The following is a 126,979-nucleotide window of genomic DNA, read 5'->3' on the forward strand; positions in this document are numbered from 1 at the left end:
TAATTATTACACATTTAACAACCCTGCTCCAACAAACTTTTCAAATACTCAAAACAGATATGTCAATTCATCATACACATGACAAGTGACATGACTAGATATACATATTTTAATGTGGACATCATAAAGTATTAACTATTTGCCGACGTAAAATATGTCATGCTCATTGTTTTAGCATGATCAACATTTTGAACTCAGTTAATTTTGTCATGTTAATTCATTTCAACTCCAGCCCCTTTTGGATGAATTAATTTATTTTAGTTCACAGTTCAGTGCTGGCACTTAAAAATTTAACTAATGATTCTTCAATTCTAAATCCAAAAATACATGTGAAATCCAAACGTCACGTATTCTCGTTTGTAGGCCTCATTCTCACAACAAATTTAATGAAAATACAACGCAACAAACTTCAATGCCAAATAAGGGTTTTATTTTAGATAACTTTTTTTTTTGCAAGATGAAGTCACTTTCAAATCCAAAGAATACCTGCCATGTCTTGTGGAAAGTCACAAAATTGAATAATTCCAATCACAGAGTCTTGTTCCTGACCTGTTTTAATTTGAATCAAATTCATCTAAGATGATGTTTGATCGATTGTACACAACTAGTGCTCCAACCAATATATATATATATATTTATTGTAACATCACAAGTTATGACTGGAGGTGTGTGCTAATGGACAGATATGTTTTGTTTGTGAACCAAATCTAACACCATACTCTTGCAACAGTTAGTAAATATGGTATAAATTTACTAACTTAAATAATTTTTAATTCCTGCGTGTTTAGATATAATCAAAATGTTTGGGGCTGGAATTATATTCAGAGTCGGTAGTAAAAACTTTCAAGTGATTATTTTTATTTAGCTGCAGAAATTCACGTAAGACCAATAAATGCAAAATCGAGAATTTTTTTTAAAATACATCGGCAAATTAGTATGAGTTGTCAAAACCTGTCAAATACTTTTAAATAAAATTCAGTCAACATTCTCCCTTGTGAACAATGGTTAATAAGGAGCATTTTCATAGGTATGTGTAGTTTAATCATAAGCCCAATGAGAATCAACTGAGCAAGTAAGACCACACAAAATATACCATATTCACCCGAATCAAAGTCAGAATCTAACTGTATATCAGAGCTGAAAAAAAAAATAAAAATTAGATCTACATTAAAAATCATTCAATATTACATTTTTTTCTTCAAACTTCTGAAACTCATTTTCATCTCACTTTTGTTTTTCGACATCGCAATCATATTCACGGCAATCTGGGTCCCATTTTTTTCTCTTCTTTTACCACCAATCGTCAAGTTTCAAGAATTTAGTTTGCAAAAGACGACAGTGACACAGTAAGTACAAATTAAATAAAAACCACAGTCTTTGATTAGGCAGGGCATACTTAGTGCATTGCGTGCACCAGTCCAGACACTATGCCGGGGGCTCAGGTCAGTGGCGTAGCCAGGATTTGTGTATGGGGGGTGTAAAGAATCATGGCCCCCCGTATTAAAGCGGAGGGTCCGGGGGTCCTCCCCCGGGAAAATTTGGATTTTAAGGTGTAAAATACAAGTGCTATTTTAGCAGTTTTCGGTTCTTAAATTTAAATATTGTAACAGTAAATTTTTTTATTAATTTTAATATGAAATTTGTTTGAGTGATGAATAGGAAATTAATGAAAGGTTTGGGGCTACGCCTGGCTGCGCCCCTGGCTCAGGGACAGGCTACTTGCGGGGGCCGTACCCCAGGCACTGCTGGTAGCCGGGGCCGTACAAGGGGTACGAGTACCCCCGGATGGGGCGCCCCTGCTGCTGGGGGCCCCGCGGCGGGCCGAACAGCGACGACTTGGGCACGAGCTGCGGCACTTTGTCCCAGAGGGCGCACAGCGACTCCCCGACGGTCGGCTCGATCTCCTGCGAACGTCAGGGCCTCCGTGGCGGGCGTGCAACGTCTCCCAGACAGGCGGTCGTTCGAAACACCCCTAGCGGCGGCAGCCACACTGCTCAATCAATTTAAATCAAAGTTTAAAACACCCCAAAGCGGTGGCAGCCACACTGCTCAATTAATTTAAATTAAAGTTTAAAACACCCCATAGCGGTGGCAGCCACACTGCTAAATTAATTTAAATCAAAGTTTAAAACACCCCGAAGCGGTGGCAGCCACACTGCTCAATTAATTTAAATCAAACAAGACAACACATTCTCGCAAAATTTGAATTTGAAAATCATCAATTTAAATTGCCGTAGATGAGAGATGAGTTTTGATTTTACTGATACAACACTAAGTTGCTTACAAATGTGTTACATGACAAACCAAAATGACATAAAATAAAGGAGAAATAGAGCAGGGTAAGAGGGAGAGGGGTTGTTTCTTCTTTGTGATACACAAAATTGGCCCATTATATTTCCCAATTAATTAAATGGCCTCTACTTTTTACAGGTTGGCCAACCTTGACCTAAAAGTGTCCTTGTTTCTTACTTACGTCAAACACCTCAACATATTATTTATGATATTTTAAAATACAGTTTGTGCAAAATAAAATTCTCAAAGGTTGGTTATGTGATTATAAAATAAATAGGGGTTTCCACTGTACAAACATTAAAATAATGTAGTAGTTGCCAAAACTGTTTATCTGTTTTGCAATAAAATAAACGTACTCGTGTCTTCTTGGGAGGAAAGTGTTGACGGCTCCCCCTCCCTCTCATCCCTGTAAATGTCCCGTGAAATGGCACCCAAACATTTAACGTGTCTATCTTGACATGTGTTCATGAGGCAACTGCACCCATTCATTATCGATTTTGCATGAGATTTCCCAAGCATTCAACTGAACTTACGCAATAAAACTGCAGGCGTCGTCGGTATTCATAAGCGCACCTTTTATATTCCTCCAGTCTCGTGTTAACGTGAGTGCTAGTTTTTATAGAAGGAACTGACAAAAAGTAGCTTGCCGCCTCTTCTCTTTCCACGGCAAAGGAATGGGTAAAAAATTAAAATACAATAGAAGAAAGGAAAACAAGGGTATAAAAAAAATTGCAGCCTTCTCCTTTGTCTTTTTGTTAGGTAGCGCAAGAATTGGAGGGGTCGTAAATATGGAAAGGAGGGGAGAAGTAAGCCGCCTAACACACATCTGTAGTAAACAGACAAGAACAGAGGGTCAACACCGTACTTTAATTTCTTACATGCCAGCGGAGACACAGAACACACAGACTACTTCACTTGAGTCCATGGAATACTAGCGAAGACAGATATACACAATGTAACCCATATTCGAGAGGGTGACCCTTGAAGTGAAAATGTTGATATATGTATTTTTTTTTTTGGCCGAAATTAAAGGTGGGACCCACACACAGGGAGGACCCTTAGGCGGGTAAATACGGCACTTGTGTTACTCGAGATTCTACCGTGTCCCTAGCGGTAATGGGACAGTGGGACAACGAGACTGGTTGGCCGAGTGAGGCAGGGGGACGAGGTGGCGACCATGCTCGGACGGGTCTCCCTGGCCTCTGGTCATGAAGGGCGCAAACACGGGAAGGGACAGCGGGACAGCGCTCACCTGTCCGTCGCGGCTGGCCTGCACGCGCCGGTTCTCGTTGTAGGGGTTGAGCAGGTGGCGCGTGGCCTGGAAGGGGACGTTGGAGCGCTTGAGCCACTCGACGGGCAGCGGGGCGCCCAGGTTGGGGCCCGCCAGGTCCGAGCCAGGCTCCACGGGCTCCGGGCGGTCCCCTGCCAGCTGGGCGAGGCCCTGGAAGTGGCCCGAGCCCTGCATGCTGAACACCAGCACCACGCGCTTGCCCTCCTGCAACCCAACCACCGCGCCACGTCTCACCGTCACGCTCGCGCTCCAACCGTCACACCGTCAGCAGACACACGCAACATTCGCGGGTTCATTCCCGCGATAGGCCAGCATCAGAACAACTACACCTTTCGTACCACTTCTGCGATCGGCCCGCATTTTATCCGGGGAACTGTGAGCCGATGGGGAACACTAAACCGAGAAAGTGCCGAATTACGGGCAGCCTAGTTGAGACATCTCACGCGTCGGTAGCCGATGAACAGGTGTCATTTCCGCAAGTATTTGAAGGACGGTGGAGTCTATCCTAGAGGTCAATGAATCCGTGAATTTTGCAGGTCTCTAGCAACTAGAAAAACACTTTCCCTATTCTGCAGACACTTTCACAAAGCCTTACGAATGACATTTTACATTTATTTATTACATTTTATTTATCTGGCATTATTATTTTCCATGCAGATTCTTCTCCAAAGCACGGTACAACCATATTGATGAAAACCACACTTATAAATAAAATAAAAAATTGTTCATAAGTTTACAAAATTTGGCAGCTGAACTATTAATACATACAAATATACACTTTAAATATATTTTACCCGTATATCTAAATTGCGAAGTACCTTGAGAAACTTGTTAACAGGGATTTACTGTAATTGACAAGTATAAAACAATTTATTTTTGACGTGACAACGTCTAATAAATCGATGAATGCTGGCTGCACGCACAAAAAAGTGTCCCACTACGGATGTGTTCTGTTTGCTCATTGTACGCATGCGTGGCTCTCTCTTCATGCTCATTGTACGCATGCGTGGCATCTCTCTTCCACTCGATTGGAACAACCATCGATTTGACTTTTAAATCATATTTTCGTCGTTTGAATTATTAATATTATGTAATTTAACGATCGTCCACCGATTTTCAGCACAATCGGTACGGTTATTTAAAAGTAATGTTGAAAATTCAAATACGTTTTGAACCAACAATGGTGTTTTACAGTTACACATAATAATTCAAATTACACCCGGGATCTTTTGCACAATGTTTTAAAAAATATTGTAACACATTATAAATAATTTTGGTGTATTTGGGATGCGTATTTGTTATAAAATCATGTTAATATTATACCCCTACCGTGAACAAAGTTTTTATAAATAAATATATATATCATTTGAACATTTGAAACTAGATTACCTTAGTATGGCCTCGTGGGCGTGTGGTTAGTGTACCTAACTCTTAAACTAAAGGTTGTAAGTTCGAAACCCAGCAGCTGCGAAATTTTTTTTGTACTTGTAAAAATAAATATGGCGCACGCAACATTTCAAAAGTAATAAATATATTTGAATTAATGAATGCAAATAAAAGTAAATTTATTAATTCAATTGCATATTTCATTTCACTCCTTTGTATCCATACAAAATAGTGATAATTCAATAAAAATGATTCAATTGTATTCATAAAAGTATGCAGAGGCAGATTTTATCTAGCAAAAGATTGAAAAATTAAAAAAAAATTCTTCCTCAAAGAATATAATATTTTTAATGCCTAAATGGTTTGGTTGCAAAAACCTATTACGGCTCAGTCTCAGGCCGAATATGATAATTCCTTTTCTTCTGGATCAATCATTTCATCAATGTTTTGTTATGACTTTGTCACGTTAAACTATCGTCCGTAAACCGACTTTACAGACAACCAATTTTTTTTTTAAAGCAAAGCACCCAAATTTTTAAAAAAAATTGCAGTTGTTTTTCAATTCCTCCGCTCTATTACATCTGGATTGGCCTGCAAAATCACCTGACTTGGACCCCCCCCATTGAAAATCTGCGGGACTTGTTGGATCAGCGGGTCAAAATGCTGACATCAGCATCCCCGCAACATGGTGGAATTGCACAAGAAAATCCTCAGAGTGGCTTAACCTGGATGAGACATAGCTGGACAACCTCGTGCACTCGCTTCCTAACCGAATCCAGGCGGTTATCAAGTCCAGAGGTGGAGTTACATGGTATTAAATGATGCCTGTAATGATTTCTCCAGGAATGATTAATTTTTTGTCCAGTGATCTTATTGTAAGAAAGTGAAATCCATACGGCAGAAGGCAATAACAAATCATCGCAGAATCACCCTGCCATGAAAACCTCAGATGAGCCATAGCTTCCATCAATGCAGATATAACTGGAAACCAATAACAATAACTCATGATTGGGGAAACGAAAATATAAAACTTTAAAAACAAGAATTTTTGCTAAGTGAGGTACAGTGAATGGTCTGTAAATGAAGCACTTTTGAGATTATGCGGAATAATTCAACATCAATATAGTTTTAACAGGAATACCCAATGTGGAACTGCAAAATACAACCCGCTATTAAACAGTTAACGCCATACTGAAATGAAACCCGACAGTACGGTTAAACTCCGAGCAAACTAGAAACATTGGTAGCGCAGTTAACACGACCTGGTGATAGGTAGGGACACCTGTATTTCGCGATTTCATTTCATGTCAAGGTATTTCACAAAACACTGCAGCTTTTTCTAAGAGTCATGGCAAATTGTGAGGGTGCAGCAGTACGGTGACCACATTCTCATTGGCCCCGTCAAGAGCGGGACGACACCTCTCACCGACCTCAGCCAATAACCAACAGGAGAAAAGCTACAGTATTTTGTGAAATACCTTGACACGAAATGTATTCGCGAAATACAGGTGTCTCTAGTGATAGGTCATCGGTCGGGTTCCCCTGAAAAAAAGCTCTGAATGCGGACATCTGGATCGGCGCCACATCACCGCAACGAGGCACGGACCTTGAAGATGCGGAGCAGCTTGCGCTCCGTGTTGGGCGTGAAGGCCCAGAGGCCTCGGCTGAGGGAAGCCTCCACCGCCTTCACGCTGCCCGCCTTGATGACGAAGTAGCGGGCGGGGGAGGGGGAGTCTCCGGCGCCCGCGCCGGCCTGCGACGGCGTGGGCGACGACGCCTGGCTGTCCTGGGACTTGGTGCTGCCCGCGTCCGACCGCTCGCCTGCTGGGACACGCACGTCTTCGCGTGATCCTGTCATCACTAGGGGCATGCATACTTTGCGAAAAGATTTCGAGACTAGATGAAAGTTAAAACACTGTAGCATCGTCTGTGTTTCGTGATTGGGTTAGTTTCTCCCAGGTACATATCGATTGTGACAACACCAATCACAGTGATTCATTACGGAAGCAAACGAGTCCTGAGTGGCTCGGTCAAATAAGGCAACGACTCTCTCGCAGACGGCAGCCAATCACAAGGAACCACAGGTGTGGGCATACCTTGTTGCAGCCTAATATGCATTCAGATCTTTATGTGAAAAATGCCTACCCCTAGTCATTACTATTCATCATGAGACTTTCCTGTAGCTATAACTCTCTTACATTTGCTGTTGGTCCACAAATTCGCTCACCGAGTTGTAAAAGGTTACGCAAGGCTTGCATGACTTCTTACAGTTGCTAGATAATATAGTAAATATTTGCTGTCAAGATCTGAGGAAAACTATGTAATATGCAAACTCATTATTGTGATATATATACAGGAAAATCCAGAAAACAGCAGTAATAAGAAGAAAATTTAAAAAAAATGAATATGGCCTTAGGGTTATGTCGAGGTCGCACGATGGATGTCTCAGACACCACGTATACTGGGACAGAAATTGACCATGGTCTGGTTAATACACACTGTCAAAGCAAAGTCGATGTAATCAATCAGTCAGCGCATCTTAAAAACTGGAGCAAAACAAGTGTTTACAGCATTTTTATATGCGGCAGCTCAGAGATTAGATGATGAAACATTTTTGCCAATCACGTATTATTTATTTTCAAGTTACAATGATAATGTGTTTTTGTATATGGGTACAATCAATGCAACCTCAGGTAATCAAGAAATTCTCTCCCCCCCCCCCCCCAAAAAAAAAAAAAAAAAAAAAAAAAACCACCACCACCATAATTGTCAATGCGTTGGATTCGTATGTGTTGGAAAATGACCCATACCAAAATTCTTAGTAATTTTTAAGGATTCAGTGTAGCATGTGGTCTGTAATAACGACCAGGTTAATATTCTTGTTATCTACAGCAGTAACATTTACCTATGTATTTTACCTTCACACAATAGTGAAAGGTTTGCCTCCAATACAGGAAGACAACTTGAAGATTGTACCACTAGGAGCCATAACCAATTTGTCCGGGAATCAACGAGAACCGAGATGAGGACGGCAAGGGCCAGGATTGGAACCCAGGTCCCCACCTCGCTCGACGCCACAGCCCACAGCTTGAGAGTCGCGGGAGTCGGGGCATGCGACCGTACCTGTCGAGTCCGACGTCCCTTTACCATTGGACTTGAGGACGCCCGGGCGGCAACTGGAGTCGTCCCTGCTCACGTCTTCTTCCATGATCTGCCGAGACCCTGGTGGCACGAGAGCCAAACTGTTCAGTTCCTCCCAGTTTATAAATGGAACTTTGCAACACAAGTTTATGTTTTCATTGCCAAGGTTAAACAAATTAATAAAATTGAATTTTATTAATAGCGTAAAATATTTGACTTTCTGCAAATCCATACAATTCTGAAACTGCATTTTTTATACAGAAAAAAAAATAACTATCACCAACTGCCTCTTATAAAACGGTATCCATGACAACAAGCTATCAATGGGAAATGTTTTGTAGAGATCTTAAAACTGTTAAAATGTTCAAGATGAGCTGTAATATGTAGACTTAAAAATCAATTAAAAAAAAACAGATTTTTACTGAAGTTTTTCTATAACATGGTTGAAAAAAAAAAAAAATTGCTACCGCCAGGTACCGTGTTTGCACACATGTTAATTATGATTAGAGACCCATACATTTCTCGAGTAGCAAGTCTTAAAATTCTTGGGTGACTGACACCAAATTTCTTGAGTAAATTGCATGTGTGCATGTGTGTATTCTTTAACGGAAAAGACTTGCGTTCAAAACAACGGGCTGTGCGAAATTATACATGAAATTAAATATTAATTATTTTCACTTACATCCTACTTACCAAAAAGTATTTTTAGAGAAGCTAATTTTAATACTCATTCAATAAACGCATGTGGATACAGACACAGATAATGGAGAGGTCCCTGCTTGCCAAGACTACCACCTTAAGCAAGACAACTTACCCCTTGATGAAAATGGAATTATCATTCAACATGTCATCTGCATTGGAAATCTGAACCACAAAATTCAAGACTTAAAAAATCCATAAATATATAAATATACAAAAAGAACTAACTGCATGAGTAAAGAAATAAATATATTAAACAAATGAAAATGAATGATTGCATGATAAATAATAAATAAGAACTGACTGCAAATTCCAACACACGTACATATTGTACAATTTCGGAGGAAGCTAGTGCTGTTAACCTGCTCAACAAACAAGAAATAATTTTGATGGATACACAATTAAATTATGAAAAAAGGTTCTATTTCCTAGTAAACGGTACATTACATTGTCAGGCAAGACATGTTTTTTTTGCCAAAATGCCATATAGTCTTGTTTATAATTAGCTACATAATTACAGTGAAATTCCGTTACAACATACTTCAGAATAACGTATCTTTCAGTTCAACGTATGATTTTAAATTCCCGCTCAAAACACCAAAGTAAACAATGTAAAAATATTTCACTTTAACATTAAAAACGTATCCTACCTTTCAATACAACGACCATTCTTTTCCGGTTATCAGGAAAATTTTACATACATAATTGTTAATGTGTTTGTGCAGGAGTTCTTTAATATAAATGTACATTATGATTAATTTTTATCACTTTCAAGAATCGTTAACAAGTATAAAACGTAAACAAATACTGTCTCAACAATTCATAGTATCATAGTACCTACAGTGTAACATGCCATTCTTCATCCATGAATCACACTTTAGTGCACAAGACGATCTATACAATCGATTGCTGTTCGCCTCTCTTCAAGACAATTGCTTTTAGCTGCGCCATCTTTTTGTTATTTGTAGAGCACGGTTTAAAAGTTTTAATTAATGCAGATACAAATGTTAAATAAAAATTATATTTTAACTTATATACAAAATAGAAAATCCAATAATGTTAATTTATGCAGGTTAAGTTTTGAACTGTTTGGTGTCACAACATGGCCGACACGCTTTGTGTTGCCATTAAGGTCGGAATGTCGCCTGGCACAGCCATGCTCGCGACGCGCGCTACTAGTGCGGTGCTATGGTTATCTATGGATGCGAGGTTTGTTAACGTTTGACGTGGCGCGAAGCAAACAATATTGTTGATTGAATATTTTAATCAGGATGGATGGCCAAAAAGATAAAAAGAAACGCAAGCAGTTCGCTTTGAAGGAAAACGTGGAAATTTTGAAAGAAGTTGACAGAAAAGTTTAGATGTGGCACGGTCATTTGGTTTGGTGCCCACTACACTGTTAACAATAATAAAAGATGCGAAAAAATTATTAAACTATACGAACAGTCGTCTTTATCTGCTGGTCGCAAGAGACTTCGCCTAGGAGATAACAAGGGAATTCTATCTCCATAAATGTATACATCTGCAAAATAGTTTAACCCATTATCATTTTGTGTTCGACAGATATAAATTTTGTACATGTAGGCCTAGAATTTAGGCTACTGTATTAAGTTCAGTAATTTTTTTTTTTTAATTCTTGTTGTTTCACAAATATTTGCTTCCAAGCTAATGTAACATTTGATACCCTACTACTTTATTTTTAAAAATTCAAAAATACTACATTTCAAAGGTAAATATATAGACTTTCAGAATAAAGTACTTTCATAACTAAGTATGAAAGTTGAGGCTTTATTGATGTACTTTATAACATGATTCTACTGTATTTAAAAAAAGTTTTTTTTCTTCTAGTAAACAAAATAATTTAATATTAAAATTATCCTAAAAAAAAATACAAACTTGAAAATTTTAATTTTGGATGAAGAGGGACTTATTGGGAAACGGAGCGAGTGATGACACACCGGAGGAGTAGCAGTCGGTGGTCATGGCCCGGGGTCTCTGCCCCACGCCGGCCGGCTGCTGCAGTCCCAGGTTCTGCTCCTCCGCCGTCAGCACGCCGACCACAGTCTTCAGCACCTGCTCGTCCACCTGCCCCCCACACACCACCAGCTCTCTCCAACACCAGCAATTACAGCACACTCCTGATTACCCGCGACATTGAGCGGCAGGGCCACCGCGGGTAGTCCGCAAATGAGCCGAAAATGGAAAACAAATAAATAACAGTTTAAAAAACTAAAAAAAAAAAAAACACACTTTTATAGAAAATCCAACTAAAAAATAGAAAATAAACTTTAACAAATTTAATTTAAAAATAGTGTAAAATAAAAAAAAATGTATTTTATTTTTAAAAAAAAAGTGGGGTGCATGGTGTCAATAGTTGTAATTATTTTACTGACAGATATGAGTATAAGGATTATCATTTTGATAATATCTTAAAAGGTACAGTAAAAGTTACAATTAACAGTAAAACTATTTAAACGATTCTAAAATTTTAGTATTTTACTGAATAATTAACATACAATACATTAAAGTAATGTAAAAATAAAAAGTGCTCGACCGTACGACTAGAAACAAAGCGCGACAGAAACAAAAATTGCAACGCATGCCAGCCTACTACTGCGTGAGTTCCGAGAAGGCCTGTGGCGTTTCACCGTATACTGCACACAATACACTCGTCAGTAGAGTTCAAATTTTGCTCACTTGTAACAAAATACAGATTTACTTATGTGATGTATTTTTTTCGTAGCATGCGCGGATAATAGGGAGTTTACTGTACATGATTATCATGAACTGAACAAATACTGTAGACGACCGTCACACTGAGGCACTCTGAGACTAGTATCATCGAAGAAATATTTGCAGTTAAGTTTAGAATTGTAGCAGTTACAAACATTAAGTGAATCTAAAAGTTTTCAACGTTCAAGAAGGGACATCCACATAATCTTGCCCCGGGTCATGAATCTGGGTGTCAATACAAATCTTCAAGAAAAATTTCCCTAACAATATTTTTTAAAATTTTTTACCTAACTATTTTGCAATTTTCTGAAAGAAATAAAACATTTCAATCCGGCCTCCACCGTCCCTATAGCTGTACTAGTTCAAACAGGACCTCACATACGCCCCTTTACGGAGTGTACGACTGTGCACTTAAAAACACCATCTGGAATAAAAAAAAAAAAGTGTTCAAAGTCTAGGTGATGGCATACAGAGGGCATAACTTCCCTCAAATAACTACAACTGAAAATTTTTTTCTCCATAAATATACTACTATATTTCGGCACAAAAAGCCAGCTAAATAAATTAAATTATTCAATTGATTATATTGAAATATTAGGGTTTTGAGATTTGAGTAAAAATTTTGATTGGTAAAGCTGGTTCATTTTTTGGAATTTTCAAGTTGCATTCCGGTGTTGGTAAGTTGTACTGGCGTTCTGTCCACGGCGCGGACGCCGAAGGGGCTCACCTGGGACCAGGGCTTGGCCGGCGCCCGCATGCGGCGCAGCAGCAGGGAGTTCCACTTCTGGCGCAGGTGCAGCGCCAGGTGGGCGGCCTCGGCGTCCACCCGGAACACCACCCACTCGTCCAGCTTCAGCATGGTGTTCTCCCCGTCCGCCCGCTCCTCCGCCTCGCTGTCACTCTCCGTGTCGGCGGCCCGGTCCCCCCGTACCACTGCGCACGGCGATACCCCCCCGGTCTCCCTCGCGACAACGCCCGGTTGCCGGGCTCAATGCAAATACACTACTGTAACATTTATTAGTCGTATTTCCGATAATCAGTCATCGAATCACTCACTCAGCAAATTTAATACATTTCGTGGAACTTTTTTTTAACACCGTTTGGCCGGACTGATTAATAATAATAATACTAAAAAAATCGGTTGTCTGTATAAAGTCGGTTTACGGACGATAGTTCAATGAGACGTCATAACAAAACATTGATGAAATTATTTATCCAGAAGAAAAAGGAAATATCATATTCGGCCCGAGACTGAGCCGTAATGGGTTTTTTGCAACCGAACCATTTAGGCGTTAAAAATATTATATTCTTTGAGGAAGAAAATTTTTTTTAAATTTTCTATTTTTTGTGAGATAAAATCTACCTCTGCATACTTTTATGAAAACCTAAAATGGGGAACCAGACAATGGCGTGCCCAGGATTTTGCTCTGGAGGAGTGTTTGGGGGGGGTCAGGCAGAAGGCTAGGGCCTTTCCGGGGGGGCCTGGGGGGTATGGAATACCCCCACAGCTAGGTGGGAGGGGGGGGGGGGGGAGGGGTCCGGGGGTCCTCCTCCGGGAAAAAATTTTGAAAAAAATACGTGTTCAATATTGCTGTTTTAGGCTATCCAGAAACACCGGCCGTAACTTCGCAAAAGTCAGTTTTACGAAGTCAGTTCACTCCAACATTCTTTAAATTGCGAGCATTGGAAATATTTTTCGGTTTAGTCACGCTGAAAACGGAAAGCGAACTAAGTTTAATTGAACATTCATGCTTGCGTGTTTGAATTTCATTTTAACATCAAACTAAATATTAGGGATGGGGCGACCGAATCCAATATCCGCCGAATCCTAGGGATTCGAAGATTCGGCGGGTCTGATATAGGATTCGTCAAAGGATTCGGTTTTTTACTATTTACGGGAAAAAAAATACAGTAAAACTCACTTACGAGGTCCCGCATGGTAGGTTTTTCCGTATAAAGCGTTTAAATTGCCCGAGGTCGCACCATTTACGCCATTAAATGTGTGATATAAAGTCCGTTAAAATTTTTTCTGAAACTTTCTGTCTCAAATTATGGCGCACGTAAAACGTAAATATGAAGAAAAGACAAATGAACAACAATATACGAAGAAATATGGATGATGTACCATAACTACAGTACAAAGCCAATAGATATTTTAAGATAATTACCATAATAAGAACTAAAGATTCTTTGTAGAATACCATAATTACTACAGAACAGGGCTAGATTTTAAGGAATATTTTAACCTGCCCAACGGACAGGTGTAATCGAAATTTTGCCTGTCCGCCATCCAATTTGCCTGTCCCAAATAAAAAAAATTCAAAGTCGCTGAAAAAGTGAGAAAAAAGGATTTTTGCTATATTTTGCACCTATTCTTATCACACACTTAACATTCTTATTTAATAATCATTTTCAGACGAGTCTCTGTCTGAGTCACTGCACGAATTACTTGGCTGATTCTGTCTTGAACATCTTCGATAAGGAGGCGGAAAGGGTCGACGTTTTCTCTGAACATTATGATACCAGAGATTTATTGCTGGTGCTGGATCAAACTCACTTTCAGAAGGTGACTGTATTTGAACACGCATGAGGGCAGACAGTGTATCATCATTTAGACAATTTCGCCAGTCTGTCTTTATAGACTTCATGAGCGAGAACCCTCGCTCACAATATGCAGTGTGAGCTGGCAGGGATAGCACAAGATCAATGAGAGAGAGTACATTTTCATACTCAGTGTGGTATTTGAGATTGATATCACTCCAATTTGCTTTGGTTACTGGATTATACAGGTGGTAAACTGTGGTCTTTAGACTTGTCCATTCCAACTCAATCATTTTACACTTTACTCCATTATTCACAAGGGAGGGAGAAAAAAAGTGTATCAACCTAACGATGCAAGTGTCACCAAACTCTGGCTGAATGCTTGTAGGACACGTTTTAAAACTACACACATTTGTAGCAGTCAGTAATTCACAGAGTCCAGTTTTCTTATCTCCAAGGCGAGATTCTAAATTTTCAACAATTGCATTTATAACAGCTGTTTTCTTGGGTGTCTGCAAAGGAGCTCCTTTCAACTGCTTAGCTTCATCTTCAATTAATTTGTTGCATGCACGGAGATGAAAGCCATCTTTGTCACAGAGCTTCTGCAACATGGTGATAGTATCACAGAGTGACTTTTGTGTTTCTGCTACAGTCAAATAAGGATGTTGCAAAAGTTGTGAAAAGTAACTCAAAATGGAGGTTACATCGCAAAAGAAGTGAATATACTGAAAAAATTCCAAATTGTTCAGTGCATCTTCAATAAATTTGCATGAACCAGCAGTTGATGCATTACACGTTGATTCCTGGCGTAAATTTTCTGCAGTGAGGATAAGTGCAGGAACAATCTTGAGCACATTTGTCAAGGCTCGTTTGGTGTGAGAAACCCAACGAGTGCCTCCAACTCTGGTAGGTACGCAGAACTTGATTCTCAGAGTTTCACAATATTTTTTCAAGATCGCTCGGTGCACTCGACTGTGGTGGAAGAATGCATATAATTTCTTCAAGAAATTTTCCACTTTGAGATTCAATGGTATTTCAGAAAGTGCAGCCTTCAATGCGAGTTCAAGACGGTGTGCTAGACAATGTATAGCAACCAAATTGGGCTGAATTGATTGTTTCAATTTGGTACTAACTCCATTATGCAATCCTCGCATCACTGCTGCACCATCACTTGCAAAGCCTACCAAATGCAGCTTTAAAACTGAAATGGTGAACCCACAATACTCATTTAAAACACACAATATGCAGTCATAAATCAGGGCTGCATTAGGCCTTTCTACATGTTTAACACCTACAAACTTACAATGTATTACCCCTTTAACAGCAAACCTTACATAAACAATGACCTGTTCTTGTACAGCACTGTCTGTAGACTCATCACACATTACTGAAATATATGGTGCACTTCTTAAGTTATTTTACAATTCCTGGCGTTATATTTCTGCAATGGAACCCAGAAATTCTTTGCACTTCTTGTCAGTGCGGTAAGTATTACCAACATCCAGGCCTTTCTTTGTGTCAAGTATACACTGCCAAACAAAGTCTGTGAAAGGTCGCCCGTATTTAGCCAGGGCATGAGACGTACGAAACAGTATTTCCAGTTTAGTGAAAATATCCTTTTGAATACTTTGTAAGGTCATCTCTGCTTTGGATTGTCCAGGTTTTGTCAGTATTGCATCTTCCATATCTTGAGACTTGTTGTGGGCACTGCTTGTAGCATGCGACGTTAGGTTTCCCTTGCGAAAACTTGAGCAGCCCGCAACAAAAACTGATCCAGATGATTTTGAATGCGTTTCGCAGACTTTGCAAAACATTTGTTTTGTTTCTGTGTCGTAACGAAGCCAAAGAAACTCGGAACACCAAGACGTTAAAAAGGTAGGGGACCGGGCGATTTTGTCACATTTAACATTATATTCTGACTTGTCCTCGTCCGTTTTTCTTTTCTTTTCTGGTGGTTTTGAAGCACCAATAATGAATTTCCACATTGTGTAACGCAGTTAATTAAATACTTAAACAATCGCCGTGACAAGATAAACTGTAAAAGATTACAGTGTCCTCTGTAAACAAGTAATTTTTTTTTTTTGATGCAACAGTTGACAGGCGAATTTTCAAGCAGTCGCAGTCACTGCGGCCACTGTCAACTGCATCTGGAGTACGCCGTGAAATGTTAACCACGCGAAAACGCTTTTCTGTTAACAAACTATGTTAAAGTAGAGCAAGGAATTAGTAAAGTCGCGATTTATAAAGACAATAAATTTAAAAAATTATATTTTGAAAGTATACAACGGTAAATTACGTAATTGTTGGCTGCACTGCAACGAAATTAATATTAAAACATGGCAACAAAAACAAACATCATTGGTGTGAGACGTTTTGCATCTCTAGCATACGAATACGACTATGTTACGTGAATCATGACGTGGACGTAAGATTTTAAGAATTATGATTCAGAAGATTTCATCACGGTTTGTACATAACCTACTTTTTTTTTTTCCCGCGGTGTACAATAGCCAGAGTCGTCCGTCACAAAAGAGCAGCCATTTTTTTTTTTTTTTTTTTTTTACAATTAGCTTCATGCTGGTGGCATGGTACATATACATAGGAAAAGTATAGGGCAGAGGCTCAAGTGCGCATGCCCACCCTTTCACATTTTACATTTTACATTTTACATTCACTCAGACATTACCATTACATTACTTGGTTCGGTACACAGATCAAAAGAAAAACAGGTAAGGACCAAACCGAGGTTGCAGCGTTTTGTAATTGATCATACTCCACCGGGCACGGCGAAGTTGGTCGACAAAGTCACGTACAGAATACGGCGTTGGGGTGTGTAAGGAAAAGTCAAGCAGGTTCATGATGAGCCACACTATTGCTCTACGTTTGACGGTCGGAAACACTGTGAAATCAAAAAAGCAAATTTTCTGTACGATTATGTCATGGAGTGGGACATTGAGTTGTCTTGCTACACGTCTCCTGCACCAGAGCCACAGAGGTTTAGAGTAGACACAACTAGAGACTCGGTGAAGCGCTGTATCACATTGGCCACATAGGTCACAAATGTCGTCATTGTCGAGGGAGATTTGTCGTCTTCTAATCTTCGTAGGGGTGAGATCATTGACAAAGGCAAAAGCTGACGCTCGGAGAGATGTTGATAATTCGTCGTCCGCTATGTTCTTCCATATACGCGTCCAGTTGAAGTACGGCCATTTTGACTGTATTTTGGGAGTAATTTTGACCGTTTGGCAATATTTGTCGTATAATAGCGGGGTAGTTACACACTCCCCGTCGGGCAATTCATTTATCTGCGATCGCAAGTCATGAAGTGCTACTATATAGGTGCGCGGAAGAAGCCTCTCATTCGTCCACACGGCGTGATGTAATGCCGCGAAGACTACATCGTCGGTCATTAATCGTTGGACAATAGTTTTTCCCAAACAGGGCTTTGGCCTTCAGATGGTGGTCAATTAACCCCAATCCACCAATATGAGGTTTCTGTGTAATCTGCTCACGACCTGTTCGGAATAGAAATCCATGCCATACGAACCAACCGACATATTGTCGTATTTGTGCCTCTGTACCACGAGACATGGGAATCAGCTGTGCGACGTACCACATTTATAGATATTGTCAAAGACGTTTTATTTGCGGTCGCGGTCGCATAAATGTTATTAATCACCTCTGTTGCATTAGTGCGTGCGAATAACCTCGGCGTCACAAGTTGCACCTGTCCACCGGACAGTTGCCTTTTTTATTTTGCCTGCCCGGACGAGATTTTGCCTGTCCCGGGCAGGCGGACAGGCGCTAAAATCGAGCCCTGCTACAGAAGCATGATGGCTACCATACTTGCACTATATTTACCGTAACAACCGAGATGTATATTTACCGTGATAGTAATGTATTATTTATTTATGACATATTAAATTAAAGAACATTGTTGGAAAAAAAAAGGATGTTAAACTTTGATATGTATGGTTGGCACATGTTGCTAAGAAATAATGTGATGGGAAAGAATGCAGTACTACTACGAAAAGTGAAAATGGTACTCGTGGATTTTTAGGTTATGTCAGTCTCTTTCGTTTTTCAGTAATATCGGCCGAAAATTAACAAGCGTACTGTATCGGAAGTCGGCAGAAATGCCGATTCAACTAAATATTGGCAAAATCGGCTTCTTCAATACAGCTGTACATTTAATGACATGAGTAAACATATTTCAGATTTCAGGATATTGAAAAAGACTTTAATTTCCATGTAGGTTTATGTGTGTATGTTTTTTTGCAAGTGTAAATTGAATGAAGTAAAATGCTTTTATTTTTATTACTTTCAATTGAGTAAACTTTAATGACCAGTTACAGATATTTATGACACTAATTTTGAGGTTAAGCAATTTTACTAAAGCATTCCAGCCAAGCAGGTTGCCAGCGAGAGACGCTTCTCTTCTGCTGGAAACACTATCTCCAATCGTAGAGCTAATTTAACTCCTGAACGTGCAGAACAAATTATTGTTCTGCATGATAGATTAAAGAACAGAATTTAATACTCTGTGACAATCTCTCTCAGAATTATTGTGCTGAAAAGTGGAAATGTTGAAACAATGTGAATGTACTTTTCAAACAACATGATTTTTGGTGCTAAGTTTGTTGAAGCTCAGTAAGGACTCCAGAAAAATTGACAAGGATGAAATTTTCCCAAAGATATGTTACATTTACACAAACATATACTTGGTTATGTTAGTTGGATGATATCAGTTACTAATGAACCAATGGAAACAGGTAAGATTCAATGGAAAAAAAATGTTATTTTTTTCTAGCAGTGCAAAATGTAAACACTCACTGTCAATACTTACCCAAAATTAATAAGCCCACTTCATTTTAATACTTTATTCAAACATTATACTAAGTTTAAGATAAAAATAATTTCCCAAAAGTGTAACTGTACCACAAAAGCTCGAGCTCGGCTCGAAGTAAAATTCTTAGGCTCGCAGACCTCTAGCTTATTTATAGAAAAAATCCTAACCGCTAATCTGTACTAAAACTGAAATTTCTCAAGAAAATTTTTTGTCTTTATATACACTTAGGCTATACCAGAAATGTACCAAACTACATGTGATAAAGTCAAGGGACTTTTAGTGCAAGCAGAATACATCTCACTTACATTAGATATGTGGACATCATCTATTAAAAGATTCGGATTCAGGTTCGAGATTCGGCAATTCCAGTCGAGGATTTGAGTTAGGATTCGGATTCGAGGAAATCAGGATTCGCCCCATCCCTACTAAATATGAATTTGATATTAAAATATTTTTGGTGCCCTGGGGGGGGGGGGGGGGGGGTAGGGTCCGGGGAACCAGGGACTCACTCTCGGCGGCGCTGACGGCGTCGAGGGGCAGGCGCGCGGGGCCGGCGAACAGCGCCACGGTGAGCGGCGTGACAAGCGTGCAGCAGCGCGCGTGGCACAGCCGCCCGGTCCGGCTCATCTCCTCGTACACCAGCCAGTCGGAGGGCAGGCCCTCCACGCCGCCGCAGCGGCCGGCCGAGGGCAGCCTGCTGGAGCCGTCCCGCAAGACCGAGGACGGGTGGAACATCACGCGCGACTCCTTCCTGCCGGAGTGGACATCTGCTCACTCGTCTCTGCCCGGGCTGGGGTCGGGATGACATGTACAACCATAGTCACTGAGGAAATAGCCATTTAAGAAACCTCAATCTATTTTCTTTAGCCTACCTGTCTGAATGAAATGTACAAAAGTAGTCGCTGTTTGCTTCGGTTTAACATCTCATAGACAGCAAGGTCATTAGAGAAACCTCAATCTTTTTTTTTTTTAGCCTTCCTGAAATAAATGGAAATCGTGAACTACGGAATGATGGCGAAACGAGGACGGGGGAAGGAAACAAAGATTTTCCAGAGAAAACCCACCGCTTCAGAATGACAAAAAAAACAAACAACTCTCCGGCCGCGAGACTCACTGCGTCCTGAGCTGGGCGTGCTCCCGGTCGACGCGGATGAGGTTGGGGTAGGTGCCCGCGCACAGGGCCGCCTTCACCACGGCCCAGCTCTCCGAGTTGGCGTTGAGGTCGCGGATGTCGCAGCCGCCGCGCGTGCGCACGAAGCCCAGCGCGCGCAGCTGTCCCAGCAGCTGTGTCCGCATGCCCACCACCATCTCCATCGTGGCCGACGACACAAAGTGCTTCTCGCAGAACGCCCGCTCCCAGCCGTTGGTGCGCGCCTGCTGCCACATCTACGACAAGCGGCGCAACAAGCCGTGTCCGTTCCGCGCGGAACTACCCGGCCGTGCCGTCGGCACAGACACGCACTCTACCACACACACAGTGGTGTTATTGTTATTTTAGACTCAATTTTTTGGAATAAACATAAAGTTTAAACTTACACACAATATTATACTGCACCAAATGATCTGTTATTTAGGGTTGTAAATTACAGTTTTAGGAGGGCTACACCCGTAGCTCAAAAAATATTTTCTACGGTTGCACACTTAAGGGCTCCGCCCACCCGGGCACACACACGGTGCCCAGAGCTTCAGGAAAAACAACGCGATTTCAAAACTACTCAAGATATCCGAGTGGGGCCTGTTTACAAATAGCTTTTATGAGTTCGCTGAGGGCCGAAAAGTACTTTTAATTTCGGATTAAGTTTTTAAATTGAATTTTTAGACGCGTTAAAATAGCTAAAACGCGTGTTTTCAGAGTAATTTTTAGGCATAAAATAATCAGTACAGATTCTTGAAAGCACTTAAGGGACTTGTATAACAACTTTATCTTCATTTCTCCATCATATAATGTTACGGTCACCGCTCAAATTTCACAATTATCCTGTGACGACGAGACGAATGCTCGCCAGTTCAGAGACTTGCGCTTAGAGGCTATACCGCGCTGGAAATACCAGCGAGCGTCGCGCTTATTATCCCGCCTCACTAACACACATACACCCCTGACGAGTCGAGCCCCTTAAAGAGGTTTGAATGCAGAAAGATTAAGGCAAAAGTTTATAAATTACATACAAAAAGACGTATTACCATCATTTTGGAAATTTTTTTTTTTATTAGGTACTTAAGACTACTAAAATTTCATAAAACTTTTTTTGTTACATTAAAGATCGCAGTCTTTCATGACCATTGTATGGAGTTGCTTGGCTTTTTTTTGTCATAATTTGAAAACATTTGCTTTAGTTAAAGTGATTTTGTACATATTACTCTTACTGATCTACGCAACCTCTGAACATCATAGGCATTAATAAATACCTGAAATGCCCGTAACAGAGTCATATGATCACTAAACGATCCTGAAGCAAGCTTCTTCTTGATGAGTATTGCCGATCTCTTGAAGGATGGCAGAGTAGGCAGAAGGAACGGATCTCTAGAAGAACAGGCAAATATTGTTAGTAAATTTTAATAAAATGAACAAATATGTACATTATATCAATGCACAAAAAGAATAAAAAGAATAAATACTTTATGGTGATGACAGTTCATTAAACTGAAGGTTTTTAGAAACTGTTGGTGGCAAAATAAAACATATTAATTGCAACAAAATATATTCCACTGAAATATGTCACGCATACATACAAACTCTATTTTTTTGCATTACTTAGCATTATAACACCTATGTAATTTCTATTAACATGGTTTAACTCTAATTTTAATGGAATGCCTGAAATAGGGAAGAAATAGAACAAGAATAAAAAAAAACTGTTTGCAACAAATATTTTCCCATATGAAACAACCAATGGTAGAATTACTACAACTGTAATAAAAAAAAATATTTTTAATAGTTCATTCTCTTACAACCTTGGGAAAATTTGCCTTAACAAAGGTATATTTACAATAACCGGATGGCATGATTTTGAGATGGCACTAACGTCTCGTAACATCACTGTCATTAGAGATGGAGCACTGATGAAATGAAGGAACAGGTTTAACGGGAGCACCCAGATTAAAACCCGTCGGCTCACGACAAGGTGACACCTGCCACGTGCCCCGATTAACAAAAAAAAACTAAAACGTGAACTGGGGACCGGGAGCAAAGGAAAAGTGCAGAGGAAGGCACTAGGGATGTGCGAATCCTTGATTTTCAGTTCGGTTCGAATCCAATTCGAATCCCTGGCAATATTTGAGATATGAATCCAATTCCGAATATTAAGCACAGAATAATTAAAAATAACTGATTAATTTAAAAATAATGTGTGTTCTCTTTTTTTCAAACTGTAGCTACTGGTAATTATTTATTACACTGAGATTGAAATGTTTATAATTATGTAAACTTAATTAATAAAAACACTTTAAAATATGAAAACCAAAACATTTTCGATTCTCCAACTCAATTGTAATAAACTACATGCCACAGGGAAATATCAGTTTTATAAACGTTTCAGCAAACGAAACCATTTTTTCTCCAATATATAGCAAAGACTTATTGTAGGTATGTAATTGTTTTTAGTTTATAGTTTTCTATACGACGAAATTCGTAATTATAATTTACGCCCTCAAAATCTCGAAATTCTTTTAATGTCACTGTGTTAATTATTTAATTTACATATCTTTCTTTGATACATCATATTATAAATACTTACGCAAAAGTAGCCTAATTTTATTTTTCACTGCCAGTATTTTTGAGCCGTATTAAAATATTTTATAACTTTTGTGAACATTCGTAATACTGTTGGAATCCATGTACGTACAACGATTCCGGGTTCGGGTGCTTGTGGATTCGAACCGTACCCGAAAATATCGGGTACTCGCACATCCCTAGAAGGCACTGACACGGACCTGTGCGCGAGGCAGCTGACGATGGTGAGCACGGGGTCCAGGCACTTGAGCACGACGGCGTACAGCACCATCTTGCCGAGGCGTGGCTCGACCGGCAGATCGACCAGGTGGTGGCCCAGCTCGGTCAGGTCCTCCCAGGCGTCCAGGGCGTCCATCGTCTGGAGCACGCCGGGGCACAACTCCGCACTCGCCCAAGTGGCTCGAGCGCGCGACGCACAGGACAACAACTCGACCGGGCGGGAGGATCGGGCAAAACCCACCGACAGTCCTCTGTTAACTGAATCAGATTCAATGCCGTGACCACACCTGGGTTTTAAAATGGTTTTTCCTTTTACCTGCAGGGTGTCCAAAGCCCAGCACACACAATATACAACAAAAATACTGAATACGAAAACATAATTACCATTCCAACCTCAACATATTCTTAAATGCTTTTCATAAACAGACAACACTACAATATCTTGAACATTTTTCAAATTGTAAGGCCTTAAAAAAATGATTTCCCAAAACTATGATTTTGTTATTTTCTTTTACAAAAATGTGAAGAAAAAAAATAAAGAAAAAATTTTTTTGTTTAAAGAATAGTAATTTTTAAACACGCAAAGGAAAACTTTGACACCATACTTACCATTATGAACACTGAGGTCATTAGACACTGAGGGGTGGCACGATGAGAATGGAGAACTGGTTAATATTTTTGCCAGAAAGTCTAAATGAAACGAAAATCGACCCTTTGAATTGTCCCGCCCGAGGCAGGGTCTGCATGGATGGAACGGGGCTGACGCTCACAGGAGCCGGCTGCCCTGTCCTGATGGACAGACCTCTGTCGTTCTCACAAGCCTGAAAGATGCGCGAGGCAAGGTGAGATGGGAATGAATTAGCGGGCAAATTGGGAGCTTTTTTATTTTGACATCGTCCGGGCCTACGGTCCCCTGTAAGTCCGATATGCCACCGCCCAAACACCACCCACCCTCCATTCAAACCTCCCGCCTACCCGTGCGTACGTGTGCGTGCGTGTGTGCTCGCCCGGCAAGAGGGCGCTGTCGAGTCAGTGCGCCGCACCCCTAAACACATAAGTATATATAATTGTGTTGTTTGTTTTTATATTCCCTAAGTGCAACGTGACGGCAGATCGGCCAGGAGGGTTTTATGTACTTTTTTTTTTAAATAATGTATTAAAATATCATAGCGTTTCCGGACACTCCCGAGGAAACCCGAAGCCAGACAATAATTACGTTTCAATCTTAATAATTATTATTTGTACAATCTTTTCTTTTCATTCAAAAATTGTTACATAATTTTCAATGCATTCTTGTCATGTTAATTTAGTTTCCCGTGGCACGAATTCGCTAATATCTATTAACGGCAATTGTTTCGGCGGGAGGGCGCCATGTTAGTCGAGCGAGCCATGACCTCACCCCCAGTCTTCCGCCATCAACGACTGAGAGCAGACGCATCAGCACTCCGGGGACCTCACCGCTTGTATTCTCTGCCGATTAATTCTGTTAACTTTAATTTCGTCTCAATCACTTTCTTTTAGTCCTCGGAGCTACTCTCGGTCGGGGGACTGTTTCAATAATTAGTTTACGACCAGTCTCGGTCTTTTTCCTCGTATTACGTAATTTAACATGTGACCACGTGGTGGCTCATCACCTATAAACCGATTCGTGCCGCGGGCGTTTTGTATAGTTTCAACCGTGTACGTGTGTGAGCGGAATTAGCGGAATAAATCAGGTGTGTGAATTTCACGTATTATTCTTTTATTTTCTATCTGTGTGACCACGTGGAGAGTGACGGCGTGTGGGACGCCTGAGAGCCCACTTCGTAGGGAGAAGCGTGCCCGACGCTGAGAGCGGTCAGGAATTAGTGCTAGATGTTTTCAAGGGGGGATATCACGTCTCACATGGGCGACGTCACGCCCTGAGTTAGGAGTCTCACCGGGTCCACGTGCCGCACCACGTGGTGGCGCCCACTAACAATCCACCGTAAAGCCAACCGATCGAACCCCCCCCCCCCCCCCCCCGTGACAATTTTTTAATTTTCAAGTAACTACTCTCTAGTTGAGGAGTTCGCCTGGCCATGGGGTGTGTTTGTGATGGTAGGTGGAATGATAAGTGTACTTATAGCACGATATCACCTCAATAGCACAGGTCTAAACTGGCTCACAGACTTCTGGACGATTAAAGGACAACTATAGTATTTTTACAGCGAACCTGATATTTTATTATATAAATGAAGATAAAGGCATAATGTAAGTACAGAGAGTTTCATACCTAAAAATTACTCTGCATTTTCACCTAATTTCACTCTAAAATATACAACAAAAATACTAAATACGAAAACAAAATTACCATCCTAACCTCAACATATTTTTTTAATGCTTTTCGAAAACAAAATTACCATTCCAACCTCAACATATTTTTTAATGCTTTTCATAAATAGACAACACTACAATATCTTGAAAATTTTCCAAATTGTAACGCCTTAAAAAATTATTTCCAAAAACTGCATGATTTCGTTATTTTCTTTTACAAAAATGTGAAGGGAAAAAAAAAATTTGTTCTAAAGAATAGTAATTTTAAAACACGCAAAAGAAAACTTTGACACCATACTTACCATTATGAACATTGAGGTCGTTAGACACTGAGGGGAAGCAAGATGAGAGTGGAGAACTGGCAGAGTGATTGTGCGGCGTGAACCGAAGCACCTTGATAAAACCCACTTGCTCACGGCAAAGTCCTAAACGTCTACACTTGTGAAGAACCAGTGTTTGAACCAGCCAGGAACCGAACCCAGATCGTCTTGTTGCGAGGAAAGTGATCCGACCACTCCACCACAGTGGTCCCTAATATTGGCTCAGTATATTATGAACTTTTAAATGATCAATATGGTTGCTAGAATACCACATATGGTACCATCTACGAAATAAGATGTAGAGTAACCGGAATTCAGATGTTGAATAAAAAATATTTTATGCAGCTGAATGCAGTGACTACAATGTAGTAATATTAATATGACCAATCAAATAGAAGCAACAAAAACTAGTCAAGTCCATCAAAAAACTTTTAAAGAAAAACTTTTAAAGGAAAGAATACACTTGAAAAAAATAAATTGAAATAAATTTTTAGCCTTCACCATGCATAGTTCTATAGTTATTTTTTGATAACATGAAAGAGACATCAAGTCAAATTTAAATTGTAATCTCCAAATACATTATGTACGCAGCATTAAATAGGAGACACTATATGAATTGCTTCCATTCTCATTATAATTTCTGCAAACTGGCTTTTCCTAATAATGTGTCTCATACATTTCACATCAAAAATAGTTTTGATTATCATTTGAAACTACGATTGCTACAAGTCATAATGGAAAAAAAAAGGAGGGGGGGAAGGGGGGGGGGGGTTACAGGACTGGACACATTTTTACGAGAAATATAACACCTATTATTTAGAGAGAAAAAAAAACAGTTTAAGAAATTGCATCTACTTTTTCAGGATTCTACTTATAACCAGTAATACAGTTCCTAACATACAAAGATAATTTATACTTGTACCACGGAAATCACGCATTTAAGTTCATTTCTCACCTTCAGAAGTTGAACCGCATTTCTTGTCACAATGAAGGACGGGGGCTCAATAGCTCGGGCTAAGAAATCTGCTATTGGTGTGTTTGGAGGTGCCAGCAGTTTTGTGTGCAAACACAGTTCCTACAAACACAAACAAGGGGCCTTAATAATGAAAAAATATTAACTTAAATACTATGGATGTTCATAAATTTACAATTTCAGTAACTTTTATCCAAATGCATTTAAAAAGTATTAATTTACAGACATTTACCTTGCACCCCCCCCCCCCACCCAAACAACAACAACAACAACAACAACAACAACAACAACAACAACAACTTAGGTTTCAATTAAAAAGCTTATTTATTTGAACATCGAAGGTACATTAATTGTCATTAACATAGGCCACCAATCAATTAAGATTAGAAGATGTTTAATAAAGAAATATTTTATAAAGCTGGATGCACTGAACTACAAAATATAATATAAAATATAACCTATAAAACCCAAGTAAGACAACTTGTAAAGTACTTGAAAAAAAAAATTAAAAGGAGTAAAACAGTGGGAGGAAAAAAAAAAGACTAAACAAAATAAAAACACGGAAGAAACAATATATTTTTTTAGTCACTACATACTATGCTGCTTGGCTTGGCTTGGCTATCTGAAATAATTTTAATATTAATCTTCCCTGTTAAAAACAAAAGAAAAATTTAGTTTGGATTTGTAAATATATAGACTTTGATATGTAACTAGTAATTACATACTAGTACAACTAACATAATCCAAGTCGTATGAACACATGAAGTTTGAAAATGGCACCATTTTGATGGCCCAAATCAAGAGCTTCTAGTGGTCACCAGGACAAAGTGAATGACTTGGAAAACTTTGGTGAGTAATTGTGCTACCAGTAATTAGTTTCAGAACAAAACATTCTGTGTCTCAAAATATGTTGTAGAAAATCTTTACCCACAGAACACGTGATGTGTTAATTTGCAAAAAAAGGTTCACCCCTGCATATGATTACCACCTATAATTTTGGACATCAAAATGTAACATTTTCACAGTAAGGGACGCTCTCAAATATGGGACGCACAACACAATTTATTTCAGTAGAGTTCTAGGTATACAAGGAAGTCATTGTATTCCGTGTCTTAGCTTATTGGCATGTGAGAAATATAATAATGTTCGCAGGCTTTCACGGCCGTTGTCTGAAGTAGCCTGGCTTCTGGGCTGTACCCCGCGTCGTTGGCGAATGATTCACCGACGTTTCGGTCGACATTGCAGTCGCCATCATCAGGGAGCAGTCACCTACCGGGGTTCTTGCCAGTTGTCCTGCCTTTATGTACTCTCGCCCGAAGGGAAGGTGCTTTATGATTGGCTGCTGCCGTGGGCCAATCAGAGCCTTCCTTTCTTCTGGTTCGTTGGGCTGTTTTGCCGATCACGGGCCGTTTGGCCGATGTTGGCTGTGGAGCTGTGTTTTGAGGATTTCTAAAGAGTGGGTTCCATATTTTGCTTAAGGGCGTGCCTCCCGTTTCAGGTCATGATTTTATATTTATATTAATCACTGATCAACTTTTAGACCTTTTTTAATTGTTTAACTTTCACGAAATGAAAAATATATACAGCACATACTTTTTGCATAATTAACTGCCAAAGTCACATGTTTAACGTTTTTGGGCTGTACAAATAAGGAGCATTTAATTTATTGCAGAAATGAAACTTTTAAGGTTTAACTACAATTCCACTGGCTACTTCATGATATGGTTTGCATTTCTATCACAAAAACTCATTTCATGTTTCTTGGCTGTCAAAATCGTAAATAAATTTGAGAATTTTGAAATGCCAGGTAAAATTAATTAATATTTTCTGGAAGAAACTCAAACCATTTCTTGAAGTAGCCAGTGGCATTGCAGATAAACCTAAAAAGTTTCAGTTCTTCGAGAAATTAAATTCTCCTTATTTGTAAAACACAAAAACATTAACCATGTGTCTTTGGCAGCTAATTATGCGAAAAGTATGCGCTGTATATATTTTAAATTTCGCGAAAGTTAAACAATTGAAAAGGTCTACAAGTTGATCAGTGATTAATATAAATATGAAATCTTGACCTGAAATGGGAGGCACGCCCTTAAAGACATGATTAGTTTGAAGCGAGGAGGTACCTGCAGCGGCAGACGGAGGATCTCGGGCGTGTGGTACGCCTGCATGGCCTGGTGGCGCACCGAGGAGAACATGTGGTAGCACACGCCCGGCTGTGTGCGTCCCGCGCGGCCGCGGCGCTGCTGGGCGCAGGCCTGACTGATCCACACGGGCCTCAGCGTGCACACCCCGCACAGGGCGTCAAACGACTTCTGCAGGGCAAGGGGAGAGAGCAGCGCTTCGATCAACCCTTCCAACTCCACCCGAGGTCAGCAAATTTAGTGTACAATCAATTTCAGCATTATACTAGGGGATGAAAAGTTAATATTTCTTCTGCAGTGTAAAGTGCCTTGATAAAAAAAGTTACCACTTAATTTTAACATTTTGAAAATCTGGCTGTATAAAAAAAAGTAAAAAAATTTGAATTGCCTAATTTCCAGAAATTCTGAAAATTTTTTGTTAGAGTAATTTTTTTTTTCTCACACCAAACATCAAAGTCTTTTTCAATTTTTCAAATCAGCTGACATTTATCTTTATGATCTAAACCCCTTTTTTTACCAAACCCACACCACACACTAAATTTTGCTTTTAATTGAAAATGTTTGATAGTGATAGTCCTAAATACGACGACCACAAATGCTAGAAACCGACCTCTTTAACCTTCCCTGTGTCGATGACAAACACGACATCGTCGATGGTCACGCTGGTCTCCGCGATGTTGGTCGACAGGATGATCTTGCGGGCGCCCGGGGGCGCCGGCCGGAACACCTGCTTCTGGTCGGAGGTCTGGGAACCCAAGGACAAGGGGAGGGAGTCACGACTCGGGGGAAAACAGACCCGTGCCGGCACGCGAGCGAGTGGACCGCGCAAGGACCACTCGTGGCATCACCTGCATCTTGGAGTGCAGCAGGTAGATTCGGAACTTCCCGGCATCCAGCATCTTCTTCTCGTCCGCCAGGATGCGGTCCCTCAACGCAACGATGTCGTCGTAGCCCGACAAGAAGATGAGGATGGCACCTGAAACGCCAACAACAAGGTAGGGTTCGGTAAGTATAAGTTTTTAACTGTAACATTAGACTGAGTTAGCTTATCGCATAACAGCAAGTGTGTTAGTTATACAGGATGTCCGTGAAAGACCGCACTTTTTTTTTTTTGGATCAGATAGAGAATAAATTTCTGAGACAGGAAGTCTTTGCCAATTTTTGATCTGACCCATAGGTAATTAGTAGAGACCTGCGGATTCATTGACCTCTAGGATAGACTCCACAGTCCTTTAAATACTCACGGAAATGACACCTGTTCATTGGCTACTGACGCGTGAGACGTCTCAACTAGGCTGTCTGTAATTCGGCACTTTCTTGGTTTAGTGTTTCCCATTGGCTCACAGTTCCCCGGACAAAATGTGCGCCAATCGCAGAAGCGGTACGAAGGTATAGTTGTTTTGATGCTAGCCTATCACGAAATGAATGCGCGAATTTTGCACGTCTCTAGTAATTAATTAAAGTAGTTAACCAATGATGAGCGTGCTCTAAGAGAAAGAAGAAGGGTGGGGGGACTGTGCTTACCGAGAGAAGCGCGAGGTACTACTGCTTGCTGTCTCTCACGGCGCACCAAGAGTATAAGGAGGCAAGCAGCAGTAAGCGAGCATTAGCGCGCTCATCATTGGTCAACTATTTCAAATAATTACTAATTGCCTATGGGTCAGATAAAAAATCGGCAAAGACTTCCTGTCTCAAAAATTTATTCTCTATCTGATAAAAAAAAATGTGTGGTCTTTCACGGACACCCTTTATAATATATTTATAATAATAATAATAATAATAATAATAATAATAATAATAATAATAATAGTTTTATTCTTCTATTAAGTTTTTACTTATACAGAATGGGGTACATGTGTTTTGAAGGGATATTAAAAAGAACTCTCAGGGTTCTTAATTTTTATATTGCAATTTTGTCGGTTAGCAATAGACCAGTGGTAGGTGCAAATTCTAGTCCCAAGACCACAGAGTCTGACTGAACTGATGTTAACAGTGCGTATGCAGATGGCTAGTTTATTAATTGTCACTTCAACATAAATCCTTGCTAGGGTTACATCCAATAAACCTAATTTCTGTAAGTAGCTCTTTCTTTTTTAATAGCTCTAAAAATAGATACACACCTTCTGACCAACCCTATACACACAAAATTTATATCAATCTTTTTCATTTCATCCACTCACAAGGCGATTAACCACTGAAGAAATAACATGCAAATGTAAACTGAATTGAAAATTTGCCATGAAATATTTACGTTTTCCAAAATAAATGTTAGAGATGTTTATATACAAATATCTTTCATTTCATCCACTAACAAGGTGATTAACCACTGAAGAAATAACACACAAATGCAGATTTAATTGAAAATTTGCCATGAAAGATTTACGTTTGTCAAAAAGAATTGTCAGAAACGGCCTCCAGCTGAATCCTGGGTTCAGGCACAGTGATCGTACCCGTCCAAACATTCCGTGACTTTCCAAAAAATATCAAATGTTTATAATATGCTAATAAATTTGCAATTATAAAAATATATATACATATATATATATAGCTTATATAATATTAAAACTGACTTATGACACTTCCCACATGTTCATTTTGCAGAGAAGACTTTTTTTTTTTAACTTTAGATGACTACAAGTTTTCGGGAACAGAGCATGAAAGATTTACGTTTGTCAAAACGAGCGTTAGTAACGGCCTCCAACTGAATCCTGGGTTCAGACACAGTGATCGTACCTGTCCAAATATTCCGTGACTCTCCAAAAAATATCAAATGTTTATAATATGCTAACACATTTGCAATTATAAAAAAACAAAAAAAAATTATAGCTTCTATAATCTTAAAACTGATATTATGACACTTCCCACATGTTTTTAATTATCAGAGAAAACTTTTTCTTCTAACTTTAGATGACTACAAGTTTTCGGGAACAGAGCATGAGAGATTTACGTTTGTCGAAACGAGCGTTAGTAACGGCCTCCAACTGAATTCTGGGTTCAGACACAGTGATCGTACCCGTCCCAACATTCCGTGACTTTCCGAAATATATCAAATGTATATAATATGCTAATAAATTTGCAATTATACAAAAAAAAAAAATTATAGCTTCTATAATCTTAAAACTGACATTATGACACTTCCCACATGTTTTTAATTATCAGAGAAAACTTTTTCTTTTAACTTTAGATGACTACAAGTTTTCGGGAACAGAGCATGTAAGATTTACGTTTGTCGAAACGAATTGTCAGAAACGGCCTCCAACTGAATCCTGGGTCCACAGGCACAGTGATTGTACCCGTCCCGACATTCTGCGCCTCTCCTGAAAGAGTCCCCACGGGCCGCCCGCTCACCTTTCTTGCCGCCGGCATGCAGCTTCAGCACGAGGGCCATGAGCAGCTCAAGGTCGGTGTTGTCGTCGTTGAAGCTCTGGTGGTAGACGTCCAGCAGCTCTTTGTCCTCGCCGCGCAGGGTCCCCGCCGCCGGGGGCAGAGTCTCCGGCATGCGGCCCTGCTCCACGTTGCTGCAACGAGCACCGGCCCCTCGTCACGCTGGTCCGCAGTCAGTGCTAGAGTACATTCACGCTCACATCTAGTACTTTAGTGGTCTAGTACATTCACTCTCACATCTAGTACTTTAGTGGTCTAGTACATTCACTCTCACATCTAGTACTTTAGTGGTCTAGTACATTCACTCTCACATCTAGTACTTTAGTGGTCTAGTACATTCATGCTCACATCTAGTACTTTAGTGGTCTAGTACATTCACTCTCACATCTAGTACTATAGTGGTCTAGTACATTCACGCTCACATCTAGTACTTTAGTGGTCTAGTACATTCACTCTCACATCTAGTACTTTAGTGGTCTAGTACATTCACGCTCACATCTAGTACTTTAGTGGTCTAGTACATTCACTCTCACATCTAGTACTTTAGTGGTCTAGTACATTCACGCTCACATCTAGTACTTTAGTGGTCTAGTACATTCACTCTCACATCTAGTACTTTAGTGGTCTAGTACATTCACGCACACATCTAGTACTTTAGTGGTCTAGTACATTCACGCTCACATCTAGTACTTTAGTGGTCTAGTACATTCACTCTCACATCTAGTACTTTAGTGGTCTAGTACATTCACGCTCACATCTAGTACTTTAGTGGTCTAGTACCTTCACGCTCACATCTAGTACTTTAGTGGTCTAGTACATTCACTCTCACATCTAGTACTTTAGTGGTCTAGTACATTCACTCTCACATCTAGTACTTTAGTGGTCTAGTACATTCACTCTCACATCTAGTACTTTAGTGGTCTAGTACATTCACGCTCACATCTAGTACTTTAGTGGTCTAGTACATTCACTCTCACATCTAGTACTTTAGTGGTCTAGTACATTCAAGTTCACATCTAGTACTTTAGTGGTCTAGTACATTCACGCACACATCTAGTACTTTAGTGGTCTAGTACATTCACGCTCACATCTAGTACTTTAGTGGTCTAGTACATTCACGCTCACATCTAGTACTTTAGTGGTCTAGTACATTCACGCTCACATCTAGTACTTTAGTGGTCTAGTACCTTCACGCTCACATCTAGTACTTTAGTGGTCTAGTACATTCACTCTCACATCTAGTACTTTAGTGGTCTAGTACATTCACTCTCACATCTAGTACTTTAGTGGTCTAGTACATTCACTCTCACATCTAGTACTTTAGTGGTCTAGTACATTCACGCTCACATCTAGTACTTTAGTGGTCTAGTACATTCACTCTCACATCTAGTACTTTAGTGGTCTAGTACATTCAAGTTCACATCTAGTACTTTAGTGGTCTAGTACATTCACGCACACATCTAGTACTTTAGTGGTCTAGTACATTCACGCTCACATCTAGTACTTTAGTGGTCTAGTACATTCAAGCTCAGATCTAGTACTTTAGTGGTCTAGTACATTCATGCTCACATCTAGTACTTTAGTGGTCTAGTACATTATTGCTCACATCTAGTACTTTAGTGGTCTAGTACATTCATGCTCACATCTAGTACTTTAGTGGTCTAGTACATTCACGCTCACATCTAGTACTTTAGTGGTCTAGTACATTCACTCTCACATCTAGTACTTTAGTGGTCTAGTACATTCACGCTCACATCTAGTACTTTAGTGGTCTAGTACATTCACGCACACATCTAGTACTTTAGTGGTCTAGTACATTCACGCACACATCTAGTACTTTAGTGGTCTAGTACATTCATGCTCACATCTAGTACTTTTAGTGGTCTAGTACATTCACGCTCACATCTAGTACTTTAGTGGTCTAGTACATTCACGCTCACATCTAGTACTTTAGTGGTCTAGTACATTCACGCTCACATCTAGTACTTTAGTGGTCTAGTACATTCAAGCTCAGATCTAGTACTTTTAGTGGTCTAGTACATTCACGCTCACATCTAGTACTTTAGTGGTCTAGTACATTCACTCTCACATCTAGTACTTTAGTGGTCTAGTACATTCAAGTTCACATCTAGTACTTTAGTGGTCTAGTACATTCACGCACACATCTAGTACTTTAGTGGTCTAGTACATTCACGCTCACATCTAGTACTTTAGTGGTCTAGTACATTCAAGCTCAGATCTAGTACTTTAGTGGTCTAGTACATTCATGCTCACATCTAGTACTTTAGTGGTCTAGTACATTCATGCTCACATCTAGTACTTTAGTGGTCTAGTACATTAATGCTCACATCTAGTACTTTAGTGGTCTAGTACATTCACGCTCACATCTAGTACTTTAGTGGTCTAGTACATTCACTCTCACATCTAGTACTTTAGTGGTCTAGTACATTCACGCTCACATCTAGTACTTTAGTGGTCTAGTACATTCACGCACACATCTAGTACTTTAGTGGTCTAGTACATTCACGCTCACATCTAGTACTTTAGTGGTCTAGTACATTCATGCTCACATCTAGTACTTTTAGTAGTCTAGTACATTCACGCTCACATCTAGTACTTTAGTGGTCTAGTACATTCACGCTCACATCTAGTACTTTAGTGGTCTAGTACATTCACGCTCACATCTAGTACTTTAGTGGTCTAGTACATTCAAGCTCAGATCTAGTACTTTTAGTGGTCTAGTACATTCACGCTCACATCTAGTACTTTGTGGTCTAGTACATTCACTCTCACATCTAGTACTTTAGTGGTCTAGTACATTCAAGCTCACATCTAGTACTCTAGTGGTCTAGTACATTAACGCACACATATAGTACTTTAGTGGTCTAGTACATTCACGCTCACATCTAGTACTTTAGTGGTCTAGTACATTCAAGCTCAGATCTAGTACTTTAGTGGTCTAGTACATTCATGCTCACATCTAGTACTTTAGTGGTCTAGTACATTCATGCTCACATCTAGTACTTTAGTGGTCTAGTACATTCATGCTCACATCTAGTACTTTAGTGGTCTAGTACATCACGCTCACATCTAGTACTTTAGTGGTCTAGTACATTCACTCTCACATCTAGTACTTTAGTGGTCTAGTACATTCACGCACACATCTAGTACTTTAGTGGTCTAGTACATTCACGCTCACATCTAGTACTTTAGTGGTCTAGTACATTCATGCTCACATCTAGTACTTTAGTGGTCTAGTACATTCAAGCTCAGATCTAGTACTTTTAGTGGTCTAGTACATTCACGCTCACATCTAGTACTTTAGTGGTCTAGTACATTCACGCTCACATCTAGTACTTTAGTGGTCTAGTACATTCATGCTCACATCTAGTACTTTAGTGGTCTAGTACATTCAAGCTCAGATCTAGTACTTTTAGTGGTCTAGTACATTCACGCTCACATCTAGTACTTTAGTGGTCTAGTACATTCACGCTCACATCTAGTACTTTAGTGGTCTAGTACATTCACGCTCACATCTAGTACTTTAGTGGTCTAGTACATTCAAGCTCAGATCTAGTACTTTTAGTGGTCTAGTACATTCACGCTCACATCTAGTACTTTAGTGGTCTAGTACATTCACGCTCACATCTAGTACTTTTAGTGGTCTAGTACATTTACGCTCACATCTAGTACTTTAGTGGTCTAGTACATTCATGCTCACATATAGTACTTTAGTGGTCTAGTACATTCACGCTCACATCTAGTACTTTAGTGGTCTAGTACATTCAGGCTCACATCTAGTACATTTACGCTCACATCTAGTACTTTAGTGGTCTAGTACATTCAAGCTCAGATCTAGTACTTTTAGTGGTCTAGTACATTCACTCTCAGATCTACTACTTTTTTTATTCTTTAATATAATAATATTACAGTAACTCAAATATGTTTCATTATTAAGCGTAATCATTTTTAAAAACCCTATGGAATGTATGTTTTGTGTGTGGTGTGATATTTTAAGTTAAAGCGTTGCAATTTCACAACAACTTCCTAAATTGTTAAAACTATAACAAAATTATAATTTAGTACTTCTTTTTAAAACCTAGTACTTTTTTTTCTTGCCCAAGTTGGTACGAAATATTTTTTTCCTTGAGGACACCCTGGTCACGGACAGTCCCGGCAGTCCCGACATTCGTGGCTGACAACAACTGCACGTAATGCAGCCTATGTTACAGCTGGGGACGAGATTTCTCACAATGAAGGACGGTGGCTCAATAGCTCGGGCTAAAAAATTCTGCTATTGGTTTGTTTGGCGGTGCCAGCAGTTTTGTGTGTAAAAACACAGTTCCTACACACACATCTCACCATAAAAATAGTTCATCATTTAAAACTATGATTGTCACAACAAGTCATAAGGGTTGATGGGGGGAAGGGGGGGGATGACGACCCGACACATTTTTTATGAGAATAATAACACCTAATTTTTGGGAGGGAATAAAAAACACTACGATAAAACCCAAATAATACTGTAAAGCACGTTGGTGCAAAATATGACACCAAAATGCCAGTCAATAAACTATTTTGCTCCGAAATGTAATTAAAAACATGAAAACACAACTCAGTTTGAAAAAAATTAAATCAAATTACAAAAATGTTACTTTTCATATGGTAAATTGATCAAATTTTATTAATTTATCATGAATTGTGTGTGCTTTAGAATTAATTTTGTAAGCAGTTGGTGAAAACATGTTTATTTTTATTTTTAATATAATATACTGACATCAGATTTGTGTAAAATGAGTATATTAGAATCCCAAAATTCGAGAAAAGTTTCCAGATCACTAAGATTTTTTCTCTCCGTTGGATAGAGAAAACTTTTTCAGGACTTTTTTAGCATTATTCATCTGGTATTAAAATAAATTTATATTTGAACTTGAAAAACTTGTCACAGCACTAAGGGTGGGGCCAGTCTGTTTAAAATGTTTACTACAACTCTATTATCCTGTATAAAAAAAGTGTAATGTGACAGAATAAACTATCATAAGAGTGATTTGAATTTAACCTTTAATTTTATACTTCAAGTATATGTTTTAATCTGTATGTGCTAAATGAAAAATAAATATTAAAAATTTTATTTCAAATTTTAGCTAACATACTACGTACCCAAAAAAATAGATATTTGAAGCTCACACGTAAGTAAAGTTTACCCCTTCTTTTGACGTGACGTTTAATAAATCAATTAACGCCAGCTGCACGCACAAAAAAGTGTCCCGTACACACATTGTCCCATTACGCTGTGTCCCGTTACGCTCATTGTACGCTTGCGCCGCATCTATCTCTCTTCCACTCCATTGGAACAACCATCGATTTGACTTTTTCGAGGCACATTAAACTTGAAACACTCCCATTCGTTTCCTACTTTTCCTATCATCGTCCTATCCATAACAGAATAACACAGATTGGAAGAAGTTAAATAGCAAACATGTATAAAAGTTACAGTTAAAATAATCTGTTCGTTAAAGTAATAAACATATTTGAATTAATGAGTGCAAATAAAAGAAAATTCATCAATTAAATTATAGATTTCATTTCACTCATTCTTTGTATCCGTACAAAATAGTGATAATTCAATAAAAAAAGTTTCAATTTTATTCATAAAAGTATGCAATCATTTCATCGATGTTTTGTTATGACGTTAAACTATCGTCCGTAAACCGACTTTACAGACAACCAATTTTTTTTCATTCTTCTCTGATCCTGGAGACTGGACGGAGACAAGACCAGCTTACATGTAGGCCTCTATGAGCTCCACCACGTCGGGATGGTTGAAATTGCGAGCCCAATCCAGCGACGTCCAGTCGTTGGACGCGCACACGCTGATGTTGGCTCCGAGGTTGAGCAGCTGCTCCACGACGCTGAGGTCCCCCCGGCCCGCCGCCACCATCAGCGCGGTCACCGACGTTTCCGAGTGCTGAAACAAGTGCTCGTGGCCTTCTACCTCTGAAGAACTGAAACCTAAACCTCCTGTTACTTTTCCTCAGCTATGTTTCTATGTATATGCACACATAAATTAAATAATACTACATTTAAAAGAGAATAATGGGCGGAAACATCATTTTATGCAAAAAAATTAATCCCCCAAAGAGTGACTCTTAAAATTTTACACTGAATTCATCAGCTTTAAGATATTGGTAGCTTAATATCTTGCTTTAAATACCTAACGTTTTCAGTGGAACCCTGTAGTAACAGTCCTCTTTGCAACATATCTTGTTTAGTAAGTTATTGTTATCCCAAGCCTTATATATACATATAATAAACCTGTAATAGTCATGTTTATACATATAATATATTTTTAAAACATTATTTTAAACAATAATTTTAAAAAATGTTAAAATATCTGTTTGTCTGCATGATAATTTGTATTCAATTTATGAAATTTATCAGGTAATATATGTATTCAAAAGATTTTTAGGACAATTTTGTTATTTTCATGATAAATTAAAATTTTTCCGCATGATTCACACATTTTTTTTTGTGCAAAACTTGCTCTAATACTATTTTCCACCAACAATTTTGTGAGTACAATTAAAATCAGTACAAACTTTTTCTATTATATTTTGAATTCATATAAAGTGATGAAACTTTGGTCCCTTCACAAATGTTGCAACAGGATCACATTGCATGAGAAATTGAAATCACAGAGACTAGCCTTACAATATCTACAATATACATGGCGTTAAATACTGAACTTAATATTTTGAAACAATTTAGAATTAAAGTATGAAAAAGAGGAGAAACAAGAAAGAAAGCAAGAAAAAGAACAAAAGAAAGAATAACTTATTCATGTAAGCATAAATATGGTTTCCAAAGTTTATTTTATTTATTTATTAATGTTGTAACATGCCTTTAGCGGTGGGCACAACACATATATACAAGGACAACATATAAACAATACAAACCAAATACATACAAACAAGTTTAAAATATAACTATTAAAAATAAACATCAAAATATAAAACACATAAAAAGAAATACAAAACATAGACATTATAATGAAAATACTAATTGCCGACATTGTAATAAATTTGATAAGAAAATAACAGCTACACTTTTACAGATTAAGATTATCAATTTGATTGAAAGTAGAAATAAAACTGGGGGTCGGGGGTCGGGGGGTGGCTTGCCTGGTAGTCGACCGAGACGTGCTCCGACAGGATGCGGAACAGGAGCTGGGAGAAGGCGTCCGGCGATCCCTCCAGCCACGCGTTGCAGAGCAACTGGTCCATCTCCTTCACCAGCCACGCCTCCAGCTCCATCTTGTCCGCCACGAACTGCCAAGGGAACCAATCAACACCCTGCCGGCACGTCCCTCGGCTCTCGGCTCCCTGAGAGGTCGGCCGACACACGCGGTCCATCGCGTCTGGCTTCCTGACCCAGGGTGTCCACAGACTACAGGTGAACTTATCCCACGACTTTTTCATGACATTTTATTAAAATTATCTTAGAACTCTTCTTTAAGTCACAGGATTACTTTATATAGAGCACTCAACAAAAAAAAATGATATACTACTCATAGGAATGAACTGATTTTTAGGTTAAAAAGCTAAAACCTCTTCAAAGAAAAGTTGCATGTGATTTAAGTGGACAGTCTGAAAAAAAATTACTGTAATAAGAGTAATTACTAGGGCCTGGAAAAATTAGCATCTATTTATTACATAATTAGCATTTATGATGTTGAAAATTAGCATCTATTTTCCAGAAATTAGCATCTATTTTTGAGAAATTTGCATAAGATATTAAAGTTACATAACAATACAAGAAGTTGTAATAGTGTTTATACCCATTATGACGAATTTTAACACAAACCAAAATCATTAAATGGTATTTGTAAACAAACGTTTGACCACTAGTAATTTCAGATGGAAACAAACTGACGATTCGAGTTGACCAACTTCAGTACGCTAAACGTGCACCACAAAATGTATGATTTGTCCCTATGTAAAATATTGATCAGAAAAAAAATTTGAAGACTAAAGTGATTATCAACGAATGTAAAAAACCGCGTACTAAAATATTTGTAGTAGTTTTCAGCATTTAAAATATTTTCATTTTTATCTTTGCAAGTTCACTACGATCCCGTCAACGACCTAGATATTTTCTAGGTTGTTGGTTTCCGTGATGCGCTTCCCGGGAAATTTTGTTTTGTTAGGTTAGATACTCTTCATGAACAGGCAACACACGATGCAATGGCGAACGTAGGCGAACGTGATGTGATATAACAAAACAAAATAACTGCGTCGATAAGTAGTGTGAACATTCTTTTCTAAACAACATTCAACGGTATCTTGAGTAAATCGTAAAGAATAAATTTACAAAATTACTTATTCTATACTATCATGCGTGATATTTGGTTAAGGAATGTTTTATAAATAAAGGTTAGGATTCGGATTTTATTCCTTCAACAAGCCTTGTCAGAAGCTATTGTTTACGGTAATTGTGTTATGGTGGCTATTTTCAAAAAAAAATACTTTGAGGAATGTGTGTTCAAGCCATTTTGTTGCATTCTATAGTGGTTTTTCGCCCGATAATGGCAATTTTACCGCGATTTCGCAAAATAGCATTTATAACAACAATTAGTAAAAAATCGCATCTAACCTCAAAATTCGCAAAAAAATCGCATCTATCGCAAATTGCGAATTTTTCCGGCCCCTAGTAATTACTTTATTATTCCAGTACTCTAGATCTTACTGTTACTAGTATTGAATAAAGCTCAAAATAGTTTATTTTATATTTTGTTTTCAGCATCTATCTGATTCAATTATCAATTGTAGTTCACATAAATCTAAGTTTATCGGTGGGGCAATAGTGCTGATGCCAATACCGCTATATCAGCAGAAACTCACTATGTGAGTGTGTTTCCAAGGCTCAAAAGGAAGCTACGATGGTTGGGAGGTTGATCGCTCGCATGCCACCAAGGCGATCCAGTTTCGATCATGGATTTATCGCAAGTGAGGAAACAGTGGACTATGCCGTGAGACGGTGGGATGAACCGTTCTCATCTCAACGCAGGGCAGTGCGTGACCACCCCAAGGCAGACGGTACCTCGCTCTGCTGGGGCATGAGGGAGGCCAGGATGGGATGGCGCTCCTTGCCCTCCGCCGGCTCCCCCTTCACCGACTGCACGATGGACTTGGTCCACGAGTCCAGCTTCTCTCGCTGGTCGTTCCTCTTGCGCAGCTCCTGCCGAGCCTTCTCCATGGCCTTGGTCGTGTAGCCCGTCCTGCCGAGGAGACACATTATAATTAGGGATGGTGATTTTTCGTTTTTGCAAAATAGATGCGAAAATATGCTAAATTATATTTTTTCCGCTATAAAATGCGAAATCTAGACTATTCCGAGATAAATGTGAATTCAAGGTAAAAAACGTAGATTCGTCTTCACTCTACACAATTTATTTACCGACTGTATTTCATTTAACAGTATCAAAAGAAACCATCATTTTATGGCGTATTCAGCACAAGTATCCTATTGTCACGTCATTCACAACAACTATTGTTCGTAAATATTGAATGAAGAATGGCCATCCGTGCCTCGTGATTGTAAACAAAGCAAAGAACAACTAGCTGGAAGATTGTCAGTCATCTTGCAGAGTACAAGTTTTTAGGCCACCTTATTGCGACATCTATGCTTCGTCGCGCTAACAATTGTAAGTCCCATTTTCTGGCTGTGTTTCACGTGCAAGCCGCGTTCTTGTGTAGTCTGTGGAAGGTGGTGTGTTTACAAATACGTGCATACTCGTGAATGTGTTGTATACTGTTATTTCTTATGGTAAAAATGGGACAAAACGTCATTTCCATTCGCGATCGCATAAATGAATACAAAAGTGAACAGTTCTACGAAAGTGATATGAATATTTCAATGCGCAGTTTATGTAATCGCCTCTGGAGTGGAAAAAAAAAAGATGTACTTGAAAAGCACATTAAATCTGAGGGACATCAGACTGCAAAAAAAGATTCACCGAGAAGTCGGATGAAGAAAAAATGTAGGTAAAACGGCAAGCAACCGTTTCTTTTTTAAAAATATACTTTTCTTCAGCAATGTAAAATGAGAGAATTGGCTAAATCGTATTTTTAAAAATGCTACAAAATACTAAATTTCAAATTCAAAATGCTAAATGTCATTATTTTAAATGCTATAAATCACCATCTCTAGTTATAATACATTATAATAAAACTATGCTGTAACAGTGAAAGAATAAATTGACTTTTATCTCCCTGTAACTACATAATAATGAACCACGTGCACTCGTAATATCACATGCATTTTTTTTTGCCAATAATTAAAATAACAGATTTAATTTACAGGCCGTAAGTTCCATAATCTTAAAACTGAATTATGACACTTCCCACATGTTCATTTTGCAGAGAAGACCTTTTTTAAATTTTAGATGATTACAAGTTTTCGGGAAACCAAATTACAACAACTTATAGAACCATAATACTAGTTTTCCCTGCAGTAAGAATAGGTAGCAACCTAGCAACTTTTCAGAAAAAATACCACAAAAATCTATTCAAAAAACATACAATTAGGTTTAAACAAATTTTTTTCCAAGAACATGCCTACAAAAGAAATTTGTAACTGGGGAAAAAAAAATGGTAGAAGGCCAGCAGTAATTTTACTCACTGCTTCAGTACATCTTCCAAGAAATACTCCTTCACTTCAAACAGACGACCAGGAACTGCAAAAAAATTGGGAAACAAGTAGAGTAGTAAGCACAAATTAAATCTCAATCAAACAAGCTACTCACTATTTGTTGTTTTTTTCATTATCTTCAAGTAAATTATATTATTATTATTCTCAGTAAACCGGTAAATTATTCCATTTTATTTAAAATGAAAAAAAGGTTTCACTATAATCGAGGGCATCATACCAGAAGGGCGTATCAACGAAAATGCAAGTTTACAGCTGATTATGCACATACGTCCATCTAGCATGACCTGATTTCCTTTTCTTATTATATGCCATAATGTAATAGTTCACCACCACCTAATCTAATCACATTGACCATGCACCCTTCTGCCACAACATTTATCACATTATTAGATGCCCTTATGCCAATTATCTCGATATTGCAAAATGTGTTGATACGCCCTTCTGGTATGATGCCCTCGATATGTAATGGCGATAATAGGCTTACGAAAACACTGTTTACTTCATTCACATGTAATGTTACAATGTTCATGATCCGCCGAGGACTCACCGCTGACGACGGGGCAGCCGCTGAAGTACTTGGTGAAGACCTGGGTGTCGACGGTGGCGGACATGAGCACCAGGCGCAGCGAGCGGAACTTGGCGAGCGCGTCGCGCAGCGCGATCAGCAGGAAGTCACAGAAGCGGCCGCGCTCGTGCACCTCGTCGACCACGACGTGCGTCATGGTGGCGAGCGCGGCGTCCCCGCCCATCAGCGTGCGCAGCAGCACGCCGTCCGTGCAGTACGTCAGCACCGTCTTGGGCGAGATCCTGCAGCACCGGCGTCCTCTCAGGCCCTGCACCGAGCCTCTTACTGCACTGCGTAGTGAGCCTCGTACTCCACCAGGCATTCTTACCAACTGTGTAGTGAGCCTGGTGCTCCACCAAGCATCCTTACAAACTGTGTAGTGAGCCTCGTACTCCACCAAGCATCCTTACAAACTGTGTAGTGAGCCTCGTACTGCACCAGGCATCCTTACCAACTGTGCAGTTAGCCTCGTACTCCACCAAGCATCATTACCAACTGTGTAGTGAGCCTCGTACTCCACCAGGCATCCTTACCAACTGTGTAGTGAGCCTCGTACTCCACCAAGCATCCTTACAAACTGTGTAGTGAGCCTTGTACTCCACCAGGCATCCTTACCAACTGTGTAGTGAGCCTCATACTCCACCAAGCATCCTTACCAACTGTGTAGTGAGCCTCGTACTGCACCAGGCATCCTTACCAACTGTGTAGTGAGCCTCGTACTCCACCAAGCATCCTACCAACTAAGTAGTGAGCCTCGTACTCCACCAGGCATCCTTACCAACTGTGTAGTGAGCCTCGTACTCCACCAAGCATCCTACCAACTAAGTAGTGAGCCTCGTACTCCACCAGGCATCCTTACCAACTGTGTAGTGAGCCTCGTACTCCACCAAGCATCCTTACAAACTGTGTAGTGAGCCTTGTACTCCACCAGGCATCCTTACCAACTGTGTAGTGAGCCTCATACTCCACCAAGCATCCTTACCAACTGTGTAGTGAGCCTCGTACTCCACCAAGCATCCTTACAAACTGCGCAGTGAGCCTCGTACTTCCCTAAGCATCCTTACACATAAACATTACAAAACTGAGCAGCATGCTGACCTGGACTCGAGTCGGATCTGGTAGCCGATGGACTGGCCGATCTTCTCGTCGCGCTCGGCGGCCACGCGCTCGCTGACCGACACGGCCGACAGGCGGCGAGGCTGCGTGCACACGATGCGGCACGGCTTGTGCAGCGCCTGGCAGTGCTCCAGGATGAACTGGGGGACCTGCGCGACACTGCTCCTTGAACCTCGAACCTCTCCACACGCGCTCGCAGAGCGTGCATCACACGCCAGTCAGGCCAATACCACATTCAATTTTCTAGAAAATCCTTTACCAACAGTTTATAACTAAAACCAAAAAGAATTATCACACACAAGAACTGCTTGTAATTCATAATAAATACAGTATAACTAGTTAATTAGTGGAGATAATTAAAAAAAACATTTTTAACATCATTATCTTTGAGTCATATTCTCACATCCAAGGCGTTGATACTGAGAGCTGTCACTGCTCTTGAGGCATCTTCCGTTGTGACTAACAATCAACCTCCCTTCGTCTACACGCCAGTGATATGGTGACCCCTTTCCTCTCCTCCTGCCGTTGTTCTCTTGTTTGGTCTCTGCTGGCGCTACGAGCGATGGCGGTATGAGCACTAGGAGCCACGCCTCAAGAGGCCGACCTCTGGCATGATTTGCTCGTCGGTAGGTGGCAGCACAAAAATGCTGCACACTTTTTTGTAACTAGGAAACTTCCTTTTTACGTGTTCGAACGTGCCTTGTTGCTCAAACTCTTACTCGGAGAACGGGGCGGTGGCAGGAAACAAGTGCTGAGTCTATACTTAATTTAGGCACAATCATAACAGATTGCTTAAGAAAAATGTGACCTTCCATTCACAAGAGATTAAGTAAATTATAAAAATAAATAATAAAACTAATATGGCAGTAGCAACACAACACACAATTGAGAGTTATGAATTTATTATAATGGGTGACGACTGCAACAAAGGCCAGTTAAAAGTGGATCTACACACATGATCTGTCGTTTGAGTTAAAAGTCTTTTTAGGGCTGTAAAAGTGGTAGCAAATACCTACAGTTCATATGTAGTAGGCAACTATGAACCATGGTAGTTTATTTATAAATTAAGATTTTAAATATTATATCGAGCCTGTGTTATTTTTCGCAGTTTATTTATAAATTAAGATTTTAAATATTATATCGAGCCTGTGTTATTTTTCGCAGGTTTACTTTTAGTTGAAATGGTCATCTCCGTCTCCAAATGAAGAGACGGACCGTGCAAAAGGGACGGGATCTTGGCACAAGGAACATTCGGCTTAGGTTATGACACAGCCTAGTTATCGCCCGGGCAAGCTAGCACCAGGGCATGAAGTCTTCCTAACCTGGGTCGTCTTCCCAGAGCCGGTCTCCCCGCTGATCACAACTACTTGGTTGCTGTTGATCAGGTTGATGATCTCTTCCTTCATGGACCATATCGGCAGCTTCTGTCTGAAAGACAGCAGGTCGTCGCTGACGGATAGCGACGGCACTTGCGGAATGCCGTTGATCAGGCGGCCCAATGACTTGTTCGTGTCTTTCACTGGAACAGAAGATTGTTCACGTCGAGACTACACTCAAACACATAAAAACATGTTAAATATTGAACTAAGCTGCAATGAATGATTTAAGTCTTTCCAAAACCAAGAAACTATTGTTGAGACACACAAAGGTTCAGAGAGATAAGTGCCAAAGATGGGTCAAATCCCATTTTTTGTCAAATCCAAATTTCAAATTTGATACTTCAAAGATAAAATCTACTCAAAAATAAAATATATTTTTATTAGAAAAATTTTTGAAGAAAAAATACATCTTTAAGTTTTTAAAACAATAAAAAAGTATTCAAGACTTCAATTATTTTTTATTTGCTATAAACGTGCCATTTAGTGCTAAAGAAACAATCTCAGAGCACTGCAACTGATGGAAAAACAAAAAAAAAAAAAAAAGTTTTTATAGTTTTGTCAAGGATAAAATTTTACAGCCCTGGTGAACTACGGAGATTTAAGTGTTTGAATTTCTAAATCTTCCAAGTACTTAATATATGAGGGTGCAAGGATTTGATCTGCCCAACTAATGCATTTTACTTATTTTACACGTACAAAAAATAAACTTGCCTATATTTATTAGTGAATTATTTATACATAGTTGACAATTTATGCAGGCAACAAAAAATAGTGAGGATTAAAAGCTTTGTAGTATTATTTTCAATGAGATAACGGCTAGGCCCTAACGATGAACGTTGGATGCGAAAGAAGGAGCGACGCAAGAGAACTCACCCTCGTTGCTGAGACAGCGGTCCCTCTCGGTCAAGGGCAGGAGCTCCTGCCGCTCCTTGTTTGTCAGCGGGAACTTGGTGGTGAGCATGAAGATGTTCTGCCTCGACGAGCGCGACAGTTTGAACACAGCATCGGCCTGAACTATGCTCGAGCCTTCGCGCTTGTACACCGTCAGAAACCTGTTTGCTCCTTTCCTGTACGGAACACACAGTCACGGAGAACAATATGGAACACTGCAGCTAATAAAAGGTATTGCAATACAAAAACCAACGATTAAATTAGGTTTGCATAGATAATTTTCAAGAAAACAAAACAAATAATGGAGCACGTATTGTTAAAAAAAAAAAAACTATTGTCTGTGTACTCGGAAAGTGACTTTCCTGCAAAACTAATGATATGCCATTGATAAAAAGTGGACACACTGCATTTGTGTGTGAAGTATGCCATTAACAGTGTAGAATCCTAAATTATTTGGCTTCTCATATTTAGAGTTTTTGCACATGATTTTAATATAAACTCAAATTTTAATGTTTATAAACGGGGTTTTCTAATAAACAATTCTTTATTTAAAGGCAAATTTTTTATGTCAATCGTAGCCTGTATTGAAAGCGTGAAATCATGTGGTACCTATAAAGTTTTGGATTAAGTGTTCAAATGTAGACTTTGTCGCAACTGAGTTAGACATCCATCCTAACAGACGAGTTCAAGATACGCAACTGGGTTATGTTACGCATGTGCGGTCACAGCTTTACAGCAATAAAAAAATAATGGAAGGTCTCCAATTAATTTAGTACGACAGAACCATTTTAAGAGTATGAGCAAGAGTGGTCTCTTAAATTATTGTTTCTGCGTAGAAGTTAGAATTAAGTCAGATATATGTCAGTGTAACTAACCTCAATGACATGGTGAACTATAATAATACGTATGTGTGCAAAAATGTATTTGTATAGATAAACTCAGGATTAATTACTAGAGACCAGAAAAATTCGCAGGTTCAATGACCTCCAGGATGGACTCCAATATCCTCTACACACTCAGGCAAATGCCAACTGTTCATTGGCTGTTTGATTGTGAGTCGTCTCGACTGGGTGGCCTGTGATTCGACACTTCAATGAGTGAGGGTCTCTAATTGGCCCTCAGTCCTCCAGATTAACAGTGAACCAATGACAGAAGCAGCACTAAGGTATAATTATTTGAATTTTAGCATAACACGAAATAAACCCGCAAATTTTTCAGGTCTTTAATAATTACCAATTTTTAGTATAGCAAAGTACATTGAAGTTTTAATATTCAATAAACTTAAACAAACTCACCCTCTGCTTTTTGATTTCAAGCCGAATTCCTTTGCAAGCTCATGTACATAAGCTCGCTCATTTGCAGTGAATGAAGATGGAAATTCATATTCTAGAGGACAGAACGTGTGAAAAGACTATGACACACCTTTGCTATCACATAACTTAAAATAATACTAATGTCGAACACAACATGAAATTTAGCAAGAAAAAACATGCAAGATAAATAGTTCTACCAGAAAAGTATTTGAATTTGAAGTGGCCTTCAAGGATGTGGAGATTCTTACGCTGCAATCAGTGTGTGTGTGTGTGTGTGTGTATGTGTGTGTGTGTGTCTATATATATATATATATATATATATATATATATATATATATATATATATATATATATATATATATATAGAGAGAGAGAGAGAGAGAGAGAGAGAGAAAGAGAGAGAAAGAGAGAGAGAAAGAGAGAGAGAGAAAGAGAGAGAGAGCCATCTCTGTTCCCAATTTAAATTAAAATATAGCAGTATAGAAAACCAATTATGTGTATCGTAGAGATGCAGCAATTTATATCAGTTAAAGACTTCATTTATTTATGTACCCAACGCAATTTCAATTAGTCTCAAACTATGATGTGCCATTCATCAATAAAAGCTAATGTAACTGCATGTCACTAAAGTGTATCATGCAAAGCTCCTAATAAAAAAAAACTTAAGATGACCTTTTATTTCATATTACGGCATATACATACATGACCAATTTACCAGCTTACTAAAATGTTTAACAATGCAAACAAAAATTGCTTATTTACCTTTGTTTTCGTCAGAGTTAAGGAACTTCTTTATAACCAAGTTCACAGCAATGCGGATTTCTTCACCAATAGAATCCTCCAACTTCTTATGCTGCTGTTTTTTTCTTGACATCGTTAGGTTCTCATGTACATACAAAAATTAAAAAAAAAGACCTGTAAAAAATTTGATTATTAAGATAAACCTGAACTTACATTCAAAACAGTCGATGTTTGTATTTACAATTCAGTTTATTTAAACTGAATATTTAAGAATTTAGTTTTGAAGTATTCAAGAAGAAATAAAATAATGTCACTGTCAAAAAAAAATTGATCCAATTAGCATGATTCAATGAATTAACGAAGCCTTGTCTCATTGCCATATAAGTCATTAAAGAAAATGAAAAGTAACTTAATGAGAATAAACAAGTTTCCCACACTCTTACATTAGCTAAATTTCCTGAATCTACCCTGTTCCCCTTAACACACTCCCCACCCACCAATTACATATTTCAGCAAATATACATAATTTAAAATGAAATTTTAGGACATACGCCATTGTTGGTTACATCGTATGTCATAAGAAACCTCGATGACCGACACGAGAGATGAATTCGCAAACACAATGATGGAAAATAGGCGTGTGATATTTCAATGCAGCAACTGCGTTCATATATCTCTGTTTATCATTAGAGCCACGCAAACAGCGGGCAAAGTGATTCTATCTATTTGGGATTTCCGGAAAGGGGGGGAAGGCGATATATCTACCACCCCCCCCCCTTGATGTGCCCCTGATGGTCTGTAATGCACTGCAGAGATAAAAAAAAACTAGTGACTTTTCTGTCTTTTTATAATCATAAATCAACTCGAGATGAACGAGGAAGATGACTACTGCCAGTGTGTTTTAACTTTAGTCGAACAACATGCAGTTTTTTTTTTTTCACATTTGCTAAACAAAACAATGAAGTTAAAAATCAAGCCCTCCAGACAAATCTTCACAAGGATTCAGTGAGCCAGCTGATGTACAGTGCTTGCACTGGCGAGACACTAACAATCTTCACGTAGCCTTGTGCCATATGCCAGCATCGATGAAACCCTGCCTCAAATAGTTTCATTAAATCTACACCGTGTGTTGTTTTTCAAGTTATGAAAGACACTGAAATCAACGAAGAAACATGTGGTTTCACAGATATAATGATTTTTACCTCGCAAGTTCTCTAAACTACATAACCCTTCCCATTATCAAGTGTTTCAGAACTCATTGGGAACTGATGCCTTTTTTTTACGGGATAATGAAGCAAAATAAGTACTACCTACTCCAAAATAGTTTTCAGTATTTCTTCACAAAAAAACACTGTAACCTTAGTATTTACTGGATACACACATATTCATTTATCACAAACTAAACTAGAATTAAAATTGTTTACATATATCATGCAATTCTTTTATGATGTTTCGTAAACATCCTTCTTTCTAGTATTTACATTCTTAACGTTATTCATCCGACACCCCCATTTATCAGTGTTTTGTCTTGTGAAGATGTCTGCCGTGAAGTCATTGCTATTGTTATCTATCATTCAGAGTGTGTCCCAAAAATCATGAAATATACTGAATGCAAACTACTTCTGTGCTTATCCAGAGATCCTTTTGAATGTTTAATGTCAGTACCATTATGGCCCAGGCCAAATCTCTCCTAATTGTGCCTTATTATTAGACATCCTAGTCTTTTAGAAAACAGTCTTGGCTAGCTAAATTCCTAAGGATCTCTGGAGCTAGTTACAACAATGTCTGTTCAGATTTGATTATATGCTATTTAGTCACTGCCTCAGAATCCAGTTGGAAATTGCTGATTAAGGATCACATTGCTGCACATGTAAATTGTTCAAATTGTTCCTTTTCAATAGTTTTTTTTCTTTATTTTGGCTCGGCTGGTACTCTAGAAATTTACCTATGTTTCTCTTACCAGAATGTTTTTTTTTTTTTTAAATTTTCAAATTGGTTAACAGGTTATTGACCTCCACTAGCCTCTTCTAACTCCAAGCCTTTTTATTATATAATCCATCAAATATTCGTATGTAGATTAACACCCCCGCCTTAACCGGGACTCGAACCCAGAACCTCTTGCACCGTAAGCCAGTGTGCATCCGACTACGCTACTGAGTTCGACTGAATGAGATCCACGAAAGAAACCAAACTGTTTTGAAAGTGTACGATTCCTTGCCACAAATTGCAACCTAAATCGAAAATTGCAAGTCAAGAAAGCAATTAACTGGTCGATGAGGAAGACTATTTAACAGACTGGCTCAACGTAAAATGTATTAAATAAAATCATCACTGCTATTTAAACATAATAAAAAACAAAGAAAAATAGCATAAAGACCGGACACACTTCTACTTATAGCAAATACAAAATATTTGTTAAGTCGTACGAAATCGGAAGGCTCAATTTTTCTTTTATGGAATAATAAAATTCATAATATATTTACTTCAAGTTCGAGTGGTCACACAAACACAGCTAAAAAATCCCTTACTACCGCATTTAAACACGCCATAGAACAAACCTGATAGGGAAGATAGGCAACCAAGAAGAATGGGTTAACGGAAAAATAGTTGAGACCAAATAACGTAATACAATATTTGATGACATTTATAATTCACTGGAAGCGTTGCGTGTTACTGCAACTGAAGTAGCTGTACTTGATAGTTATTGTCAAAGTTAAAATTAAATAGGCTATGGTTTTTTCTTCAAAATAGCATATCATCGAATTAGAACAGATAAAAAATCAAATTATCAGCTCAAAAATTCACAATAAATATCAAGAAACTGTTTTCCCGTTTAAGGGTGTGTTTATGATTATTTTTAATATGACTCTATTTTCAAGTGTAACAAAGGATTAGTTTTCGAGGATGCGATGTTATCTCACGTGTTGGCAGCAGTGAGTGTGCGGTGGAACATTTTAAGTGGGAAAGTGATGACATGTTCGAATATGCCGATGTTGGCAGTTTTTGTAAACAAAACTAACCAAAACATTAGCCAGAAATTTTGTTTAAATCTTGCTCTGGCTACGGTTTGGTTTTGAGTTGCGGCAAATCAAACTATTAATTATAATATGTTGACTGATCCCTGTATGTGTAACGAGAATAATTTTAACAGCAACTTTTGCAAGTATGTAAATCGAAAGTAGTTATGTTATGTATGATCATTCTTTAATGATTTCATAGAATTTGAATTTTTTTCTAACGTCTCACATATCACATGTCAGGAATGGTTATTCTGATTTTTAATATGGTGTTAATGCACGTTTTTTCCCATTAATTACAGTATATTAAGTTAACGTAACCAGCCACTACTTGAAATATCTCAACTCCATTTGAAAGAAATCACAAATTAAAATGAATGGCATTCTAAATTAACATATTAAGTATTTTATTTTATTTTTTAGAACACATACTCTAAATAATTACTGTTTTATAAATACTTTTCGTTTAAGTTTTACTGGTATACTCGCCCATAAATTGTTTTTCGAGAATATCCAGTTTATGTAATTGACTGCATTAACTTTTTTTGTTTAAGAAAATGTTCTATGTTATTTTTCATAGTGACTCCTGAAACGTTTAAGCACCACAAAGACCAAGTTCTTCAGGGAGTCGATCTGAGCCGCAAAGGTTGTGTTGACGAGCCTATCAAACAGCTGGTGGAATTTATAAATGGCCTAGAAGACTTTGTTACTACAAGCTCGTGCTCAGGCAGAGCCATTCTCTTCTGTGAGGTACTTTTAGAGCTCAAGTTTTACTCATAGTTTATTCAGCCGGCCACACTGGTTTTGGTAATGTTCTTACAGTACAGCTTTTCCATGAAGTAATAGTACGATTCTGAAAATTACTTTTTCTGGACACCAGACGTGTTCCTATACTTAACTCTGAAAAACTGCATTTCTAAATTCCTAATGGTTTGTGAGAAATCACCATTAATAGATTATCATACAATATCTGTGCCTTGATGTAGCCGTAGCCATTTCTTCCTTTTTTGTGCGAGTATGTATGTGTATATGATTTGGAGAAACATGTTACCTACGTTAATAATACTTCAAAACAATGTGGAAGGTTGGTTGTGTCAGGATAGCTAGGTAAATCTTCAATCGGTAATAACGCTGCAATTGTGGAATAAAATCTTTTGATAACCAGAAAAAAAATTGATTCGAAAATTATAGTGAGTATCTTTGTATTAAAACAAATAGGATAGTGCAGTCATTAGTTGACAGCAGTGATTTTTTTTAAATTGTTAATATCGTTTAAAAATTCTGTTGTGTCTCTGATGACGTAGAACCTCTGATTCTTGTGCTGTGCCTATTTAACTACTATTACATTAATTAATAAATAAAATGAAATGAATACATGTTTAGTGTGATCAGAATGAAAATTAAACTTCATTAATATAAATCTAATTATTTTATGTAGGTAGGTTTGTTTTGAAACTAGCAAACAAATTGGAAACAATATTGTGAAGTGAATTAAATATCAGTTCTGCACATCACATGTGTGTATATGGGATAAAAAATTGCTTTCACGGCCTGGGTTACAAGCATTTATGTACCATGAATGGTAAACCCTCCAGGACTTTTACCACGTTGTTTGAAAGGTTCCCGTGAGAAACCTGAACTCTCTAGACTCCTCGGGGATGGCGACGGCCGTGTCTGTGCAGGGCGGGAGCAACAAGAAGGGCTGTAGGTGGCTGTACACGAGCCACGGCGCGGCGGAGGAAGGCACGCTCGTGGCGAGTGCGAACCCAGCGCACGGCAGCCTCGTGCTCAAGTACGAGCCGCTCATCCTCCACGTCCAGTGCCTCAGCGTGGAGCGCGCAAAGACGATGGCACGTGAGCAGCGACGACTCTTTTCATCTTGACGAGCCGTTTTGGAGTCGGTCCCCAACGCCGTCACCAGATGTGCAAACGAGTTCCGGATTTGTGCAGGATGTTTTGGTTGTGAATTGTTAAGAGTTGCGACAACCCGGATTACAGCCTCCCTCATGCAAATCCAGTCATTTGTTATAAAATTTTTGTCATATTTCAGGTTAGATTATCAAATGAGGTAAAAAAATTTTCCATTTAGACGTTATTGCAAACGAAATTCTCCGGGTTTACTGTTTCAATTTTTAAAATGCATGAGTTTAATTTTTTAAGTAATTTTTTTTGCTGGCTTCTTTGTGTGGGAAGGCGTGGTGACGTGATTCCCCTTTGGTTTTTGCCACGACAGAGGCTTCGTTTCGCATGCTAGGCGTGTGAGTCACTGTCACGGGAGTGTGTGCGTGAGAGAAAATTGCTGCGTCGTGGGAACAGAAGTAAGCATTTCTTGGATGTTTTTGTTGCCATGCGCCGTGATTGGCTGAGAATTACGTCAGCGAGCCCAGGACACTGCCCGCACAAAAGGAAGGCTGTAAATTCAGTCATTGTCCAAGCACCGGACCGGACTGTCATTCGGCCAAGCAGGCCGTGGTCGAGCGATGGCTCCGGGTTTTATCATTTTTTTTAATGTACTTATAATTAATATTTATTCTGTTTGTACGGAATATAGTGTGATTTTTACGTGAATTAAAAAAAAAAAACAGGTAATACATTGAAAATTGTGTGTAAATTTTTTTGTGACCTGCTACTAACCTGTATGTACCAATCATCACCTAATTTTGAGCTAGCCGGAGGTGGTGAGTGGTGACAGAGTAATAAAATATTTTTAACAGGAAAATTAGTTTATAGGGCAACATCTCAAATTGGAAAAAAATATTGCATATCTTATTGAGAAAATGGCGGTTGGAAACATTTGACCATATTGGACAGGAAATCGTAACATGCAGGTTCATCTCAAACGTTTATTGTAATTACTTTACTTTCCCATTATAACTACCAAACTGCCTGACGGCAACTTTGAAAACGGATAGCTGTTGCAGGGTGCTTTATCATGTCAGGTTTACTACCTACACAAAGTGCTCGGACTCACAGCAGGACCAAAAACATTATGCGATGTTTATGCGAGAATTTAGTTTTCCAAATTTTGACGCCCTAAAATAACGGTGCGACGATTATGCGATAAAACACGGTAGACGTTTTCTGTTTTGTTTTATAGTCTGCTCTGATGTGGTTCAGTAAAGGTTTTCTGTTGTGTGTATAGTCTGCTCTGATGTGGTTCAATAAAGGTTTTTCAGTTGTGTGTATAGTCTGCTCTGATGTGGTTCAGTAAAGGTTTTTCTGTTGTGTGTATAGTCTGCTCTGATGTGGTTCAATAAAGGTTTTCTGTTGTGTGTATAATCTGCTCTGATGTGGTTCAATAAAGGTTTTTCTGTTGTGCGTATAGTTTTCTCTGATGTGGTTCAGTAAAGGTTTTTCTGTTGTGTGTATAGTCTGCTCTGATGTGGTTCAGTAAAGGTTTTTCTGTTGTGCGTATAGTTTTCTCTGATGTGGTTCAGTAAAGGTTTTTCTGTTGTGTGTATAGTCTGCTCTGATGTGGTTCAGTAAAGGTTTTCTGTTGTGCGTATAGTCTGCTCTGATGTGGTGACGAAGCTGTGTCTGGCCTTGCAGCACACGTGCGCCTTGGACTCGGGCTTCAGGAACTCTGGCATAACCATCGGCAAGAACGGGAAGGTGACGCTGGCCGTCCGCAGCTGCATCGGGCTGGAGGCTCCTCTGTCGGAAGACGGGCAGCTCATGGTGACCGAGGAGGTATTTGTTAACCAAGTACATGCTAGCTTTAAAATCAATTTGCAGTGTTTAAAAATAGAGTAGTTCTACCATTAAAAATTTCTTGTATTTTTTTCTTTTATTGCTGTAATTATTTTTATTCAGGTTGCTGTAGTGATGTACAGTATAGTCCTGCTAATTCTGACCCCACTCATCCGGTTAACCCAGATGGGAATCAAGCACACAAGACATTTTTTTATTTATATTTTGCATCTCGTCGACGAGACCATTAGAGACATTATGCTATGCAAATGAGCAAAATTGGGGGAGATTTTTTTGTAATAATTTACTTAATCATCATAAAATATTTTCCAGAAATTTTGTATGTGGTGCACCTACAATTATTTTTAGGATTTTTAATGTGCCCCAACTTTCAAAAAGTTGAGGACCACTTGCCGTAAAGTGGTTTTGGATCACATTGGAAAACCAAAATGAAGATGGATGGATCAGAATTGGAACCTAAGTACTCCAGAATTCTTTGCATCACCTTACTTGTTAAGCATACAGGAGATCGAATATATCCAAAGTATGCTAATGTTGCCATGAATAGTTGTTTTACCTTGTACCTAAAGACTACATTAATGTGCTAGTAATTTTACATCTGTAATTTTGTTTCAGTACCTGAAGTTTTTAACAAGAAAAGTGAACGAGAAAGTGAAAGAAAACACAATTCGTTCAGAGCGATTTTTTCATAACCTGAAGAGGGTTTTTAATGGTACAGTGTGTGATATTTTAACTTAATTGCAAACATTCAAGTTAATGTGTGCATATTCTATTAATAATTATTAAATTAAAGCAAATAAGTCACAGCTTGTGTACAGAAAAACCCTCTTATTTACACTTTTCAGGGGGAAAGAAGGAAAAGTTTAAACTCGGAGAAAACTCAGAGTAATATATGTGTTAGTTTTAAAGTTTTATCTCAATCATATGTTACCTCATTTCCTGTATACATTTCTTCTATACAAATACATTACATTAAATTTTTTTTTTGTATTGTAGCCTGATAATATACCATATGCCGTGACCTAAATATATCACATAAGAAAACAACAAAAGGCTTCTATTTCTTATTGAAAAAATAAATTAGTACAATAAAATTAGGTGTTAAACATATTGTAATTTTGTGTTCAATCTCACTTTTAGTTGAGACAATATTACTAGTAAATATATATTACGGAACAAAAATATATTTTGTATCAACTTAAAATGAACTGATAACAAAAACTGAGACGGAACTAATGTAACCATTGCTGTTGTAGTACCCACTTACCATGAAATATTGTGTAACCCGCCTTCCGTCCAACATGGAAGGGGGGTTGCGTCCCTGACACACTCTGGGTAAATACTATTAAATACTATAAAAAAATTTAAGAGCTCAAAAAAATCAATCCCTATTTACCCAAGGTGTCGAGCCAAAAATGGAAACAAATTATAGGCTAGTCTTTGGCTAATAGTACTAAAAATGCAGAGTACACACATGCAGAGTTTTACTGAATTATACTTCATCACGATACTTCAGATGGTAATAATGACAGTTACTGGATTTTAGTATGAGCTTAACCATAAATTACAAAGATAATAAAATTTATACCCTTTTAAACGCCCGTATAAGCAACCAGACTGACTAAATATACATATATGTATAAAGTTTGTGTGTCCTACTGGGGCCGGATTTAATCGTCGCCACATGCAAATACAAGATTTCTAGCCTTCCTGGTATACGACGTGACGAACAGCTGTGTCCCTGACCTTCACCAAAATAACACTGTCCAGTCAAAAGCGCCGTGTGCCGCCACAGTAAAAGCAGGGGGCCGAGACAAAAATATTCAGTTCCGTTAACAAACTTATTTCGAAAGAGAGAAAGTTCAAATTTTAAAGATTCTTGACGTAGATTAACTTTGTACGAAATTGCAGGACAGCTTAACTTTGCTCAACGCAATTGTAAAGAGAATAGACACAGTTATGTTTTGCATACAAAAAGAGTATCTTCTAACTAACAAACACACGTGCTTCATAGATGGAAGTTCGTTCAAACGTTTTGCACCAAATTTTTACTTATCATGAAAATTAGTTTTGTACCAAATCCCAAAAATACTACGTGTCGCCTCTTTACCTTATCGAAGTATTCTCTTGCGAGGCACTTCCTTTTGTACCAGCTCAAAGTACGGCCCCGTCCATGCCAATCCAGGCATGGCCTGCCCGACACTGTGTCGAAGCAGTATACACCTCTGCCCGCGGCGACTCGCAGTCCATCACCCCCACACCCGCACTACGGCGCTGGTGACATCAGACGATACCGCGCCCAGTAACCGGCCATAGAACCAATATTGATATACAGTATTAAAGAAATTGAATGAAACCAAACAAATGAATACTAAATAAAAGAACTACTCACTAAAATTAAATAATTAAAAATACTGCGACTGACTTTTAAAGATTGAAACAGTAATTTAAAATAGAAATAATTCAGAAAAATCAGAATAGCCAAAATAAAAAATATAAATGTGGCCTGGTGGACACAATTGTAAGCTTTCAAATATAGTTTACTGGACACGAGACAAGAGTGCGCGCACTGCTATTAAATATTGATATTTGAGAACCGGCAAACACTCTGTACAGGTGCCGGTTCAACCAAACATTATGCCAACAACCAGCACTGGCTCCCAACTACATTTTCATCGTGCTACACAGCTTCAACAGAACAGTTGACTGAAAATGTGTCGGAAAGAGACTTTACACAATGTATTTGTGTTAATTTAAAGAGTCAGTGGTAATTTCCTAACAAGGGTTCAGGCAACTTCTTACATGGGAAATAGTATTTTGCGAGAAAATCTGAAACAATTTTTATGTAAACAAAAACCAGTTTTTACATTGTATTTCAAACATGAATTGTGGGAAGAAAGTGATGATTTCCACAATGTAATGTGAAAGTATTACAATATATTTAATGAAACCTAAAAAAAAATGTTAATTGCGGGTGAACTGCAATACTGAAAATGCAATTACAGGTTCCACTGAATAACAATATTTGGCTTCAAACTAATGTTTTCTGAAACCTACATAGATTAAAAGGCAATGATACCTAGTTAAAAATCACTAAATGCAAAACTTTTGGCTAAAATATGAATGTTTTAACATTTTGAAAACTAATTTACTATTTAACAAATGTCTGTGTGTTCTCCTTGCGTGACAGAAGCGTGGCAGAACCTGCATTGAGTATCTGCTGTACAATGTCGGGGGCCTGCACAATCTGGTATCAATTAGTGTTCATAAATATGTAATGAATACAAATAAAATATTGTTTAAACACTTGTCTGTCGGTTTGAAAAAGTGTGCATTTTGTATATTGTGATTTAATAACTTGCATATGTTATGTGCACCAAAATAAAATTGATAAGACATGATTTACAGAGTAAATACAAACACAACTGACATTACATTGAATAACTAGACAAACAGGTATGAAGATGCATATATGTAATGCTAACATACTCCAGTCAGTAATACCGTAAAACCTCTGTATAACAAACTTGAAGGGACTGATAATATGTGTGTTTGTTATAGTGAGGTTTCTTTATAATGAGATGAATTTAAAACCAATGAACAAATGATTTGTGATACAAAGGTTTTTTTCTGTAGCCATCATTATTTCGAAAAACACAGAAGTAATAGAAGGTACTCAGTATATAGATACAGTATACACAAAGTACTTACCTACTTTTTAATACATGCTACAGAGTCCTCAAGCAGAGCAAATACATAAAGATTAAGCAAACCAATCCGATTTGATTACAGTACATAAGTATATTGTATATTATTATTGACAGTGTTGAATTTGGAATGCCAAATCTTTTAGCTATTTCTGCTTTTTTACCTCCCTGATCTACTGCGTTTAGAATTTCCAGTTTCGTTGTAAGAGAAATTGCTTTCCGTTTTTTTTATCCATTTTACGAACACTAACAATAAATTTCTGAAAGTTAGTCTCATTTATTACAGCACAAGATTTGTCCAACCATAACCTATTTACAAGCGAACAAATATAACCCAGAAAAACTGAACCTCCAAACAAGATACATAACTGGTTAAATAATTTATTTCCCCCTACAACATGGAACAAAAACAACTTTCTAAACCTACAGATTTTAATTAAGAAACACTTCCACAGAATCTGTATCGGTTATCGGCATTCATTACAACACGAATAAACGATCACACATTTTCACAGAACAATGATGTAAATTGTTCATGTGATGAAATTTTCTAATTTTCTAGGCAGTTTCGGAAGATTGATTAATCAAAGTACGATAGCTTATATTGGTAGTCAAAGTGCGTTTCAGTACGTCCGTAACTCTTACTTCTATGGCCAATCAGTTGTAAGATGGCGGCAGTATTGTTTACTTGCCGAAGCATAATTTATTTACGAAGCAAACTTGAAAATTTATGACAATCCTACAGAAACATTTTGAAGATTTTTCTGTTTTACCTTCGCTGTAGCGGGTGTTTTTGGCGTTGCATCCAAAAAATGCTTCGTTATTTAGAGGTATAAATACATAGGATTACATAGCGATTTGGCAGGACTTATCAGTTGCTTCGTTATACCGAGGATTTCGTTGTGCGAGGTTTTACTGTACTATTTCCTTCTATAATATAAGAATACAATTAGTCCTGGAATCCACGATACGCTCGGACCCATCTCGACATCCCGCGCGCATCACTTCTTGTAGAATACAAGTAATGCGAACAGCATCAGCGCGACGGACACCGGTATCACGAGTATGAGCATCTTCGTCAAGACGACGTGCGTCCCGCCCTTCACGCTTCGTATGACCTCGTTGTTCCTGGCGAATACGGTCTTGCTCTCCTCCAAGAGCATCTGCCGGGCGGCCTCGTCCAGGTCTCCCGCGAGGGCGTTCATCGCGGCCTTCATCTCGCACTTGAGCCGGGGGATGGGCGCGTCCCCGAAGCTGGTGACGGCGTCCCCGCCCTCCCGCGCCGCGCCGGCGAACGGCAGCCTCGCCAGCAGCCGCCGCTTGTGTCCCAGGACCTGCCCGCCGGACAGCAGCCCCATGTACAGGTGGTAGACGTAGGCCGACAGCATCACGGGGTCGGCGGACTCCACCTTCCTCAGGTGAAGCAGGTACGCCGCCACGGCGTCGCCCACCACATAGCTGCTCTTCCAGTCGCTGCCCAGGTAGAAGCTCAGGTCCTTCTCAAACGCCTCGGTGCGCCTCAGCGCTTCCAAGTCCAGCCGGGCCAGAGGGCTGTTCCTGTGCCTGTCCAGTGCCTGCTCCAGATATCTGAAAATCTCGTAGAAGATTAGCAGCCCCTCCGTCCAGACATCATCGTCGGACAGGGCTGGAAAAAAAAAAAAATAAAAAAAAAGGCTAAAATATATTACATTAAACTTATAACTTGTCATGGATGTGAGTGGGAAAATTTAATGGAAAAATATAACCACATATCTTTCCTGAATTTATTTTTTAAGATGGATTGATATATGTTATACATAAATATTTATTTTCTGCATACTGTTTAAACAATTTTTTTCCCCTTTGTTGCATGGGTCCTACCCAATTCTCAAATGTTGAGTGAGCCATTATATTGCAAAGAAAGACAAAAAATTTTTTTAATTGAGTTCTTTTTGTTCAAAAAAAAAATGATAAAAAAAATTTTAAGTGTTTCTGTGAAGATTTAATATGTTTATTTCAGAAAACTAACATCTCAGATACAATGGCTTGAAATAAGCTCTTAATATATACTCCTTTTATATATATATATATATATATATTATTTATTTATTTATTTATTTATTTTCATATCCTTTGACCCCATTTCTGGGGTATGATACATGTCAAGTACATATAGGAAAAAAAAAAAAAATATATATACATATAAAGTTTCACAAAAAAAAAAAAAAATATATATACAATTTCACAAAAAACAAAAGCACAAAATATATAATTTCACAAAAAACAAAAACATACAATTTCACATAAAAAAAATATAATAATAATATACAATTACATTTTACTTATTAGTTAACATACATTACAAGTGGGATTGAATTTACCCTATAAAATCTTTGCTATTATTTTTTATTTTTATATAGTCTTCTACATCTTTGAAAGAATAAAAAAACTGCTTTTCAGCTATTTTTTTTAACTCTATTGCAAACAATTTTTTATTATTAATATTTTTAACATGCCGAGGTAGACTATTATATAAGCAGATTCCCACATAATTACAGTTTTTGGCATATTGGCTGGTGGAGTGAGATGGTATTCTGAGGTTGAGTGTAGTTCTTGTTTGATACGGGTGTATGTCACTATTTGTTTTGTGTAGATGTATGTTATCTTTCATTAAAATCATTATCTGGATAAAATATTGACAGTAAAAAGGTATAATTTTGAGATCTTGAAATAGGTGTCTACAGGATGATGATGGTTTCGAAAAGGAAATTAGTCAAATTGCTTTTTTCTGAAGCTTAAATATTCTGTTTCCTTCTGCTGTGTGTCCCCAAAGTTCCATGCCGTAACTCATAATGGAATGAAAATTTGCAAAATATGCAGATCTTACATAGTCTTTAGACAATAACATTCGAATCACCCTAAGACCATAACAAGCACGGGTTAGTCTTTTAACAGTGTTGTGTATATGCGAGTGCCAGTTTAGGTGGGTGTCTATTTCAAAACCTAAAAATTTTGTTGAATTTTTTTCCTCTATTAGTTGACCGTTATAAGTGTAAGAAGTGTGTGTGGGATTGAACACTGTGTTTCTCTTGAAGTGTAGGAAGTTTGTTTTATTCAGATTTAGTTTTAGTCTGTTTTCTTTAAACCAAGATTCCATGTTATCTAGAGTGTTTACGGCTAACGCATTTAATTCGGTGTTATTCGGGGCTGTTATAACAATATTTGTATCATCAGCAAAGAGTATCATCTTTCCATTTATTTTTTGAGAAGGAAGGTCATTTATGTACAGAAGAAAGAGTAGCGGCCCAAGTATACTTCCTTGTGGAACTCCAGTTTTAATTGTATCCCAATATGATGTTACTTCCATAGTATCTTCTTTTAGGTAAACCCTTTGCTTTCGATTTTTTAAGTATGATGAGAGTAGTTTAATGGCAATACCTCTTATACCATAATTTTCCATTTTTCTTATTAAATTTCCATGATGTACAGAATCAAATGCTTTTGATAAATCACAAAAAATGCCAAATACTTCACTACCTTTATCCAGATACTCTAGGATGTGTTTAAGAAGGTGGTAAGTCGCTGTAGTAGTAGATTTATTTTTTTGGAATCCAAATTGTTCTTCACATAATAAATTATGTTTGTTTAAAAACTGTATAATTCTATTTGAAATAATTTTTTCTATTATTTTTGAAAATGAGGGTAATATGCTTATTGGCCTATAATTTTCTATTTTTGTTTTGTCACCTTTTTTATGTAGGGGGATTACTTTAGTTGTTTTCATGTTGTCTGGAAATATTCCAGATGCTATTACTGTATTTATTAAGTAAAGAAAATGTTGTGCTATAGGGTCAAAACATTTTTTCATTATAAAACTTGATATACCATATATGTCCTGTGTATGCTTGTTTTTTATGCTCTTGAGTACTTTTATGAGTTCCATTTTTGTAACCGGTGCTAAAAATAGTGAACTGGAGGTATGAGGAAGTTCGCACGTTTGCAAAGTAGAAGTTTTATTTAGCTTTGTATCTAATGGTGTCTCATTATTACAGATGTTTATGAAGTAATTATTTATGAAATTCGCAGCTTGGTAGTCATGTACATTTTTTCCTTCTATGTTTAAAGATATTTTGTCTGTTCGTTGTTTTATTATTTTCCCATTTGCATTTCCGATAATTTTCCACATTGTTTTACATTTATTGTTACTAGTTTCTATTTTATGATTGTTGTAGTTTTGTTTGGCACATTTCAATACTTTTTTGTATATAATTTTGTAATTTTTATAAAAAATTTCAAAATCTTTAGTAGTGTTCCCTTTTTTATAAATTCGGTGTAGTTCTTTAATTTTTGCACAAGATATTTTAATACCTTTAGTTATCCAATTTTTATCTTTTTTTAAATTATACGGGTTTTTTTTAGTGTTTTATGGTTCAAAGGGAAAGCTGCTTCAAAGTTTCTACAATAGATGTTTAAGAAAGAATTAAATATTTTATTTGTGTCATTTGTGAGATATATATCTTCCCAATTTTCCTTCAATAAGAGACTGTTCATTTGAGAAATATTTTCATCACTAAAGAGTCTATAGCTAATGTTTGTTTTACGAATTTCCATTTTAAAATGTAATGTGATAGTTTGTGCCATATGGTCAGACAATCCTAGATTTATATTTTTGGCATCATACATCTCTAGATTTGTCAGCATGTAGTCAATTTGTGATACAGTATTTTCTGTTATTCTAGTTGGGCCATTTATACAATTTTGTATATTAAATGTTTCCATCATATCAATGAACTCATGTTTAATTTTAGAGTTAGTTAAATAGTCAACATTTAAGTCCCCACACAGCAAAACTTTGTCATTAGAGGTTTTAAGTGTCAATGTCAAAATTAGTTCGAGCTGCTGTAAGAAGAGTTTTATTTGACCATTTGGTGGCCTATATATTGATACAATTGTAATATGGTATAAATTTGTATTTATTTTTACTGCACTGCATTCAATTTCATTTTCAACACTTAAATTCTTTATGTTTGTGCACTCCTGAAAGTTACTGCTTTTTGAACTATCAACTAGAATACAACTTCCTCCATAGCCATTTTTTCTACAAAAAATTGAGACTGTTTGGTAGCCATCTATAATATTTAATGACTGCTCTTGATCATTTAACCAATGTTCTGTAAGGCAAATTACACTGTAGTGATTTAAGTCAGTATGTAGAACAGTTTCCAAGTCCAATGTTTTATTTCTTACTGACTGGATGTTTACGTGTAATATATTATACAAATTACTGTTTGAGGTAAGTTTTGAATTTTTTGAGTTATTTTCTACTGGGGACTCTGCTCTAAGGCACTGTTTTGTTTGACACACACCATTTGGTTTCAAATTACATCTGGGGTCACTTATGTTTTGTTCTAACTCAAGGTGTTTACTTTTTATACATTGGATATAATTAGGAACAATATTTAATTGACTCAATCTACTACTGATGTTATATTTCAACATGTTTAATGGTTCACAGCTTACGTAGTCTTTTGAACTTAAGTTAGGTTGCACAGCTGGCTGACTTTTTTTAATCTGGGTTTCAAACCAACATTTTTGAGAAGAAACTGAAATAGAACTTGAAAATATATATATATATATATACACACACACACATACATATATATATAAAATAAAAAAATGACTATGTTAAAACTAGGATATCTACACATTAAAGTTATGCATTTTTTTCTTTGCTAAATGAGTGGCGATTTATTTAATTGTTTTAATGTATTCAGGTATTTACAAGTGTACTATAAGTGAGGCCCTTGAGACAGGCCAGCAAACCTGATTTTTACCAAAATAAACTTGTATTTTGTGTGAAATGTGCCTCTTTTAGGAGCTTTACAAGAGCTATTTTATAAAGCAAAATTTTGTAGATTGACGAAAGTATTTTGATTAAAGCTAGGTAGGATGGCATATTTAGAAATTAGTGTTGTATCCAACAAATTCAACATTTGCAATCATAAAAGGCCAAGTTATTAGTTTGGCCCACTAGGTGGTTAGTTCATTGGGTTAAAATAAGTAGCGAAATCAGGTGCAGTTTTTCCTTGATAATAATAAATTATATGAGCCCTTTAAAAAAATCACTAGATAAAGATATTTTATATCATTATTTTACCTCTCTAAACATTAGGTTGTAAATATCACCCTACCTCCACATATGAATTTATAACAGTGACCAATAATTGATTATTAATCTGAACTTACAATCATCTTGTTAGGAGACACTCACAAAGAGTTGTCAGTGGGAAAATTTTCTGGAAAAATTTAACCACTGGAAAAATTTAACCACGTACTGTAATCCCCTTTTCCATTGCCATCATATATTCAAATAATTGAAGATAGTTTTATATATGTTATACAATCGTTTATTTTCGGCAGATTGGTAGCACTGTTTAAACCACAATTTTTTTGTTCCTATCAGTTGGTAGAGTACAGCATGGGTCCTACCCAACTCTCGAATGTTTGGTGAGCCATTAGGTGGTCAAGAAAGACAAAGATATGTTTTTATTTATTTTTGTGTATAAAAAGAAAAATTGTAAATTAATTTGTGTGTTTCTGTACAAGTGAAACTTGTTGGAAAATATTTACGGTTCTCCAGAAAATTTTTCGGTAAATTACCGGAAAAATTTCCCAAAAATACATTTCTGGAAGACCAACATCTCTACTTTCAGAATCACTTTTTTTTTTTTTAAAACAGGATTTTACATTGCACGTTACTGCACTGAGAGTTGTCCTGGGACCTCCAAGGTACAGTGGGCTTTGAACCAACCCTGTGCTCATAAAGTTGAGCATCGAATGAATGATCCTGATGCTGCAGTTGGGCACAAGCCCAGCCGCAAGCAGTTCTCCCTACTTTTCTCTATCTATCCTCCTGAAGTGCATAATCATTTCCAAAACTCTCTTATCATCCAAGCTATTCCATCCCCGATAGCCTCATAACCAGAGAGTTCTTCCCCCTCTCTGTTCTCTTTCTTTCTCCAAGCACCTTTCCAGAGTTATTCCTCCTGCTTCTAGTTTTCCCATATTTGGTTCTTCATCTTTTCCCACACGCCCCTCCCACTCAACATTTAGTACATCTTCACCCACCTCTCTTTCCACTTTCAATCTTTTAAACCTACCCCATGCCATTTCTAACATCTCTGGCGAGATTATTACTCTCTACCCCTAAAAATATTTTGCATTCTTCTTCACTTGCCCTTCACCCACCTAGCTGCTTTCCTCTGAACCCCTCCAGTTCTCTGAAGCACCGCCGTGTGTGAATGTAAGCCTTCTCCTTCAGCAAGCTGCTTCCTCCCTTAAGTATACTTCCCTGCATACCTAAAGTCTGCCTGTAGAAGATGCATTAGCGGTTATATCAGAACCCTTCTCAGGCTCATTATGAGGAAGTCATTTGAAATAAATATTTAGACCTTTGCTAAATCTACGTTTTGCAATTGAAACTTATTTTTAGGTTATAGTTCTTTACAACTTCATAATAGTAATTAACTTACCGAAGGCCAATTTAGCATTGACTAAAGAATCGCTGATACTGTGTATTTCTCTAGTCGCTTTGCGCATTTTCGTTGTAAAGCTTTCTTCTGTCATTCTTGATATAATTTTTTTTAAACTTTGTGTCGAAAATTCAAAATAACATCAAAGATACGCATTTCAGCATTGCCAACCTTTTGCTCCAAATTATCGAATATCGAGTTCCTAAAAATTGAAGGATTCAACATTATGACCAACATTGTGACTGTTTAGTTTTCTATAAATTCTGTTAATTAAAATTGTATATTATCTACGTTAAAAAAATAAATTAAATCATTTATTATGTCACAAAAAACCGTTAATAAAAAAATAATTATTCCTAAAAAAAAATTAATTAATAATTCCAGATATTTAAAAGGAGGAAATAAGCCAACCACTACAAACATGAATTTCCCATAAATAGTGTGACAACGAAGCTAAATTATTTAATACTATGCAATTGGTGTTTAACTAAATACTGTTGAAACAAAAATGGCATTTTTTAGTTTCCATTTCTGTTTCTAAGAAATAATATCTCGAAAGAGAAAACCAAGCTACAACGTTTTAAAATTATAATCTGTGTTCTAAGCATAATTGTAAGCCTTGATTATTTGATAACGGAATCAAAAATGTTTTTTCAGCTCAATGTCTGCGCCATGTTGATTAGACGCCCAAAGAATTGGCTGAAATGTAGTGTTTACATTGTGAGAACAGTTTTAAATGACTGTACTTTACGAATTACTGATTCTAACGACGGAGATTCTAATTTATATTTTCCATCACCAGACGGGGCCAAACACCATTTCTGCAATGTTATAGGTATGACAATATGGTGATGACATTGAGAAAAATTGACTTCATCTTTGAAATAGCTAATGTCTCCTAACACACATCCCCTGCTTAGGTGGGAAATCTTGGTCACGATTAAACCAGCAGAACTGTGCTATATATATAAATTATGTGGCCTGTATGTGAAATGGACCGAATGGGGGTGGCTGCAGAGTAATATATACATTGGTAAGAAAAATTTACACTATTATTAGAACAGGATAAGTTATACAATATTGAGGAATCTATGGTGAGGTGTGCATCCACCTTCGGAATCCAAATAGGACAGTTTCCACCTGGTGGGAGAGACGTCCACCCGGTTTGATTTGAGTGAGAGACGTTTATCTAACAGGAGTCGGATCTAGGTCATGTTTGTGTAAGAGCAATCATCACATAAGAGGTTTGTTTCTACAGAGTAAATTTTTCTTAATTAGTTTTTTTATAAATGTCCCTGTGTATTGGAATAGACACAAACCCTTGTGTGTACTATCGCATAGGCGATAGTCGAATGGTGGTCATTTGGCGCACTCGACTCGTAGGACTTCCTTTCCCTTGGCCATGTTCGGTGCATCGCACTGCCACGGCCCTATTTTCACTGCACATGGCTGGCTGAGGTGGCATTGAAACATATCAGCCTGCACCTCCATCAATCAGAGTGAGCACTGATGGTTGGCGACCACAGGATATCCTTTGGATATCCAATAAGGATGGAATGTGCTTGGGCTGTTAGGGTAAGTCACTTTGGAATTGATCGACTTAATAACCTCATATAAAGGTTTTTTTTTAGAATGATTAGATGTGAAACAACTAAATGCAATTGTGGGGAAAAAGTAATACCCTAGAAAACCCACCAGTCATGACATATATCCATGTTTCCCAATTATGAGAAATCCCGGTTTGACCCCACTGTTGAGAAGCATAGTTATCTGACCACCCAATCACTTAGCACATAAATGTGTGCTGTAAATCATTTAACATGCTAACAAACATAGACAGGAGTATAATAACTGATTACGAGAACCTATTAAAGAATTAATGCTGCATTGTTCCCAATTAGTTATTATTATTATTTGGGCTCATTTACAATACGGTCATTAGATATGGCAAAACATAATAACGATACCTACTGAACTATGACATAGAGGAAGATCTCGGGAAAACACTGAACTGGGATTCGAACCCAAGTCCTGTGTAATGTCCAGACCAGTGTCTGGTTTACTGAATTTAATTCGACAGAGTTTGACATATACTCCAAAATGTGAAACACATGCTTTCAGTTCAGTGGTTTTATATTACTAGCTACTTATCATATTTACTGTAAGGAAATGAAACACAACCTTTCTTTTTAAACACTTTAATAGTTCCATTCGTAAAACACACAATTCTGTCTTTAATTAAGGTATTATATAATTATATACAATATCTTTCACTGAAGCTTACCAATTTTTACATCGAAAATTTATAATCATATACTGACCAACATTATAAAGAAACATATTTAACAGGAAGATATGCGATATATCGGTGACATTTTGCGATATTATTTATTTTTCAGTTCTTCCTCACGATGAGAAGTTAGATTCTTGCACATTGTAGTAGTTTACCACGTATGCAAACAAACAGTTCATGTACAAAAACCACAGAAGAACATTAACTTAGTTTATTCAAAACAGTTATGTTCACCCATATTAATATTTACTCAGTATATTTCACAGTCTTGCACTTCTTCGCGGCCATTATATGGAAGCACCATTATTAGTTTTGTTTTTATTCAAGACACGTCACTGTTACACATTATACTGGCGTTTCGATATCCATTTTCAGAGTAGCAGTATACAGTTCCAAAAAAAAATAACAGTACCTACATTGTTAATATTTGCAAAAGCTCAATTTGCCTTGATTTTATATTGAAACACTGAAAATAATTTAGAACATTATTTCCTAAAGTGGGATGCTATATTCAATGCCTACATAGAATAAAAACGAAAAGAATTTCTAAAAAAAAGGATAATTACATTGATTTTAGGTACCAGTACCGTATTTACCACATTAAACATATTTCTCTATATTAGGTTTTAATCATTGTTCATTATTTTTACTGCAGTCTGACAATATCTGTATTCGAAATTCGACTTCTAAGAACAATTGTTTACTTCCGCATGATATAGTTGTCGCTGATGACAGCGTCAAGATCAAGATAATTTTTTTGCTAGTTGGATGTTATGCACCGGTCCATGTTGGCCAAGCTGTAGACGACCTAACTTTTTCACAAGATGCGTTACACATTTTCCCGTGGGATAGAAAACAAAAGCATATTTAGGTTTGAGGTAAACAGCATGTTCCTTCTTAAACCAGACATGAATCTCATTTCACCATTCAATGTTTTAATGTTTTATTGAAAAAAAAAGATTTATTATATTTAGAAAAAATTACACAATTTCTCCTTATGTGTTTGGATTTAAAGACTTATGTTTACACAGATAAACATTTACAAAAAAAGATAATTTATTTTTTCTACAATAAATTAAGTAAATTCCTTGTGTGATAAACATCTAGAAACTAGCTTTATTGCTTTAAGCACTCAAATTTAGTAACACAGTGGAGTCCCTTTAATCTGAAACACTGAAATTGTGCCCCAATGCTACAGCTTGTAGTATAATATATATCTCTGCAAGTATTACAGTTACCACGTATCACAACCTATAACTCTTTTGAAAGCATGAAATCACTAAACATGTTGATAGTTGAGTTAACACACAAAAAGTAATTTCTAAAAAATTATATTAAATAGGTATACTATTTTGGATTAGCCGAATTTCCGGATAAGCGGGGTTTGAATTAGCAGGACTACACTGCAGTTAAAATGAATAAATATTTGTATAAAGATTTTTACACATTTGAAAACTTTGAACGTATGATTGAAATGTTTTACTTAACGATGGTTCTCGCCGTGTTGTTTATTAAGGCCTTAACACAAGGTGAAATTTTGGTCTCCAACCTCTAGTTTTAAATGCATTTATGAAATAAGTACTTACCTACCCTATAGCTTTCAGATTTTCTACCAATTAAATTTCGACAGATAATCTCAAACATATTTTCAACTCTGTCTTCCTGTTGAAACTTCAATTGGACTGAGCTTGTACTCAAAACTCTATATTTAAAAACCAAAATATTGAATCATACTGCTGAATGAAAAAAAAAGTTTATTAAGATAATTTTTCATTTTACAGTGTAAAATGTTCTCTTCGAACACCTTTCAATAAATTTGGCCTAATATTGAACATATGAATATGAATATGCATAAAGTTAGGAATTGTCACGACGCTGTATGCTGTGACGTCGTTGAAGTCACTTTTTTTTATATCGACATCACCATGTTGTGACGCCCGAAACATTTAGGAAATGCTGCTTGACCATGTCTGATGATGGTTAGTAAGTATGAATTAGTATCTCCGTGGTTAAACACAGTTAATTTAATGAAATACAGTCATTTAGTACTGTCTCCACAATGCAAACACTAAACGTCAACCAACGTTTTCGGCGTATAACAAACATGGCGAAGACCATTATGTGCGGACAAGAGGCTTCATCTGGTTACCATGTCATCATGCAGACATGGCCACCTCTTGATTACGGCATAACAGATAGCTACTAGTCTGACAATTTGAATGGCTCCAGTTTTCACAAGATATATTAAGAAAACTCAAGCCATGCAACTTGTCAAACTAACATGTATATGTTGACGCCGACCGCCAATGCTCCTCTATGTCGCATAGACCGCTATGCCTCATCAATGTCTCGCAAAAGCGTGTGCACCGAACGCGCTCGTGCGCGTTGCAAAGTGTAGTTCGTGCGACGAGGCGAACGCCATGCAACGAGTGCTGCGCCGGCGGAAGGATCCGGCCGGGTGTGGCATATCCCTCCGCTGCACTACAACAAATTAATTTATGTATATTTTTTCACAGCTTTTTATTAAACATTATTTTCATCAATTAATATTTCAGTCCTTGCAAAATCATGTTTCACTGTGCGATTTGTCCCGAACCTGGCCGGTTCAGTTTCCCGCGAAATTCACACGTTTCCGCGGGAGGGCCGGCGGGGGAGGGGGGTCGCGCGCGGCGACACAGCCAGTGTCCTTCAGAAGCTCGAACAGGCCGGCAGCCTGCGCGCAACGCGGAACCATCAACCTTTGCTTTCACCGACATGTAGTTTTCAATAGTGTAATATCTTTTCAACCTTTTACCATGAGTTATTTAACTTAATTAAATCAGTGCTCCAAGATGAGTGTTCTACGTAATAAAGTACTGTGGGGAGTTTACGAGAATTAACGTCGGCGCTTCACGCCCCAACTTAGCTTACCGGCTACTTAGTTTTGGCCCACACGGGGCAGCCAGCAGGCGACACGTGCCATCGAACGTAATAACGAATCAGTCCCTGGGACACATCTAGGTATCACGTAGAGTCGCCGGAGACACGGGCCTATGTGCCACTAGCCCAGTTTATTAAGTGTTATGTAGTAGTAAAATAGTTGCTCGTCAAAGTGTTATCTGTCACGTTAGGGTTTATGTATCACCGTTGTACGGCATCGTGCCGCCAAATGTATTAACGAATCAGTCCCTGGGACACATCTAGGTATCACGTAGAGTCGCCGGAGACACGGGCCTACGTGCCACTAGCCCAGTTTATTAAGTGTTAGGTAGTAGTGAAGTGTATTGTTCGGCTAAGTGTCGGTCGTCTTGTTAGAGTGTATTTTGTAACCGCCGCATCACGTGTACAAGTCCGCCCCTCACGCGCATTAAAATCGTGAGCCGCCACTGAGGAAGTGAGCTGTGCGTGTGATTAGTCGCGTCGGGCAAACCGTTACGGCCAGAACGGGCAGCACCATGTATTGGGCTGTGCTGTAATAAATTCATCAAATATCTTCCAGAAACTTTGTGTTATTTTTCAGGCGTCCCGAGTGGCCATAACAGCTCGGGGGGCCCTACTGCGTTAACCCCTACCTCTAGCCACAAGGCCGAACCTTCCCTGAGATCACGAACCCAAGCAAAAATCACGTCTAAATAGTCAGAGGTAGCGGGGACGGCATCAATGTTAGTGATGTTTTCGGTGTTGCCATAATCCTCCTTATGGTGTGCTACACAATTTATTTCATAAATAAATTTCGTAGATCAATTTTGGTGAACACTTAAAATGCTCTAAAGCATTTAGTAGAATGCAACCAGAAAACTACAAAACTTATTAATCATTGTATAGTGAGCAATTCATGGGGACCAACAAAAAAAACTAATGAAAATAAAAAAATTGCATCGAAAATCCATATATAAACAGAGAATGGAATGCAGCATGCACACTTAGTCAGGATACATCAATGGTGCATGCATAGATGTACATTCAAACATCAACATTGTGATGTCACCGTTGCGATGCACTTTTCAAGAATACTTGGAAGGTGGAATTATTGAACACAGCGAGGTGATTTCATACCAGTACGACCTCATTATGATGATGTGTCAAAACGACACACGCAGCTGATACATAATGGTATGGGCACCAGGGCAGCAGTATTTGTGACGACCCTGCAGTTGCCCTGAAGACAGCGACCACGGCGAGACGTGGCTACAGTTCCAGTCCCTGGTAGCTTCCACGCGGCGGCGAGTGCTGGCGGGCGTGGGCTGGGAGTTACAGCGGCAGGCCTCGGTGAACACCGCAGCGTGCGTCAACACGAGAAGCTGCATGAGGTGTCCACCAGGGCAGGGGTATTTGTGAGGACCCTGCAGTTGCCCTGAAGACAGCGACCACGGCGAGACATGGTCACAGTTCCAGTCACTGGTAGCTTCCACGCGGCGACGAGCTCTGGCGGGCGTGGGCCGGGAGTTACAGCCGGCAGGCCTCGGCGAACACCGCGGCGTGCGTCAGCACGAGAAGCTGCGTGAGGTGTCCACCAGGCGGCAGCACCGATCCGCCACTGTCCCAGGAGTCCTGCTGAACCGCTGCCTGAGTTTCCCCTGGGAACGTACACGTAACGAAGGCTGTATTCATCGCCACAATTTGACACCTTTTAAGATAATGATGGCTGGCCGCTAAAACTGGCCTACCCTGTGAAGTCATTAGTGTGTAACAATGAATTCATCTTTGGGAAAGACTGCAACTAATAATGCAAATCTGTTAATAGACACTATGTTATTGCTTTAGATATTTCTGCCAACTACTGAAACTAATATGGCGTCCTTCGGTTAATTTATCTTCCCACCCCCTTATTCAACATACATAATATTTCGAGCATAGCATAAGCAGCTGTTAACTTTGAGATTCACTGTGCCCACCCATGCAAGTACTAAATAAAAAAAAATGAATTCCTCTAAAAAACTTTTATGAGTAGGTTCGCAAGATTTAAATTCAACAGTTCAAAAATTTCAAAAGTAACCCAGCATTTAGAAGGCTGAGAGATATAGGCTAAGGATCAGTCAGTGAAAAACGTCACGCACGCTCAAGACCATGTCGCAGATTACTGTTTTTTTCATGTGAATGACACATGATACACTTACTTAAGGATGTTTGACATATATAAGCTCATTATTTCATACTTACAGGATACAATATTCTTCCTGATTACTATCTAAGGGTCACTTTTTTATTTATGAAAATTAAATTAAAATTAAATGCTTCAAGACCACAGCACGGGCACAAAGTCAGGAAAGAACACTAGATATGCTTGTACTTTAGACAATGTTTCACGGTTCCAGAACATAAACAATCATGTAGCCAAGTACTCGGCTTCTATTGCTCGCTCGGAGCAACGCAACTGTGTTCCGTGGGATCCGTCTCGGTTTGCGCGTGATGCATCGAGCAGTGTTCCAGCCCGACGGGAACCCCGCCAGATGCACAGAGCAGTGTTCCAGCCAGACCGCTGTCGCCGGGACACTGACCGTTCAGCACGTACACGTTGGCGACCACGTACACGTGCTCGGACAGCGCGCAGCTGTAGGCGCCGCTGTGCGACTTGCGGGCGTCGCGTATCACAAGCTGGCTGGCCACTGGCGCCCCTGGCGGCTGCCTGCGACAACACACACCACGTCACGTCTCACCGAGCATCTCGCCAGTCCATCGGGGGAAGCCTGAGATGTACATCAAGCTCTGTCCCTGCCCGAACACGCCCGAATATTCACCTTCGGCCAACCTCGGGTTTATTTATATTTCTCTGTTTATTTTAATGTAGCTATACTAACCTAACTAACCGTCCATACTGTATTTAGCTAACCTAACCGACCGCTTTTAATATTTGAAATCATTTTTCCTGCGCAAAAATAAAACAAATCCCGAGGTTGGCCGAAGGTAAATATTCGGGCGTGTTCGGGCAGGAACAGAACTTGATGTACATCTTTTAGGCTTCTCGTCCATCGGCCGAGTGGCGCGTCAGACATCTTTGTTCACATTCTATATTCTTGACGTGATAACGTCTTATAAATCGATGAATGCCGGCTGCACGCACGAAAAAAATTGTCACATTCCAGCCTGAGCCGCGCTTGCAAGAACCGGCCAAACCACCGCGCGAGAAAATCTTCTATAATATCAAACAGGTTAAGGCGGCTTTTTTTAAACAAATTTTTCGTGATTATATTCAAAAGTAATTATTTAAATTAAATTTGCAAAAAAACTGCAAACAATATTTGAAAATTAAAAAGTATGCAATTTTTCATCGATATTTTCTTATGACGTTATCACGTAAAATTATCGTCCGTAAACCGATTTTGCAGACAACCTCCCCTTTTTGTTTTATTACATTTTTATAACTGAAAGGGGCAACTGCAGTTGCAACATTCAAAGTTTATTACATATTTGAACGATGGAACGACGCATCCAACTGCAACAGCAACCACAGTTCGTTCCAAACTGTCTGTTCGGACTGGTATTGTGTCCAAACTGCCAGCTCGAACTGAGCAGTCTGAAGCGGGAGCTTGGACTGATCATGTGTGGAGGACTCAGCAGAATGTCAACGACATCAACAGTCAACTATTTTTACACTCTCAGAAAGATGATTAATTTGTGTAGTAAACTTTTGACTTGATGAGGACGTCTTTTGACCCACACAATTTTTTTATTTCACATTCTTATATTTATGACGCTGTTTACTACAGCCTCGTATGTTTCTCAGTGCACACGCAGCTGGACCCTGAAGCAATCACAAACAGCCACGTGGTCCAGTCCCTCCTGGCCAGCCTGTCCCGCGGTGATCCGAAACTTCAGGTCATCACCCGGCCAATGACAACGCCTGTGGCAACGGCAAGACATGCCGAAACATCACGTGTTCAAAATAACACAGAGGTGACCTCCTGCCAGTAGAAGTGACCAATCAATATGAATTATTTCCTGACGTTTTACAGTAAGCAAGTAACATTTAGTAAGTAACTAGCGTCCAAATATACAACAAAGCACACAAAAAAAAATATCACGTGTATGGTGAGAAATAAATAAATAAAAATATTAGTAGTTACATAAAAATAAATAAACTTTAGATGGCGTGTGAATACGCGAAACAAACATGGCGACCACCCCTGTATTGCAGTGGCGGACACAGGGGAGAGTATAAAAAGGGGGGGGGGGGATAAATAGCCTATTTTGAAGTTATTAAAAAATATGTGACGTAGCGGTGAAGGTAGTACATATGTTATTTTAAGTAACGCAAGGTTAACTCTTTCAAAACCTGAAATCACAAACCACAAAGGCATATTGAGAATTATTTATTATGTAACTACCCAGACTCTTTGTCGACGTAAGTTTTTTTGAATGCAAATATTCTTCTTTTTTTTATTATTTTCAAATTCCTCCCCTTTCCCGAACTGAAATAAGTCCCAGTATCCACCACTTCGCCGGAACTATGTCTCTTCTCAGTCGGCGACTCCGTCATTGTGGGGATAACTTTCATCCATCTCCCGCAGGAAGAAACCATGTCGTCGCTGCGATAGCGACGAGGAGCGCGAAGGGGTTGGGTGAGGGAGAGGGGAGTGTGTAGTCATGCGCGGTTCTTTTGATGTGTCGCGAAGCAGGAGAGATAGGGAGGCGCCTTCACCCCCTCAGCTACTCCCGGCGGGAAACACACCCCCTTCCCCACCCAACCCTTATCCACTGTAGGCCACGAGGTAGGTATTAATATCAGCATTTTCCCGCGCGCGCGCGCGGACTGAAATTAATGACGCGCCGCGCCGCGCCTCCAGGCCTGGCAACTGTCTCCCTCCAATTTCCCCGCACGCTGTTTCCACGTGACGTCAGCGGACAGGTGCCTATTCGCCCAGCGGCCATTGGAAGACATCAGGGCTGTGGCAACATTTTTTTTTTCGTAACGTGTATACGACTCATAAATCGGAATGCCAGTTTTAAAAGTAGAGTACAAAAAAAAAGATATATATTTTTGAAACATAAAAAATATAAGCCCGGCATAGTATATTCGAGTTGCGAATTTTTACGCATGAGTCATTATAAAAAGTTTTTTTTTATATATATTTACATGTCACTAGGAGTAATATGTAAGTTTCTCTAACATTATATTCCGGGTGCAGAAAATAATGAATTATTTAAACCATGTTGAAACATTTAAAAAAGGACGAAATTACGAAGAATGGTGGGGTAAAATGTACTATGTCGAGGCATATGGCGACTTTATACGATCGGAATTGCAAGAAACGATGAATATAAAAAAAAAAAGGTTTGTCACGACACCAAAACATGTGCCACTCACTCTGGTGCCGAACAGAATAGACTCTGCAGAGAGAGAGAGAGAGGAGGAACGCTAAGATGGCGGATGTCACCCGACCTAGTTCTGAACTCCCACCTACACGACGTATTCACGTCAAAAACTTGCGACCATGTCCCAACACAGCCTAACCACCCCCCCCCCCCCCAGAGAGGATAGGTCTGAAAGGTCAGTAGTATAAAAACGCATGTCCGAGGACAGGCTTGTGGCTGTGGAGCCGTGGAGCCGGTCCGCCATCTTGGATTCGGATGTCACGGTGGCCATCTTGGATTACCTTGACCTTTGACATTGACATTGTCCCGGCAGCCATTTTGAATTCTCAGTTTGTGTTATGATTGCATCCAGATTTTTTGGTCGATATTGACAAGATTTCCAATATGGCGGCCAAGATGGCCAAAAAAATGTCGGACGAAACTATAGTTGATTGTCTGATGATTGCGGTCAACAAATTAGCGCGCTAACGTTGTGCTACTAAGTCTTTTTTTTATGTTTGGCTGACAATATTTATCACCAACCTGCCACACATCTCTCTTTATTTACTTATTATAGTTCGACTGTTTAATTTGACACTTTTTTTGACTTTATGTAAGCTTTTGGACATACGCCATTGCTAAGCATATGTATGTCTGTAGAACTACAAAAAACGCAAATGAAAAAAACACAAATTAAGCAAATATTTGCTGTTATCAGGATATAAACACCACACAATACTCCACAACAGGAATATGGTCAACAAACAAAGAAAACCAAAGAAAAATGGACTAACAGAACGTAAAAACCCCCACAAATGATGACAGCACAAAAATACCGAACCCAAAAAATTCAGCACAACAGTTGAACCCTAGACAAAAACACAGCAAAATGAAAAGATGAAACAAACACAAAAGTTTTCCAAAAACAGAAGAGAACGAAAAAAACCCCACAAATGATGACAGTAGGGGCTGGAAAAATGAGAGTATTTATCAGAGAATGGACTACATCTTACTGAGCCAATGGCAGACAAGTTGACTCCCCATTGGATGTGCACCATGGAGTTAAAGTGGATTGATTATGGTATTGGCTATTGTTTTGTGCTGCACAAATTTTTTAATTCAATGCTCTGCTGACTGAAATTTTTTTTTGCTAATAATGAAGGCTGATTCTTTGATTTTCCTTTTTATTTTATCGGGTTCCTGTATGAGTGGTGTGGAGTCTTCCCAGAGAATTTTGTGGATATTTTCCCATGTATGTTCAGTAAGTTTCAGAAATTTCAGAAATATCTTACTTGTAGATACAATTAAATGGAAAGTTTTCATTTTCTGTTTTCAAAACATATCTACCTCTTTTCCACACCTTTAGGTTTTCAAATTCTCGAGATGGTAAAATTGTAGTTGGTGTTTTTTGTATGTTCATTATCATTGGCGTGCCCAGGATTTTGCTCTGGGGGGGAGGGGGGGTCAGGCAGAAGGCTAGGGCCTTTCCGGGGGGCTTGGGGGGTATGGAATACCCCCCAGCTGGGCGGGGGGTCCGGGGGTCCTCCCCCGGGAAAATTCTGAAAAATACGTGTTCAATATTGCTGATTTAGGCTATTTAAGATACTGTTTAATTAAACATTTATGCTTGTGTCATTGAATTTATTTTAATATCATACTAAATATTTTTTTTTTCATTTTATGAATTTAATATTAAAATATTTTTAGCCCTGGAGGGGGGGGGGAGGGGGTCCAGTATCGCTCGTCCCCCCCCCCTCCCCCATAGGCACGCCACTGTTCATTATTGATCCGTATGTCTTTTACTACGCTTTATTCAATTCTGAGTTACAATTGCTAATCTTAAAACCACATTGAAAACTAAAACCGAAATGAACAAAAAACATAATGAAACATAACGTGTGAGACATGGTTGTGTTACAATCGGAAGCATGCCACACTTCGGGGACCAGGACATCTTAGAATCACACAACTTAGAACAGTCATAACTTAGAATTATAAAAAAAATATCCTCATAAATTAAAAATGTCATAAGTTAGAACATTCATAGCTAAGAATCACTCAAATTATAAAGACAAATTTTAAACAGTCATAATTTAGACTTCTCGAAAAAAAAAAAAATCCTCATAATCAAGAACTGCCATAAGTTAGAACATTCATAACATAGAAACACAACTTAGAACATTAATAAATTAGAAACACAACTTAGAACATTCATAACTTAGAAACACAACTTAGAACATTAAAAACATAAGAAATTCTCGGAAAAATCATCATAATTTAAAACTGTCATAAGTTAGAACATTCCTAACTCAGACAGACATAACGCAGAGACAACTGAGGGACGGGAACTGGGGTGAGGGGCGCACCTGCGCGGGGAGACGAGCTGCGGTGACAAGGGCTCGCCGTCCTTGAGCCAGGTGGGCCTCAGACCCGGGTCTGCCTCGCCGCCTGCCACCAGGCACGTCAGCTCGATGGAGCTGCCCGTCTTGTAGTAGCGGTCCTTGACGGCGCGCCCTTGCTCGTCCACCAGCCGCATGTCCGGGGCTGCCGGCACACGACACACCCTCTATAGTGGGCTGCCGGCACCATGACACACCCTCTATAGTGGGCCGCCGGCACACGACACACCCTCTATAGTGGGCTGCCGGCACCATGACACACCCTCTATAGTGGGCTACCGGCACCACGACACACCCTCTATAGTGGGCTGCCGGCACCACGACACACCCTCTAGAGCCCCCTGCCTGGGGTCCCAACCTCCTGTCTACTCCTTCTCTGTCGGGCAGTCCTCGTTCCCCGACTGCCTCACATGTGGCGTAGGAACTTTTCATCAACAATCATGAACAGCTCCCATGTTAAATTTACGAAACAAAATTTGTATACTTTATCCAGCATTCTGTTATTAAAAAAGGTATTTTTTTTTCCAGTAAAGAATTTTTAACCACGTCAAAAATTCGCCTATTTGATTATTACATGCGCGCTTGTTACTGCTGTGCTATCGGACCTGTTTAGAAATCAAGATGAGAACATGTATTATAATCATTTTGATGCCAGGATTCTTGGTTAGGTATTTGAAAACTTGGGATTAATGTTTTTTTACTAAGACTATTTCAGTTTACCAAATATATTGATGATGTTACCATATTATTTCAAATGTATCTGGACCATTGGGCGCTGATCGGGGGCACGATAGCGTGGTAATTTGTGGGATCTCACAGAAGGAAAAGGAGGTAGGACTTTCAATAGCAAAATTAAACACAAAAGTTTATAGTGTGCTATGCAAATTTTAACTCTATTATTTAGTAGTTATGTAAGATAATGTTCAAATTTCTGACTAGGTATGAGAGACACAAATTTTCAGAAAAATAAATCAATAAATAAAAAGACTTTTTATTGTTTTGTATAATTTTCTGCTGAGTTCCAATTCTCAATATTTTATGACTTCCAAATTATATATATATATATACACACACATATAAATATATTACATGACTCAGGATTTTCAGGTTAATATTAAGTTCTGCTGGCTACGTCATGACATTAACATTATAAACATAATTCAATGTAATTTTTAGTTACGTGATAACTTATATAATAAATTTAGTGGTTTAGAAAAAAAACCAAGTAAGTTACATAAGTTTATCTTAGAGGACATATAATAGCTAATAGGCATTTTTCAGCCTATACAATACAAAACTGATTTAAATATCATCTGGGAATAAAAATTATCTTATTTATTATTTTTGGAGTTCAAGAGATATTCATAAAACGTTGCAATGCGGGAAGCATATTTTACTAATTATTTACGCACATTGTTTTTGCGAGAAATCACTCAAATCGATTGTTTTGTAATGATAACTGATAACTCATGTTTTTTCACTCTAAACATTTTTTTATCTACATAGAATTAAATTTTTTTTATTAGAACAACATATTCAATAACACATTTATGTTAACGAGCTTCCAGAAATATTTGGTTACGGTCATAAATTATACTTTTTGTCATACTATGAACAGAAGGAAAAGGTTTGGCATGCGAGGAAAATACACATAAACAAGAAAGGAACGTTTTTGAAATGCGTTATTATCCGTTATAACAAATTCTGTTCCACATGCGCAAGCGTATTACGCCGGAAGCGACGATGGGAGAAAAATTACGACACTCGCTCCCTCGCAATTTTCTGCCGTCTGTGACAGTCGTAATGAGTGCTTGTTAACGTTTCTCTGACAAGCCGTCGCCCTGCGGCAGATGACGTGGGAAAGCTACAAGGACCAATCAGCGAGCAGCTTCTGCCCCTTCGTCGACAGTCACCTGAGCAGGTGCCTTACTTCCACACTGGGGAATGAAAATCACATGTTCTAAGCATCTCTGCACATAAACAAAGAGTACAAGTTATAGTACAATTATATGCGAATGAAAAATAACATATATCGAAGTCAATAAAAATAATAGATAACAATAATTAAAATTTTTAATTTTAGAAAAAATCATTTTTGTTTATTGTATGATGAAATATATTTTTTTTTCTGAACTGCAGTGGTGATAGATGGAGATGACACAATAAATATAAAAGCTCTTCTTGGAATATTTATATTAGACTATTTGGAAACATAAAATAAAAATTGCAAAATGATTATCACGAAATATAATGTAAAAAACCCTCACTTCACATAGTAACTTTTCAGATAGAAAAACGATTAAATGAAAATGAATAACAGCCTAACACTGATATATTACCAGATTAACAATTCTACAATACATAATTATATGATAAATAAATTTATATGTATTAGTTCTTTTGACTTAAATGTTGTTACATTTGATTCTGGTTAGTGAGAACTGTTTATTGAAGCCATTGGGAATGAATTATTAATCGACAAAGTTCATACATGAAAACCAAGGCCTCATCGACCATGGTGCCAATCTCCGCCCCTCACCTAGTGAATTTTCACCAGTGGTACATTCTCATTCTCATATCATCACCCCTAATCCCCTCGAAGAGATGCCTTTTGCACTTATTTACTTTCCAAGAAACAGTCACAATTTCCCTAGAACCACGACTGCCGCTTCTCACCATAAAATACAAACAAATGTCGACACAGGGATAAGCACATGGCGTGACTGAGGCGGACTAGGCTAGGTGGTACTGTAGTCGCTCGACATTGTCCTCCGCAGGACGGAGGTAAAGAGGCAACTGAACCCCCCGCCCTGAATCTGGGAGGGGAAAATTTTCAATAAGTGGAAAATCCCTGGCCGGGCAAGGAACAGAAGCCTGGACATTTGGTTCGCCAGCCATGAGCTCGGATTTCTGAGTCAACTGCCGAATATTGATCAGGAGCCGAATATTGGCCAAGTACTGACTGACGCCGAGTACCGATCAAAGCCGAGTACTGACTAATGACGAATACTGACCAAGGCCGAGTACTGACCGAGCACTGTGAGGTAGGTGGTCCTGGCGCGTGGCGGGTGAGTGGACACCTGGCACAAGTAGCTGCCCTCGTCCTCGCGACGAACAGGGCTGATGAGCAGGCGCCAGTTGTTGGGGTACTGGTAGCCGACCTGCAACCGGGGGTCGCTGCTGTACGTCATCAGCCCCACCGTGAGCAGACGCACCCTGTCGGGCCAGCGGCGCAGCCACGTCACCTGTGGGCCACCACAGAGGTCCACGCTAGACAACACCTTACACTGAGCTCACACTTACAACTTACACTCGGGTCTCACCTATACGTTTCTACAAGAAAACACCTCTGCAGTTGACACATTGTTTAGGTCATAAAATACATAACTACTGCTTAAACTCAAGACTTAAAAGTTACACCAAGCAGTGCATTGTGTCTAATCCCAAAATTATATTTGAAATAAAAAAAATCTTTCAAACTGATAAAATACATAGTTCAGAACCTTGCGCTTCGAGTCGACAGTAAGCAAAAGTCTCACTAACAAGAAAAGGTGGACCCCTCAATGATTTTGGCATCGAGGAGAAGTGAAAAGAAATGCAAATGAAGGCATCCAAAATGGCGGCGGTGGAGGTGGAGTAGGGGGGAGAGGGGTGAGGGGGTAGTGCACCAGAACCGACCCGCTCCCCCCTACTCACGCACCGTCTTGTCCCGCAGCATGGCGACGCAGCAGTCGAGGCGCGCGGCGGCCCAAGATGGCGGCGGTGGAGGTGGAGGAGGGGTGGAGAGGGATGGAGAGGCGTGAGGGGGAAGTGCACCAGAACCGACCCGCTCCCCCTACTCACGCACCGTCTTGTCCCGCAGCATGGCGACGCGGCAGTCGAGGCGCGCGGCAGCCCAAGATGGCGGCGGTGGAGGTGGAGGAGGGGGGAGAGGGGTGAGGGGGAAGTGCACCAGAACCGACCCGCTCCCCCTACTCACGCACCGTCTTGTCCCGCAGCATGGCGACGCGGCAGTCGAGGCGCGCGGCGGCCCAAGATGGCGGCGGTGGAGGTGGAGGAGGGGTGGAGAGGGATGGAGAGGCGTGAGGGGGAAGTGCACCAGAACCGACCCGCTCCCCCTACTCACGCACCGTCTTGTCCCGCAGCATGGCGACGCGGCAGTCGAGGCGCGCGGCGGCCCAAGATGGCGGCGGTGGAGGTGGAGGAGGGGGGAGAGGGGTGAGGGGGAAGTGCACCAGAACCGACCCGCTCCCCCCTACTCACGCACCGTCTTGTCCCGCAGCATGGCGACGCAGCAGTCGAGGCGCGCGGCGGCCCAAGATGGCGGCGGTGGAGGTGGAGGAGGGGTGGAGAGGGATGGAGAGGCGTGAGGGGGAAGTGCACCAGAACCGACCAGCTCCCCCTACTCACGCACCGTCTTGTCCCGCAGCATGGCGACGCGGCAGTCGAGGCGCGCGGCGGCGCCCAGCTGCGCGGCGACGGCGGAGGACGCGTTGCGGGACCCATCAGGGTCGTCCCCGTCGTCGTGCTCGAAGTAGGGCCCCCAGTGGTTCTCGTGGTGGTGGCGCAGGTGCTTGTGGGCTGCGTGGCGCGCCAGCTGCGGCCTGGCCGGCTGCCCGCCGCCGTCTGCCGACACCACAGTGTGTGCAAGGCACTGTCGCTAGGGTTTATAACATCAGCCGTCGTGTACATTTTATGCATGGATCCAAATTGGACAAAGTACATCTTATAAACTGACAAAGCTATATTCTGGCTGCGGGCACGGCGGCTCAAACAGAATGCATAAGTTGTTTCTGGATGAGGCAAAAGAATGGTACACACCATTCTAAAATTGGCAAATTGTACAACTGAGGCCAATCGTCCAGATGCCAGCAAACCACCGGTTGACATCTGGACGAACAGACAAAGTAGTGATCCTGGTACACCCTAACGGGAGGAGGCGGTGAGGCTCGCCCGGGCTTCGGCCCGAAACAACTTGTCGCTTGGGTTGAGTGAGAGAGAGAGAATATGTTCCTCACAGCAGACAAGCTTACCAACAAACACGAGCCCGGAATATACAAAGCAAGACAGAACAAAGAACCCAAAGCGAACCAGGAGGGAAAACAAACGGAAATGTTTTTTAAAAGAATGACAACAGAAAAATTGGATTTTTTTTTGGCAAGACCCACTAAAGAAGTTATTTTAAAACTCGACCAAGGAAAGTGGACAATACCTCAGGAAAGGAATACCAAGTTTTAATTGGTGACATACGAATGTTTTTATGAATGGACATTGCCACAATTTTTTTTTACGAAATCAGGACCGAAGCAGAAGGACCAAGAACGCAAGGACAGGGAATCGGAAGCAGGTGAAGGAGTGAGGCTGCAGAGGCAGCAAGAAGGAAGAGCGAAGGCAAAGTCAAGACGGCAAAGGAATGAAACACCTGAAAGGCAGTGAGATCAGTGCCCTACCATGCCGCTGTGTCGGGTACTGGCAACCGTCCCGACACAGGGACATGTGAGAGATCTCATACGGAACGACAGTTGTGTGGTCACATAAAAGGACAAGGATATATTCAAACAACTGACAAGGCTTTGTTCTGGCTGCTGGCACGGCGGCAATAACAAAATGGATAAGTTATTTCTGGCAAAGGCCCTCTGAATGGTATTCATACCATTTCAGGAAACACGGAACAACAAAGGCGAATTCCATCCATGGCTCATCCAAACCAAGGGTGTGTCTGGATGGTAGAACAAGCAAAGTAGTGCTTCTAGTACACCCTAACGTGTTCAGTCCTAGGAGATGGTGGTGGTGAGGCCTTGTCGCTAGGGGCACCCCCACCCCCTTCCTTATAATAATAAAAAAATGAGGTGGGTCTGTGTAATGAACACGGCCAGTTGTGTTGTACGTGAATACGTGTACGTAACAGGTAATATTTTCCACGCAAAATATAAAATAAGATATATTTTTTATTTTAACACCATATATTATATTCACTGTAACTATTTTACACTAAATGTCTTATATATGTAATCGATTGATTTTGACGAGAGCTGACGATTGAAACTCGAACGAACGTCAAAAAGTTATACTAAATGGAAATCTCGAAACGCAGCATAATTGACCTCAAAATGGCGGCGCTTTATTTCCCTATCCACCGCACACTATGCATCACAGTCCTCACTTTAGCGTAACAAATTATTTGATCTTTTAGCTATCCAGTCGTGTATTTAAATTTTGGACGGAGATGATAGATATGTAGCTGCAACACCAAAAATTGTATTCCCCCGATTTTTGTTATCATTCGTTGTTTTATTAATTGCCTCTCACTATGGAAGCCATTTTAAAGACGTGTTCACGTCAAAAAGAGCGCGTGTAACTAAGTACACGTGGTAGAAGTGCAACTTCTTTGGCAATTCAAACCTCAAGAGCAAAATGGCAGATAGAGAGAAAAAAAAAAACAAGTTTCTATATAAATTTACAAACAATGAACCGTGTGGAAGGTAAATATAAAATAATGACATTTGAACGACAAAAGAAACCCTCCGCTTACGGTACACGCGCAGAACTTCGGTAGCAACGCGGTGTGATTATTCTCGCAGCAAGTCTGCAGAGGAGGTCAATGATATGCGAGCCCGCCAATCAGGGCCCACGGAAGGGCGCTTGTTTACCGCGTAGAGTGCAGCAAAGAAGAGGCAGCTAATGGAAAACACACTTAATCCGAAACACAATAACATGCACATTCCACAAAAGGAGGCTTTTCCAGTGCCTGCCCTCCTCCCGCAAAGAATTTTATTGTCATTCGCAAATGGAACTCGACGTGAGATGTTTCCACTTGAAAAACTTTTCAAGAAAGAGTGATCAAACAACTATAATTAAAATAAAATAAAAACACAAACATTAGTAGCGTTACGGATAGTGAAATGTTCTTGGCTTACAGACATAATTTTGTAGATACAAAAGCCACACTGCTGAAGTGTATCAACAGCAGAGAAAAAACGTGTTTTTTATCACTTATTATTAATTTAAATATCAGTTATTAATCGTCCTTGAAGATGGCTGCATCTTGGTAAGCCGAAACGTAGGGCACTTCATTATTTCATCGGACGTGGTCTTAACCCAAAAATAATGCCAAGATGCCTACAACTGCTTTCAGTTACTCCTCAATAACGAATTCTAACCAACACTACAAAGTTTACAGATGGAAATTTTATGACTGGGACATTTTTTTTAATGGACATACTGCATTATGCATACTTTTTCCTTCCAGGCGTCTCGTATCAACTCATCACGCACGCATCACGCACGCACGTGGACATGTGTTCACGTGATCTTCGTGGGAATATGGGCTATAATCGGCGCCTTGTTGGCCCGCTTGTTCCCTGAGGGGGGTTGTAGAAGGGGGGGGGGGGGGTTAGCCCTCGGCTCTGGCTGAGCTACACCCCCGCATGTTTGCATACAAATGACTTTCCCAAATTGCTAAATTATACAGAACCTCGTCTTCTGTGTGCCGATAACCCGCAGATTTACGTTTCGCTGCCTTATTCCTTTTGGTTTCTGTGCTAATGCCGCGCGGACGGGGTAAAGCTGTCCACGTTATGCACCGTCGCTTTCAGGACGAGTCTTCAAAATAAACGTCAAAAGACGGTTATATATTATGAAGGTAAACTTCTCACGGCCGGTACTGTAAGCCACGACGATGACTCATCGGAGAGATACTGACAGTGCAATGCTCAGGTTCGGGAAGCTAGTTGGTAGAGGGAAAGGGGATCCCATATCTGGGATACCCACATAACTTAGAAAGTCACATTTTAGAACAGTCATAACTTAGAATTATTGAATAAAAAAATTGGTTGTCTGTAAAGTCGGTTTACGGACGATAGTTTAACGTGACAACGTCATAACAAAACATTGATGAAATGATTGCATACTTTTATGAATACAATTGAATCATTTTTATTGAATTATCACTTTTTTGTATGGATACAAAGAAGGAGTGAAATGAAATCTACAATTTAATTGATAAATTTACTTTTAATTGTACTCATTAATTCAAATATATTTATTACTTTAACGAAGAGATTATTTCAACTATAACTTTTATACATGTTTGCTATTTAACTTCTTCCAATCTGTGTTATTCTGTTAAGGATAGGACGATGATAGGAAAAGTAGGAAACGAATGGGAGTGTTTCAAATTTAATGTGCCTCGAAAAAGTCATATCGACGGTTGTTCCAATCGAGCGGAAGAGAGATAGATGCGGCGCAAGCGTACAATGAGCGTAACGGGACACAGCGTAACGGGACACAGCGTAACGGGACAATGTGCGTAACGGGACATTTTTTTTTCGTGCGCGCAGCCGGCGTTCATCGATTTATTAGACGTTGTCACGTCAAAAAAGAACGTAGAGAGCTGAGAAGCTGGTTCCGCCACTGGCACGCAGTTCACAGGGAATACTCTCGGCCGATGGGAGACCTTCAACCGACTCGCAGACTCGCCGCGGGAGCGAAGCGGCACCCGGGCCGCTCGCCTTATCGCCGTTATCGCGGACCCGGGGGACTGGCTGTCGGCAGTCTCCGCCGCACCATGGGCTGGAGGCGTCGCTCGAGGGACTCGTCCCGCCAGGAGTCCCGGGGACAGGGGGACGACCGGTCCACGCAGGGGGCGGACAGCCGCGGCGACCCGGACGACGATGTGGACGCCGAGGTGAGCAACCCCCCTCCCTCCCCAACTCCCCTCCCGAGAGCAGGTCTGTACCTGAACCGCAAAACATTGCAGACATAAGACTGTTAACGACTAGAGACCTGAACAATTCGCGGGTTCATTTCGTGTTATGGTAAAATTCAAATAATTATATACCTTAGTGCTGCTTCTGCCATTGGTTCACTGTTAATCTTGGAGGACTGAGGGCCAATTAGAGACCCTCACTCACAGAAGTGCCGAATCACGGGCCCACCCAGTCGAGACGACTCACGAGTCAGCAGACGATGTAAAGGTGGCATTTGGCCCGAGTGTGTAGAGGATATTGGAGTCTATCCTGGAGGTCATTGAACCCGCGAATTTTTCCGGTCTCTATATAATGGCGTACGATGTGCTTGAGCCGGTGAAACGTTTTGTTATACACTTGTTCGTCGCAGCGGAGTCCACGAAGTCGGGGAGGAAGTCAGCTGCGTGTTGAAGCGGGTAGTAGGTACTTCGTGCGCGATTACTCAGAGGTTCAGATCTGTCGCTGGTGCGGAGAGCGACCAGTGCGTCGCTAAACTGACACTGTCATCACTAGAGACCGGACAAATTTGCGGATTCATTTCGCGATTGATTGGCTGGAAGCCAAACATGTTTACCTTATTCCTGCTTCTGCTATTGGACCACAGTTGGCTAGAAAGACTCATAACCAACGAAAAACCTTCCCGTGCAACCCAGACACCAGGTCTTTCAAGTCGGTAACCAATGAGCAGGTGGCATTTTCCAGAGTAGTACGTAGAGGATTTTGGAGTCCATACTAGAGGTCAACGAAACCGCGAATTTTTCCAGTCTCTAGTCATCACTGCCGGTAGCGAGACACCCGGTACGCATGCCTGCCTGTGCCTGTCTGTGCCTGTCTGTGACATCGATCCAGGGGGCTCACACAGAGTCCCAGGCCGCATGTTGCCGCCCATCACCTCTTGGCATGTGTCTGTGTGTACGTTTTTGTTGTGTTTGGGTGTGAATGATTCTGGAGTCTTTGGCAGGGGGTATAACTCAGAGTGCATCATCATCACATGACGAATCCTCACGATGGAAAACTCGGTCGGAAGCCCAAACCGGTGATGGTTGAAGCGATGCTCACCCCGGCTGGAGGCAGACTGAACCTTCCCTGGTCGGGCTACTGGCTAAACGAACTGACGATACTCGAGTATCCGCGACTGTGCAGTGCGCCTCGCCCGAACAACACGAGACGCGTGACCTTCCGCTCGCTTCACTCCACCCCTCCCCTCTCCATGGCCATCGAAACAACCACGTGCTGAAGTCTAGGATAGTGACCCTTAAGTCTCCCGCCTACAAGGGCACATTCAGTGTGCGGATCTCCAGAAAAAAACAAACCATGCGATTTAAAAAAAACTGCTCAAGATATCAGTTGAGGGCGGATGTTTGGTTTTGTTTACGTATTTAATTAAAAAAAAATACATTTTCAGTAGAGTGAAAGTGACTAAAAGGTGTGTTTTCACAATAAATTCAGGAATGAAACATCCGGTACACCTTTATCTTAATTTCTCTGCAATATTATGTTATTTGTTACCAATCGAATTCAATTGTTGCACTATGCACCGCGCGCCAGCCAACACAGCCTTGCGCTTAGAGGCGACACCGCGCTAGAAGCACCAGCGAGCGTCGCATTTATTACACAAATGCACTAACTAATACTAACACACATAGACGGGCCCCTTAACCACGATAATAATCTCGAATGCTGTTAGGCGAGTAATTGTTACAAGTGATTGTTAATGAACCAGCTTCTTTGACAGCGCGAGTTGAACACCGAAGGTGGGCATTGAAGCCCTGCTAGTGATATTTGCTCCATCGTCTAAAATAATTCGTTTACTATGAGGTTCAAGTAGCATGGTTAAGTTATGTATGTGGGATTATTTCACGCATTAGGCTTGTGCAAGAACGCAATAAAAATAATGAATACTTGTAAACCTAATGTACCAGAAAAATTAATTGTGTAATTACATTTTTTCTTAAGATTCTTTCAGCGAACTGTTTTAGCAGGAACACCTGCAGGCACAAAGATAACATACTTGTTTGGAAAAAAAGAGCATACCAAATGATCACCATTAATTAGTATGCTGAATTTGTCTGTTTGTAATAGTGTGTCCCTTAACAAGAGATTTACCTGTTAAAAGCATAAAATAACACCAGCAGTCACTATCTGATCATACTTTATAATCAGAGATTGCCCCCAATACATTTCTATGTATTTGATTCATGTTGCGTGGTTTTCGCAGAAAAGTACTCTCAAGTTGAAGCTAGGTATGCAGAGACACAACATTCCACGTGAATGGCATTAGCATTCGAGATAAATAATACTTATCTGGTCGATAAGGTAATCTATTCGGACCAAGAGCTTTCCTAAGAACTGCAGTACGTAAGGTTGGTTGTTTTACGTCAGACGGACTTACTTATGTTTGCTTTTGTCTTTCACGCACGGTAAAGAATTTAACGGTTCTGGTCTCAGTGGCTTAGTTGAAAAGGGGAGGGGGATAGTTTTGTGCGCGTTACGAGATATTAGACGAGACAGCCATGTTGCGGCATCTACATTATAAATGATAAATAAATGTTATGCGGGGTGGGGGAGAAAGGGTGATAAACCTCGGATTTTCAATGTAAAAAATTTCACGACAGCAACGACTCTTGTTTGAACATTATCGAGACGCTTAGGGTTCAATCTGAAATTATTTCTCTCTTATATGCGACAAACATGTTTGGATCCAACTCCAAGGTGTATGCCAGCCTGGGAAAGCACTCTAGACCGTGAGAGATATACAAATATTTTTCTCTTACATGAACTTTGTCGGTTGAATCCTGACTCATCTTCAATCAAGGCGACTCCATTTCCCCGCGTCTTCCATCGCGACTGTTTTCCTGAACGAATGGGAAGGTCTCGAGTCACCGACTTTTTTTTTTGCGATATTTTCCGAGTTCAAAGCGGTTCAAAGTGTTCTAAAGTATAAGTCACTCTAGTTGGCCATTGTATGACAAAACTCACTAGAGGCTAATGCTGAAAGTTCTTAAATGATACTCGTTTGCAACCCTTTAATTCACTGCCGGTTCTGGAGTTCGCGCTGTCCTAATGTTTTTAGAAAGGGTCTTTTCTATGTAGCCGGGAAAAGGGGGTGGGGGTGGGGCGGGGTGTTATGGAATAGACAACCTTCCCCGGAAAATTTGAAAATTTAACTCTTTGTTGTGTTTCAGCAAAAATGGAACCTACATGTTAGGAAAGTTTTATATGTTTTCCCTGATAAATTATTCTCGGGTTAGATTTATAAATTAAAATGATCAAACTCCAGTAAAACCGCGAGTTTTTCGATGCAATAACATCTTTGTAAACTTTTTTTAGTACGTAATCATGAAAAATCAGTTGTAATTGAAATTTTATTGACCAGTAGTTTAAATAACATGCTGAAAAAAACTAGCGATATAAATTTATTTAAACATAAATGTACAGATTTTTTTTTCCAGAGAAACCTTGACAGACAAGAATATGACTGCGAGAAAGACTATTTGGGACTCTGAGCTATTGTCTGCCTTGGAGCCCTGACCTTGTTTTATGTTAGTTACGATCTCTCAGACGAGTAAAACCCACCCTACCTGAAATAAAACTAAGGTTCTGTGAGGATTTTATTTGTTTAGCGCAATTTTTTGACGTGATAAGGTCTTATAAATCGATGAACGCCGGCTGCACGCACGAAAAAAGTGCCACGTTCGGCCCGAGCCGAGTGTGCAAGAACCGGCCAAACCACCGTACGAGAAAATCTTCTATAATATCAAACAGGTTAAGGTGGGGCTTTTAAACTATTTGTTCGTGATTATATTAAAACAAATTATTTAAATTAAATGTGCAGAAATCATAAATAATATTTGAAAATTAAAAAAGTATGCAATTTTTCATCAATGTTTTTCTTATGACGTTATCACGTAAAATTATCGTCCGTAAACCGACTTTACAGACAACCCCCCCTTTTTTTAAATTTATTTATATGGCACACCTGAACTAAGCAACCTTCAACCGTTGCCAACAGGGGGATATATATATATATATATATATATATATATATATATATATCCGAAGCTGCAGGAACACGGGTCGCCTCAGCGCGCCTGACTCTGGGGAAGTGAATGGTGTGTTCCCCGTGGTTGCGGGCGACAGATTAACTGCCGCGCATGAGATACGAGCCCACTCGTACCCCTCCTCCCCCTCCCTCCCGCACATGTTTCACACGAGCACCAGAGCCAGGCTCGACCTGCTTCTCGCATAGGTTCACTCCGTCAAGGCTGCTACGCCCGAGTGGACTGGCTGTAAGGAGGAGAGAGATGGACACTTAAACAAATCCTCATTGGTTCCAACTGTTTGCATGCCTTTACAGTTTTCCAACTTTTAAAACTGAAAAAATTGCCTTCGTCAAGGTGAAGAGCACATATTATGAGATTTTTTTTAAAAAAGTACAATACTAGACAGTATTACTACAGCAATGTTCGCAGGCTTCCACAGCCATTGTCTGAAGTAGCCTGGCTTCTGGGTTGTAGCCGTGTCCTTGGCGAATAATTCACCAACGTCTCGGTCGAAATTGCAGTCGCCGTCATCAGGGAGCAGTTAGCGAAACGTTGGTGAATTATTTGCCAAGGACACGGCTACTACCTAGGTAACTGCTCCCTGATGTTGGCGACTGCAATGTCGACCGAAACGTTGGTGAATTATATTATATAACGTATAAAAGAAAATGTTAATTGAAAACCACATCTGCTATGAGATAGATGTACAAGCGTTTCAACTCTTTAAGGGCGTTCGTTTTGAAACTTGCCATGGAAGTAAAGAATGTAGAAACTTCCGTGAGCGACAGAAGCATGTTAGTTGAATGAGAGGGGAAACTTGGTATTTTCTCCTGGGTTGCGTTGCGCTGCAGGAGAAAGTCGCAACCCGAGACGGCTGTCCGGAACACCTCACGACTTGAGCCACCCGAGGAGAACTCTGTTGTCACGAGCCTGGCTCGGGCGAGCTTCTCTCTCCGAGCCCCGCTCATGGGACACCATTTCTTGTCCAAAAGGGAACAAAACTCTGTTTATTGTTTGCATTAAAGCAGGCGTTCGTTCAAACAGAAGCCTTATACATCGGCAACCGGGAATGCACAACACGCAGAACTCGGAACTTCCATTAAAAGAGGAATTTATAAATTGTATTTAAGATGATATGTAAATATTAAACTGTGTATTAATCATAAAAGCATAATGCATATTTCACAACACGTTTTATTATTACTCATTCACAATGAAACTTATTTTCTTAGCACCGTTCAGACTACTTCACGTTCTTGGAAATCATGAAAATAAATCTCCGTTGAGCATAATAGTTTGAATGATTTCAATGATTTAAAATAAACATAATATTGTTTGTTTTACTAAAACATTCAAATACATATTATTTCTCTCAGCTTCTAACTGTTCGATTATATAATTTGATTTAACTTTTGTTATTTGAATATTATTACTTTAATCCATATAAATATTTTGCGTGCCTCTGCTAACACTTCTATTTCTGCAAAGACATTTATGATGAGCTCATAAAAAGGTTTTAACGAGTAATAACTTACCATAATTTTTTATCTAATAGGAAAAAATTCTTCTATAGCAAGTTAGATTAAATAAGGTGTACAAATGTTGTGTGTCACTGCTAACACATTTATTACAACAAATACCTTGACGATGAGTTTATGAAAACGTTTTAACGAGCAATAACGTACTATATTTATTCTGTTTTATTTAATAGGGGGAAAATAGTTTCATTTAAAGCAAGTTAGAATGAATAATAACTGAGCAAAGAGTTGATGCCACGTTAAAACAATTTCTGTCTCTCGTGACAACAGATCCGCAAATATTGAAGTTACGTGGCCTTGCAGCGCTAAGCCAGCGGTGACTCACCGTCTCAGACATTTTATCACAGCGCTCACGTTCGCTCGGAGTTGAGATAATCCCTGACGTCACTGTGAGAAACACGCCCCAGAAGAGCAGTCAACCGCGCGATGTGAAATACACGTTTCAGAAACGCCCTTCAGAAAATACTACAGAACCTAGAGAAGAGAGTGAATCTAACACTATTAATTCTATAAACACACACATTTACATTAGCATCTCGGAAACGACTCTAGAGATTTCGATGAAGATTTGTACATTGATTTCTTTTTGCTTTTCAAGTTTATCTAAATAGTCGTCTTCCCTGAAAAAACCATGATTAAAAAAAATAAGACGAGTGAAGCTTGGTCGCCCAGATACTTATCGTTGTCTGCAACAAGAAATAATTTATAGTAGACATTTGAAAGTATTAGATACAATAAATTACAAATACTCGTGAAAACACTATTTTCGTTTAATATAAGGGAATAGTGGATATTTTTTTAATACAACCATTTTGCTGATTTTACACTTACAATAATTTAAAAAAATACATGAAAACATTTTTCTTTCACTGTAGTACTTAATTATTTCCGCAATTACAGGGTTGTTCAGATTATTGTGGCTGCGAGAATTATTATATAAGAAAATTAAATAAAAATATATATATTTGTTCGTTTGTGAAAAAAAAAATATTTTTAAGCTGGGTTAGAATTTTTTGACTGCTATTTTAATCAAAGGGCGAATGCCACATTCGCGATATTGCTTACAGCTCGTGCGTCGCCGGATCAGGTGTGACGTGTTCCAGGCCTCGCCGGAAGACTGGAAAACTGGAAGACTGCAAGACTGGAAAACTGAAAGACTGGAAGACTGGAAGACTGGAAGAAGCGACTGTCGCAAGTGTCTGCGCACTGGATTAGAAGCGCGAAGCCAAGCGAGGCTTCGACGGGCGAGGGAAATTTTCATCCTTCACGGTTCGCATCTTGAAAAGAGTATTTGCATATAGATTGTTAGATGATATCCCGATGACGTCACGGCAGGACGCGCTCTTAGGTGAAATTGAATTGATCTGTCGAAGCAGGAAGACGCTCCGGGAACAAGCCACCGCTCTACCCGGTGCTCGAGGAGTGTACTCGAAAAGTGAGCTCGGAAAGTGTGTTCGGGAAGTGTGCTCGATATATTTCCTCGGGAAGTGTGCTGGGAAGTTTTCTCGGAAAGTGAGCTCGGAAAAAGTTTTTCGGGAAGTGTGCTTTAAAAGTATGCTCGGAAAGTGTACTCAGAAAGTGTGTTGGGGAGATGTTTTCGGGAAGTGTGCTTTAAAAGTATGCTCGGAAAGTGTGCTCAGGAAGTGTGTTGAGGAAGTGTGCTCCAGGAGTGTGCTTTGAAATATTGTGCTCGGGATATGTGCTTGGGAAGTGTGCTCGGGAAGTATGCTTGGGAAATCCCCGAGTATGCCTTTCGCAAGGCAGCGCGAACACAATCAACCCTGCGATCAGAAGCGCACGGAGTGCTCCGAGGCAACAACCCAACATTCCCACCAACAACAGGAAACAACTTGCAGTCAAGAACTGGCCGCGTGTAGCTGCAGGTTCTGCAGTCATAATCCACTCAGCCTTAACAAAAATGAATGAAATTATTTACGAGTGTTATTCGTAAAGTAAGATTCGTTTGGTAATTAAAAAAACTTTAAGAAAAGGTTTTGACGTGACAACGTCTAATAAATCGATGAACGCCGGCTGCACGCACGAAAAAGTGTTCCGTTACACACATTGTCCCGTTACGCTCATTGTACGCTTGCGGCGCATCTATCTCTCTTCCACTCGATTGGAACAACCATCGATTTGACTTTTTCGAGGCACATTAAACTTGAAACACTCCCATTCGTTTCCTACTTTTCCTATCATCGTCCTATCCTTAACAGAATAACACAGATTGGAAGAAGTTAAATAGCAAACATGTATAAAAGTTATAGTTAAAATAATATCTTCGTTAAAGTAATAAACATATTTGAATTAATTAGTGCAAATAAAAGTAAATTTATCAATTAAATTGTAGATTTCATTTCACTCCTTCTTTGTATCCATAAAAAATAGTGATAATTCAATAAAAATGATTCAATTTTATTCATAAAAGTATGCAATAATTTCATCAATGTTTTGTTATGACGTAGTCACGTTAAACTATCGTCCGTAAATCGACTTTACAGACAACCAATTTTTTTTTTCGCTTTCACGAAGGTTTTCATGCTAGCCGTTTTGCCTCAACTCTGTCTCTGACCCCTGGTGGACGACTTCCCGCCGCACGCAGGCGCACTTGCTAGCGCATCTGCTCTTGCTTCTGGACTGGCAGAGTGTCTCGTCTGGAGCCGAGTGCTCCTGTTCAAAAAACTACATTTAACAATTATAAAACACTGCTACACGTCCCTCCATTCTTATAACAACATTTAACACAAGTTCCCTGATCCATTTTCTTAAACAAATGATTAAAAATAACAAATCTCCAACAGTACCAAAACACATTTAACCTTTTTTGACAGCTGATCACAAACTAAATATCCAATATGGCTAACGATGTACAGATATTTTTCTCTCGTGTTTACCAACACAAGGGAGTAAAAATGTCGCGAATATGACTATACAATCCACGAAATTACAAAATGTTTGAACACACCTCGTACAGTGTATTTATTGACTATTTAAGTACACGTCTCCGTAATGAAAACATCTAGCCAACAAAAAAAATCATATTGAATTCTGTCAAGTCGTTCAGATACTATTATTGATTTTATATTCTGTTCATTCCATTTTCCGATTGTCTTAAGTTGAGTTTTGTGGCGTGGTTGACGGGAAAGACTGCCGGAGGTCGTATCCTGAATGTTAACATTAGTTCGGCTACAACACAGTATCGGTGAAGCCGTGAATGTAGATCATGCGACCCACAATTGGGAAGACCCACGTTCGAATCCCGACGTGGCCCTCCTGAACTCGGCGACTCGCGAGACCCTGAAATAACTCCTAGCAAAGGCTGTGTCGTTGTTCACCAAATAAAGTGGCCGAATCCTTACTAATTATATAGTTTTTGTTTTTTTAATTTTTCTTGTTTTTCTCTGTCACCAAAAACTCTATTTTCTTCAAAACACAACCCCTGAGAATTAAATAAATAAACCAAGGGCCATGTTCTAATTCTTTTTCTTAGGAGACGAACTATGTAGTGCAATCAACTGAAGTGTGCGTATGTAGAGGATTGTTAATTGACTTTAGATGTGACTAAACTCCTCCCAAAAAAATATTCTTCTATCTCCAGTCTAACCTGCTTTTAATTTGGTCAAAAGCGACAAAAAAAAAAAGTGAGCCTTGACATTCTTGTTCTGCTTTTTTTCCCGCCTTGGTCCAGAACCAGGCCAACGCCGACGGAAACTTCGAGGCGTTGGTGGATGCTGTGAGGAGAGGAGATGTCATCACGCTCAGGAAGATGTTCAAGGACAACGTGGATGGTGAGTACAGCATCGCGAGTGTTGCCAATCCAATAAGACCGAATTACCCAACTAACAAACAAGTCAACCTACCTTGGATTACCTTAAGTTCATACATGACCAATGGCACTCAAATTTCGGAAGAACTAAAATGGAAATAGTTCCAACAGCAAACATTCTGTGAAAAAAAAAAAAGTTTTTAAATTGACTGGCAACGATAAATCAACTAACCCTCGAGCAGTGAAACTTGCTGTAAACATTTTAAGTGTTAGAAACCCACCCGTAGTTTCATAAAATTCTGAAAGATCTGGAACTAGTAGGCCTATCTTCTTTTTGGTGTATACCAGCAGCATTTTTTTAAATTGTCCTTATACTTGAGACCCACCTTGTAGTCATGTTTACCAACAAGGTGCTTGTGTTTTACTTGGTCATCAGCCAAGTTTCCAATTATTGCTCATGGAATTAACTAACTAACTGTAGCCAAATTGATGCCCGGATTACAGCAACTGTGATACCAAAAACACTTGTAGTTAATAGTCACAGACATTCCCTACCTATTGTTGGACTCTGAAGTCATTATATTCCGAAATTACCTAACTGGCGAGAGAGAACCATATCTCAAGAATCAGGATGTATCCAGGTTCCAGACGAGGAGAGGTCGTCCAGGTGACATCGTGCTTAACTCGAGATGATGCACAGGACGTAACTACAAAGGGTAGATGGGGCTTGTGCCCCTGGCGCCGCATTAGGGAGGGGGGGGGGGGCGCTAAACAGGCGGAGTGATTCTTACTACAGATATTTACTTGATTATCGTATTGTTAGAACACACAAAAAGTGTTGGAGGGCAGATGAACTGAATTATTTGTATTGGAAGACACATACATGCACATCGTAAAATATCCCAAAAACCGGCATTTTTTTTCGTGATGCATTAAAACTGAAATGACTGAAAATGAACCTATTTATTTACCATCTAAGTTTAATCAAATATATTTGGATTAGTGGAATTAATATATTGTGACGATATGAGGTGCTGTCGGGAAAGGATTATGGGTTGTTTGGTTGGTTTGAAATAAAAAAAGGGCGCCAAGAAGAGTTCTTGCTCCGGGTGGAAACTAGTCTAGTTACGTACCCGATGATGTAGTCTAGTCCTCATGTCCGCAGTTACTCTACTCGGTTCATGCTAGGGAAGGAGAATGAACTGTTCATGACAAACCCTTTTGGATTGCCTTGCGGTATGGAGATTCTTTGAGGCTCAGGCTTGGACAATACTCCAAGTAAAAAAAAAAAGTCCATCAAGATTCAGAACGAGGACCACGTGTGAGGAATGCGAGTGGATGATCTTTGAGAAAACCAATCATCCAATCTGCTTCCCTTCTGTTGTTGGAAACCATCGTCAATGGAATCAGATGAATTCTGTATGATGATACAAAAAAAACCCCGATAAATCGGAACTATCACGTGACGATCGTACGTAAGTGCACCACAGTATTGTGAGTTTCCTGGCCTCAGGCATTGCCGCAAGTGACACCTTATCAGTTAAGAACAAGAGATACGCCAGATGACATTGACTTCAATCCTCTCGCCACTAGTTCTCAAATTGACGACCCGTGTTTGTGCCCATTACGAAATTTACTGATAAGATAGCCTAGGAGGGTTTGAAGGACCAACATCTCAAAGATAAACTACGTATATTTTTATCTTTACTGGTGAAAATGATTTTAATTTAATTCTTTACTAATTTGAGTATTAAACACCACTTAGCATACTCCAAACCACCACACCCACTTTTTTCAAGGATACTTTCAAAATAATTTTTTTTTAGAAATTTTAGCATTAATTGTAATGCAGTTTAACATAAAGATTATCCGATAAGTTTAATCAGAAATCAAACCTTTTATTTCAAAAATTTTTAAAATTTACTTTAAGAATTTCTTAAGCGGATTGGTGTGCTTTAAACATGCAGATTATTTATGATAATGTTACATAAGTACAAGTACTACTATACAACCAACGAGAATTTGAATTTTAGCCTCTTTATGATGTTCTAATAATTTTGAAATGAAAAAAATAAAATAGTGTATGAGGAAAGGAGAACGGGAAAAAGGAAAGAGAGAAAACGAAGCCCTAGAGAATGCGGGAAAATTATTGTTGGGCAATTATCTTTTTGGTAGTTTTGTTACCTTAAGCTTCATCCTTTCGGCACCTGCAATTACGCAGCACATTGGGACTTTTACCTTTTACTGCGGCATTGCTACTTTATCTCTCATCCCCCCTTCCCTTTTCTTCTCATGTTCTAACCGCTGCGGGGAGGCCATTTCCCTTGCTCGCTGGTTCGCATTTCTCCTCCCCGGCCCAGCAAAGTGCGGACTCCCTTTTTTTTTATGTCTCGCACAGCTCGTATCGCGCGCAACTTTATGAAGGGAGGGGGGAGGGAGAGACGGACAGTCCCAGGGGAGGCACGTGACGTTAGCGCAACTTCATTGGCCATTACAGTCAGCGGCAAGTAGCGACGCCGCGGCAATTGTTTTCTCTTATTTATCTCGACGGCCACTTCTCTCTGACGGCGCGGCGGTCGGGCGTCGCGGGAGCGAATGGCCGCGCGGGACTCGGGAGAGTCCACCAATCACGGCGTACCTCCTTGGCGGGAGGCTCGAGTGCCCCGCGAGGAACGAAATACCACACGAAATAACGTTTTTGTGAATCGTATGTTCCAACTGCGCCATTCCTGTTGAAATGCTTCCCGTGCCCGCGACGAATGAAGGAAATGGATTGCTTATACAGATGAAGTCAAAATTAGACCGACAAATTTATACTGGAGATTCATAAAAAAAAATTCAAGTCATACATACGACTTATGGACTTTTAGTATGACATAAAAAAAAGGAAAACACTTTTAAAATTTAGAAGTTTTAGTAGGTTTAATAGTTTATGAGATAATGGAACAAATATTGCAGATTTAGTATGGACAAGATAGAGCAGTCGGACTTCCCTTAGGTACTTCCCCAAGCTGACCACTTATTTAATTGCATATAACATATATCATTATAATATATAGTTAAAAAATATATAAAATCTAAAAAACTAAGTATAAAAATATATATAAAAAAATATAATTGCATATACATGTACTAAGATGAAGCACTAAAGGATTGGATATTATTTAATCCAAATTTATATAAGATGGAGGGTGGTGCCGCGGTGCTGGTGCTGATGGAGGGTGGTAACCGCAGTGTCTGTGCTGGTGCTGATGGAGGGTGGTGCCGCTGTGTCTGTGCTGGTGCTGATGGAGGGTGGTGCCGCTGTGTCTGTGCTGGTGCTGACTGAGGGTGGTGCCGCAGTGTCTGTGCTGGTGCTGACTGAGGGTGGTGCCGCAGTGTCTGTGCTGGTGCTGACTGAGGGTGGTGCGCAGTGTCTGTGCTCATGTTCGACGTGGCGCACCGCGAGAACCCCGCCGTGCTGGACGCGCTGCTGCAGCCGGAGAACGACAGCCGCGACAGCACGCGGATCCGCCAGGCCGTCAAGTACAACCGCGTCAACAGCATGCGCAGCCTGCTGGAGGCGGGCGTGGCCGAGGCGGCGCCCGACGAGTTCGGCCACACCATCATCCAGTACGCCGTCATCCACAACACGCTGGAGAGCCTGCTGGCGGCGCTGCGCCACGCCACGGACCGCGAGGACGCGTCCGTCACCGTCGTCGACGAGTCCAGCGACTGCGACGAGTCCGAGTCCGTCATCCGCGTGCGCAACCAGCTGCGCAGGCACATCCTGCAGACCAACTTCGAGGGCCGCAACGCCTTCCACACGGCGGCCTACCTGGGCGACCTCAGGTGAGCGCCGTCTGCGTGGTCTGTCCACCTGGGCGACCTCAGGTGAGAGCCCTCTGCGTGGTCTGTCCACCTGGGCAACCTCAGGTGAGCGCCGTCTGCGTGGTCTGTCCACCTGGGCGACCTCAGGTGAGAGCCGTCCGCGTGGTCTGTCTACCTGGGCGACCTCAGGTGAGAGCCGTCCGCGTGGTCTGTCTACCTGGGCGACCTCAGGTGAGCGCCGTCTGCATGGTCTGTCCACCTGGGCGACCTCAGGTGAGAGCCGTCCGCGTGGTCTGTCTACCTGGGCGACCTCAGGTGAGAGCCCGCTGCGTGGTTTGTCCACCTGGGCGACCTCAGGTGAGAGCCGTCTGCATGGTCTGTCTACCTGGGCGACCTCAGGTGAGAGCCGTCTGCGTGGTCTGTCCACCTGGGCGACCTCAGGTGAGAGCCGTCCGCGTGGTCTGTCTACCTGGGCGACCTCAGGTGAGAGCCGTCCGCGTGGTCTGTCTACCTGGGCGACCTCAGGTGAGAGCCCTCTGCGTGGTCTGTCTACCTGGGCGACCTCAGGTGAGAGCAGTCTGTGTGGTCTGTCTACCTGGGCGAACTCATTTGAGAGCAGTCTGTGTGGTCTGTCTACCTGGGCGACCTCAGGTGAGCGCCACCTGCATGGTCTGTCTACCTGGGCGACCTCATTTGAGAGCAGTCTGTGTGGTCTGTCTACCTGGGCGACCTCAGGTGAGAGCCACCTGCGTGGTCTGTCTACCTGGGCGACCTCAGGTGAGAGCCGTCTGCATGGTCTGTCTACCTGGGCGACCTCAGGTAAGCGCCTCCTGGGTGGTCTGTCTACCTGGGCAACCTCAGGTGAGAGCCCGCTGCGTGGTCTGTCCACCTGGGCGACCTCAGGTGAGAGCCCTCTGCGTGGTATGTCTACCTGGGCGACCTCAGGTGAGCGCCCTCTGCGTGGTCTGTCCACCTGGGCAACCTCAGGTGAGAGCAGTCTGTGCGGTCTGTCTACCTGGGCGACCTCAGGTGAGAGCCACCTGCATGGTCTGTCCACCTAGGCGACCTCAGGTAAGCGCCTTCTGCGTGGTCTGTCTACCTGGGCGACCTCAGGTGAGAGCCCGCTGCGTGGTCTGTCCACCTAGGTGACCTCAGGTAAGCGCCTTCTGCGTGGTCTCTCTACCTGGGCGACCTCAGGTGAGAGCCCTCTGCGTGGTCTGTCTACCTGGGCAACCTCAGGTGAGCGCCCTCTGCGTGGTCTGTCTACCTGGGCGACCTCATTTGAGAGCAGTCTGTGTGGTATGTCTACCTGGGCGACCTCAGGTGAGAGCCCTCTGCGTGGTCTGTCTACCTGGGCGACCTCAGGTAAGCGCCTTCTGCGTGGTCTCTCTACCTGGGCGACCTCAGGTGAGAGCCCTCTGCGTGGTCTGTCTACCTGGGCGACCTCAGGTGAGCGCCCTCTGCGTGGTCTGTCTACCTGGGCGACCTCAGGTAAGCGCCTCCTGGGTGGTCTGTCTACCTGGGCGACCTCAGGTGAGCGCCCTCTGCGTAGTCTGTCTACCTGGGCGACCTCAGGTAAGCGCCTTCTGCGTGGTCTGTCTACCTGGGCAACCTCAGGTGAGAGCCCGCTGCGTGGTCTGTCCACCTGGGCGACCTCAGGCGAGAGCCCTCTGCATGGTATGTCTACCTGGGCGACCTCAGGTGAGCGCCCGCTGCGTGGTCTGTCTACCTGGGCGACCTCAGGTAAGCGCCTCCTGGGTGGTCTGTCTACCTGGGCGACCTCATGTGAGCGCCTGCTGCGTGGTCTGTCTACCTGGGCGACCTCAGGTGAGAGCCCTCTGCGTGGTCTGTCTACCTGGGCGACCTCAGGTGAGCGCCCTCTGCGTGGTCTGTCCACCTGGGCAACCTCAGGTGAGAGCAGTCTGTGCGGTCTGTCTACCTGGGCGACCTCAGGTGAGAGCCACCTGCATGGTCTGTCCACCTAGGCGACCTCAGGTAAACGCCTTCTGCGTGGTCTGTCTACCTGGGCGACCTCAGGTGAGAGCCCGCTGCGTGGTCTGTCCACCTAGGCGACCTCAGGTAAGCGCCTTCTGCGTGGTCTCTCTACCTGGGCGACCTCAGGTGAGAGCCCTCTGCGTGGTCTGTCTACCTGGGCGACCTCATGTGAGCGCCCTCTGCGTGGTCTGTCTACCTGGGCGACCTCATTTGAGAGCAGTCTGTGTGGTATGTCTACCTGGGCGACCTCATTTGAGAGCAGTCTGTGTGGTATGTCTACCTGGGCGACCTCATTTGAGAGCAGTCTGTGTGGTCTGTCTACCTGGGCGACCTCAATTGAGAGCAGTCTGTGTGGTCTGTCTACCTGGGCAACCTCAGGTGAGAGCCCGATGCGTGGTCTGTCCACCTGGGCGACCTCAGGTGAGAGCCCTCTGCGTGGTATGTCTACCTGGGCGACCTCAGGTGAGCGCCCTCTGCGTGGTCTGTCCACCTGGGCAACCTCAGGTGAGAGCAGTCTGTGCGGTCTGTCTACCTGGGCGACCTCAGGTGAGAGCCACCTGCATGGTCTGTCCACCTAGGCGACCTCAGGTAAGCGCCTTCTGCGTGGTCTGTCTACCTGGGCGACCTCAGGTGAGAGCCCGCTGCGTGGTCTGTCCACCTAGGCGACCTCAGGTAAGCGCCTTCTGCGTGGTCTCTCTACCTGGGCGACCTCAGGTGAGAGCCCTCTGCGTGGTCTGTCTACCTGGGCGACCTCAGGTGAGCGCCCTCTGCGTGGTCTGTCTACCTGGGCGACCTCATTTGAGAGCAGTCTGTGTGGTATGTCTACCTGGGCGACCTCATTTGAGAGCAGTCTGTGTGGTCTGTCTACCTGGGCGACCTCAGGTGAGCGCCACCTGCGTGGTCTGTCTACCTGGGCGACCTCAGGTGAGAGCCGTCTGCGCGGTCTGTCTACTAGGGCGACCTCAGGTGAGAGCCGTCTGCGCGGTCTGTCTACCTGGGCGACCTCAGGTGAGAGCCGTCTGCGTGGTCTGTCTCTCGTCACCCTTTCCTGCCCGGCTTCTTACTATCACAGCTACCAGTCGTATACTTCCGACAACCATACTGAGCACGGCGACGAAGCTATCTAGAACACATTGCCCTTCACTCACACCCCTGGTTGTTCTGTCGTCGCTTCATTTGAAGAGCGTCATCCTTCGTCATTCCTTAGTGAGCAGCAGCTCCTAAAAGCCAGACGTCTGCCTTCTCGGTTGGCCACGCCTTGCATCGGGCGGGCTCATCCTCGAAGGCTGTTGGTCAGCATATAGTCATAGTGAGTGCCCTTGAGGCACGTAAGTATGTCAAGGGGTCTGATAGTCCGTGTGGTCGATGACGTGTCGCCAGGAACCTGAAGCTGCTGCACGAGGCGTGCGACAGAGACGTGGACCTGGACCAGGCCGACAAGGAGGGCCACACGCCCTTGTCGCTGGCCGTGCGCGCCGGCTACCCGGACTGCGCCAAGTTCCTGGTGCGCAGCGGCGCCAGCCTCAGCCGGCGCTACCCCTGGGGCCAGACCGGCATGCAGATGCTGCTGCAGGACTGCCCGCGCGGCCACGAGATCATGGAGAAGGTGCGCCGGCCTCGCGGTCACTGTCTCCTTCAGCTCCCACGTGCGGCCGTCTCTAGCTCCTCTAGCTCCTCTCGCTCCTCTGGCTCCTCTGGCTCCTCTGGCTCCTCTGGCTCCTCTGGCGCCTCTAGTGCCTCTAGCGTCTCTGGAGTCTCTGGAGTCTCTGGAGTCTCTAGCATCTCTGGAGTCTCAAGCGTCTCTGGAGACTCTAGCGTCTCTGGAGTCTCTAGCACCTTTGGAGTCTCTGCAGTGTCTAGCATCTCTAGCTCCTCTAGCATTTCTAGCATCTCTAGCACCTTTGGAGTCTCTGGAGTCTCTAGCGTCTCTAGCGTCTCTGGAGTCTCTAGCACCTTTGGAGTCTCTGCAGTGTCTAGCATCTCTAGCTCCTCTAGCATTTCTAGCATCTCTAGCACCTTTGGAGTCTCTGGAGTCTCTAGCATCTCTAGCATCTCTAGCGCCTCTAGCTCCTCTAGCACATCTAGCTCATCTAGCGTCTTTAGCACCCCGGTCTCGGTGGGACTGGACACGACTGAAGCCAGGGAACAACGACCGTAGGTGGAGGATTCCGGGAACCAATGTTCACAAATACTTAATGGTATTAACGGTTTACTGAAATTTGTAACAAGATGGGCAGTGATTTAACGAAATTCCTTTTCGAAAAATCAAGTCCAAAGCTGGGCTTAAGTATTTTCCAAGTCCTTTTTTTTTAATTTTATCAGAACCCGGTTCATTATATAGTTTAAAATTTCGATCTGGCTAATTCGATAGTCGACGTAGTTTCTCAGGCAGCGAATTCTAGCGGCGGGTACGGAAACTACGTGTGATTCGCGTTCAGAAATTTATTTAGAAATCACACGCGTGGCATTATTTTTAAAGAGTTCTACATTAAATTTCTTGTCGAGTTTCGTGTTTAAGGACATTTGCAACATGAGAAAACATGAATTTGCTCGTTACCGTGGTTGGATGTTACATATCTGTGGCGAGGACTGAAAGATTCACTCATATTTCTTTTCACCTCGTCCTCGTTCTTATGATCATATCCCTCATAAAACCCACCATGATAAATTATCTTCATCATTGTTCTAATTTTCATCTTCATCTTCTTTTTCATCCTGACAGTCATTATCACCATCATTCTCACCAGCCCCACCCGGCATAGCTTTCAGACACCGAAACATGAAGTACTTTATTATCTTCTCTCACTGTCTTCTTAATTAATTGTTTAATTCCATTGGGTAATCTGTGCTTTATGTTACTGTTTCTGTCTTCTGTTACACCCAAGGGCGCATCCAGCGCAAAACGAAAAAGGGAGGGAGATATTTTTTCTCTTTCTCGGAAGAGGAAGATCCATGGTGCCAGAATGAACGATAACTAAAAGGAAGAACATAATCTATTAAAAAAAAGTATTTTAACAAATATTTTTTGAGCATTAGTTACAGATTCTCGTAACAACTGTTTCTTGCTCCTTGTTTTTCCACTTCGGAAGGGGTGCAACCCCTGATATGCCATTTTCTGCCCCATGTGTTTATCCTTGTCCAAGATTTTAACCATGTTAGTCATCATTTTCGGGTCGTTATTTAGCATTTCTTCGTGACTGTATTACTGACTTCAAGAATTCGCAGTTCTAATTTATGTTCACTGACAATGCACCTGTTGCTGTTTATGTTCGTTCCAAAAATTCTTTACGTTTTATTTACTTTTAAGAGGCTTGTGGGTTTTCAAGTCTGTAGTTTGGGATTGTCCTCCTGGTTTTAGTTACTTGTGGTGTTTTCTCGTTATTTTTTGTAGATTTAACGTTGTTATGGAAAACATCCATTAAATATAACATGATATTAATTGACTAGATTACTAATCCAACATATTATAGTTCACTAATTTTACTTCTCTGGAAATACTAAAAGTGTTGGCCTCCCAGTAACAAATTGATTAGTTACTCATTTTGAAGCCTTACATGGAGACACATCCCACGATACAAATATTTTTTTTTCCAATCCTTGTTACAATTAGTGTTTTTTTCCATAAAATTCATCTACTAAATTTAGCAGGCAATTTGATGAACTGATGAAATCTATTTTATATTGTTATCCCCAAAGCATGAAAATATAACAGAAACAAAATAAATTTCGAAGCAAAGCTGCACCTCAAATTACAAATCCTATTATTACTTCCCCTGTCCCCTCCCACAGTTCATAAAACAGGAGCTGATTGGTAAAATGATACGGTCAATACAGACCGTATTTAAATAATGAAGTAAATAACTTAAACACGCCACGCTCAGTTTAGCAGTTGCAGAGTGAAAGATAAATGACAGGAAAAATTACATAGTTAATGTTGTAATACCACAGCCATCCTTCCACTAATTACTTCCTCGGTTCGCAACAGGGAGAATATTAAAACATGCAAAATAAATGTGTTCATGGATATGGGTTTCACATGAACTGGAAATTGTTTCGGATGAAATGTCCTATGAACCATAGTTATTAATGTCGTTCAAATCATTATATTGTCCACTGGCCGTTATTCACGGAAGGACTGAAAGTGACCGGTTTATTTTTTCAAGTGGTTTACTGTTTGCACAGATCACTTCAAGGCGTCTCAGTAATTAGTGAACTAATCAAACGCACAGCGTAAAAAATAAAAATAGTTTGAACCTTATTGCGAAGTTCTCACAAAAAAAAAATAATTTCCTTGATCGAAGAAGTTCTAATTTATCCTCGACGCAATTTTTTTTTTCGTTCTCCTTCGTTAACGAAGTAAATTAATTGCTGTTCTACTGGAATGGAAAGCTGGGGCCAAACTTCATTCCCGTGCGACGGGGCCCAACCAGGCTGCGTTACGTAAACACCCGGCGGCCAGAAGGAGAAGGGGGAGGGGGGGGGGGTCACAGAGGAAGAATGATCGTTAAATTGAATTGGGGCGGGGGAGGCGTTTGGTGGTTGTAGAGCAATTGTAGAAGTTCGAACCCCCCCTGAAGGAAAAAAAAGGGTGGGGGTTGCAGAGGAGCCGTGTAGACTCACCAAGCGGTCTAGAGGAAGGGAACAGGAAGGGGAAGGTCGTCGAGGTAAAACTGCTCGAGTGATTGATATAGTTCCCCCCCTCCCCTTTCCAATTTAACCACAGCAGCGCTCTTACAAGGCGATACCTGCAGCCGAACCTTCCCAATATTCGTAGCAGCGGCGGCCTGCTTCAGAATCGCTGGGCACTCGCGATTTCACACACACGCATTCCTAGGGACCGGAAAAATTCGTTGGTTCAATGAACTCCAGGATAAACTCCATAGTTCTACGTACACTCGGTCAAATGCCACCCACTCATTGGCTGCTGTCTTGTGAGACGTCCCAACGTAGCAGCCTGTGATTCGTTAAAGCTTTGGTCGGGTGTTTCTCATTGGTCCAGAGTCATCCAGGTGAGTTGCGAGCCAATAGCAGAGGCAGCACTGAGGTATAACGATTTGTATTTTAGCCTATCGCGAAATGAATTCGCGAATTTTTCCGGTCTCTACGCATTCCATATCTGAACCAGAAGGTTGAATCAAACGACAGAAATCAACTGTTTCGAGGCACGGGAAGCAAGGAATCAATAAGGGTGACGCCAGCACGTGCGCCAAACCATCCGTCGCCTCTAAACGTTAAGGCAGAAGAGAACTGACGTGCAGGATTTTGTAAGTTCGATGATCAAGCAAAAAAAAAATATATATTTATATTTTTTCTTGGTGCGTGTAACAGGGTACAATTCAAGTTTTGGAGCAAGACAGTTTTGATATTACACGCATGTAATTTATTTTCTTGAAATTCGACGAACTTGTTGCGCCGAAGAATTTTTAACGTTTTAGTCCGTCCGTGAAAAAAAAAAAAACAACTAAAGAACAAAGGAAGGTTTCTTTGCGAGTTTATACATAAATAATTTTTTTTTTTAACTTTTTAGTTTGTGTATATATTACGATCATTGAAAAAATAATTTTTAAAAAGTATATTATTGGACAACAGTTGATAAAATTAACTAGTGAATGTATTAGTGCTTACAAGCCATGTTTTTTTCTCGTTTTGTCCTTATAATTTTACTTACGAGCTATTTTTAAAATTTTAACTCGAAACCTCCCTTGCAATGGTTGTTCTGTTACAAATATTTTCAACGGATATTCACTTACTGTAACATCAAGGTGTGAAAAGATGCGCTAGATATGATAATTACGAAGATTTGCGCTCGTTTTCATACCCATATTATATTACACTACGTGAATATCTGATAAAAATACATTTTTGGCAGAAAACAATTGCAAGGGAGGTTTCAAGTAAATTTTTTTTAGAAATTTTCCTTAAAAAAAAGACAAATAAAAACAGAAAAAAATATAAAAATTGTGTTTGAGTCCGAGCTTTAAGGTCTCGTCAACATTGCAGTTACTCAAAATGACGCATGCATAAACCCTTACCCGACCTCTATAAGCGCAACTAGAAAATGCTAAGCTGGTTAATATTTCATAACTAGAGACCTGCAAAATTCGCGGATTCATTCGGTGATAGGCTAGAATTCAAACACATATACCTCTTAGATAATTTTGCTATTGGCTTACTGTTCATCTGGACGAATCTCAACCAGTTATAAACCCTCAACCAAAGAAGGATCGAATCACAGACAAACCAGCTGAGACGACTTACAAGTCGGCAGCCAATGAACTTGCGTTATTTGCCCGAGTGTACAGGAGTATGTGCAGTCTATCCTGAAGGCCATCGAAACCGCGAATTTTGCAGGTCTCTATTCAGAACGTTTCAATATTCATCCTATTTTAGTTTCGCTGGAATCTTAAAACTGGCATCCTAATCTACAAGACGTATTCTCGCCAATGAGCAGGAGATGTATCTGCTCCCGCCTCGCCCTGGAAGATGCTTAGCCGGTGATAAAAACACGTCAGATAGCAAGCGAGCAAACACAGGTCCGTGAAATAGGGAGATAGCCACTCGCGAAACAAATGTTTAAACTGCGGCACACAAACAACAGTCTGTGCATCATGGTTCCCTTTCGCTCAGTTATTTTGTGAACCCTAATGTGCATATGCGATACCAGAAAATGTAGAATACCTCGAGTGAAGGGAAATCAAGTAAACTTCACGCAGTATAGGTATACATGTTGCTCTTCTTCTAACAATTTTCTGATACTTTATTTGAAGCACAACACTTTTTTAAAATTAAATATATTTTTTAAAGAAACGATTCTGCAACACGACCATATTATTTGTTCTGTGCAAACAAAAAAATTTTTGGAAAGCCATAACTAAATGAACTAAATGATTAAAAGCCTTCCTTTCAAACCACAAAACAATATTCACCGATGCGACCCTTGGGAGTTGGTGTAATTGATTTTCAGTATGTTAACGAATACATCTTACATTCAATGGCAGTCCGCCGACCGCATTAACGTCCAACTCGTCTCCCTTATTTCTCTTGAAAAAGTAAATTAATTGTTTTCACTCCGCTGGGAATCGAAGACGGCTCCCACGGCATGACGTCACCACCTGTTTAAGGCCCTGGTTTACCCTCTAAGATGGCTTAAAGCATTTTCACGTCATTAGTATTGTTTAAGGTCGATTTGTGAGAATGTTTTCAGTGCATGTATTAAAGTATAGATAGAGACCGGAAAAATTCGCGGGTTCAGTGACCTCCAGGATGGACTCCAATATCCTCTGCACACTCGGGCAAATGCCACCTGTACATTGGCTACTGACTTGTGAGTCGTCTCGACTGGGTGGCCTGTGATTCGGCACTTCTATGAGTGGGGGTCTCTAATTGGCCCTCAGTCCTCCAAGATTAACAGTGGACCAATGGCAGAAGCAGCACTAAGGTATAATTATTTGAATTTTAGCATAACACGAAATGAACTCGCGAATTTTTCAGGTCTCTAAGTATAGAATATGATAGGGGCAAGCATTTTTCGCGAAAAAATCTGCAAGCTCATTAGACTGCAATATGGTATGTACACGGCAGCGGATTATTCATGTGATTGGCGGCCGTCTGCAAGGGAAGCCATTGCCTGTTTTGATAGGTACATTCAGGAAGTGTTTTCATCCGCAATGAATTGTTGTGATTGGTGTTCTGACAGTAGACATGCACCTGAAAGTAACGCGACCAATCACGAAACACAGACGGTGCTAAGGTGTTCTAACTGTCTGCTAGTCTCGTAATTTTTTTTTCGCGAAAACTACATGCCTCTACATATAATGTTTAGATGTCTAATAGGTCCCCGAATCCACTGCCATTTCATCCCAATAATACTTCACATTCCTAGACTCTCAGCATCTCCAATGAGCTCCAATGTCTACTAGACTTTAGGCCAATTAATTTTCACTCATTCATTTAGTGTGTTTCAATGACTGGGCTATGCATGTAATGTTATTTCAACAATCAATTTTTACAAAATGTTTTAATTAATAATGATATTAATAATAATAAATAATAATAAATACGCAAATGAGAAAACTTTAATTATTTCAAAGGTTTTTTAAAACTACAGGTGTTAAAAAGCAAGAATCTGGTAAAGATATATGGCACTAAGCTTGTTTGAGATTAAATTATTTAATTAATTATTTTATTTGGCCTTTGATTAATTTTTTCAATAAACAAACACTCCTTAAAGAAATTATTGAAATGAAAAGTTGTTATAAATATATTTCTCTCAAGTGTTCCAAGCTGAGCCATTTTTAAATTATAAACATCCATTGTATAGGTGATCTATTATTTTCAGTTTTGGTACTGAGAATATTGGTACATTAAATTCAATATACTATTCATGTTAAATTGTAATATTTTATTTCTACTTCATTGTAGGTTGCATGTAAATCACGTGTCGTGATGGGTTGGAGCCTATAATGCTAGGTCTCACGCCCTATGCTAGTTACTTATTTTCTTACGGATTTCCCAGTAAATTTATTACAATAGTGCTCCTGCATTTGTTTTTTCACCAGGTGTTCGATAAAAGGTCACACGAGTGATCATACTTGCGAGAAATTCTATGAATCTTTATCGCTATTATTCGAGACTGGAAAAATCTCGCGGTTTCAACGACTTCTAGAACAGACTCCACGATCCTCCATGTATTCGAGAAAAACTACACATGCTCATTGGCTAATGAATCGTGACACCTGTTAACTGGGTTGCTTGTGATATGATACTTCTTTCGTTGAGGGTTATTCATTGGCTCAGAGTCCTTAAGATAAACTGAGGTCCAGATACTTCTTTCGTTGAGGGTTATTCATTGGCACAGGGTCCTTAAGATAAACTAAGGTCCAGCTACTTCTTTCGTTGAGGGTAATTCGTTGGCCCAGAGTCCTTAAGATAAACTGATGTCCAGTTACTTCTTTCGTTGAGAGTTATTCATTGACTCAGAGTCCTTAAGATAAACCGAGGTCCAATCACTGAAGCTGCAATTCTAGCCTAATCGCGAATTGTAAAAGCATATATTTCTGGTCTAGAGCTATCAGTAGGGACCGGAAAAATTCGCGCATTCAATGACCTCTAGGATAGCCTCCATTATCCTCTGCACTTCTCAAGTAAACACCCGTGTTCATTGGGTACTAAATTATTGTGAGTCGTCTCCACTGGGTAGCTTGTAATTCGACGCTTCTTTGGTCGATAGTCTCTCATTGGCCAAGAGAGCTCCAGTTAAAACCGCAAGCCAATAGCAAGACCAGCATAATTGTACACAAGTTTGAATTTCAGCCTATCGCGAAACGAATCCGCGAATTTTTCCGGTCTCTAGCTATCTGAGGAATCCATCGCGGAATTGGGGACGGGACATGACTTGCAAGCGCGCTGTTGTAATGAATGGACGGGCGGGAAGTGGCCTGGCAGGGCGTGAGAGTGTGAGAGTGAGCGCGCGAGGCGGCCGGACAGGTGCTGGACTCGAGCGTGAACGAGGACGGACGCCTGGACTTCTCCGTGCTGGTGGAGCGAGACAGCAGCGCCACGCAGCTCGAGGCGGTGTTCCTCATGTTCCGCTTCGCGCGGCGCGAACACTGGGACCTGCTGTCGCACCCCGTCGTCGAGTGCCTCATCGCCACCAAGTGGAGCCAGGTGGCGCCGCTCTTCTGGCTGCGCTTCTTCGCCTACCTGCTGTTCGTCGGCTTCCTCTCCGCCTACGTGGTGAGTGCCTGACCTCCACGCCTCGCCATCCCTTCCTCTCCGCCTACGTGGTGAGTGCCTGACCTCCACGCCTCGCCGTCCCTTCCTCTCCGCCTACGTGGTGAGTGCCTGACCTCCACGCCTCGCCGTCCCTTCCTCTCCGCCTACGTGGTGAGTGCCTGACCTCCACGCCTCGCCGTCCCTTCCTCTCCGCCTACGTGGTGAGTGCCTGACCTCCACGCCTCGCCGTCCCTTCCTCTCCGCCTACGTGGTGAGTGCCTGACCTCCACGCCTCGCCGTCCCTTCCTCTCCGCCTACGTGGTGAGTGCCTGACCTCCACGCCTCGCCGTCCCTTCCTCTCCGCCTACGTGGTGAGTGCCTGACCTCCACGCCTCGCCGTCCCTTCCTCTCCGCCTACGTGGTGAGTGCCTGACCTCCACGCCTCGCCGTCCCTTCCTCTCCGCCTACGTGGTGAGTGCCTGACCTCCACGCCTCGCCGTCCCTTCCTCTCCGCCTACGTGGTGAGTGCCTGACCTCCACGCCTCGCCGTCCCTTCCTCTCCGCCTACGTGGTGAGTGCCTGACCTCCACGCCTCGCCATCCCTTCCTCTCCGCCTACGTGGTGAGTGCCTGACCTCCACGCCTCGCCGTCCCTTCCTCTCCGCCTACGTGGTGAGTGCCTGACCTCCACGCCTCGCCGTCCCTTCCTCTCCGCCTACGTGGTGAGTGCCTGACCTCCACGCCTCGCCATCCCTTCCTCTCCGCCTACGTGGTGAGTGCCTGACCTCCACGCCTCGCCGTCCCTTCCTCTCCGCCTACGTGGTGAGTGCCTGACCTCCACGCCTCGCCGTCCCTTCCTCTCCGCCTACGTGGTGAGTGCCTGACCTCCACGCCTCGCCATCCCTTCCTCTTCGCCTACGTGGTGAGTGCCTGACCTCCACGCCTCGCGATCCCTTCCTCTCCGCCTACGTGGTGAGTGCCTGACCTCCACGCCTCGCCGTCCCTTCCTCTCCGCCTACGTGGTGAGTGCCTGACCTCCACGCCTCGCCGTCCCTTCCTCTCCGCCTACGTGGTGAGTGCCTGACCTCCACGCCTCGCCATCCCTTCCTCTCCGCCTACGTGGTGAGTGCCTGACCTCCACGCCTCGCCGTCCCTTCCTCTCCGCCTATGTGGTGAGTGCCTGACCTCCACGCCTCGCCATCCCTTCCTCTCCGCCTACGTGGCGAGTGCCTGACCTCCACGCCTCGCCATCCCTTCCTCTCCGCCTACGTGGCGAGTGCCTCACCTCCACGCCTCGCCGTCCCTTCCTCTCCGCCTACGTGGTGAGTGCCTCACCTCCACGCCTCGCCGTCCCTTCCTCTCCGCCTACGTGGTGAGTGCCTGACCTCCACGCCTCGCCGTCCCTTCCTCTCCGCCTACGTGGTGAGTGCCTGACCTCCACGCCTCGCCATCCCTTCCTCTCCGCCTACGTGGTGAGTGCCTGACCTCCACGCCTCGCCATCCCTTCCTCTCCGCCTACGTGGTGAGTGCCTGACCTCCACGCCTCGCCATCCCTTCCTCTCCGCCTACGTGGTGAGTGCCTGACCTCCACGCCTCGCCATCCCTTCCTCTCCGCCTACGTGGTGAGTGCCTGACCTCCACGCCTCGCCATCCCTTTCTCTCCGCCTACGTGGTGAGTGCCTGACCTCCACGCCTCGCCATCCCTTCCTCTCCGCCTACGTGGTGAGTGCCTGACCTCCACGCCTCGCCATCCCTTCCTCTCCGCCTACGTGGTGAGTGCCTGACCTCCACGCCTCGCCATCCCTTCCTCTCCGCCTACGTGGCGAGTGCCTGACCTCCACGCCTCGCCATCCCTTCCTCTCCGCCTACGTGGTGAGTGCCTGACCTCCACGCCTCGCCATCCCTTCCTCTCCGCCTACGTGGTGAGTGCCTGACCTCCACGCCTCGCCATCCCTTCCTCTCCGCCTACGTGGTGAGTGCCTGACCTCCACGCCTCACCATCCCTTCCTCTCCGCCTACGTGGTGAGTGCCTCACCTCCACGGGGGACGCACCACAGCGCCGACAGCTAGAAAACTGCTGTGTACCACAACGACGAATTACCACAACGCCGAAATACACTAACGCCGAAAAATGTCATTGCAAGACTGCCACAAAGGTTAAATTAGGTTAGACTAGGTTAGGTTAGACTAGGTTAGGTTAGGCGAGGTTAGGTTAGGCTAGGCTAGGTTAGGCTAGGCTAGGATAGGCTAGGTTAAGTTAGGTTAAGTTAGGTTTGATTGTGGTATTTCGGCGTTAAGGTACATTTAAGAAACACACAGAAATTCATTCAGTTGTTATTTCGGCATTGCGGTACACATCAGTTTTCTAGCTGTCGGCGTTGTAGTCAATTTTGACATTCGGCGTTATGGTATTTCGGCGTTGTGGTAACGACCCACCTCCACGCCTCACCATCCCTTCCTCACCTGAACTCCCGACCCTACCTCCCACCTCCTGACTCACACTAAACCTTTTATAACCCACACGGACCTAATGCCAACGCTTTAACTAAGATTTCTTTACCTAACATGCAAATGTTATCATCACTTCTTCACCTAAACTCATCTTCATATAAACTCCCAACCCTACCTTACACCACCTAATTACCACTAAACCTTTTATAACACACATGGACCTAATTTCAAAGCTTTAACTAAGATCTCATTACCCGTCCTAACATGCGAACTTTTCACTAGCCTTCCTAGCCGTACTAAAATATAACTATCCTAAACTAAACCAATGAAATCAACATTACCATAAACCTACCCTGTACTTAAATCGCCAAACAAGTGGCATTGAGGAAGAGTGAGACAAATATAACCATCATTCTGAGTGAGCTTTCCCTATAATATTATAATATTACAGATTTCCTTGCTTGAAAAATATTAATTTATCTCAAAAGTAAAAATCCTACAACCAACACTGTCAGTCAAAGAATATACCTAGCAGCATGACACAGTTTTCGGGCACAGAAATGACTGACGTATACTGTCAGGACGTATCCTCCAATGGCATACCTACTAGTCCGTGTCTGGACTGGTCCATGTCACGCACATGGACCGTGTCTGGACTGGTCCATGTCACGCACATGGACCGTGTCTGGACTGGTCCATGTCACGCACATGGAACGTGTCTGGACTGGTCCACGTCACGCACATGGAACGTGTCTGGACTGGTCCACGTCACGCACATGGACCGTGTCTGGACTGGTCCATGTTACGCACATGGAACGTGTCTGGACTGGTCCACGTCACGCACATGGACCGTGTCTGGACTGGTCCATGTTACGCACATTGAACGTGTCTGGACTGGTCCATGTTACGCACATGGAACGTGTCTGGACTGGTCCATGTTACGCACATGGACCGTGTCTGGATTGGTCCATGTTACACACATGGACCCTGTCTGGACTGGTCCATGTCGCGCACATGGAACGTGTCTGGACTGGTCCATGTCGCGCACATGAACAGTGTCTGGACTGGTCCATGTTACGCACATGGACCGTGTCTGGACTGGTCCATGTCAGGCACATGGAACGTGTCTGGACTGGTCCACGTCACGCACATGGACCGTGTCTGGACTGGTCCATGTCGCGCACACGGAAACTGCCCACAGCGTGGTTGCAGCAGCGTCACCGCGGTTTGCAGGTGGCCACGACGTTGGAGCTGGACGACTTCCTAGTCCTGACGTTCAGGATCCCCGTGATCGTGTTCAGCGTGATCGTGGTGCTGCTGTCCGTGCTGTTCGTGTCCAGCACGCCGCGGCACCTCGTCTTCCGCCTGGGCTCCATCGTGCTGCGCCTCGCCCCGCCGATATGCGGGGTCGCCTACGTGCTCATCGACGACACAGACGCCACGTGGTCCGACCAGGTCGGCGCCTTCGTGGTGCTCTTCTCGTGGCTGGCGCTGCTCACCAAGTTCGAGGTGTTCCCCAAGATCAGCCACCAGGCGTACATGTTCATCCAGATCTGCTGCAGCATGTTCAAGTACCTGCTGGTGTTCGTGTGCCTGTCCGTCGGCTTCTCCCTCAGCTTCTTCATGCTGATGAACGACCACCACCACTTCAGGAACCCCTGGCGCGCCTTTCTGTTCACCAACCTGGTGCTGCTGCAAGGGGAGATGTCCAGCCTCAGGCTGTTCCAGGAGGACCTGCACGAGGACGTCGTAGACTCCATCGCCGTCGGGATCCTCTGCCTGCTGTTCATGCTGCTGATGGTGATCGGCGTGCTCAACATGCTGGTGGGGCTGGCGGTGCGCAGCAGCGACGAGCTCATCACGGACGGCCACATCTTCTGCCAGATGAACAAGGTGGAGACGCTGTACGGGCTGGACCGCTTCCTGCTGCGCCGCATCTTCCGCGGCTGCATCTACACCGTGCCGCGCGTCACCAACATCAGGTACGTGGCCGTGCCCAAGAAGCTGCGGCTGCGGCTGCAGAACCTGCGCAAGAAGCACCGGCGCCACGTCACCGACGAGGACAACGAGAAGGTGCTGTCGCGGCTGGACGACCTGGAGGCGCGGCTGGAGCAGATCATGGCAACCCTGGTGGCGCAGCAGAGGGCCTCCCGCTCCAGCGTCAAGACCATGTAGCAGCTGGTGCCTCTCCTTCTGCTGCTTCGGCGGGCGCTGTTGCCAGATGTACGCCAGCGACCACACATGCTTTAGACACGCCTTTGTTATTCAATTCCTCCCGCACCAGACCATGCAGCAGCTGGTGCCTGGGGGCCGAGATCCATCATGAGGACTGTGTGCCTCTCTCTCCATAGCGTGCATTGTTGCCAGATGTACGCCAGCGACCACAAGTGTTTTTAGACACGCCTTTTTTTTGTTAATTTTTTTTTCCCGCACTAGCATCAAGGACATGTAGGCCTTGGGGGCCGATACCCTACACGAGGACTGCGCCTCTCTGTGGCGCGTTACTTTCTCCTCCTGCTGCTTCGGTGGGCACTGTTGCCAGATGTACGCCAGTGACAAACAGCTGTTTCAGACACGCCTTTTGTTATTAAATGAATTTCCAATTTTTTCATTGAGATTTCGGAATGAAATATTCTTGCTGTACTTCATCGAGAGGATCATCTGATAAAATTTAAATTTCAATACAGAGAAGATGTAACTGATGCCATCTTGGTTTAAATGGTTTTTGTCGAATTTTTTTTTTTTTTACAATTTAATGTCGGCCTTGTTTGAGCGTAGCACGTAATTTAATGAGATTCCTTTGTTAATAATATTGACTGACCTCTACAAATAGTTTTAACTACATTGAATTATTTTTTTTATCCTTTCAGAATGACCGCAACTGCAATAATACTGTCAGAAGACCCTATTTTTGATATTAAAAAAAATAAAAAAATAATATTTTGAAAAAAAAATTATAACAATTCTTAAAATTAAGATGGTAAGCCATAACATATTTTTAATGTTGGTAAGCTGAGAAGTGTCAATCTGGCGACAGTGGGCGCCATTTTCTCTTTACTGCAGTCTAAGGGACAATACAGTAAAACAATGATCGGCGCTGCTCTCCAGTCCGCCCTTTCAGCTTGAACCTCCCCCCCCCCCCCTCCTCTGCCTGGACACGACCAGTGATTCACCACTCTCATTCATTCACTGGGTGAAGTGTTGACATCGAAGAAGTGGAAGAAATGCAACCTAAAAAATTAAATAACTTTTGTACTTTATAAAGTGAAAAACATTACGAGTGCAAGAAAACTCTGCAGATAGATATTTGCATGTCTGATATGTGTAAAGAAGCTTGAAAAAAAAAACAAAATAATAAAAATACCAGATACAATTAAATTTTACCACGTATTTTTATTGTAGAACAATTTACATGAAATACTATTTACAATATGTCGAATAAAAAAAATAAAGGTCTTATTTTTCCCACGAGTGGAGTCGAAAAATACAAAACCACTTTAATGCTTATCAGATAGAGGCATGGTAATCATGCTGTCTTTCTTTCAAACAAAACGTTAAAAGTGTTGCTTTACTTTGAGACATATAGTATCTCCAGAAAAATGGAAACAGCCATGAAACCAATAGAAAAATGCCTGCGAGCTTGTGTCCAACCACATGCTAGCGGAGAGAAGGGCCAGTGTACAACTTTCTGTTTTCTCGGGATCGAGCGAGTAAACTTCTCGTTTGTCATTGATTTTCTTTGAACAAAAAAATTTCAGGAAAAGATTTAAGTAAAATATATATTTTTTTAAAATTGATAATTATGTCATGCTACTTATCATTAAACAGATAGTCTACGCCTATGAACTAATTTTTTTAAAATTTTTATATCACATATATTTATTATAACTGAAATGTGTTTAGCGAAAGGTAAACGCTTTTAATTTATTTACGTAAAACGAAACTTATTTGTTTTTAAAATTGGACTTCTCATAATATATTATTATTGAGTTCATGCTGGTTAAGCATGAAATGAATAATAAGCTACTATCAATGATTTATTAAAGTACTGTGACTTACAGAAAGAGTTTTAAACAAGTTGGTTCTACTAATATTAGTAAACGTTTTCTTCATGTGAAATAACTAGTAATAATTTTGCTATCCAGTATGAGATTTTTTAATCCATCATTTTCAAATAGAGTAAGCCAACTTTTATATATCAGCAAGGAAACTCTAACATGGCTGCCAAAATATTTTTTTTAAATTTCAATCACAAATATAGGTTATTATTGGTTAGAAGAATCTAATTACTACACAACATATATTATTATCACTACAGTAAAATATAGGTATAATCAGTAAAATTTTTGTTTCGGATATATATAATTTTTTTCATTAATTATACATTCCAAGTCAAGGAAGCATTTTATTACTACCGTTAAATAACATTAATAACGAGCAAAAAATATGTATGCAAAGAGCACAATAATAAACGCCTGTAAATTCATATTTATAAATGTCACCCTTTGAAGAGAGAAACAAAGGCGAGAATTCAAATGAAAGACAGCGCATACTAACGATTTGAAGTTTTACTTGGCTTCAACATCGACGAATAAATCGCAAAGAATTTTTAAAACGAGAGCCTTTTAGAGTATATTGAAAGGTGATTTAATACAGAGCTTTTAATATTCATGGGAAATAAAAAATCCTCTGATCGTGCAAAAAAATTTCACTCGATAATGCTAATATGGCAGGATGGGAAAAAAATTCAGGAGATTAATCTGACATCGAGAGAATTAATCTTGTTCTAAAAGAAGCGAGGCAGTTTAGAGACTTCTTCGAGCCCAGGACTCATGGCCGACGTACGGAATTGATTGCTTTCCGATTAACTTCCACCAATGCGCTCCAACAAATTGAAGTCTGAATAGGCTTAAAATTTAAAAAAAAAATTCAGTGTCTGCAAAAAAAAGCAAGAACAACGTGTGACGTTCGCCTTGCAATTTAAAATTCGAAACCTTCCTCAGTTTTGAACATAACTTTAAGATGGTCGCCATGCATTTATTAAAACTATACTTTCGAAAAAAAGATAATATACAATAACTTTTCCTGCTCCGCTAACTTATAATTTAACTCTTAGAAAGCTAGGAACAATGACTGCTTACGTTAACGACTTGTTGTAAATTGAACTTATATATTTATGAACACAAAATCCTTTTTTTTAAAAATTCTTTAGTACTAAACCTAATGTCTATTCACATTTAAAATACACGTGAGTGATGTATGGGTACAAATCAATAAAACAACAGCGGACGTAATGGAAAAAAAATTTGCTGGCAGGACCCTCAGTAAGTAATTTACATTTTTGTTTGAGTCTTTATGTCCTGAATTTATTCTGGAGTCATAGAAAAACTATATATATATATATATATACATATATAAAAATCCATAATATATCATAAACCTACCTATGCACGACTTACCCGAAACTTAATTTGAACTTATAAAATGCAAACTTAATAACTCAACGCATCGCGCAGATTATCCGGAAATATTCAATCCAAGCCAAACGTAACGGAAGTCGTTTAAAATAACAGGGACGGAATACGTAATAAATTATACTCAAAACAAATATTAAGTATAAAGTTGAACGAAATTATCGAGTAACAGACTTGGGGTCCCACTTACTTTAATTGTGCAATCTACGGAAATGTCTTTCCTTTGAAAAGTATAAATATTTATTTGTCCTTTGCGTAAACGATTTGCTTCATCTTCAAATTTCTCCTTGAGAACTCAGAGTTATATATATATATATATATATATATATATATATATATATTCTTGTCAAAAGTCACATCAGTGAAAAAGAAATAAAACTTCTAACCCCTTTCTCTGGAAATTTTTTTACATTTTGAAACTCTGAAGTTGTTTCGTTTTAACCAGAGAAAAAAACTTTTCCACATGTTTCTCAACTCCTAGAACTTTCTCATTATTCTTTCATTCGTCGTGTCTCCCTCCGGCTTCTGAGGTGACGAGAAATAGTCTGAAACATCAAAATGTGCCTACTCAACTCAAAAAGTTCCAGTCTAAGTTTTTTTTTTTGATGAGCAGCAAACTAACTTCAACCAGCTTTTTTGAGCAGGTGTTTAAGAAGTAATTCAGATACACGGACAGTACCGCTATCTTCTGCCCCCCCCCCCCCAAAAAAAAAACACGTTACTGAAGTAAATCGTGAACAAGTCATGTTTATATTAGGCAGCACACTCGACTGCAAACAGTTATACATTTCAATGACCTTTATCATTCGATCGTGCGTCATTTGACGAGGACTAAATGCCAAAGGGCATGTACATAGTTTACACGAAAAGATTTCGTGACAAACTGAGTGTCAAAACACTGTAGCATCGTCTGTGTTTCGTGATTGGGTGAGTTTATTTCAGGCACAAGTGTACTGTCAGCACAACAATCATATCCATCCATAGGGACTGGGAAAATTCGCGTTTTCGATGACCTTCAGGATAGACTACACAGTCCTCAGTATACTCGAAAAAATAACGCCTGTTGATTGGCTGCTGATTTGTGAGTCGTCTCAACTGGTTTGCCTGTGATACGATACTTCTTAAACTGAGTATTTCCCAACGGCCCAGTGTCATTTGGATGAACAGTGAGGAAATGACAAGAGCAGCTTAAAGGTATATGTGTTTGAGTTTTAGCCTATCGCGAAATGAATCCGCGAATTTTTTTGGTATCTATCCATCCAGTGTGAAAGCAAACGAGTTCTGATTGGCCCGGTCAAACAGGGCAATGGCTTCTTTTGCAGGCGGCCGACAGTCATGAGGGAACAATCGCTAGCGCTGACAATACTGCAGTCTAATGAGCGATCAGGTTTTTTTTTCTCTCGCGAAAAAACGTACATGCCCCGAACTAATGACAGTTTTATTTCCAGAACACTTTCCATGCCAATTTGTAATTGTTATTGCAACAAATTTCTTTCTCCTCTGGCCGGTGGAGTTCTGTTTATCAGGACCTGGCCACGCACAGGATGAATCGCACACGCTAGGCAACACGGCAGCCGCTTTCTCATCGGCCAGTTGCGTGCGGGATAAGACATACCCGCCGGTCGAAGCCGTCAGGCACGGGGCAACGTCACAAACAAGAAACACAGATGTTCCGAATCCAACAAACAATCGGGGACACGGCAGTCGAGCTGTACGCCCGCCCTGGGCTCGCCTCCGGGCGCCGTCAGACACGACAGTTCATCGCCTCGTGACCCGGCGGGGTTCCTGACGAGTCTCCCGTGTTGTGGTGTGAGTGACCCTCACCCCCTTGCCCACACACACTACACCAGTACCCAGTTGTAGATACCAGTGGCGTATCCAGGATTTGTGTATGGGGGGTGTTAAGAAGCATGCCCCCCCCGTATTAAAGCGGGGGAATCCGGGGCTCTTCCCCCGGGAAAATTTGGATTTTAAAGTGTAAAAAAGTGCTATTTTAGCAGTTTTCGGTACTTAAATTTAAATATTGTAATGGTAAAAAATTTATTAATTTTATTATGAAGTTTGTTTGAGTGATGAATAAGAAATTAATTAAAGATATGGTGCTAAGGGGGGGGGGGGTTGTTTTAACCCCTAACCCCCCCCCCTGGTTACGCCTCTGGTAGATACACTGAGCCACTGTGTGAGCCACGCACCCCTGAGACGGTAGGCAGCCCGCTCGCCTCGCCTGGGAGTTACGGGACCCGCAACGCAAACATCTGCGACGAGGACGTTTTAAAATCCTCCTTTTAGTAAATACGCGGCTGAAACTAGTTGTAGAATGTATGGGAGATTTTATTCAAGCCTTGACATATTAAAAAAATCGGGGTAAATAGTAGTCAAACTTAGAATTACCTATAGCAAAAAAAATAAAACAAATCCCAGATGACGAATCGTTGCCCCCACCTTACCCGTATGCAGCCTTCGTTTTAACACTCGTTCTTTCCAGTAAATCAATCTCCCATAACCCACAGATACCCGATATAATATAAGTAATGATTTACAAAAAAAGTATTTTTAAAACAAAGAATAAATATAAATGTTTATCCAAAACTGTTTACTGCTTGACTTCATGATTTCAGTACGTGCTATGACGGACATGTAATTTATTTTACTTGAAAGCTTGTAACTTGCAGGCTGAACACTACCTACCGTTGCCACTGGCAACGCCACACGCGTCCGTAGCTTCTCCTGGTGTTTGAACCCTGCAGCAGCCGGGGAGAAGGAAGGGGGGGGGGGTGAGTGCCCAGTTGCAGTGGAGGGGGTGGCGACCCCAGTGGCCTATCAGCGGCCTCGTTAAGCCCCGCGGAGAGACATGGCTGTCTCCAGTGTCCGGGCGGTGATCGGACCTCGCCTGGTGGCGCCCCATTAGCCGGCGGACCCCGTGACGTCACGTCCACCGGACAAAACCCCCCCCCCCCCCACCAGGTGGATGCATGCGCTATGGACGGAACAGCGTCCTCAGCTGTTCGGCTTCTGATATTTCATGTTCCTGCTCACTATTTTTTTGACGTGACGTCTAATAAATCGATGAACGCCGGGCTGCACGCAAGAAAAAGTGTCCCGTTACGCACATTGTCCCGTTACGCTGTGTTCCCGTTACGCTCATTGTACGCTTGCGCCGCATCTATCTCTCTTCCACTCGATTGGAACAACCATCGATTTGACTTTTTTCGAGGCACATTAAACTTGAAACACTCCCATTAGTTTCCTACTTTTCCTATCATCGTCCTATCCTTAACAGAATAACACAGATTGGAAGAAGTTAAATAGCAAACATGTATAAAAGTTATAGTTAAAATAATCTCTTCGTTAAAGTAATAAACATATTTGAATTAATGAGTGCAAATAAAAGTAAATTTATCAATTAAATTGTAGATTTCATTTCACTCCTTCTTTGTATACATACAAAATAGTGCTAATTCAATAAAAATGATTCAATTTTATTCATAAAAGTATGCAATTCTTTCATCAATGTTTTTTTATGACGTTGTCACGTTAAACTATCGTCCGTAAACCGATTTTTAAAAAAAAATGGTTTTATGAGTTTACAGGACAAACTTTAGTTTCCGTCTTAGCACGTACTGAAATCATGAAATCAAGTAGTAAACAGTTTTTGATAAAACGATAGTTGTCTTCGTCTTAATACACTTTATTTCTAGTATGTCGTATCATTCATTATATAGGCTATAAAAATAGTTTTTCCAAACTCTGCCGAATCTCTCGTTTTAAACGAAACGTTAATTTAAAGAAACATATTGAATTTTTACGTTTGAACCGCATTTAAGTTAAATATTAATTTTTTCTAGCCTATTTATATTCGACTGCGTCTTCTAACTAGCATGAACAACATTACTTAAATTTTGTGGTAGAGAAAGTAAATGGCACAATAAATGAGTGCAAATGGCACCATTAATTTGTCAAAATTCGTAATAAGGAAACAAGGGAAGTTTTACCGCTGTAATTGCGGTGTTAATCACACGGCAGTTATCAAACAAGGGCGCGTGTGATGTCAGGTTGGTGGCGATCGGAATATCGCCGCCCCTGAGAGATACTGCCTGTCAATGCGACACGAAATACTGCAGGTTTCAACCTGCGTCGACGAGAGGATAAAGGTGGAAGTGAAGAACGTCACATCCATAAAGCCCTGATCTCCAAGTGATTTACTGCTTCGCCGACAAAAATTAAACAAAGCCGAGGGAAATGAACGGACGACAACGTGGTACGCTAGAAACCAATACAAGTGGAATGTCGAAAGTTCAACGTGTATTTCATTTGAGTCGACTATGCTGGACCGTGGAGAGGGAATTGTGTGGAAAAGGAATAAGGTGCTGGCACTCGGACAAAAATCATGTCTATTGCTAATAGACTTTATAGGAAACCTTTCAAAGCGATGTGACTCGCGTAGATCACGTTTACATACTTGGCTGGTAACGTTTACAGTAGTTTTTGCTGAAGCTAAATTAATCTTTTTTTTTGAGCTTTAAAAAAATATAAATAAATTAGTGGGAGTATCCTAAAAGTTGGATTTCCTGGTTTGCTTAAGAACTTAAAGAATATTTATGTAAAGAGTTTATTTTCCTAATTTTTTCCTACAGCCGGCTTTTCTCTGGGGGCTGCTGTTACCCCCAATCCTCCCCCCCCTTTAACTCCTTCTCGACACAGCTACTAGCCTCTCTCAGTCTGGGCTCGGTGCTGACTGCAATTACGTCAGTAATGTAATGTAGTCAAGAATTAAAATAAACAATCACTTTAAAAAAAGTACCTGTGACTTTACGCGATGGTAGGATATTCACACCTAGATATGTGATGTGTGTGTGTGTGAGTATCCACCAGAAGGCCAGCAGAATCACACATTCAAGGCGTGTTGCCGTCAAGGTAAGGAACAATACCGAACGACGAAGGAAAGAAAATCGCCCGACAGGTAGACAAAGGCTGTCTTTTATTCTTCTTCTTCTCTCTTGTTTCAATGACGCTCGCCTCCGCGGGGAAGATGGCGGATGAATGTTGGTGGATGGAGGTGGGGGGAAGGGGTGCCAGGTGTGGTTCAACCCCTAGTCGCAGGGAGAAGAGAATGGGGGGGGGGGGGAGAGGACGTACATACCTCTGGCCCGGGTCCCAAAGCCCGCGACCCCGGCTCTGGCGAGGCGTAATTAGGAGATAACCCCCGCCTTTGCCCTTCGACGGCGCAGCTCTGGGTCCTCACCCGGGCGCCTGGCCAACCAGGGACTTCGCCCCTCGGGCAGACACCACCCCCCCCCCTTTCTGGTAGCGTTCCTTCCAGCAGGCTTGTCAACTACAAGAACATTACTCTGCGCATCATGCATGATCGTGAAAGTGAACATAGACACGTGGTTTCCCCGCCCGTAGCTGGCGCGAGGCCGAAACACACAGGAGCCGGGTTAATACAAATTTATTGAACACACGCCATTGCACTTTTGCACGGTACGTCATGGGAAATAAAATATTAAAAAAATATAAACCCACAGAAAACTGCTGATGTCAGATAGACCCAACGATGAACCTAAAACACGTAAGAAATTTTGGGTCATGGAAAAATAACTAACAGCGCAGGCGAACACGGTGAGGTAACAACGACAATGGCCGCGAGAGCCTGCGAACAGTTTCAACGATAACAGTGAATGCAGACAGACAGCATAATCTGGACAACACAGCAAATACAGGAACACAACGACGAAGACTCTCTCGCCGATATTATGGACAACACACAGCACACAGAGAGGAAAACTTCACTAAATCAAAATTCCCATTTGCCTACCCGAGAGAC

General features: G+C 41.0%; 5 protein-coding genes across 8 annotated transcripts; 2 read left to right on the forward strand and 3 right to left on the reverse strand.

The window, feature by feature from the left end:
• Positions 1-261: 261 nt before the first annotated feature.
• LOC134537341 (3'-5' RNA helicase YTHDC2-like) lies at positions 262-51,262 on the reverse strand. Of its 2 annotated transcripts, none has more exons than XM_063377677.1 (26): positions 51,193-51,262; positions 48,731-48,883; positions 47,951-48,041; positions 46,638-46,831; positions 45,708-45,904; positions 44,368-44,534; positions 43,252-43,511; positions 42,675-42,729; positions 41,094-41,271; positions 39,176-39,322; positions 37,781-37,962; positions 31,959-32,128; positions 29,459-29,586; positions 29,221-29,355; positions 28,593-28,781; positions 26,452-26,571; positions 22,863-23,020; positions 21,339-21,453; positions 20,047-20,318; positions 19,442-19,683; positions 12,270-12,475; positions 10,768-10,894; positions 8,093-8,191; positions 6,576-6,790; positions 3,545-3,787; positions 262-1,904 (listed from the first exon to the last, which is right to left on the reverse strand). In XM_063377677.1, exons 2-26 carry the CDS (start codon positions 48,840-48,842, stop codon positions 1,716-1,718), a joined length of 4,191 nt encoding a protein of 1,396 aa, XP_063233747.1. In that variant the 5' UTR covers positions 48,843-48,883; positions 51,193-51,262; the 3' UTR covers positions 262-1,715. The 2 variants fall into 2 exon arrangements, with proteins under 2 accessions (XP_063233747.1, XP_063233748.1); XM_063377678.1 differs by having other exon boundaries at positions 3,545-3,733; positions 51,193-51,253.
• Positions 51,263-51,661: 399 nt separating this feature from the next.
• Positions 51,662-56,489, forward strand: LOC134537343 (tRNA wybutosine-synthesizing protein 3 homolog). Of its 2 annotated transcripts, none has more exons than XM_063377683.1 (5): positions 51,662-51,872; positions 52,307-52,476; positions 53,409-53,580; positions 55,276-55,416; positions 56,053-56,489. In XM_063377683.1, coding segments are annotated over exons 1-5 (561 nt in total). In that variant the 5' UTR covers positions 51,662-51,871; the 3' UTR covers positions 56,130-56,489. The 2 variants fall into 2 exon arrangements, with proteins under 2 accessions (XP_063233753.1, XP_063233751.1); XM_063377681.1 differs by having other exon boundaries at positions 51,681-51,872; positions 53,409-53,576.
• Positions 56,490-59,511: 3,022 nt separating this feature from the next.
• On the reverse strand, positions 59,512-66,827 carry LOC134537342 (heme oxygenase 1). Of its 2 annotated transcripts, XM_063377679.1 has the most exons (3): positions 66,656-66,745; positions 66,372-66,493; positions 59,512-60,789 (listed from the first exon to the last, which is right to left on the reverse strand). In XM_063377679.1, exons 2-3 carry the CDS (start codon positions 66,478-66,480, stop codon positions 60,146-60,148), a joined length of 753 nt encoding a protein of 250 aa, XP_063233749.1. In that variant the 5' UTR covers positions 66,481-66,493; positions 66,656-66,745; the 3' UTR covers positions 59,512-60,145. The 2 variants fall into 2 exon arrangements, with proteins under 2 accessions (XP_063233749.1, XP_063233750.1); XM_063377680.1 differs by lacking the exon at positions 66,372-66,493 and having other exon boundaries at positions 66,656-66,827.
• A 6,546-nt stretch (positions 66,828-73,373) lies between these two features.
• LOC134537230 (uncharacterized) lies at positions 73,374-85,114 on the reverse strand. The gene is made up of 8 exons (XM_063377496.1): positions 85,069-85,114; positions 84,033-84,244; positions 83,602-83,736; positions 83,319-83,453; positions 82,650-82,863; positions 79,586-79,763; positions 74,426-74,553; positions 73,374-73,504 (listed from the first exon to the last, which is right to left on the reverse strand). Exons 1-8 carry the CDS (start codon positions 85,112-85,114, stop codon positions 73,374-73,376), a joined length of 1,179 nt encoding a protein of 392 aa, XP_063233566.1.
• A 2,950-nt stretch (positions 85,115-88,064) lies between these two features.
• On the forward strand, positions 88,065-119,042 carry LOC134537231 (transient receptor potential channel pyrexia-like). The gene is made up of 6 exons (XM_063377497.1): positions 88,065-88,304; positions 97,635-97,734; positions 101,126-101,543; positions 104,898-105,123; positions 113,004-113,252; positions 116,915-119,042. The coding sequence occupies exons 1-6, from the start codon at positions 88,065-88,067 to the stop codon at positions 117,854-117,856; spliced, it is 2,175 nt and encodes a 724-aa protein (XP_063233567.1). The 3' UTR covers positions 117,857-119,042.
• The last annotated feature ends 7,937 nt before the right edge of the window (positions 119,043-126,979 follow it).

Source organism: Bacillus rossius, chromosome 12 (genome assembly GCF_032445375.1).
Source record: "Bacillus rossius redtenbacheri isolate Brsri chromosome 12, Brsri_v3, whole genome shotgun sequence".
NCBI classification, from domain to species: Eukaryota; Metazoa; Arthropoda; class Insecta; order Phasmatodea; family Bacillidae; genus Bacillus; species Bacillus rossius.

What these genes read in the sequence shown, in the direction of transcription:
- LOC134537231 (XM_063377497.1), top strand. Translation starts at nt 88,065, where the DNA reads ATGGGAGACCTTCAACCGACTCGCAGACTCGCCGCGGGAGCGAAGCGG. An exon ending in GTTCAAGGACAACGTGGATG is followed by an intron (nt 97,735 to 101,125) that starts GTGAGTACAGCA and finishes GGTGGTGCGCAG; the next exon opens with TGTCTGTGCTCATGTTCGAC. An exon ending in GCCACGAGATCATGGAGAAG is followed by an intron (nt 105,124 to 113,003) that starts GTGCGCCGGCCT and finishes GCGGCCGGACAG; the next exon opens with GTGCTGGACTCGAGCGTGAA.
- LOC134537342 (XM_063377679.1), bottom strand. Translation starts at nt 66,480, where the DNA reads ATGCAGGGAAGTATACTTAAGGGAGGAAGCAGCTTGCTGAAGGAGAAG. An exon ending in GTTCAGAGGAAAGCAGCTAG is followed by an intron (nt 60,790 to 66,371) that starts GTGGGTGAAGGG and finishes TTTTTTTTCCAG; the next exon opens with CCCTGTCCGACGATGATGTC.
- LOC134537230 (XM_063377496.1), bottom strand. Translation starts at nt 85,114, where the DNA reads ATGTCCCTGTGTCGGGACGGTTGCCAGTACCCGACACAGCGGCATG. An exon ending in GTACCCGACACAGCGGCATG is followed by an intron (nt 84,245 to 85,068) that starts GTAGGGCACTGA and finishes TGGTGTCGGCAG; the next exon opens with ACGGCGGCGGGCAGCCGGCC. An exon ending in CACCTACCTCACAGTGCTCG is followed by an intron (nt 79,764 to 82,649) that starts GTCAGTACTCGG and finishes GTGTGCCGGCAG; the next exon opens with CCCCGGACATGCGGCTGGTG.
- LOC134537343 (XM_063377681.1), top strand. An exon ending in GAGCCATTCTCTTCTGTGAG is followed by an intron (nt 52,477 to 53,408) that starts GTACTTTTAGAG and finishes GTGTCTGTGCAG; the next exon opens with GGCGGGAGCAACAAGAAGGG. An exon ending in AGCTCATGGTGACCGAGGAG is followed by an intron (nt 55,417 to 56,052) that starts GTATTTGTTAAC and finishes ATTTTGTTTCAG; the next exon opens with TACCTGAAGTTTTTAACAAG.
- LOC134537341 (XM_063377677.1), bottom strand. Translation starts at nt 48,842, where the DNA reads ATGTCAAGAAAAAAACAGCAGCATAAGAAGTTGGAGGATTCTATTGGT. An exon ending in TAACTCTGACGAAAACAAAG is followed by an intron (nt 48,042 to 48,730) that starts GTAAATAAGCAA and finishes TCTGTCCTCTAG; the next exon opens with AATATGAATTTCCATCTTCA. An exon ending in AGGCCAGCCGCGACGGACAG is followed by an intron (nt 1,905 to 3,544) that starts GTGAGCGCTGTC and finishes TGACGTTCGCAG; the next exon opens with GAGATCGAGCCGACCGTCGG.